At 46.4% G+C, this 112,389-nt stretch overlaps 1 protein-coding gene across 1 annotated transcript; it reads left to right on the plus strand.

The window, feature by feature from the left end:
* The first annotated feature begins 17,917 nt into the window (after positions 1-17,917).
* Positions 17,918-92,978, plus strand: LOC149459583 (uncharacterized). The gene is made up of 4 exons (XM_089680942.1): positions 17,918-18,297; positions 41,186-41,303; positions 78,583-78,656; positions 92,548-92,978. The coding sequence occupies exons 1-4, from the start codon at positions 17,982-17,984 to the stop codon at positions 92,889-92,891; spliced, it is 852 nt and encodes a 283-aa protein (XP_089537068.1). The 5' UTR covers positions 17,918-17,981; the 3' UTR covers positions 92,892-92,978.
* The last annotated feature ends 19,411 nt before the right edge of the window (positions 92,979-112,389 follow it).

The following is a 112,389-nucleotide window of genomic DNA, read 5'->3' on the forward strand; positions in this document are numbered from 1 at the left end:
TATATATAGCGGCCATTTTGGAATTCTTCATTTGCCTGCAGTCATTGAACAGAGGCAGACCGCTCTGTACTAGGGACAGGGACAGAGTTAGGGCCACAGAAACGAGAATTGGGGACAGAGAGAAGTTACTTAGGGACAGAGAACCATTACTCAGGGACACAGACTTGTTAATGAGGGCCACAGAATCGTTATTTAGGGACAAAGAAACGCTAGTTAGGGCCACAGAATTCATACTCAGGGACAGACAGAATTTTCACTCAGTGCCAGAGAATTGTTACTTAGGGCCACAGAAACGTTATTAGGGCCACAGAATTTTTACTCAGGGACAGACAGAATTGTTACTGAGTGCCAGAGAATTGTTACTCAGGGCCACAGAATTCATACTCAGGGACAGACAGAATTGTTACTCAGGGACAGACAGAATTGTTACTGAGTGCTAGAGAATTGTTACTCAGGGACAGACAGAATTGTTACTGAGTGCCAGAGAATTGTTACTCAGGGCCACAGAATTCATACTCAGGGACAGAGAATTGTTACTCAGGGACAGACAGAATTGTTACTGAGTGCCAGAGAATTGTTACTCGCACAGACACAAAATTGTTACTCGCACAGACACAGAATTGTTGCACAGACACAGAATTGTTACTCGCACAGACACAGAATTCTTACTCAGGGCCACAGAATTCATACTCAGGGACAGACAGAATTGTTACTGAGTGCCAGAGAATTGTTACTCAGGGACAGACAGAATTGTTACTGAGTGCCAGAGAATTGTTACTCAGGGACAGACAGAATTGTTACTGAGTGCCAGAGAATTGTTACTCAGGGACAGACAGAATTGTTACTGAGTGCCAGAGAATTGTTACTCGCACAGACACAGAATTGTTGCACAGACACAGAATTGTTACTCGCACAGACACAGAATTCTTACTCAGGGCCACAGAATTCATACTCAGGGACAGACAGAATTGTTACTCAGGGACAGACAGAATTGTTACTGAGTGCCAGAGAATTGTTACTCAGGGACAGACAGAATTGTTACTGAGTGCCAGAGAATTGTTACTCGCACAGACACAAAATTGTTACTTGCACAGACACAGAATTGTTACTCGCACAGACACAGAATTGTTACTCATGGCCACAGAATTCATACTCAGGGACAGACAGAATTGTTACTGAGTGCCAGAGAATTGTTACTCAGGGACAGACAGAATTGTTACTGAGTGCCAGAGAATTGTTACTCAGGGACAGACAGAATTGTTACTGAGTGCCAGAGAATTGTTACTCAGGGACAGACAGAATTGTTACTGAGTGCCAGAGAATTGTTACTCGCACAGACACAAAATTGTTACTTGCACAGACACAGAATTGTTACTCGCACAGACACAGAATTGTTACTCAGGGCCACAGAATTCATACTCAGGGACAGACAGAATTGTTACTGAGTGCCAGAGAATTGTTACTCAGGGACAGACAGAATTGTTACTGAGTGCCAGAGAATTGTTACTCAGGGACAGACAGAATTGTTACTGAGTGCCAGAGAATTGTTACTCAGGGACAGACAGAATTGTTACTGAGTGCCAGAGAATTGTTACTCGCACAGACACAAAATTGTTACTTGCACAGACACAGAATTGTTGCACAGACACAGAATTGTTACTCGCACAGACACAGAATTCTTACTCAGGGCCACAGAATTCATACTCAGGGACAGACAGAATTGTTACTCAGGGACAGACAGAATTGTTACTGAGTGCCAGAGAATTGTTACTCAGGGACAGACAGAATTGTTACTGAGTGCCAGAGAATTGTTACTCGCACAGACACAAAATTGTTACTTGCACAGACACAGAATTGTTACTCGCACAGACACAGAATTGTTACTCAGGGCCACAGAATTCATACTCAGGGACAGACAGAATTGTTACTGAGTGCCAGAGAATTGTTACTCAGGGACAGACAGAATTGTTACTGAGTGCCAGAGAATTGTTACTCAGGGACAGACAGAATTGTTACTGAGTGCCAGAGAATTGTTACTCGCACAGACACAAAATTGTTACTTGCACAGACACAGAATTGTTGCACAGACACAGAATTGTTACTCGCACAGACACAGAATTCTTACTCAGGGCCACAGAATTCATACTCAGGGACAGACAGAATTGTTACTCAGGGACAGACAGAATTGTTACTGAGTGCCAGAGAATTGTTACTCAGGGACAGACAGAATTGTTACTGAGTGCCAGAGAATTGTTACTCGCACAGACACAAAATTGTTACTTGCACAGACACAGAATTGTTACTCGCACAGACACAGAATTGTTACTCAGGGCCACAGAATTCATACTCAGGGACAGACAGAATTGTTACTGAGTGCCAGAGAATTGTTACTCAGGGACAGACAGAATTGTTACTGAGTGCCAGAGAATTGTTACTCAGGGACAGACAGAATTGTTACTGAGTGCCAGAGAATTGTTACTCAGGGACAGACAGAATTGTTACTGAGTGCCAGAGAATTGTTACTCAGGGACAGACAGAATTGTTACTGAGTGCCAGAGAATTGTTACTCGCACAGACACAAAATTGTTACTTGCACAGACACAGAATTGTTACTCGCACAGACACAGAATTGTTACTCAGGGCCACAGAATTCATACTCAGGGACAGACAGAATTGTTACTGAGTGCCAGAGAATTGTTACTCAGGGACAGACAGAATTGTTACTGAGTGCCAGAGAATTGTTACTCAGGGACAGACAGAATTGTTACTGAGTGCCAGAGAATTGTTACTCAGGGACAGACAGAATTGTTACTGAGTGCCAGAGAATTGTTACTCGCACAGACACAAAATTGTTACTCGCACAGACACAGAATTGTTGCACAGACACAGAATTGTTACTCGCACAGACACAGAATTCTTACTCAGGGCCACAGAATTCATACTCAGGGACAGACAGAATTGTTACTCAGGGACAGACAGAATTGTTACTGAGTGCCAGAGAATTGTTACTCAGGGACAGACAGAATTGTTACTGAGTGCCAGAGAATTGTTACTCAGGGACAGACAGAATTGTTACTGAGTGCCAGAGAATTGTTACTCAGGGACAGACAGAATTGTTACTGAGTGCCAGAGAATTGTTACTCAGGGACAGACAGAATTGTTACTGAGTGCCAGAGAATTGTTACTCAGGGACAGACAGAATTGTTACTGAGTGCCAGAGAATTGTTACTCGCACAGACACAGAATTGTTACTCGCACAGACACAGAATTGTTACTGAAGGCCACAGAACTGTTACTTTGGGCCACAGAAGTGTTACTCGCACAGACACAGAATTGTTACTCGCACAGACACAGATCTGTTACTGAGGGCCACAGAACTGTTACTTAGGGCCACAGAATTGATACTCGCACAGACACAGAATTGTTACTCAGGGCCACAGAACTGTTACTTAGGGACAAAGAAACGCTAGTTAGGGCCACTGAATTCATACTCAGGGACAGACAGAATTGTTACTGAGTGCCAGAGAATTGTTACTCAGGGACAGACAGAATTGTTACTGAGTGCCAGAGAATTGTTACTCAGGGACAGACAGAATTGTTACTGAGTGCCAGAGAATTGTTACTCAGGGACAGACAGAATTGTTACTGAGTGCCAGAGAATTGTTACTCAGGGACAGACAGAATTGTTACTGAGTGCCAGAGAATTGTTACTCGCACAGACACAGAATTGTTACTCGCACAGACACAGAATTGTTACTCGCACAGACACAGAATTGTTACTGAAGGCCACAGAACTGTTACTTTGGGCCACAGAAGTGTTACTCGCACAGACACAGAATTGTTACTCGCACAGACACAGAACTGTTACTGAGGGCCACAGAACTGTTACTTAGGGCCACAGAATTGATACTCGCACAGACACAGAATTGTTACTCAGGGCCACAGAATTGTTACTCAGGGACACATAATCGTTGAATTAAAGAGTATGTCAGACAACATGCAGAGGGGTGGCAGAGGAGGCAATGTTTTAGGAGCGAGCAGACGTGGCAGCAGAGGAAGGGGTCGAGGCAGCACTATTCGCAGCCAGAGGCCAGTGCTCCCGGTGTCATCCAGCGGTCGTGTCTCCACCGACAACCCTGCCGTCATTGATTGGTTGGCTCGGTCGTCTTCCTCTTCCCAGGTCACCTCTGACACCTTCAGCCAACGGTCGGTGGGTACGTCAGACACAACCGTTAGTTGGCATGGCCCGGGAGCAAGCCCACTGAAATCACATGTCCTCTACCTGCCCCTGTCCTTTGCTGTTCCCTCACCAAGTGAAGTATCGCATGCTGTGGGCTCAGCCCCACTGTACAGTGAGGAAGAGCTAACAGAGGGCGGTCAGGAACGGGGGGAGACATCGGCCTTTTCAGCAGCCAGGCGAACAAGTACTGGCGAGGAGAGTGGCTCGGTAGCCGGTCTAGAGACAGGTCTGTCTCCTGACCCACACGCAGCCGAGGGGGCTAGTAGTGAGGCGGAGACCGTACTTGATGATGAGGAGGTTGATCGCACTTGGCTGCCTCGTCGTCATCAGGCAATTTCTTCCGCATCATCAGGAGAAGAGGGTGCCAGCTTGGCAGCGAGCGAAACAGTCGGGTTGCCCAGGAGGCAGCAGGGTCGCATCAGTGTCAGTGGAGCCAAACGGCCACGGAGTAGAGCACCAGCTCCACTGCAGCCTACCACCACGGCCAGTAGTGGTGCCGGTGCGCACGGAGGAAGTAGCAGTCAGCCAGTGAGGAGTAGCGGGGGCAAAGTTTCCTACTCGGTGGTGTGGCAATTTTTCGTCAAGCCGCCCGAAGAAGTAAACGTAGCCGTCTGTCGACTATGTGGCCAGAAATGCAAGCGTGGTCAGGGGGCCCATGTTGGGACTACAGCGTTGCGTCAGCATATGCAGCGTCACCATTCGGTGGCCTGGGAAAACCGTGATAAAGATACGGCGGTTCTGCCTGCCCCAGCCCCCGCTCCATCACCCGCTCCGTTACTTGCTCCGTCACCCGACGTCGTCAATCGCCCTCTATCAGCCAGTCAAAGCTCCAACACCTCTGCTGAGGGGAGTTGTCGCTCGTTGGCATCTTCCGCTCGTTCAGATGCTCCTTCTCCTGCTACTCCTCTTCTCGGATTCCGTCAACAGTCTTTCTTGGAATCCGTTTCCAAGAGACAACAGTTTGCGAGCACGCACCCGACGGTGCAAAAGCTGAACGTCCTCCTGTCCAAGTTGCTGGTGCTGCAGTCCCTCCCTTTCCAACTGGTGGACTCAGCACCTTTCCGAGAAATGATGGCTTGTGCCGCGCCGCGGTGGAGAGTGCCAAGCCGTCATTTCTTCGCCATAAAGGCAGTGCCAGCCCTGCATTCACATGTAGAAGAGATGGTGGGCCAGTCTTTGAGCATGTCGGTCTCTGCCAAAGTGCACGGCAGCGCCGACGTGTGGAGCTGTAACTACGGTCAGGGACAGTATATGTCATTTACGGCCCACTGGGTGAACGTGGTGCCGGCACAGCCGCACCAGCAACTTGGACAGGTCACGACGCTTTTGCCTCCACGTTTGCACGTCCTTGGTCCAGCAAACATGTCCGCCTCTACCACCTCTTTTTCCGCCGTGTCCTCAGCCGCCACCCCCGTGCCAGGTCCCATTACCCGACTGGCATATCACATGTGCAGGGCGCAACGGTGTCACGCTGTGCTGCACCTGGTATGCCTTGGCGAACGTAGTCACACAGGGGAGGAACTGCTGAGTGTAATGAACAGAGAAATCGACAGATGGCTGTCTCCGCGCAAACTGAAAATCGGAACCATGTTGACCGACAACGGAAAGAACATGGTGTCTGCTCTGCGTCAAGGAAGGTTGTGCCATGCGCCATGCATGGCTCACGTGTTCAATCTGGTTGTCAAGCGGTTCCTAAAATCCACCATCCCACTGCAAGACATCCTTAAAATGTCACGTAAACTGTGCATGCATTTCAGCCATTCCTACACCGCAAAGAACACCCTCATTGAGCTGCAGCGGCAGAACGGAATTCCACAGCATCGCCTGATCTGCGACGTTGCAACAAGGTGGAATTCAACCCTACACATGTTAGACCGCCTTTACGAGCAGCGAAAGGCCATCACCGATTTCCTGATGTTACAAGCGGATAAAGGTACTCCCCTGTGTAACTTCGATGTCAGCCATTGGCAGCTGATGCGTGACACCTGCCGCTTGCTCAGGCCCTTTGAGGAGGCCACGCTATTCGTGAGTCGGCAGGACTATGGGATGAACGACGTCATTCCTCTGTTGCACGTCCTGGAACAAATGCTGTTAACAATGGCTGGTCAGGGTGCGGTAGACGTGGCGCACAGATCTCAACGCCACATGACCCCTGTGGGGCCAGGACAGGAAGAAGAGGAGGAGGTAGAGGAGGACATTTGTGCTCAGGAATTATTGAGTGAAATGGGTGGTTTTTCCACTCAGCGGACAGGAGTGGAGGAGCAGGAGCATCTGGTAGAGGAGGAGGAGGAGGAGACAGAGGACCCAGACGCACCGTGGCAGTATGCTGTGGAGATGGAGGCAGGGAGTCCCTCGCATTCCTTGGCGCAAATGGCCCATAGCATGCTCGGTTGCTTGCGTAGCGACAGCCGAATAATAACCATCAGACAGAGGGATGACTTTTGGCTGTCCACCTTGTTGGACCCTCGCTATCGTTCCAAAATGGTGGCCTTTTTCACACCTGCTGAGAGGGAGGCCAAAATTACGTACTATAAAAACCACCTATGTAGTCAGTTGGTCTCTGCCTTTGTGCGCCAACGTCCATCCTCAGACACTGTGGGCCCTGTGCGCTCGCGTTCCGCTGCCATGGCAGCAGGGGAGGGGTGGGGTGGTAGGAGCAGTGGCAGCTCCACCAGCAGCGGCTGCCTCAGTCTGCAGTCGATGATGAGTAGCTTTCTTCACCAGCGCAGTGAGGAAACTACGAACCAGCCGCAGCAGCAGCAGCAGCATCAGGTGGACCTGGAGCAGGAGCTCAAACAACAGGCTTGGGCCTACTTGGACAGCACCCTGCCAACCGAGGTAGACAATCCCCTTGACTACTGGGCAACGAAACTTGACCTTTGGCCCCAACTAGCTGAATTTGCCCTTGAAAGGCTGTCATGCCCGGCTAGTAGCGTGGCATCGGAGCGCGTGTTTAGTGCGGCAGGAGGTATTGTAACTCCGCGGAGGACACGACTGTCCACCCACAGTGTGGAGAGACTCACGTTTGTGAAAATGAATCAGGCGTGGATTAGTCTGGATTTCAAACCACCAGTTCCTGACACAACTGACTAAATGCGCCATGAATCATGCCCCTGCCATGTGCCACTTTCAGGTCTCCTCACACACTGCTGGTGTGTTCCATTTCTTGTCATAGGGTGCTGGCAGATTACGGGCCTCCCATTGCTGCTGTCTCCATCGCCACACTCTGCCATGTGCCACATTCAGGTCTCTTCACACTGCTGTTGTGTTGAATTTTTTGACATAGGGTGCAGGCAGATTACGGGCCTCACATAGCTGCTGCCAGGCCCCTAATCTGCCATGGGCCCCTATATACCGCCTCCTCATGCTGCTGACAAGTCCAGAGTCTCTCATGGGTCCCTGTACGGCCTCCCATTGCTGCTGTCTCCATCGCCACACTCTGCTGCCATGTGCCACTTTCAGGTCTCTTCACACTGCTGGTGTGTTTAATTTTTTGACATAGGGTGCAGGCAGATTACGGGCCTCCCATAGCTGCTGCCAGGCCCCTAATCTGCCATGGGCCCCTATATACCGCCTCCTCATGCTGCTGCCAAGTCTAGAGTCTCTCATGGGTCCCTGTACGGCCTCCCATTGCTGCTGTCTCCATCGCCACACTCTGCTGCCATGTGCCACTTTCAGGTCTCTTCACACTGCTGGTGTGTTTAATTTTTTGACATAGGGTGCAGGCAGATTACGGGCCTCACATAGCTGCTGCCAGGCCCCTAATCTGCCATGGGCCCCTATATACCGCCTCCTCATGCTGCTGACAAGTCCAGAGTCTCTCATGGGTCCCTGTACGGCCTCCCATTGCTGCTGTCTCCATCGCCACACTCTGCTGCCATGTGCCACTTTCAGGTCTCTTCACACTGCTGGTGTGTTTAATTTTTTGACATAGGGTGCAGGCAGATTACGGGCCTCCCATAGCTGCTGCCAGGCCCCTAATCTGCCATGGGCCCCTATATACCGCCTCCTCATGCTGCTGCCAAGTCTAGAGTCTCTCATGGGTCCCTGTACGGCCTCCCATTGCTGCTGTCTCCATCGCCACACTCTGCTGCCATGTGCCACTTTCAGGTCTCTTCACACTGCTGGTGTGTTTAATTTTTTGACATAGGGTGCAGGCAGATTACGGGCCTCCCATAGCTGCTGCCAGGCCCCTAATCTGCCATGGGCCCCTATATACCGCCTCCTCATGCTGCTGCCAAGTCTAGAGTCTCTCATGGGTCCCTGTACGGCCTCCCATTGCTGCTGTCTCCATCGCCACACTCTGCTGCCATGTGCCACTTTCAGGTCTCTTCACACTGCTGGTGTGTTTAATTTTTTGACATAGGGTGCAGGCAGATTACGGGCCTCACATAGCTGCTGCCAGGCCCCTAATCTGCCATGGGCCCCTATATACCGCCTCCTCATGCTGCTGACAAGTCCAGAGTCTCTCATGGGTCCCTGTACGGCCTCCCATTGCTGCTGTCTCCATCGCCACACTCTGCTGCCATGTGCCACTTTCAGGTCTCTTCACACTGCTGGTGTGTTTAATTTTTTGACATAGGGTGCAGGCAGATTACGGGCCTCCCATAGCTGCTGCCAGGCCCCTAATCTGCCATGGGCCCCTATATACCGCCTCCTCATGCTGCTGCCAAGTCTAGAGTCTCTCATGGGTCCCTGTACGGCCTCCCATTGCTGCTGTCTCCATCGCCACACTCTGCTGCCATGTGCCACTTTCAGGTCTCTTCACACTGCTGGTGTGTTTAATTTTTTGACATAGGGTGCAGGCAGATTACGGGCCTCCCATAGCTGCTGCCAGGCCCCTAATCTGCCATGGGCCCCTATATACCGCCTCCTCATGCTGCTGACAAGTCCAGAGTCTCTCATGGGTCCCTGTACGGCCTCCCATTGCTGCTGTCTCCATCGCCACACTCTGCTGCCATGTGCCACTTTCAGGTCTCTTCACACTGCTGGTGTGTTTAATTTTTTGACATAGGGTGCAGGCAGATTACGGGCCTCCCATAGCTGCTGCCAGGCCCCTAATCTGCCATGGGCCCCTATATACCGCCTCCTCATGCTGCTGCCAAGTCTAGAGTCTCTCATGGGTCCCTGTACGGCCTCCCATTGCTGCTGTCTCCATCGCCACACTCTGCTGCCATGTGCCACTTTCAGGTCTCTTCACACTGCTGGTGTGTTTAATTTTTTGACATAGGGTGCAGGCAGATTACGGGCCTCACATAGCTGCTGCCAGGCCCCTAATCTGCCATGGGCCCCTATATACCGCCTCCTCATGCTGCTGACAAGTCCAGAGTCTCTCATGGGTCCCTGTACGGCCTCCCATTGCTGCTGTCTCCATCGCCACACTCTGCTGCCATGTGCCACTTTCAGGTCTCTTCACACTGCTGGTGTGTTTAATTTTTTGACATAGGGTGCAGGCAGATTACGGGCCTCCCATAGCTGCTGCCAGGCCCCTAATCTGCCATGGGCCCCTATATACCGCCTCCTCATGCTGCTGACAAGTCCAGAGTCTCTCATGGGTCCCTGTACGGCCTCCCATTGCTGCTGTCTCCATCGCCACACTCTGCTGCCATGTGCCACTTTCAGGTCTCTTCACACTGCTGGTGTGTTTAATTTTTTGACATAGGGTGCAGGCAGATTACGGGCCTCACATAGCTGCTGCCAGGCCCCTAATCTGCCATGGGCCCCTATATACCGCCTCCTCATGCTGCTGACAAGTCCAGAGTCTCTCATGGGTCCCTGTACGGCCTCCCATTGCTGCTGTCTCCATCGCCACACTCTGCTGCCATGTGCCACTTTCAGGTCTCTTCACACTGCTGGTGTGTTTAATTTTTTGACATAGGGTGCAGGCAGATTACGGGCCTCCCATAGCTGCTGCCAGGCCCCTAATCTGCCATGGGCCCCTATATACCGCCTCCTCATGCTGCTGCCAAGTCTAGAGTCTCTCATGGGTCCCTGTACGGCCTCCCATTGCTGCTGTCTCCATCGCCACACTCTGCTGCCATGTGCCACTTTCAGGTCTCTTCACACTTTAGTTGTGTCTAATTTTTTGACATAGGGTGCAGGCAGATTACGGGCCTCACATAGCTGCTGCCAGGCCCCTAATCTGCCATGGGCCCCTATATTTACCGCCTCTTCATGCTGCTGCCAGGTCCAGAGTCTCTCATGGGTCCCTGTACGGCCTCCCATTTCTGCTGCCAGGAGGCAGCAGGGTCGCAGCAGTGTCAGTGGAGGCAAACGGCCACGGAGTAGAGCACCAGCTCCACTGCAGCCTACCACCACGGCCAGTAGTGGTGCCGGTGTGCACGGAGGAAGTAGCAGTCAGCCAGTGAGGAGTAGCGGAGGCAAAGTTTCCTACTCTGTGGTGTGGCAATTTTTCGTCAAGCCGCCCGAGGAAGTAAACGTAGCCTAATGTCGACTATGTGGCCAGAAAGTCAAGCGTGGCCAGGGGGCCCATGTTGGGACTACAGCGTTGCGTCAGCATATGCAGCGTCGCCATTCGGTGGCCTGGGGAAAACGTGATAAAGATACGGCGGTTCTGCCTGCCCCAGCCCAGGGTTCCATTTTGTCATAGGGTGCTGGCAGATTACGGGCCTCCCATAGGTTCCGCCAGGCCCCATATCGGCCATGGGCCCCCGTACCTCCTGGTCACGCTGCTGCTGAGCCCACAGTGTGACCTGGGTCCCTGTACGGCCTCCCATTGCTTACACTCTGCCATGTGCCACTTTGAGGTCTCCTCACACTACTGGGCGTTTGTCCATTTTGACATAGGTTGCTGGCAGATTCCAGGACTTCCATAGGTTCCGCCAGGCCCTATATCGGCCATGGGCCCCCGTACCTCCTGGTCACGCTGCTGCTGGTCCCACAGTGTGACCTGGGTCCCTGTACGGCCTCCCATTGCTTACACTCTGCCATGTGCCACTTTGAGGTCTCCTCACACTACTGGGCGTTTGTCCATTTTGACATAGGTTGCTGGCAGATTCCAGGCCTTCCATAGGTTCCGCCAGGCCCCATATCGGCCATGGGCCCCCGTACCTCCTGGTCACGCTGCTGCTGGTCCCACAGTGTGACCTGGGTCCCTGTACGGCCTCCCATTGCTTACACTCTGCCATGTGCCACTTTGAGGTCTCCTTACACTACTGGGCGTTTGTCCATTTTGACATAGGTTGCTGGCAGATTCCAGGACTTCCATAGGTTCCGCCAGGCCCCATATCGGCCATGGGCCCCCGTACCTCCTGGTCACGCTGCTGCTGGTCCCACAGTGTGACCTGGGTCCCTGTACGGCCTCCCATTGCTTACACTCTGCCATGTGCCACTTTGAGGTCTCCTTACACTACTGGGCGTTTGTCCATTTTGACATAGGTTGCTGGCAGATTCCAGGCCTTCCATAGGTTCCGCCAGGCCCCATATCGGCCATGGGCCCCCGTACCTCCTGGTCACGCTGCTGCTGGTCCCACAGTGTGACCTGGGTCCCTGTACGGCCTCCCATTGCTTACACTCTGCCATGTGCCACTTTGAGGTCTCCTTACACTACTGGGCGTTTGTCCATTTTGACATAGGTTGCTGGCAGATTCCAGGACTTCCATAGGTTCCGCCAGGCCCTATATCGGCCATGGGCCCCCGTACCTCCTGGTCACGCTGCTGCTGGTCCCACAGTGTGACCTGGGTCCCTGTACGGCCTCCCATTGCTTACACTCTGCCATGTGCCACTTTGAGGTCTCCTCACACTACTGGGCGTTTGTCCATTTTGACATAGGTTGCTGGCAGATTCCAGGACTTCCATAGGTTCCGCCAGGCCCCATATCGGCCATGGGCCCCCGTACCTCCTGGTCACGCTGCTGCTGGTCCCACAGTGTGACCTGGGTCCCTGTACGGCCTCCCATTGCTTACACTCTGCCATGTGCCACTTTGAGGTCTCCTTACACTACTGGGCGTTTGTCCATTTTGACATAGGTTGCTGGCAGATTCCAGGACTTCCATAGGTTCCGCCAGGCCCTATATCGGCCATGGGCCCCCGTACCTCCTGGTCACGCTGCTGCTGGTCCCACAGTGTGACCTGGGTCCCTGTACGGCCTCCCATTGCTTACACTCTGCCATGTGCCACTTTGAGGTCTCCTCACACTACTGGGCGTTTGTCCATTTTGACATAGGTTGCTGGCAGATTCCAGGCCTTCCATAGGTTCCGCCAGGCCCCATATCGGCCATGGGCCCCCGTACCTCCTGGTCACGCTGCTGCTGGTCCCACAGTGTGACCTGGGTCCCTGTACGGCCTCCCATTGCTTACACTCTGCCATGTGCCACTTTGAGGTCTCCTTACACTACTGGGCGTTTGTCCATTTTGACATAGGTTGCTGGCAGATTCCAGGACTTCCATAGGTTCCGCCAGGCCCCATATCGGCCATGGGCCCCCGTACCTCCTGGTCACGCTGCTGCTGGTCCCACAGTGTGACCTGGGTCCCTGTACGGCCTCCCATTGCTTACACTCTGCCATGTGCCACTTTGAGGTCTCCTTACACTACTGCGGTTGTCCATTTTGACATAGGTTGCTGGCAGATTCCAGGACTTCCATAGGTTCCGCCAGGCCCCATATCGGCCATGGGCCCCCGTACCGCCTGGTCACGCTGCTGCTGGGCCCACAGTGTGACCTGGGTCCCTGTACGGCCTCCCATTGCTTACACTCTGCCATGTGCCACTTTGAGGTCTCCTTACACTACTGCGGTTGTCCATTTTGACATAGGTTGCTGGCAGATTCCAGGACTTCCATAGGTTCCGCCAGGCCCTATATCGGCCATGGGCCCCCGTACCTCCTGGTCACGCTGCTGCTGGTCCCACAGTGTGACCTGGGTCCCTGTACGGCCTCCCATTGCTTACACTCTGCCATGTGCCACTTTGAGGTCTCCTTACACTACTGCGGTTGTCCATTTTGACATAGGTTGCTGGCAGATTCCAGGACTTCCATAGGTTCCGCCAGGCCCCATATCGGCCATGGGCCCCCGTACCGCCTGGTCACGCTGCTGCTGGGCCCACAGTGTGACCTGGGTCCCTGTACGGCCTCCCATTGCTTACACTCTGCCATGTGCCACTTTGAGGTCTCCTTACACTACTGCGGTTGTCCATTTTGACATAGGTTGCTGGCAGATTCCAGGACTTCCATAGGTTCCGCCAGGCCCTATATCGGCCATGGGCCCCCGTACCTCCTGGTCACGCTGCTGCTGGTCCCACAGTGTGACCTGGGTCCCTGTACGGCCTCCCATTGCTTACACTCTGCCATGTGCCACTTTGAGGTCTCCTTACACTACTGCGGTTGTCCATTTTGACATAGGTTGCTGGCAGATTCCAGGACTTCCATAGGTTCCGCCAGGCACCATATCGGCCATGGGCCCCCGTACCTCCTGGTCACGCTGCTGCTGAGCCCACAGTGTGACCTGGGTCCCTGTACGGCCTCCCATTGCTGCTGCCAGGAGGCAGCAGGGTCGCAGCTTTGTCAGTGGAGGCAAACGGCCACGGAGTAGAGCAGCAGCTCCACTGCAGCCTACCACCACAGCCAGTAGTGGTGCCGGTGTGCACGGAGGAAGTAGCAGTCAGCCAGTGAGGAGTAGCGGGTGCAAAGTTTCCTACTCGGCGGTGTGGCAAGTTTTCGTCAAGCCGCCCGAGGAAGTAAACTTTGCCTAATGTCGACTATGTGGCCAGAAAGTCAAGCGTGGCCAGGGGGCCCATGTTGGGACTACAGCGTTGCGTCAGCATATGCAGCGTCGCCATTCGGTGGCCTGTGAAAAACGTGATAAAGATACGGCGGTTCTGCCTGCCCCAGCCCAGGGTTCCATTTTGTCATAGGGTGCTGGCAGATTAGCGGCCTTCCATAGGTTCCGCCAGGCCCCATATCGGCCATGGGCCCCCGTACCTCCTGGTCACGCTGCTGCTGGTCCCACAGTGTGACCTGGGTCCCTGTACGGCCTCCCATTGCTTACACTCTGCCATGTGCCACTTTGAGGTCTCCTTACACTACTGCGGTTGTCCATTTTGACATAGGTTGCTGGCAGATTCCAGGACTTCCATAGGTTCCGCCAGGCCCCATATCGGCCATGGGCCCCCGTACCTCCTGGTCACGCTGCTGCTGAGCCCACAGTGTGACCTGGGTCCCTGTACGGCCTCCCATTGCTTCCACTCTGCCATGTGCCACTTTGAGGTCTCCTTACACTCCTGCGGTTTTCCATTTTGTCATAGGTTGCTGGCAGATTAGCGGCCTTCCATAGGTGCCGCCAGGCCCCATATCGACCATGGGCCCCCGTACCTCCTGGTCACGCTGCTGCTGAGCCCACAGTGTGACCTGGGTCCCTGTACGGCCTCCCATTGCTTCCACTCTGCCATGTGCCACTTTGAAATCTCCTCACACTCCTGCGGTTGTCCATTTTGTCATAGGTTGCTGGCAGATTACAGGCCTTCCATAAGTGCCACCAAGCCCCATATCGGCCATGGGCCCCCGTACCGCCTGGTCACGCTGCTGCTGGGCCCACAGTGTGACCTGGGTCCCTGTACCGCCTCCCATTGCTCCCACTCTGCCATGTGCCACTTTCAGGTCTCCTCACGCTCCTGCTGGTTTCCATTTTGTCATAGGTTGCTGTATGGCCTCCCATTGCTGCTGCCTCCACCGCCACACTGTGGCTCCACACTCTGGTTTTGGCCCCGTGACTGGCCAAAGGAGTGAAGTGTGCAGTGATTCTAAGATCGACGGCACTCATCTGCATGTCATACTGACAGACAGTATTATTTCTCTTCCCCAGCAGACTCCAAGGGCATTTCAATTAAAGGTACAGTGTTCTGCACTAATATTAAGTCTCTCTGAAGCCTAGAAACACCCTTTTTTAAGTTAAATTCACAGCGAATTTATTCGACTCGAATCGAATATTGTCCACGAATTCGCCGAATCAGTCGAATCGAATTTTTCATTTCTTCGCTCATCTCTAGTGGATACGCCTGCATGGAAAGCTTTATGTTACGGGACATTCGTTTAAATAAAATTGGGCAAAAAGGCCCTTAAAAAGAAGCGAGTTGCTGTGTGCTTTAAAAGAAAAGCTCTACCACTTTGAAGCGAGTTCCCACAGTGCATAAATTAGATCTTTATTTTTTGCACAGGTGTTATCATTTGGTATTAACATTATCGGTAATAGCCACATGAGGATTGGCTATCAGTGGAAGTCCTGGGGGAATAGGATAAGTGGCAGTGGTGGGGGATGGGATCAGTGACAGTGCTGGTGGGGATCAGTGACAGTGCTGGGGGAATAGGATAAGAGGCAGTGGTGGGGGGATGGGATCAGTGACAGTGCTGGGGGAATAGGATAAGTGGCAGTGGTGGGGGATGGGATCAGTGACAGTGCTGGGGGAATAGGATAAGTGGCAGTGGTGGGGAGATGGGATGAGTGACAGTGCTGGTGGGGGGGGGGGGGGGGGGGTCAGTGGCAGTGCTGGATGGGGATGGGAGGTGACATTTCTACAACGACCCCCTACCCAGAACTGCAAAATCACATATATATACATGATTTTGCGCACTCGTGCCGCCTTGTAGCTGTATTACTGCTATAGGGTGGTTGGGAAGAGGTTAATGTAGAACTACAACCAAAACCATAATGACACATATGACTTGAAGACCAGGCCTAATCTGACATTTCTCTCCTACATGTAAAAAGCAGTCTTTTTTTGCTAGAAAATTACTTAAAACCCACATATGTACAATGGCAAAGAGGGTGGCCTTCAATGATCACACGCAGAACATAGGTGTTTCTGGGTGGCAGAGGTTTCTGTGCTGAGAGCAGGGCTGGTGCTTCCACTAGGGAAACTAGGCAGCTGCCTAGAGCCCAGTGCAACCCAAGGGCACCCGGGTGCATCATAGGGACGCCGCCACATCATGAATGAAAAACAAAAACGTCTCTAGCAATACACACCAAACTGAGCATGAGCAGTGAGTCCACACAATCGGTTTTATCAGGAGATAAGAGGGGGACACTGGAAGAAGGGGAGGATCAGAGAAGACAGGATCAAACAGCCCTTTTACACAATGCAGAGGATTAACTCTTTAGGTTCCACAGTGAGTATAACAAGCACGCTTTACTGCATTACAGACTGATTGTACTGCTGTGGGTTTAGTAGCACTTTAAGTTGATATCAGGGAACCTGAACACAGTCTGTAGTTTCTGGCCTCTCACGCTCTTCTTGGGAGCCCAGAACCACATCAAATTATTTCAGGAGGGCAAGTGGGAGGGGGTTGAGGAACATCACTTCTCTGGTCTCCTTTGCTGTGTATGAAGCTGGGAGCACTTAGCTCTGAGCATTTCCAGTTTCAGAACTGTCCTTCCCTAGCTTAGCTGCACTGGAGGGCAGGGAGGACATTGGGTGTCTAATAGACCCCTGATGTCTCTATAAAGAGTACCTGTCACCTGCCCAAAGCTATCACATATGAGGCATGTAGCCATAACGTTTTTTTAACCACTTCACAACCGCACTACAGCCGAATGATGGCTACAGCACGGTTGTCCAGTTCTAGAAGGCCATCATATGACGTCCTCCCGCACACCCCCAGCAGCGCACACCTGGCACTCTCCGTGATTGCTGTGTCCTACGAACACAGCTGATCACATGATGAGGTAAAAGGCCAATCACAGCGGCCTTTTACCATGTGATCAGCTGTGTCCAATGACACAGCAGATCACAATATAAATACAGTTGCTGATTACTGGCAGCACTTTCCTCACACTGTCCCAGCATGAGGAAAGTACTTGCTGATAACTGGCAAATGTCACAGAGAAGATCGGCACTGATGGTCAGTGCCCAACAGTGCTTCCCAGCAGTGTCACCCATCAGTAAGTGCATCCCACTGGTGCCCACCAGCAGTAAGTGCATCCCACCAGTGCCCAGCTGTGCCACCCACCACTGAGTGCATTCCTCCAGTGCCCACCAGCAGTGCCACCCATCAGTGCCATCGGTTAGTGCTGTCAGTCAGCACCGCCCGTCAGTGTCACCCAATGCCCATCACTGCTGCATATCAGTGCAGCATCATCAGTGCCTCCTCATCAATGCCCACTAATGCGGTCTCATCAATGCCACCTCATCAGTGCTACCTGTCAGTGCCACCTCATCAACACACATCAGTGAAGGAGAAAAATGACCTGTTTGCAACATTTTATAATAGAAAAAAAAACTTTTTTTTTTTCAAATTGTTTTGCTATTTTTATGTTTATAGAGCAAAAAATAAAATACCCAGTGGTGATTAAATGCCAACAAAAGAAAGCTGTATTCGTGTGAAAAAATTATAAAAATTTCATATGGGTGCAGTGTTGCATGACTGCCCAATTGTCATTCAAAGTGTGACAGCGCTGAAAGCTGAAAATTGGCCTGGACAGGAAGGGGGGGGGAAAGTGCCCGGTAGGCGAGGGGTTAAAAACAATGATCAAATAAATAAAAGCAACCCTTTCAGCCTGCACACACAGTATTTAAAGTGATGCCTCTTAATACTTTGGCAAAAAAATGAAAAAAATGCTCTAGTGATGCACATTTGTATCCTCCCAGTGTGGGTGGGGGTGAGATTCATCATTTAAGGCACAAATTAAGCACAAATTTTACTTTCATTTTCCTCATTCTAAGCTCTGAGCTCTGCAGTTAGAGGATCTTTCAGAGCAGCCAGGACAAGGAGTGTCCCTTCCAACCCTCCGCTATGGATAGTGTTGAGATGAGAAGATATATCCAGAATTTCAGCTTCGATGAATGTGAACATGGGAACCAGGGATATAAGCGCCTCCTCATACAGCTGTTCGGTTACACCGGTCACGGCAAATCCTGCTTCATCAACTCCTGTAAATATGTGATGGATGATAAGGACTATAAAGTGTATGCAAAGACTGGTGGATCACAAGGGGGAGAAACAATGACGAGAGACGCATATCCACTGACCGACACCATCACATTGGTGGATAACCGCGGATGTGTGACGATGGATAAAAATGAGATGGGAGCGATATATACTCAGCTTGGTAAGTGTACAGCAATAGATGATCAATATTTTCATTAACAAATTATATTTATACATACACACATACTGTACCTTCCAACTTTTTGAGATGGGAGGGACTCGTATTAGCATATGTAGGCATAGGACACCGCCTCCTTAAAAGGAGTATTATACAAAAAAGATTAGTTGAACCCACAATTGCTTTTTTTTGCCACTACTATTCCTTTATATTGGCTTTTGAACTTTACAAATGCAGCCATTTAGAAATTGGATGAAAGGTTTAGCGCTGGGAAACACTTTTTAAAAGTGTATTTTATATACATATAAATACACTATATAGATCAGACCAAAATGAGGGACAAATGAGGATGAAAGAAGGACATAGGGATTTTGTTCCAAATCAGGGACAGTCCCCTGAAGTCGGTGTTGCTGGGTTCACATTTGTGTATTACAGGAATGCATGCAAAATCGTACACGTTACCACAACGCAAGTGAGCATCCATTTTGCAGGTGCGTGGTGTTTCCTTTTCTTTATGGCTCTCCAAAACACCTTGCTCATGCCTGCTAGTGAAGTCCCATGCATTTTGGTGTGAAGCAATGAAAAAAAAAATCTGGCACTTCTTCTGTGCAATTTCTTTTGCGTGTAGGGCAACACATTAAAATTAATGGATTGCCCTAAACGCAATTCGCAAACTTTAGCAAATATGCCGCACACTGTCTCATCTATGTAGATGTGAATGGAGCCGAAGTGTCTTGACATGTCATTGAGCTGCAGCTCATCTGTATCAACAAATATACTGTGAATACTAACATATAAACCCATACCCGCCCCCCCCCCTCGGACCACCCCCATGTGCTGATCTCATAGTGCATGGATAAAGCACACACATTGTGACGATGTCATACCGTCACCAGCCGTAACCTCCACAACCTGAACCTGGCCCCTCTCCACTCTGCAGCCGACTATGTACGGCAGTATCCTTCCTCTGTCATGCCCTGACCTGGCCACTATTGCGTATAACGACTCGCTGTCGGCTGCCCTAGACTCCCTGGCACCCCTAACCACACGTAGCATTAGACCCCGACCCCTTCAACCCTGGCAGAACGACCACACTAAAAATCTTAAACGACGCAGTCGCACGCTGGAACGATTATGGCGCAAAAACAAATCTCCCCGAGCGCTCTCCCTCTACAAATCCGCCTTCCTCACCTACACCTCCTCCCTCCACACCGCCAAACAAGCCTACTTCATAACCCTCATCAACACCCTCTCCACCTGCCCTCGCCGACTCTTCTCCACTTTCAACTCCCTACTTTCTCCCCACCCCCACCCAGTACCTCACTCACCGCCCACGAGATTGCCAATCACTTCCAAAATAAGATCGACACAATCCGTACCGACATCGCCAATGCTCAACCTACCTTCCCACCTAGCCTCCTTCCCACTATAACCTCATCAACTCTCCCCTCCTCTGACCTCGCAACCGTCCTACCCCCCACCACACCTAACGTCCTGAACACTATAACCTCCCCAACACTCCACTCCTTCAGCCTTGCTACCACTGAGGAGGTTACTAAGGTCTTCTCAGAAGCCTGCCTCACCACTTGCCCCCTTGACTCTGTTACCACACAACTCCTCCGGTCACCCTCCTCCTCCATCCTACGCGCCCTCACCCACATCTTCAATCTCTCCCTCTCTACTGGCGCATTCCCCTACCCCCTAAAGCACGCGCACATCACCCCCATACTCAAAAAACCCTCCCTGGACCCCACTGACCTGAACAACCTTAGACCCATCTCCCTGCTGCCATTCACTTCTAAGCTCCTCGAGCGATTGGTCTACAATCGCCTAAGCTCCCACCTCACTGACAACAACCTCCTCAATCCACTACAGTCTGGATTCCGTCCCCTACACTCCACTGAAATCGCCCTACTCAAAATCACTAATGACCTGCTAACCGCCAAAGCTAATGACCATTACTCTGTCCTCTTACTCCTCGACCTTTCCGCAGCCTTCGACACAGTTGACCACCCCCTCCTCCTTAACAAACTACACTCCCTCGGCATCAGAGACTCCGCTCTCTCCTGGATCTCCTCCTATCTATCCCAATGCTCCTTCAACATTACCTATAACGCCACCACCTCCCCCTCAAGGCTCTGTCCTCGGGCCCCTTCTCTTCTCCATCTACACCTCCTCCCTCGGCAAACTGATACACTCCCATGGCTTCAACTACCACCTCTATGCCGATGACATGCAAATTTACCTCTCCACCCCTTGCCTCACCCCTTCAGTCTCCGCCCGTATCACCCACCTACTGAACGACATATCAGACTGGATGTCACTCCATTTCCTCAAATTGAACCTTTCCAAAACCGAGCTCCTAATTTTCCCCCCAGCCCGCACCCCCCCACCCTCTCCATCACAACCAACAATGCCACCATCAGTCCCACCCCACAAGCCAAAGTCCTAGGTGTCATTCTAGACTCAAACCTGTCCTTCCAACCCCATGTCCAATCGTTGGCAAACTCCTGCAGGCTCCACCTTCGCAACATCTCCAAAATACGTTTGTTCCTAACCCCTGACACTACTAAACAACACGTTCACTCCCTTATCTCACGTCTGGACTACTGCAACTCCCTCCTCACCGGCCTACCTCATCGCAGACTATCAATGCTTCAGTCTATCCTGAACTCAGTGGCCAGACTCATCCACCTTACCAACCGCTCCACCTCTGCCACCCCCCTCTGTCATTCCCTCCACTTGCTCCACCCCCCTCTGTCATTCCCTCCACTGGCTTCCGATTGCCCAACGGATAAAATTCAAACTACTAACACTGACATACAAAGCCATTCATAACGCTGCCCCAAACTACCTCACCGACCTGATACCCAAATACCACCCTACCCGTACTCTTCGCTCCTCACAGGACCTCCTACTTTCTAGCTCCCTGGTCTCCTAATCCCACGCCCGACTGCAGGACTTCCCCCATCCTCTGGAACTCACTACCCCAATCCTCCAGACTGTCACCTACCCTCCTCACCTTTTAAGCACACCCTAAAAACCCATCTCTTCAGGGAAGCCTACCCCGTCCTCACCTAACAGCCGATCTCCACTCCTCCTACCACTCCATCCCCCACAGCCACTTCCTCCTGTACCACTATCCCCTCCCTCCTAGATTGTAAGCTCGAAAGAGCAGGGCCCTCGACCCCCTCGTGTATTGTATTGTTACTGTATTATCTCATGTTCTGTCCCCCACTATAATGTACAGCGCTGAGCTAACCTTTTAGCGCTATATAAATACTGTATAATAACTGTATAATAGCGAGTGGATAAATCACACACAATGTGACGATGTCATAGCGCGTGGATAAAGCACACAAAGCGTGATGTCATAGTACATGAATAAACAGACCATGTGATGATGTCATAGTGCATTTACACATACCATGTGATGTCATAGCACATGGCTAAAATGAGCAATTTTCCAGAACAGCAGCAGACAGGATCTGAAAGAAGTGTCTGTGTGGCAACCAATTAGCTTCCATCTTCAGCTTTTTTAGTTAGCATTGGAAAATGAAGATAGAAAAGGTTTTTTTGACATGCACAGCTCAGCTGCCTTTGATAAATGTCCCGTCCCTATATTGAAACCAACCCCTCTGTCCCTTTTCCTTGCCTAAGGTGTACACAAAAATAAAATAACACTCCATAGGGGTATATTTATATAAAAAAAATAGCTATTCATGCTGCCAAATTGCATGTATATACAGTATCTCCCAGAATTGAGTCCACCCCTCCCCCAGACTGTATATAATATATATATACACACATACACAGTGGGGCAAAAAAGTATTTAGTCAGCCACCAATTGTGCAAGTTCTCCCACTTCCAAAGATGAGAGAGGCCTGTAATTGGCATCATAGGTAGACCTCAACTATGACACACACACACCTCACATTTTTTTTAAATATTTGATTCTATCTTTTCATGTGACAACACAGAAGAAATGACAATGTGACTCCACTCCCTCATCATATTATGACTCGATTAGTGCAACTCCCTCCTCACTGGCCTGCCTCACCGCTGGCTATCCCCGCTTCAGTCCATCCTGAATACAGCTGCCAGACTCATTCACCTTTCCAACCGCTCCGTCTCCGCCACCCCCCTCTGCCAATCCCTCCACTGACTTCCGATAGCACAACGGATCAAATTCAAAATCCTAACACTGACATACAAAGCTGTCCACCATACTGCCCCGTACTACATCACTGACCTAATATCCAAGTACCACCCAAAACACACTCTCCGCTCCTCAAAAGACCTCCTTCTCTCTAGTTCCCTGGTCTCCTCCTCCCATGCCCACCTCCAGGACTTCTCCAGGGTGTCACCCATCCTCTGGAACTCCCTACCCCAACCCATCAGACTATCACCTACTCTCCTCTCCTTTAGGTGCACCCTGAAAACCCATCTCTTCAGGGAAGCCTACCCCACCCCCTGCTAACCTGCCGACCTCCTCCACTCTTCCTACCACTCCATCCCCCACAGCTATCTCCTCCTGTACCACTATCCCCTCCCTCCTAGATTGTAAACTCCAAGGAGCAGGGCCCTCGAACCCCTCGTGTTTCACAGTGTATTGTTATTGTACTGTCACATGTTCTGTCTCCCTTTGTAATGTACAGCGCTGAGCGAACTATTGGCGCTTTATAAATCCTGTATAATAATAATGTGATGTAGTCAGTGTACAGTTTGTATAACATGTAAATTTGCTGTCCCCTCAAAATAACTCAACACACCGCCATTAATTCCTGTGTGAATGAGGACAAAATCAAATGATATTAATCTATTTTCTCTAGAGGTTGAAAGTTATTAATTTAAAAGGATTACAGTGAATCAGGAAAATACTGCACTATGGCCACTAGATGGAACTGATGACCCTAGTAAATAAGTATTCATTTTCCATGATCGTCATCTCCACCTAGTGACCATATTTTCCTTATATTTACTCTACTCTTTATGAATGAATAACATTTGACATGGAAAGAAAACAGTCTAACATTTGATGTTGCCCCTATTTGCACAGAACAAATGTTCATGCAATTTCACAGGATAAATAGAAAAACCACGCTGAGTGCAGTGAGAGCATAACCAGTGAGAGCTGAGACAAAGCAGAACCAAAACCTTTCCCTACATCTATCCCTAAGGATACCTGTCCCTACTCTAGCCACTAGCAAACTGCACCAGTTCAGGAGGACAGCGACTTAAATAAGCTCTGCCTTCACCCAAGATGATGGTGGAGGTCACAAGGGGACCAGCAACCAATCAGACAGCTGCTCTCACAGGTACCCACAGAAAATCATAGACAAACCAAGTTCCCCAGGACTTCCTTCTCCTGCTGCATTGCCGCTGTTGGTCAAGCACCACCTACATTTAGGAGTACAGACAGATGGAAACAAAACAAACAATAATACAAAATGTCAAACATTATTACAGCTATAGCAAGAAAACTTTAAAACAACATAACCAGAGTACTTTGCAGGAAGCTGACCATGGTTTGACCATATTTGACCAAAACTGTCATCTTCTTCACAGATTTGCAGTCTCTGGGGCCAAAGCCTCTGCACTGTTCAGAGATGATTCAGTATGGCTTTACTTCCCTGGCTCAGTGGGGGCCTGAGGCCAGGATTCAATGGGAGGCAGACAGCACTCATAGGAGATTTCCTTGACTGGTTGAACATCCACGGGGTCACTGTTCTTGCTATTGGCGGCAGGTCTGGTGGAACAGTCCCAACTCACTACACATGGCCTCAGCAGATTGCATTGGAGTCGCTTTCCAGTTGGTTCAGGGTGGAGAACACATTGTATACAGGGGTTGGTGGGAATAGTTGTTTCTCCACTTGAATGGGATGCGCTTCCACTTGAGCTCCAGCATGCTGCCTCTTTTACATTTTGGATTCTTCACCAGCACCCGGTCCCCCAGTCACAATGGCAGCTCATCTAGGAAAACCTAGAGTTTAGGCTGTCCATAACATTCCGAGCAGCATATGGTTGAAGTGCTCACAGACTCTGTTACCTTTTGGGTGATAAGGCTTAGTGTGGGACTTCCGAATACTGCTCAGGTGGCAAAGCTCAGACAATATCTTTTACTTGAAGCTCAAGCCTGGTCTGATAGGATGCATTTTGAGCACCCACGTGGTTGCACCATGTGTTCAGAGAATAGTTTAGCTGTGGTCATTGCTGTCTGGTCTCTAGTGGGTACTACCACAGTGAACTTTAAAAAGTGGTCCACGAAGACAAGTTCATAGCAAAACTCAGAAGGGGAGCTGGAGATTGTGAGACAGTCCATTGTCACCAGCTCAAAAGGTTTCTGATATTGATGGTAATCTCTTGTGTAGCTTTATGCAAGAAGCATTGTGACACACTTCCGGCATGCACGTTGCAGCCATTCTGCCAGCTGTGGAGAACAGAAGTACAGTACCTCCTAAACAGAGCTTTAATACGATTAAATGCCCACAAGCAGCATGCATCACTTGACAGAACTGGAGGATGTACTGCATGACTAGGGGACCACAATTCATAATATGCCCCTTTTTGTTCATTGGGAATGCATGCCTGCTGTACCTTGCCTCAGGTCTTGACTCGGTCCCACTGCCTCACCAGCATCCTCTCTGTATCGGACAACGTTTGGCATTCGCAAGAGGATGGTTTATGTCATCGCAAGAGGAAGCGCTGTAATTGAACACGATCAGGGCCCTCTAATCTAAGTTGTGGATTTTGGCGGCCCTTGACTGGGCATTCGGTTGCCACCTCCTAGGTCATCCTGAATTAGATCGGGATCAGGCTCTCCATTGGGTACTGGGAAAGAACATCTGCATGTCAATTAGATTTCCCAAACTTTTAATGTATCTTTTGCTTGAAGCAGGCCACGCAGGCAACCCACCTCTGTTATAACTCCTTCAGCTTCGCTGTTTCGAGGTAAGTATGAGGGTTGTTGTCCGTGTAAACCTCAATTTCTGCCCCAGTAAGATACTCCTGCAAACGTTTCTGTGATGGCCCAAACCAGAGCAAACCGGTCCAGTTTAAAAGAACTATAATTGTGGGTTTTATGCTTTGTGGGGAGCAGACTGCAGCTCACATAGGTGATCACCCTTTCATATCCATCTAATGGTGGTCACCAACCATTAGATCAGCAGTCAGCACCCAACAATAGAGACCCCCATTAGCTCACAGTCCCTTTATATTAGTGCCCTTCTTCCTTAGGAATCTCCAACCGCCAAAGATCAGAGAGATCCCCCTTATATCAGTGCCCTCTACCCTCTTTAAAACCTCTACTTATGTTGCCTTACTGGCAGGACCTGGCACCTGCTGCAATCAAGAAAGTCTGAGCCGAAGTTGAGGGGGAGGAGCTGAGAGGTGGAGCAGCTCTACAGATATTTTCCTCCACTGTGCAGTGCATGTTCAGTGCTGTAAGAGATGACTGCGATGGAAATCATTGAGGTGGTGGAGAGAGAGGCACCGAGAGGGGGAGGTGGAGAACTGAATGCAGCACAAGCAGGCACAGGTTTGAGGATACCACACTGAGAAGCACAGTGCTGGAATTTGGTCCATCACGGTTTTCTTTTACAAAGGGTTTTATTATAGAATCAGCAGAGATAAACAAACATTCGAGAAACATATACATTGACCAACAAGTATGAGACATACAGGGCATTTGAGAAATATTTCAGAGCATGTACTGGTAGACGCATAAGCATAAACTGAATATTTAAGTACCATGGAAGAGAAGACAGGGAAGGGGGGGAAAGAAAAAAGTGGAGTGAGGGAGAAATGGTGAGCAAACATTTAGAGGTCAATGACAATGCAAACTCTAAAGAGAAATTTTTGCTATATCAGTGCATAGAAGACAGGAGAGGCATGAAGGGAAGCCTCTCCAGAGGTTAATATATATTCCAGACATTGGGCTCTCAATGGAGTCCAGGTTGCCCAGGTAGTATTGCAGATGTAGCACTCAGAGCAATGAACACAATCATTACAATTGGCATAAGGACAGATTGGACAGAAGAATAGACAATCAATGAGAAGACGAGGACAAAAAAAATAAAGACAGACAATCACAAAAGGGCTCCAGGGCAGCCGCAACAGAATCGATCCTCATATCGACAGAAGGGACTGGTCAAATCTCGAAGGCTGGGCTGTATCCAGCCAGGGACACCATATCTGCAGGAATTTTGTATGAGTATCCAACAGTATAGTCGTCAGTTTTTTTCATTTTTTTTCATTGATTATGAAATTCATCCGGTTTTTGACAGCCTCGAAGCTGAGGAGAGGAGTCTTCCAAGCCCTTGTGATTGTCAATTTAGTAGCCATAAATAAATGTGATGCCAGCTGCCGTTCAGAGTGGAGAAGACCCTCCAATGGTTTAAACAGGAGCACTTCGTATGGGTTACGCTTAATGTCTGCGTGAAATATAGTGCGGAGAAGGGCATAAACCCTAATCCACAATCTGCTAACCTTAGGGCAAGCACACTAGATGTGAACCATAGTACCCAACTGTTGGCACCCCCGAAAACAGGCTGGAGAGTATGTAGGAATAAAACTAGCTAGACGAGCAGGTGTATAATACCATCGATAAAGAATTTTGTAGGCATTTTCAAGAATGATGACATTCCTAGAACATTTAGATACTGCTTGGGTCATGGTCTGCCAATCCTGTTGATCCAAAGTCCCTCCAAGTTCCGACTGCCAACACTGATGATAGGAACGGACCGGAGGAGTTCTATAAGAAATAATGGAAGAGTAAACCAAAGAGATCAGACCCGGAGCATGGGGTCTATGTCTGCACTGGCTTTCAAAGGGGGACAGACGGTAAGGTCCCGAGTGCGTCCGTATTAGTGTATTAATAAAGTGACGGAGTTGAAGGTAGCCAAAGTGTTCCCGCAAAGGGATGTTATAGGAAGAGTGCAAAGTTTCAAAGGTAAGTATTCGAGTAGGAGATAGTAACGAATGTATATCATAAAAACCATGTGTTTGCCACCAAGGAAATTGCCTAGGATTGTCCCGGCCTGGAGGGAATAACGGGTTATGTAACAGACGTAACAACGGTAGATGGGCAGAAATAAGGCCACTGGAGTATTTAATGGAATCCCAAAGACGAAGCGAGAGCATCAGCGTAAGGGTTGATGGACGATGAGAAAAAGGAAGCCACGGTAAGGAAGAGAGTAGTATCGGATGGGAGTCTAACACATCCACAGTAGCCCACAATGGGAAATGGTGAGATGCATGAATATTAGCTAGGGGGGCAATATTAGCTGCCAGGTAATAGGACTGGAGATTTGGGACAGATAATCCCCCCTCACTCCTTGGAGCAAATAAAATGTTTACTAATTCTGGGTCGAGAAGAACTCCAAATAAAAGGACAAATGTTTTTGCTGATGGAGACGCAATATATGCGAAGGAACAGGAACTGGTAAAACATGAAATAAATACAATAATTTAGGGAGATAGGTCATACGGATCGCATTGATTCTACTGAATCATGAAAGCAGCTAATGAGACCAGGACGACAACATCTCGGTCAGTTCTTGGAAGACAGGGGGGAAATTAGCCCGGTATAGTCCGCCATATGTCGGGGGTGAGCTTAATTCCTAGATATGGTAGGGCCAAGAGCCATTGAAAAGGGAACGAATGTTTCAAAGTAGCCAAAAGTGATGAGGAGAGAGTAATTGACATAGCTTTTGATTTGGCAGGATTGACATGAAGACCTGAAAGAATTGCAAAGGAATCCAGAACCGCCAGTAAATTTGGTAAAGTAACCCCTGGATTCGTAATTGACAATATAATGTCTGCGATCAGAGACAACTTATGTTGGGAGCCGGCCACATCAATTCCCTTCATATCAGGGTGCATAGGAATGGCTTCTGCCAATGGTTTCAAGGCTAAAATAAAAAGTATGGGGGAAAGCGGACAACCTTGTCTAGTACCCCTGGCAATCGAGAAAGTGGAGGACTCAAAGCCATAGTATTTAAGTTTTGCTTGAGGGGATGTATATAGCGAAGAGATCCAACGTAAGAATGAGGGGCCAAAGCGGTTAAGGACCAATAAAAGATAAGGCCAGAATAAAGTGTCGAAGGCCAGAATAAAGTGTCGAAGGCCTTGTTGGTATCTAAAGATAGGAGCATCATATCAATTTTGCGAGTACGAGCTAAATGTTGTAATTGTAAAACGCGTCTGATGGCATCTCCAGCTTGTCTGTGAGGGACAAATCCCACCTGGTCCCCTTTTATCAGACTAGAAAGGAAAAAATTCAGTCGAGTGGCCAAAATTTTGGTAAGGATTTTCATGTCAATATTAATAAGAGAAATAGGCCTATAATTTGCCCAAGAAGAATGATCTCGCTCCGGTTTAGGGATCATAACCACATTTGCGGTCAAAGAGTCCGGAGAGAAGTTCGAACCTCCCTTCACCGCGTTAAACATGGCGGCAAGGTGAGGGACAAGCACATCAGCTAATTTCTTGTAATATAGCACCGTGTATCTATCTGGTCCTGGGCATTTGCCCGTCTTCAGGTCTGCTATGCATTGCAAAACCTCTGATATTTGGATATCACGGTCCATCAAATCCTTATGAGCAGGAGTAAAAGTAGGCAGGGACAAACTAGATAAAAAGCCAGAAATTGACTTGGGGTCAGCCCATGTGGGAGCAGTATAAAGTTTGGCAAGCCGATACCGGAATTCCTCCAAAACCGCTACAGGATTACTTGTGAGCGTATTGTGGCGAGTGCGTAAAGAAATCGGTTTGGGGTGATGTGTAAAGGAACGTAATCTACGAGCCAACATGGAGTCTGGTTTACCACTTCTGGCATGTCCAGCGCAAGGAGCACTCACCCTCATCCATCAAACAAAGGTCCAGTTCTAGGCGAGCCTGATCTAACAATCTACGGTTCGAAGTGGTAGGTAACTGTTTAAATTGAGCCGATGCAGAAGCTAACTTTGATTCCAGCTGATGCTGTTTAAGCTGCCTATCCTTCTTTCATCTTGAAGCTATCTGGATAATATGTCCCCTAAGAACAACCTTGTAAGCTTCCCATAACATCACTGAAGAAGAGACCAAACCCGAGTTTAGCTGGAAATATTCCTGAGATTTGCGCTGTAGTTCTGCCTGAATCTCCTTCAGCGAAAGCAGGGAGTCATTCATTATCCATGAAGAATAGGCCGGCTTACAGAGAAGAGATCGACAGACCACCAAAATGGGATCATGATCAGACCATGGAATCGTAAGGATAGAGACAGAGCAAACCGAAGGGAGATGTTTACGTGATACAAAAGCATGGTCTATTCTGGAATGAGAATGATGAGGGTGAGAATAATAATAGGTATAGTCTTTCCCCCGGGGATGAAATTCACACCAGAGATCTACCAGATCATGGGTGCTTAACGTACGCACAAAGGACTTAGCTGATGCGGAAGGGAGAGGATGCTCTGCCGGATATTTATCTAGTGCGGGATTTAATACTAAATTGGAGTCCCCTGCCAGCAAGAGAGTACCCCGTTGATGTATAGCCAAAAGGGAACAGAGGTGTGACAAAAACAGTCCAGGATTAACATTGGGAGCATAATAGGACATTATAGTAACCTCTATACCTTGTATCATGCCCTGCAGCAGAAGGTATCTACATTTAGGATCAGCAATACACCTCACGCAGACAGAGTTTTGCTATGGAAGGCAACTAGCACCCCTCTCTGTTTAGTGGGCCATTAGCCTGAAATATCTAAGGGTAGCCTGCATCAAAATATTTAGTTGAAAAATGAGTTTCCTGCAGACAAGCGATATCAACTCGATGGGCCCGAAGAAACTTAAATATCTTTACCCATTTCTGCGCAGAGTTCATCCCTTGAACATTCGGAGATAACCAGTTCAAACGACACAGTGATCGGAACTAAAAAAGGTCAGATCTGCTGTGCTCCTCGGGAGCCCTGAAAATTTTTTTACAAAAACACACATGACAAGGGACAAAGAAAAGGAGGTGGAGAAGAAAGAAAGAAAGAAAGAAACAAGAAGACATCTAATATACAAGCAATATATCTGACACAGCAAGATTAATGCAAACATCATAATAATCAACTGTGGGTAAAATACCCACATAGAGGCTGGGTAGTGGGCGGGACAAAAAACCAGACCGCTAGCTGTCACGATCACACAGTCGCCGCCACCAACATGCGACAATTGCACGACCGCGACTAACAGTAATACGTCCCGCCCGCGGCATCAGACCCCAGACCTTCTCACCAAACTTGTGACTGAAGTACCGGCCGATCTAAAACCGCGGTGGGACGCGCATAACAAGGCTGCACCCTGCACAGTGATTGTCCAGCTAATGGGCCACAATCGGTGCCTGCAGCCTGAATGTGCTTGTTACTGGGTCAGGTTAATTACGCAACTAACCCTTTCAAACTGCCACCACCGTCTTTTGTACAGAGAAGACGGAAACTCTGTCAGAAATACACTATAATGATTGAAAAGTCACCTTTCCAATATGGTCAACTACAGGCCAATTGGGCAGGGAGTAAACAAACACAGTAGCGTCTCTTCAAAAGGCAGGATTTCGTGAATTGCAAATAAGCGCTTATAAACAGTTTAACACTTTCAGAAAGATTTACTACTAAAAGAGTCAAACAGGTGCAATACAATATTTACAAAGATGTCACGAAAAAAAAAAAATAAAAAATAAAAAATAAAAAAAAAAAAAAATATATATATATATATATATATATATATATATATATATATATATATATATATATAGATAGATACAGCAAAGAGATAATAGGAAGGAAGTTACAGGGTTAAGTTACTTGCCCATATGCCTTGTTTTGCAGATCCACGGTACAGAGCAGGAAGGTTCTTTGATCTCCTTGTTCCGATGTTAAGCTGAGGAGATGTGTTAAAAACTCAAACTTTTAGACTTGCAGCCTGTCCTTTTTAAAAATCCCTCTGAAAGGGGGGTTGCTCTGACTACACTGTGTTGGGATGGGTTAGGGGAACTCTGACAAACTAACAGTTTCATACTCCATGATATGAAACATACAGTTGACCTGAGGAATGTTCAATTACTGCTGGTCAGTTTTATGATGTGTGGGCCTACACAGTTTTGGGTCAGTGCTTCCCAATGCTCTGAGAAATGCTGGCCTTATCAGAACGTAGGTGAGAGGTTACATTTTCGCAGATGGCTGGCACCAAACTAGGAATACTTAGCCTGTGGTTGACCCCCCACCATCTGTCACTCAGGAAGGGAGGGGGGTAGGGAGTGAATGATCGAGGAATAAGGAATACTTCCACTAAAAAAAGAAAAAGCGGAACTCTGCGTCCAACTCTGATGAGCTAGTTTGCTACACTAGCCAGCTCAGAGGGAGACACAATCCACCGGAACAACTCGACATTGCATATAAATTCTCTGTTCTTTTTTTATTAAACAACTTAGGCTAATACACCTGTGAGTGAGTGGTCAAAAGGAAACTCATAAGACGATGAAAATCTCAACCAGTGAGAAGAAAAAGAGGAAGAAGGGGGACGAAGAAAAAAAAAAAAAAAAAAAAAAAAAAGGGGGGGGGAGTTCGAGATCCACTCTGGCTTGGAAGAGATAAACCACGTGAAGTTTATGGGCCCCTCGGGCCTACGTATGTGGTAGCCTCCTCATTTGGGGAGCGGAATACATCCAGATTCAATTCCAAAAGTGGCGGCAAATATCCACATGTAATGAAGCTGTATACTGACAGCCAGTCACTAAATATCAAGTCTCGGAGACTTCCTGGAAATGCTATGCCTGTAGAGATCGAAGGGCCTGAGAGCTACTCTGACTTGGAGAACAAGATTTACACGAAGGGTGGGAATTCCAAGAGCGTGTAGAAATTGTAGCCTCTTCACTTTGGGATTGTGGCAACTCCAAGTTAAGCTCCCGAAAGTGACGGCGAAGATCTGCTGGTGAAGAAGCCTGGAATTGACAACCTTGGAAGGAGAATGAGAGCTTGAAAGGAAAGCCCCATCTGTACTTTATATCAGCTGATTGAAGAATTTGGAGACAGGGTCTCAAAGTGCGACGTTTGGCAATTGTAACTGGTGTGGGAACTCGCTTCAAATGGTAGAGCTCTTCTTGTTAAAGCACACAGCAACTCGCTTCTTTAAGGGTTTTTTTGCCCACTTTTATTTAAAAAGAAAAAGTTCCATAAGCAAAAATGCTTCCCACGCAGGGGTATCCACCATCAAGCAATACCAACAAAGATTCAGCCTCCTGGCTTGTACACAGTTCAATGTCTGTCTCCTGCAGACTCTTCCCAAATTATGGCCACTAGCACACAGCTAGTCTGGCTTCCACCTGACTCCAAGGCAGAGACCTCCCGTCTGCCAGGGTGGAGCCCTCCTGACTCCTGTCTGCCGGGGTGGAGCCCAGAACCATGGTTAGGCTTCTACAAAAAGGCCTGCACACACCTGTGCAATCAGTGTGCTGGGGGTTCTCAAAACACGGACCCCGGATTGGAGATTTCATCCCTCCCAGATCTCTTTTGAAATCTCCAGGCTCCAGATCTCAAAACAGACTTAATGAATAAATGAGGAAACTGAAAAGACAGTTTCCTCTTCAATACATCAACTCTCTGGAGCCCCTCAACCTGCCTGGTTGAGAATCCAGGGTTTTCAGCTTTTTGACCGTGGCAGGACACCGCACTGACACACTGGGGACAATTCCGCAAACCGATGAATAGAGTGTCCCTGAAATTCCAAAGCCGGACGGTTCCGAGCCGCCTGTAACAGACACTCTTTAGTGCGGTAAAAGTGGAATTTAATAATAATGTCCCTGGCAGGGCCCTCCCTGGGCTTAAAAGCTAAAGCTCTGTGGATACGGTCAAACTCATATGCTCCAGGGGGATCTCAGGAGCCAGCTCCTGGAAAAGAGCAGTAACAGTACCCTGTAGGTCAGGGATTACCTCGGGAACTCCACGGATGCGGTGATTATCTCTGCGGGCTCTATTCTCAGCGTTTTCCAATTTATCTTTCAAAGTGTCCAGCTCAGCATGCAGATCCTTCACCTCCTGTTCATGACCCTCCAGGACCGTAGTCGCTAGATCCATACGTTGTTCCAATTGATGAGCACGAAGGCCCAGTTCTTTTAAGCCCCTTACCAGATCAGAAGATAATTTACGGGAGGAGACTGTAATCTCCTCTCGCACTATAGCGCGGAATTTGTGTAATATGGCTTTAGGATTTTGTTCAAGAGGGTCAGCCATCCCAGATGGGAATTGCCACCGACTATCGCCATCTGACTCAGGGTCTCCCGAGAGCTGAGTGTTGTCATCAGGTTCAGGCGGGCTAGGTGTTCGTTTAGCGATGTGGCCCTGCGGAGGGGATTGCTGTTGGGCTCGATGTTTAGGTTTGGTACGTGGAGTGCGATGCATTGTTAAGAGAAGTCCCGAGGGTTCCAAATCACCTTCAATCTATTAGAGTAATACTGTTAGGGACCAACCGGTGGTAGCCTCTAGACCAGAATTCCCCAGGGCACGGAATCTAAGTCCCACCCTACTCGTTCACCAGAGCCCCTGATGCTGGGGATGGACTTGGAGCACGCTGAGACCAGGTCGCGACCCCTGGGTGTAGCTAGCCATGGTAGAGGCACCTGTCAGTGGTACGCAGCAGGTGAGAGTCTGATTTGAGGAGGCAGAGTAAGCGAGGTCAGACAGGCTGGGTCGGTAACAGCAGAGCAGGTCAGTACAAACGGCAGGCAGAAGAATACACGGGTTACAGTCCAGGTTCGGCAACAGGGGGTCAAAGATGCAGGAACAGGCAGGAGAATGGTCAGGCAAGCCAGGGGTCAGAGCAGGAGAAGTCAGCAGATCAGGATCAGGCAGGGTCAGCAGCAAAGTAAACTCACAGAACACAGGAAAGACCATACGGCAACTAAGAACTGTCAGAGTCCTTTTAAATAGGGCGCCCTGCGCTCCTATTGGTGCCAGGCGCGCATCCGCAATCGCGAGTGCGCATGCATGAGCGCCACTGCCGTCGCAGATGCCCAGGTCCTAGCACCCACACGCCAGTGCGCCTCAGCACATCGCGCATGCGCAGGCCCGCCCGCCGCGATCTGGCTCGGGATCCCTGACATTGCCCCCCCTACAGGCAGCCTTCGGATGCCCAACCGGTTTCTCCTTTGAGGCTGGTTGTGAAGGAATTCCTGAATTAACCAAGGGGCATGAACATTTCGAGCAGGTTCCCATGAGTTCTCCTCTGGCCCATAGCCCTTCCACTTGATGAGATACTGGGTTTGCCCACCCCTCCGCCTGCAGTCAATAATAGCTTCCACCTTGAATTCCTCTTCCCCATCAATGTTTATGGCCTCTGGGGGTTTAGATCTACGCTCTGTAAAAGGATCTTCTACAGCCGATTTCAGTAGGAACACATGAAACACAGGATGGATTTTGAAAGACTCAGCAAGTGCAAGCTTATATGCAACCTCATTAACCTTACGCTCTACCCGGAAAGGACCCACAAATTTGGGTGACAATTTTCTTGATGGACACGCCAGTTTCAGATTGGTAGTTGCCAGCCACACCTGGTCCCCTGGATGTATAACCAATTCCCCCCTTCTCTTTTTACTGTCCTCCTGGGCCTTTGCCATTGTTTCTTGTAGCAACTTGTTATTGGTTGTAAAGACCAATTTTACTCAGTTTGTCCGTTTGTTTGCGGGTGGTATGCTGAGGAGAATGAAAGTTCGATTTCCAACCCTTCGCACAAAGCCCTCCAAAACCTTGACGTGAACTGAACACCCCGATCAGATACAATGTTCTTCGGCACTCCATGTAGTCTTACAATTTCTTTGATAAACACCTGTGCTGTTTCTGAAGCAGATGGTGTATCTTTCAATGGAAGGAAGTAAGCCATCTTGAAAAGCCGGTCTACCACCACAAAGATCGCAGTATGGTTTTATGATGGCGGTAATTCCACTACAAAATCCATTGGGATCATTCTCCAGGGTCTGTCGGGTACCGGCAATGGTCACAGCAGGCCCCAAGCCCTGTGTCTGGTGGGCTTGTTTCTGCTGCAGACGGCACAGGACTTGACATAAGTTTCGCAATCCTTGGCCATGCTTGGTCACCAAAACATGCGTTTGGACCAAGTCCAATGTCTTGTGTACCCCGAAGTGGCCTGCTAACGGGTGGTCATGGCAAGGTACCAGGATCTGCTCCCCCTCCACGAGAGACCTTCTTTGCCATGTAATGAGACTCCAGGTGGCCTAGGAGTCCCCGTGGAAGCAGCCGGTAGTCTGGTTAGGAGTTCGGACTGAAGTAGCAAAAAGCTACCCACCGACAGAATGGTATCAGGTTTGGCTGTCTCCCCAGGGTCCTCAAACATCCGGGAGAGAGCATCCGACTTAGTATTTTTAGACCCGGGTCGATAAGTGATGTGTAGAGTAAATCTCGAGAAGAACAATGCCCATCTGGCCTGACGTGTTTTGCTGTCCTCAGATATTCCAGATTTTTATGGTTGGTATAGACCAGGATGGGGTGCAATGCTCCTTCCAATAGATATCTCCATTCCTCCAGTGCTGTCTTAAATCGCTAACAACTCCCGGTCCCCGATATAATAATTTCTTTCTGATGGGGAGAGTTTTCTAGAAAAGAAAGCTACTGGGTGCATCAGCTCCTTTACTCCTACCCTTTGCGACAGAATAGCTCCTACTACATTTTCCGAAGCATCTACCTCCAGAATGTAGGGCACTGAGGTGTCAGGGTGACTCAAAATGGGGGCTGCTGTGAACAGTTTTTTCAAAGATTCAAAAGTGGCCTGTGCCTCAGGTGTCCATCGGAAACGCACCCCCACCTTAGTAAGTTGAGTGATGGGAGTTACCAGGCCCGAAAATTCTCAATACATTTTCTGTAAAAATTGGCGAAGCCAATAAAAATCGCTGGACCCCTTTTTTATCCATGGGAACTGGCCATTCTAAAACTGCAGATATCTTTTGGGGGTCCATCGCAACACCATTGGTTGAAATGATCAACCCCAAAAAAGGGATATTGCGCTGCTCAAAGCTGCATTTCTCAGCTTTAGCATACAGCCCGTGCTTGCGCAGTCGCTCCAGTACACTCCTGACGTGACCCCTATGTGTCTCCAGGGACGAGGAGAAAATCAGGATGTCATCCAAATACACAATCACATAAATGTCCAGGATGTCCCAGAAAATGTCATTCACAAAATGTTGGAATGTGGCCAGTGCGTTACAGAGACCGAATGCCATAACTAGGTACTCAAAGTGCCCGAACCGAGTGCAAAAGCGGTCTTCCACTCATCCCCCTCCCGTATGCGAACCAGATTATAGGCTCCCTTGAGGTCTAGTTTAGTAAAAATAGAGGCCGTTTTTAGTCTCTGAAATAGTTCAGGGACTAAGGGAAGGGGGTACCGATTCTTCAAAGTGATTTTATTCAGGTTCCTATAATCCACACAGGGCCTCAGGGACTTGTCTTCTCTACAAAAAAAGATTCCCGCCCCAGCTGGTGAAGTGGAGGGGCGAATAAATCCCTTCCGCAGACGGTCATCAATATACTCCTTTTAAGGTGCCCAACTCGCAATCAGACAGCGGGAAGATTCGGCCAAAGGGGATCTCGGATCCCAGGAGCAGGTCATTGGGGCAGTCATAGGCCCGGTGTGGAGGGAGAATATCTGCACCTCTCGGGCTGAACACATCAAGGAAATGATGGTAGGTGGGAGGCACCGTTTGTGCTAGGTCTGTATCGGTCTTCACACAGAACAAGGTTGGGGGGGGGGCCTAGTGATGACTTTAGGAGGCAGTGCTCCTGGCAGTATAGTGAGTGAAACTGAACAGATCCAGTTTTCCAGTTAATTTGGGGATCATGAGCCCGTAGCCACGGGAGCCCCAAAATTACTGGAAATAGAGGGGACGCAATGGCGTCCAAGCGGAGGAGAGTTCCTGGTGGTGGCCTGCTACTGTGGTGCATAAAGGAGGAGTCTCCCGATCTACCAACCCTGATTTAATTTGGGAACAGTCAGCCAGGAAAATATTCAAGCCTCGCTCTTTGGACAGTAACGGAATCCGTTGCTGAGCTGCAAAGTTAAGGTCCACAAAGCAACTGCAGGCCCCTGAATCAATAATAGCCATTACCTACACGGTTCTTCCTGGGAGCTGGAACGAGATTGGCATGACTACACGAGTAGGGTCATCTACACAGATTGGAGACATAGAAAAAATGGTAGAGTACTTACAGAGTTTCTCAGGACAGGAACGCACCATGTGACCTGCAGCTCCGCAGTACAGACATAGATTATTCACTCTGCGTCTTTGGCATTCCTCAGCCGTGAGAGATGGCCGCATTAACCCAAGTTGCATGGGCTCGGTTCCGTCAGCTGGTTCAGGATTCAGATTACTGACTGCAGGATGCGATGGGATAGGAACCCATGGCAACATCCATGTTGGCCTTGACCGGACCTTTCCTGCCTTCGTTCCCATAACCTACGGTCAATCTGAAGAGCATGGTGATAAGTTTTTCCAAAGAATCCGGCACACCTACCCTTGGCAATTCATCTTTAAGGGGCTCAGACAACCCTAGGCGGAACTGATGGCGCAGTGCGCATCATTCCACTGCGTATCTCCATGCCATCGCCTGAATTCCGAGGCATAATCCTCTGCTGCCCAGCATCCCTGCTGCAGAGAATGTAGGGCTGCTTCGGCCAAAGCAGCTCGCTGAGGATAGTCATATAGTTGTACCATCGCTTTGAAGAATTCTGCCACAGAGTTCACGTGCGGATGGTGAGCCTCTAATAGACTATGTGCTCAGGTCTGAGGTTCATCCTGCAGTAGGGATATTACAAATCCCACCTTCACAGATTCAGACGCAAATGTTCGAGGTCGAAGTAGAGCTAGCAGGAGTTCAGGAAGGCCCAAAACTTCCCTCGGTCTGCATGGAACCGCTCGTGCATTGGGACTCGAGGTTCCGGCGGGGGAATGGAGAACACTGCTCCAGCGGAGGGTCCCACAGGGCTACTAGTAGGAGGTGAACCGGCCGGGTCTGATGCCATGGCAGTAGGTGCAGCTAGGGCCTGGACACGTCCCTCCAAATGCTTAGAACCTTCTTCCAGCGTCTTGATGGCTTGGGTAAGCGCTGATAGATGGTGGCACATTTCCTCCCGGGGAGAAGGTCCTCCTCCAGACTCCGTCATGGCCGTGTGGTTCGGTGGTAGCCTCTAGCATTCCACAGACCAGAATTCCCCAGGGCGCAGAATCTAAGTCCCGACCTACTTGTTCACCAGAGCCCCTGATGGTGGGGATGGACTTTGGACAAGCCAAGACCAGGTCGCGACCCCTGGGGCAACCAGTCACGGTAGAAGCACCTGTCAGTGGTATGCAGCAGGTGAGAGTCTGATGTGAGGAGGCAGAGTAAGTGAGGTCAGACAGGCCGGGTCAGTAACAGCGGAGCAGGTCGGCACAAACGGCAGGCAGAAGAATACACGGGTCACGGTCCAGGTTCAGCAACAGGAGGTCAAAGATGCAGGAGAAGGGTGAGGCAAGCCAGGGGTCAGAGCAGGAGAAGTCAGCAGATCAGGATCAGGCAGGGTCAGCAGCAAAGTAAACTCACAGAACACAGGAAAGACCATACGGCAACTAAGCACTGTCAGAGTCCATTTAAATAGGGCACCCTGCGCTCCTATTGGTGCCAGGCGCGCATCCGCAATCGTGAGTGCCGCTGCCGTCACGGATGCCCAGGTCCTAGCACCCACACGCCAGTGCGCCTCGGCACATCGTGCATGCGCAGACCCGCGTGCCGCGATCCGGCTCAGAATCCCTGACAAATGCACTAGGGTGTAGAAGTCCAATTGTCAAGGCAAATATTCCGGTGGCACAGCACAGGGAGATCATTTAGTTATCCTCCCCTGACGCGTATACGTGTCCCCCGATGGGGATGCAGTCACATAAGTTTCATTATAATACGCCAGTAAATGGTGTAAGCTCAGTTGAGGTAGGCGTGGGCCCCAATATTTCAACAGCCAGTGGAATGTAGGTGGCTAGGATAACTAGGCCAGATGTACAAACACTGTGAAAGCTAGCCAAGAGGTGCCTCAGGTTCCCCTAATTCACCCTTTTGGGAAGGGGACTGAAAGATGGGGCTTCTCCCCCTATCCAGGGCCACTTCCCCACTTTTAGAGATCCTCAGGCCTTGCAGGAATTCCGCAAGGGCTTAGCGCGGTCCTCAGGACCGTCAGAAGAGCCAGGGGGACCCACCCAGGCAGTCCCAGCACCTGACCTGTCCGTGGGGTCCGCAGAGCAGAGCGGCAGTGTGTCATCACAGCCGCGGCGGCGATCTGTCCCGGCCACAGAATTAGGAAAGACCGTGGCTTCACATGCCGCGGTAGGCCACAAGCAGTCCAGCGCCCCGGATGGTCGGGGGGGGGCAAAATCACCCAGCATCCCTCTTCAGGTGTCAGGTGGGGTCCGGGGATCTTCAAATTTGCGGTAGATGGATGCTATCTCCGGGATGGCAGCGGATTGTAATGCAGGGTGCCAGAGCTCAGGAAAAAGCCTCTGCACCCAGCGCCATCATGACACACCCCCTAGTCCATCACTGTTTTCATCCCCAGCAACACACATGGGACCCCTTACTGAGCCTGGGCCCTTGGGCAGTGCCCAATGGGTCAGACTGCTTGTTGATTGTAGCCTGGACCCCTTGGGACACCCGGGCCCCCTATGTCTGTATGGGCTGTCCCCCCCTTTATGGTGGCCCTGGGCCTCAGTCTGAGGCAACAAGAGAGCTAGAACATGGTTTTCCCAAATATTTATACTCTACTTCATCATTCTATAGTGGCTTGAACCTTCTACTGAGATGACCAAGAGGAAATGAATATTCATAACTCCGCCAAACAAGATCCTTGATGCTATAACCAGTGGAGTGAGGACCATTACTGGTAACAGTGAAAGACAACAAACCTTCTGAGCTTAGGGAGAAACCAAATGCACCCACATAAAAATCAAGCTGGGTAAACTTCCACTAAGCCAGACAAAATTTACCTGTTATTTATTAGTCTTGAGTGCTCATTGGGTCAACACGTTAGGAATGCCAACTTTTGCTATTCAGTTAGAAAATCCTTTTCATGTGTGGCCTATCAATGCATTTGGCAGACTGAGGAGAAGAATAGGATGCATCCTTGTGCTTGTATGTGAGTGCAACCAACTGCTTTGCCACTTATCACTCCTGGTAAGATATATAGCATCTCCAAATCCAAGGTCAGACTATGGTGGACTTAGATCTACTCATAAAGCTAGTCATAAATGAATTGAACATTTGCAGCAGGGACTGACCGAATTTTGATCCTGTAAGACTGTTCCCACACAGCAAAATTCAATGTAAAGATCGACTTCTATTGAATGGGAATGTTAAAAAAAAAAAAAAAAAAAAAAAATTTGGCGATCAGCAGCTACAACCAATGGGCTGCAGCTACTGATCAGTGTATTCTGACAGTGGAGGAGTCCCGCTGTCAGAATACATTGACACAGGAGGGAAGATTCCTGCATCCACCTCACTTGTGTGCATTGGGGAATCCATTTTTTTTTTTTTTGATCTTCCCATTGAGTAATCTACGGCCAGCCTAAGACATTGAGAAGTGTTTGCACAGGTTTCAATAGCCCATCTAGGATGCAACAGATGTCAGAGATGGGGGGACCTCATACAGCACCCATGATCCATTACCTCTCAGAAGACTTCTGTAAAATAATGTACAAATCTAGAGAACGCTGTGCTACAAAGTTGATTCCTGGTTCACACATGAAGAGATATATGTACCAGCTGGACAACTGTTTTAGTGACCCCTATTTATGTCTCAGACTGCATTGCAAAACCTAACCATGGACTCTTTTTTTTCTACAATCCAGGAAATTTTCAAGCACTGGGCACCATTGTTACGTGGCATACGGATTATGATGAGATAAGGACACAACTGTTGGATGAAAAAAATACTTCTGATTTCATTGCCCCTGTATTTGTCTACAGGTAAGTAATGGTTTGTAGAAAGATATCACATACTGTACGTACATTATATCTATACGAATTGTGCGGTAGCATTATAACTAGAGATGAGCGAAGTATTCAAAAATTTGATTCGACTGATTCGGCGAATTCGTGAAAAAAAATTGATTTGAGTCGAATATATTCGCTGCGAATTTAACTTATAAAAGGGTGTTTCTAGGCTTCAGAGAGCCTTTATATTAGTGCAGAACACTGTACCTTTAATTTAAATGCCCTTGGAGTCTGCTGGGGAAGAGAAATAATACTGTCAGTCAGTATGACATGCAGATGAGTGCCGTCGATCTTAGAATCACCGCACACTTCACTCATTTGGGCAGTCACGGGGCCAAAACCAGAGTGTGGAGCCACAGTGTGGCGGTGGAGGCAGCAGCAATGGGAGGCCATACAGCACCCTATGACAAAATGGAACCCAGCAGCAGTGTGAGGAGACCTGAAAGTGGCACATGGCAGAGTGTGGCGATGGAGACAGCAGCAATGGGAGGCCATACAGGGACCCATGACACACTGTGGACCTGGCAGCAGCGTGAGGAGGCGGTACGGGGGCCCATGGCAGATTAGGGGCCTGGCAGCAGCAATGGGAGGCCCGTAATCTGCCAGCACCCTATGACAAAATGGAACCCACCAGCAGTGTGAGGAGACCTGAAAGTGGCACATGTTTGGGGCATGATTCATGGCGGATTTAGTCAGTTGTGTCAGGAACTGGTGGTTTGAAATCCAGACTAATCCACGCCTGATTCATTTTCACAAACGTGAGTCTCTCCACACTTTGGGTGGACAGTCATGTCCTCCGCGGAGTTACAATACCTCCTGCCGCACTAAACACGCGCTCCGATGCCACGCTACTGGCCGGGCATGACAGCCTTTCAAGGGCAAATTCAGCTAGTTGTGGTCAAAGGTCAAGTTTTGTTGCCCAGTAGTCAAGGGGATTGTCTACCTCGGTTGGCAGGGTGCTGTCCAAGTAGGCCCAAGCCTGTTGTTTGAGCTCCTGCTCCAGGTCCACCTGATGCTGCTGCTGCTGCTGCTGCTGCGGCTGGTTAGTAGTTTCCTCACTGCGCTGGTGAAGAAAGCTACTCATCATCGACTGCAGACTGAGGCAGCCGCTGCTGGTGGAGCTGCCACTGCTCCTACCACCCCACCCCTCCCCTGCTGCCATGGCAGCGGAACGCGAGCGCACAGGGCCCACAGTGTCTGAGGATGGACGTTGGCGCAGAAAGGCAGAGACCAACTGACTACATAGGTGGTTTTTATAGTACTTTATTTTGGCCTCCCTCTCAGCAGGTGTGAAAAAGGCCACCATTTTTGAACGGTAGCGAGGGTCCAACAAGGTGGACAGCCAAAAGTCATCCCTCTGTCTGATGGTTATTATTCGGCTGTCGCTACGCAAGCAACCGAGCATGCTATGGGCCATTTGTGCCAAGGAATGCGAGGGACTCCCTGCCTCCATCTCCACAGCATACTGCCACGGTGCGTCTGGGTCCTCTGTCTCCTCCTCCTCTACCAGATGCTCCTGCTCCTCCACTCCTGTCCGCTGAGTGGAAAAACCACCCATTTCACTCAATAATTCCTGAGCACCAATGTCCTCCTCTACCTCCTCCTCTTCTTCCTGTCCTGCCCCCACAGGGGTCATGTGGCGTTGAGATCTGTGCGCCACGTCTACCGCACCCTGACCAGCCATTGTTAACAGCATTTGTTCCAGGACGTGCAACAGAGGAATGACGTCGTTCATCCCATAGTCCTGCCGACTCACGAATAGCGTGGCCTCCTCAAAGGGCCTGAGCAAGCGGCAGGTGTCACGCATGAGCTGCCAATGGCTGACATCGAAGTTACACAGGGGAGTACCTTTATCCGCTTGTAACATCAGGAAATCGGTGATGGCCTTTCGCTGTTCGTAAAGGCGGTCTAACATATGTAGGGTTGAATTCCACCTTGTTGCAACGTCACAGCATGAGGAGTCGTTACAGGGGCCCATGGCAGATTAGGGGCCTGGCCACAGCAATGTGAGGCCCGTAATCTGCCAGCACCCTATCACAAAATGGAACCCAGCAGCAGTGTGAGGACACCTGAAAGTGGCACATGGCAGAGTGTGGCGATGGAGACAGCAGCAATGGGAGGCGGTACAGGGACCCATGACACACTGTGGACCTGGCAGCAGCGTGAGGAGGCGGTACAGGGGCCCATGGCAGATTAGGGGCCTGGCCGCAGCAATGGGAAGCCCGTAATCTGCCAGCATCCTATCACAAAATGGAACACAGCAGCAGTGTGAGGAGACCTGAAAGTGGCACATGGCAGAGTGTGGCGATGGAGACAGCAGCAATGGGAGGCGGTACAGGGACCCATGACACACTGTGGACCTGGCAGCAGCGTGAGGAGGCGGTACAGGGGCCCATGGCAGATTAGGGGCCTGGCCGCAGCAATGGGAGGCCCGTAATCTGCCAGCATCCTATCACAAAATGGAACACAGCAGCAGTGTGAGGAGACCTGAAAGTGGCACATGGCAGAGTGTGGCGATGGAGACAGCAGCAATGGGAGGCGGTACAGGGACCCATGACACACTGTGGACCTGGCAGCAGCGTGAGGAGGCGGTACAGGGGCCCATGGCAGATTAGGGGCCTGGCAGCAGCAATGGGAGGCCCGTAATCAGCCAGCATCCTATCAGAAAATGGAACACAGCAGCAGTGTGAGGAGACCTGAAAGTGGCACATGGCAGAGTGTGGCGATGGAGACAGCAGCAATGGGAGGCGGTACAGGGACCCATGACACACTGTGGACCTGGCAGCAGCGTGAGGAGGCGGTACAGGGGCCCATGGCAGATTAGGGGCCTGGCCGCAGCAATGTGAGGCCCGTAATCTGCCAGCACCCTATGACAAAATGGAACCCAGCAGCAGTGTGAGGACACCTGAAAGTGGCACATGGCAGAGTGTGGCGATGGAGACAGCAGCAATGGGAGGCGGTACAGGGACCCATGAGACACTGTGGACCTGGCAGCAGCGTGAGGAGGCGGTACAGGGGCCCATGGCAGATTAGGGGCCTGGCCGCAGCAATGGGAGGCCCGTAATCTGCCAGCATCCTATGACAAAATGGAACCCAGCAGCAGTGTGAGGAGACCTGAAAGTGGCACATGGCAGAGTGTGGCGATGGAGACAGCAGCAATGGGAGGCCGTACAGGGACCCATGAGACACTGTGGACCTGGCAGCAGCGTGAGGAGGCGGTACAGGGGCCCATGGCAGATTAGGGGCCTGGCCGCAGCAATGTGAGGCCCGTAATCTGCCAGCATCCTATGACAAAATGGAACCCAGCAGCAGTGTGAGGAGACCTGAAAGTGGCACATGGCAGAGTGTGGCGATGGAGACAGCAGCAATGGGAGGCCGTACAGGGACCCATGAGACACTGTGGACCTGGCAGCAGCGTGAGGAGGCGGTACAGGGGCCCATGGCAGATTAGGGGCCTGGCCGCAGCAATGGGAGGCCCGTAATCTGCCAGCATCCTATCACAAAATGGAACCCAGCAGCAGTGTGAGGACACCTGAAAGTGGCACATGGCAGAGTGTGGCGATGGAGACAGCAGCAATGGGAGGCCGTACAGGGACCCATGAGACACTGTGGACCTGGCAGCAGCGTGAGGAGGCGGTACGGGGGCCCATGGCAGATTAGGGGCCTGGCCGCAGCAATGGGAGGCACGTAATCTGCCAGCATCCTATCACAAAATGGAACCCAGCAGCAGTGTGAGGACACCTGAAAGTGGCACATGGCAGAGTGTGGCGATGGAGACAGCAGCAATGGGAAGCCGTACAGGGACCCATGACACACTGTGGACCTGGCAGCAGCGTGAGGAGGCGGTACGGGGGCCCATGGCAGATTAGGGGCCTGGCCGCAGCAATGGGAGGCCCGTAATCTGCCAGCACCCTATGACAAAATGGAACCCACCAGCAGTGGAGCTGGTGCTCTACTCCGTGGCCGTTTGCCTCCACTGACACTGCTGCGACCCTGCTGCCTCCTGGGCAACCCACCGACTGTTTTGCTCGCTGCCAAGCTGGCACCCTCTTCTCCTGATGATGCGGAAGCAATAGCCTGATGACGACGAGGCTGCCAAGTGCGATCAGCCTCATCATCATCAATTAGGGTCTCCGCCTCACTACTAGCCCCCTCGGCTGCGTGTGGGTCAGGAGACAGACCTGTCTCTAGACCGGCTACTGAGCCACTCTCCTCGCCAGTACTTCTTCGCCTGGCTGCTGAAGAGGCGGATGTCTCCCCCCGTTCCTGACCGCCCTCTGTTAGCTCTTCCTCACTGTACAGTGGGGCTGAGCCCACAGCATGCAATACTTCGCTTGGTGAGGGAACACCAAAGGACAGGGGCAGGTAGAGGACACGTGATTTCAGTGGGCTTGTTCCCGGGCCATGCCAACTAACGGTTGTGTCTGACGTACCCACCGACCGTTGGCTGTAGGTGTCAGAGGTGACCTGGGAAGAGAAAGACGACCGAGCCAACCAATCGATGACGCCAGGGTTGTCGGTGGAGACACGACCGTTGGATGACACCGGGAGCAATAGCCTCTGGCTGAGACTAGTGCTGCCTCGACCCCTTCCTCTGCTGCCACGTCTGCTCGCTCCTAAAACATTGCCTCCTCTGCCACTCCTCTGCATGTTGTCTGACATACTCTTTAATTCAACGATTATGTGTCCCTGAGTAACAATTCTGTGTCTGTCCCTGAGTAACAATTCTGTGTCCCTCAGTAACACTTCTGTGTCCCTCAGTAACACTTCTGTGTCCCTCAGTAACAATTCTGTGTCTGTCCCTCAGTAACAATTCTGTGTCTGTCCCTCAGTAACAATTCTGTGTCCCTCAGTAACAATTCTGTGTCCCTGAGTAACAATTCTGTGTCTGTCCCTGAGTAACAATTCTGTGTCTGTCCCTGAGTAACAATTCTGTGTCCCTGAGTAACAATTCTGTGTCCCTGAGTAACAATTCTGTGTCTGTCCCTGAGTAACAATTCTGTGTCCCTCAGTAACAATTCTGTGTCCCTGAGTAACAATTCTGTGTCCCTGAGTAACAATTCTGTGTCCCTCAGTAACAATTCTGTGTCCCTCAGTAACAATTCTGTGTCCCTCAGTAACAATTCTGTGTCCCTCAGTAACAATTCTGTGTCCCTCAGTAACAATTCTGTGTCTGTCCCTGAGTAACAATTCAGTGTCTGTCCCTGAGTAACAATTCTGTGTCCCTAAGTAACGTTTCTGTGGCCCTAAGTAACGGTTCTGTGTCCCTAAGTAACGATTCTGTGGCCCTAAGTAACGTTTCTGTGGCCCTAAGTAACGATTCTGTGGCCCTAAGTAACGATTCTGTGGCCCTAAGTAACGTTTCTGTGGCCCTAAGTAACGTTTCTGTGGCCCTAAGTAACGTTTCTGTGGCCCTAAGTAACGATTCTGTGGCCCTATGTAACGTTTCTGTGGCCCTAAGTAACGGTTCTGTGGCCCTATCTCTCTCCCTCAATACAGCCAGGTCTGCCTCTCTTGAATGACTGGAGGCAAATGGAGAATTCTAAAATGGCCGCCATTTATAGCTCGACCATTACACAGTGCTGGCTGGCTGGCTGCTGATTGGCTAATGCGATCACATGTCATGAATGAATGCATTATGGGTCAGCGCGCCTTGTCTGCGCGCCTTCCCAGACATCCCCGCTCCGTCGCCGCACATGTCGCCGCCATTTTAGGAAAAATTTTGATTCGCGCATCCGAAGTATGCTAATTTTCGGATTCGGCGCGAATCGAAATTTTTCTAATATTCGAAACGAATTACACTTCGCCTACTTCGATTCGCTCATCTCTAATTATAAGATTGGTAGACACTTGCAAATATGGACACCTATCATGGACAGATTTACTAAAACTGTATGGCTGATGGCCTGAGGCTGAGAGTTGACAATATTTATCTACAGTTGTGGCCAAAATTATTCAACCCCCAATGCTGTAAAGGGGTTTAGGGACTATAGTGTACATTTGGAATTGTATTCAGAATCAAATCCTACAAGGACGTTGTAACTACCCAAATGCAACTAAAATGACATCAATTGTTTATGTAATACAGTAGTAAATGGTTCTTATGTGGTTTCTTCATTGCCACAATTATTCAACCCCTTAAAGACTACCACTCTGAAGAACAGAGGTTCATACAGGTGCTTTCCATCAGGTATTGAAAACACCTGTGGATGTCACCGAGCAGCAATCAAGCATAATAAGCACCAATTAGGCAGCTTTAAAATGACTGTGATACTCAGCTCCTTCTAGACATTTACTGGTGTGGTTACAAACATGGTGAAGGCAAGAGAATGGTCCAGGAAGACAAGAGAAGAGGTGATTTCTCTTCACAGGAAGGGCAATGGCTATAAGAAGATTGCAAAGATGTTAAACATACCAAGAGACACCTTAGGAAGCATCATTCGCAAATTCAAGGCAAAGGGCACTGTTGAAACGCTACCTGGTCGTGGCAGAAAGAAGATGCTGACTTCGACTGCTGTGCGCTACCTGAAGCGTAGAGTGGAGAGAAGTCCCCGTGTGACTGCTGAGGAACTGAGAAAAGATTTGTCAGATGTGGGTACAGAAGTTTCAGCCCAGACAATAAGACGCACACTGCGTAATGAAGGCCTCCGTGCCAGAACTCCCAGGCGTACCCCCTTGCTGTCTCCAAAGAATAAGAAGAGTCGACTGCAGTATGCCAAAAGCCATGTGGACAAACCACAAAAGTTGTGGGATAGTGTTCTGTGGACTGATGAAACAAAATTAGAACTGTTTGGGCCCATGGATCAACGCTATGTTTGGAGGAGGAAGAACAAGGCCTATGATGAAAAGAACACCTTGCCTACTGTGAAGCATGGTGGAGGGTCAATCATGCTTTGGGGCTGTTTTGCTTCTGCAGGTACAGGGAAGCTTCAGCGTGTGCAAGGTACCATGAATTCTCTTCAGTACCAGGAGATATTGGATGGAAACGTGATGCAGTCCGTCACACACCTGAGGCTTGGGAGACGTTGGACCTTTCAACAGGACAATGATCCCAAGCATACCTCCAAGTCCACTAGAGCATGGTTGCAGAGGAAAGGCTGGAACATTTTGGAGTGGCCATCGCAGTCACCAGACTTAAATCCGATTGAGAACCTCTGGTGGGACTTAAAGAAAGCAGTTGCAGTGCGCAAGCCTAAGAATGTGACTGAACTGGAGGCCTTTGCCCATGAAGAATGGGCGAAGATACCCGTAGATCGCTGCAAGACACTTGTGTCAAGCTATGCTTCACGTTTAAAAGCTGTTATAACTGTAAAAGGATGCTGTACTAAGTACTAAGATTGAATGTCACTTGGGGGTTGAATAAAACTGATAATGCTGTGAGCACAGAAAAGACATTTGTGGTTATTTCATTATAACTGTTATGTTATATTTGTCTGACCTACAAGTGCCTCTTTAATGTAAATGTAAGCAAGATGACTGAATGATCAAAAGCAATGTCAAACTGGCCAAAACACTCAATTTCAGTGGGGGTTGAATAATTTTGGCCACAACTGTATTTCTAATGTTGGTAATGTGACCTATGTGGTGTCAGACCCTGGTCACCTTTACAAACATGTGACAAAAGGCTAATCCAACTCACACCATGCTGTCATTGGTCAGTGTCAATGACACTCAGCCTCCCACAAGAGTTCTATCTCCATGGTCACTGGGTTTCCATAACTACACAGTTAACTCTTTACACCCCAATTCACTGCTACTATATTAGCCTATCAACCATTCACCATGACAATTATGACTTTTGATAAATGCCCTAATACACACTGGGTTTTTTTTTACTAAAACTGGAGAGTACAAAATCTGGTGCCACTCTACATAGAAGCCAATCAGCTTCCAGATTTTATTGTTAACCACTTCCAGACCGGACACTTTTACCCCCTTCCTGACCAGGGCAATTTTCAGCTTTCAGCGCTATCACACTTTGAATGACAATTGCACAGTCATGCAACACTGTACCCAAATTATTTTTTTACCATTTTTTTGAGACAGATAAAGCTTTATTTTGGTGGTATTTATTCACCACTGGGATTTTAATTTTTTTTGCTATGTAATGAAAAAGTCCAAATATTTTGAACAAAAGTGTTTTTTTTTTTATAAAATTTTGCAAATAAATAATATTTCATCATACATCTTTGCCAAAATGTATTCCGTTATCTTTTTAGCAAAAAAACAAAATTAGTTTATAACCAAAAATTATAATTTTTAAACATTTTTTTTTACATTTTTATTTTATTATATTATTTTTTTTTTTTTTTTTTTTTTTTTTTACATACTGTCACCCTAGCAGTACAGTGTCACCATGGTGACACTGTACTACTTGTGGGGGGTGATGAAGATTTTTTTTTTTTTTTCTTTTTACTGATTGCTTTTATACCCATATAGGATGTAAAAGCAATAATTTCTCTTTCTCTCTGTGTGCATTCCTGCACTCATTGAGAAATACTGAGTGAGCTGTGATTGGTCACAGCTTGTCACATGATACAAGGCTGTTGTGAATAGCCTTGTACCATGTGACCTCTGTGATCATTCACAGATTTCACACATAGTAAGCAATGATGTCACAAGTGACATCTTGCTTACTACTTTGCATGTGATCACTGATTGGCCAATCAGTGATCACATGATCGGGACCTCGTACAGAGGTCCCGTCCGACGATCAGTGTTTCACTGTGTCTGGAGGACACAGCGGGCACCGGATCGCGGTGCTGCGTGCTCCCAGGGAGCGCGCACAAGCAGGGTGCGGGGAGGCCGTTCATAAACGGCCACCCGACCCTGTACTGCCACCGTCCGGCCGTTTATATACAACGGCCGGTCGGGAAGTGGTTAAAGCTTAACTGAACAAGCTGAAGTTAGAAGCCAACTGGCTCCCATGCACAGCTGCACCAGATTTTGAGTTGATGGCGGCCTGATCATTGGGACTCTAGGGCACTGCCCGAGGGCCCAGGGTAAGTAAGGGACCCCATGAGCTTACTTGCCACTGTGGGGACAGCAGCAGTGTTATTGATTTTAAATACGAAGGGGGTTAAAGTCAAACTGGGACTTCTGAGTTTATATAATAAAATAACAAAATTTCCTGGAGTGGAAATTGCATTTTTTTTTTTTTTTTTTTTTTTTACACACACTCACCTGCTACATTTATACACTTATCCCAGTGTTTAGCTATTGCCGGAAAAGCTTCGGCATAGAAGGATTTGTCAGTACACCTGAACCATCCTGGGACATTCATGAATGATTATGTTCACCGTTCCCACAGAAAGATTTGTATCTTGTGCAGGTTATGTGTCGATTATCCAGGATCAGGCGTTTCACAAGCTGACTGTTCACAGGAATGACTGTTGTGGGCTGGGAACCACCACAGCCGGGATCATCACTGATAGACATACAGCCATCTTTGAAATGTTTACACTATTCTTACTGCGGCACAGCGTCTCATCACCGTACTGTGCTTGAAATCCTCTGTAGATATCCACTGATTTTACACCTTCGATCACAAGAAACTTCAATCACTGCATGTTCTATGCACGCACTAACACGGATTGCCATCTTGTTTATTGGTCTCTGGCCTGGCCTGCAAAATGTGTGGCGCCAATCAGTATTAGGACACACTTGCCACTTACTACTGGGTGTAGTACCGCCAAGCCGGCATCCCTTTTTATACCTGGAAAAATAAAAATCCCGGTTTGACTTGGATGCCCCTCATACATACACTGCCAGGGCCGACGATGTATGTATTTGGAGCTTCCAACCTCCTTTCTGGTCCACCCACAGTAGATCCCTTCCAGCAACAATAGATCCCACAACAGCAAAAACAGACCTTCCCAGCAACAATAGACCACCATGCAAAACCAGATATATATGAAATTAGGATGATCTCATCTGAATCCCTATCATTGTGGCAATTGCCTCTTTTTACCTATGGTTGACGTCAGTATGTATGGGTGTGTATCAGCCTCAGTATGTGTGTGTGTGTCAGCTTCAGTGTGTGTATGTGTGTGTGTGCCAGCTTCAGTGTGTGTGTGTGTGTGTGCCAGCTTCAGTATGTGTGTGTGTGTGTGTGTGTGTGTGTGTGTGTGTGTGTGTGTGTGTCAGCTTCAGTGTGTGTGTGTGTGTGTGTGTGTCAGCTTCAGTGTGTGTGTGTGTGTGTCAGCTTCAGTGTGTGTGTGTGTCAGCTTCAGTGTGTGTGTGTGTCAGCTTCAGTGTGTGTGTGTGTCAGCTTCAGTATGTATATGTGTGTGTGTGTGTCAGCTTCAGTGTGTGTGTGTGTCAGCTTCAGTGTGTGTGTGTGTCAGCTTCAGTGTGTGTGTGTGTCAGCTTCAGTTTGTATATGTGTGTGTGTGTGTGTGTGTGTGTGTGTCAGCTTCAGTATGTATATGTGTGTGTGTGTGTGTGTGTGTGTCAGCTTCAGTGTGTGTGTGTGTCAGCTTCAGTATGTATATGTGTGTGTGTGTGTGTGTGTGTGTGTGTCAGCTTCAGTGTGTGTGTGTGTCAGCTTCAGTGTGTGTGTGTGTCAGCTTCAGTATGTATATGTGTGTGTGTGTGTGTGTGTCAGCTTCAGTGTGTGTGTGTGTCAGCTTCAGTGTGTGTGTGTGTCAGCTTCAGTATGTATATGTGTGTGTGTGTGTCAGCTTCAGTGTGTGTGTGTGTCAGCTTCAGTATGTATATGTGTGTGTGTGTGTGTGTGTGTGTCAGCTTCAGTATGTATATGTGTGTGTGTGTGTGTGTGTGTGTGTCAGCTTCAGTGTGTGTGTGTGTGTGTCAGCTTCAGTGTGTGTGTGTGTCAGCTTCAGTGTGTGTGTGTGTGTGTGTCAGCTTCAGTGTGTGTGTGTGTGTGTCAGCTTCAGTGTGTGTGTGTGTGTGTGTCAGCTTCAGTGTGTGTGTGTGTGTGTGTGTGTGTGTGTGTGTGTGTGTGTGTCAGCTTCAGTTTGTGTATGTGTGTGTGTGTGTCAGCTTCAGTTTGTGTGTATGTATGTGTGTGTGTGTCAGCTTCAGTATGTATGTGTGTGTGTGTGTGTGTGTGTGTGTGTGTGTCAGCTTCAGTATGTATATGTGTGTGTCAGCTTCAGTGTGTGTGTGTGTCAGCTTCAGTATGTATATGTGTGTGTCAGCTTCAGTGTGTGTGTGTGTCAGCTTCAGTATGTATATGTGTGTGTCAGCTTCAGTGTGTGTGTGTGTGTGTGTGTCAGCTTCAGTTTGTATATGTGTGTATGTATGTGTGTCAGCTTCAGTATGTATGTATGTATGTATGTATGTATGTATGTATGTATGTATGTATGTATGTATGTGTGTGTGTGTGTGTGTGTGTGTGTCAGCTTCAGTATGTATATGTGTGTGTGTCAGCTTCAGTATGTATATGTGTGTGTGTCAGCTTCAGTATGTGTGTGTGTGTGTGTGTGTCTGTATGTAACTTGAGTGCTTCTTATAACTTTTTTCAAAGGACCAAAGAAGTCATCCCACTATACAGCTATTTCCTGATTCAGTGTGAGCTAAATGTGTTATCGCCATATTTGTAAGTGTTCTATACATATATTATATATATTTCTTAGTGTGAAGTTATCTGCAAAACTCTTTAGTTGACAGAAATCCATAATACTGTTATGTGATCTTCCCCTCACATAACTCCATTCTTTTAAAAAACAGGTTCAACCTTCAATCTAAGCACAGTGAACACATAAATGCATCAACATAATCAACAATAATTATACAGTATTTATATAGCGCTAAAAGGTTTGCTCAGCGCTGTACATTATAGTGGGGGACAGAACATGAGACAATACAGTACAATACACGAGGGGTTCGAGGGCCCTGCTCTTTCCAGCTTACAATCTAATTGAGCACATACAGTGGGGCAAAAAAGTATTTAGTCACCACCAATGGTGCAAGTTCTCCCACTTACAAAGATGAGAGAGGCCTGTAATTGGCATCATAGGTAGACCTCAACTATGAGAGACAAAATGAGAAAACAAATCCAGACAATCACATTGGCTGATCTGGAAAGAATTTATTTGCAAATTATGGTGGAAAATAAGTATTTGGTCACCTGCAAACAAGCAAGATTTCTGGCTCTCACAGACCTGTACCTTCTTCTTTAAGAGGCTCCTCTGTCCTGCACTCATTACCTGTATCAATGGCACCTGTTTGAACTTGTTATCAGTATAAAAGACACCTGTCCACAACCTCAAACAGTCACACTCCAAACTCCACTACGGTGAAGACTAAAGAGCTGTCGAAGGACACCAGAAACAAAATTGTAGACCTGCACCAGGCTGGGAAGACTGAATCTGCAATAGGCAAGCAGCTTATTGCTCCCACAAATCAACTGTGGGAGCAATAATTAGAAAATGGAAGACATGCAAGACCACTGATAATCTCCACGCAGGATCTCACCCCGTGGTGTCAAAATGATCACAAGAACGGTAAGCAAAAAATCCCAGGATCACACAGGGGGACCTAGTGAATGACCTGCAGAGAGCTGGGACCAACGTAACAAAGGCTACCATCAGTAACACACTACGCTGCCAGGGACTCAGATCCTGCAGTGCCAGACGTGTCCCCCTGCTTAAGCCAGTACATGTCCGGGCCCATCTGAAGTTTGCTAGAGAGCATTTGGATGATCCAGAAGAGGATTGGGAGAATGTCATATGAAACCAAAATAGAACTGTTTGGTAGAAACACAACTCGTCATGTTTGGAGGAGAGAGAATGCTGAGTTGCATCCAAAGAACACCATACCTACTGTGAAGCATGGGGGTGGCAACATCATGCTTTGGGGCTGTTTCTCCACAAAGGGACCAGGACGACTGATCCATGTACAGAACAGAATGAATGGGGCCATGTATCGTGAGATTTTGAGTGCAAACCTCCTTCCATCAGCAAGGGCATTGAAGATGAAACGTGGCTGGGTCTTCCAACATGACAATGATCCCAAACATACCGCCCGGGCAACGAAGGAGTGGCTTCGTAAGAAGCATTTCAAGGTCCTGGAGTAGCCTAGCCAGTCTCCAGATCTCAAACCCCATAGAAAACCTTTGGAGGGAGTTGAAAGTCCGTGTTGCCCAGCGACAGCCCCACAGGAAACGTTTGACCTCTGTCATTGCCAACAAAGGGTATATAACAAAGTATTGAGATGAACTTTTGATAGTGAGCAAATACTTATTTTCCACCATAATTTGCAAATAAATTATTTCCAGATCAGCCAATGTGATTGTCTGGATTTGTTTTCTCATTTTGTCTCTCATAGTTGAGGTCTACCTATGATGCCAATTACAGGCCTCTCTCATCTTTGTAAGTGGGAGAACTTGTACAATTGGTGGCTGACTAAATACTTTTTTGCCCCACTGTACTATCACACACTATTCCGAACTAATTAGTTAACAAACTATATAAATAACTAAGTAAATTATAGACTAGAAATGATTTTCTTTATAAAAGACATTACTTAGCCCTTTCTTAGCTCTTTCCTGCATTCCAAGAGATATATTTTAAGTTGGGAAGCCTATGACCTACTGACCTCTTAGCCATGAAATACTATGGTACACTGTAACACCAGCTTGCAAAGCCATTCACACGCACGGTTAATGTTAAACTAGCTAATGCTGGGTTTCAATGTGACTTTGGGGAGTCCGAAATATTAAAGAATACAGACGTCTGGTATAAGCTAAATAAATTATATTCTACAATATTCCCCCTAAATATAATTTATCATATACTATTATATATACACATTCATACTTAATTCATGGCCCAGCTATACACACTCTGAATCAGTTGTTCCAGATGCACTATTTTCCATAACCAGGTCAGTTAAGCCAGAGGTAGCTTTCCGTCTAAAAATACCTGACATGATTTTTTTTTTTCACCTTCTTTCATTTGTTTCTTAACCTCCCTAGCAGTCTGATTGTGTCAGTATTTCTGTGCTTAAAGCGGTACATTGTTTTCAATGGAAATATGTTTTTTATTGTAGGCCTGTAATTTTTAGGAATAACTCACTGAAATCTGTCCCAACAAGAGTCTAGTAAACATCCCGGGTAGGATAAAATTTGAAACACAAAATCATAATATAATAATCATTAATAATATTAAATTTAATTCAATAATGTAATCAAACCAAAAACACTGAAATTTGAAATAGAGCGCCAAGTTCGCACATCGCTGAGCAAAGTCGCAGAATCGTTTTCAGTGTCTGAAGAGGAATTTCCCCCACAAATCATCACTCAATTCTGCAAGTGGTTCTAATTTATTATCGCTGTTCTTTAGCCGTTCTAAAACCGCGTCTGACCTAAAGGGATGTTTTTTTGGACGCCATGGATGTTTCTCAGTTTCCAGGCAGAAAGAACAGTAAAAATGCAGGCAGGGCGCCGGACAAAGCGCTCGGGACACAATGTATGTGAAATGGTTTGATACAGGAATGGAATAGTATCAGATATTTGTGTATTGGATGAATGTCACTTTTTGACATTCTTGAATTTCCTGCCAGTTCTGTCCCCCGCACGTCCTGTACCTCCCGACGCTCTCAGGGAACGGAACCTGGCATCAGCTGGAGGACATGGCCGGGGACGCTGCAGGGGGGGGGGGGACATCGTGGGAGCGCAGGATAAAGTAAGTGATACAGGGATCGCTGGAGAAGCACTGCAGTGTATTCCCGAGTGTAGCTTCTGGTACTGAAAGTTAACCCCGAGCTACACTCGGGAATACCACTGTGGGGGAGGGGTTGATCACCTTGTAAAATTATTCTAATCATAATACAGATCTGAAATAAATACATCAAATCATAATAAATATAATAATTAGTGGATGTAATATATCTCCAGCAGCTGCTGTTACTGAGGTTTTTCCCCACATTGATACAGTAATTTTAAACTTTGACCACCATGAAGGACCTGAAAATTCAGGCTAATCATGTTCTCTAGTAGATTTCCCTGTTCATGCTTAAATGTAATTTCTGCTTTCTGAAGTTTTTCAGACAAAAGCAATTAATAATCCCTTATCCTTTTGCATGACGGCTGCCCATTCCTTTCATAGGAACTCATCTACTTGAGATACTGTATATTATATTGTATAGGTAGAACACTCACATTTTTCATAAGCATATTAGTTAAGTTTACTCTAATTCCATTTAAACCAATTCCTGTAAGATCTCCTTCTATACAATACAAGACTCGACTCAGGATATCTGTATGTGTGCAGGATAGGAAGAAAGCTTTAACGGTTTCAGTGTCTGTCATGACTTGAAAACAGACCTTCCTTTTTCCTACGACAGTGACTAGGTCAAATGAAGTTTTCCCTTTTTCTATTCTTGCTGTACATAATGAATGATTATGAAAACAAGAATGAAAAATACCTTTGTCCTGATTAGGCAAACATATTACTTCTGATTGAAAATGTAAACAAGAAGATAAATCTAGTTCTGGTTCAGATTGTATTAGTATCCAAAGCAAAATCTGCAAACTGTAGTTGATAATATAACAACTATTACTAACTGGCAGTCCTAAGACCGTAATTGGAACTAACATTTGTTCTTTCCCAGCTATGGGAATCATTGAGTTACCATAACATTCATAAAGAAATTTATAAACAGTGCAGTGCTATAAAGTACTAATCAATAATTAATATAATCAATACAAGTTTCCTCCAAAATCAGTAATAATCAATAATTCCAGTTATAACATATAAACATACAGTCATGGCCGAAATTGTTGGCACCCTTGATATTTTTCCTGAAAATCAAGTATTTCACACAAAAAAGGTATTGCATTAACACATGTTTTGCTATACACATGTTTATTCCCTTTGTATGTATTGGAACAAATATAAAACAGAGGCAGAAAAGCAAATATGACATAATGTCACACAAAACCCCAAAAATGGGCTGGACAAAAGTATTGGCACCCTTAACTTAATATTTGGTTGCACACCCTTTGGAAAACATAACTGAAATCAGTCGCTTCCTATAACCATCAATAAGCTTCTGACACCTCTCACCCGGAATTTTGGACCACTCTTCCTTTGCAAACAGCTCCAGGTCTCTCTTATTGGAAGGACACCTTTTCCCAACAGCAATTTTAAGATCTCTCCACAGGTGTTCAATGGGATTTAGATCTGGGCTCATTGCTGGCCACTTCAGAACTCTCCAGCGCTTCTTTGCCATCCATTTCTGAGTGCTTTTTGACGTATGTTTGGGGTCATTGTCCTGCTGGAAGACCCAGGATCTTGGACGCAAACCCAGCTTTCTGACACTGGGCCCTACAGTGCGACCCAAAATCCTTTGGTAATCCTCAGATTTCATGATGCCTTGCACACAGTCAAGGCACCCAGTGCCAGAGGCAGCAAAACAACCCCAAAACATCATTGAACCTCCACCATATTTTACCGTAGGTACTGTGTTTTGTTCTTTGTAGGCCTCATTCCGTTTTCGGTAAACAGTAGAATGATGTGCTTTACCGAAAAGCTCTATCTTGGTCTCATCTGTCCACAAGACGTTTTCCCAGAAGGCTTTTGGCTTACTCAAGTACATTTTGGCAAACTGTAGTCTTGCTTTTTTATGTCTCTGTGTCAGCAGTGGGGTCCTCCTGGGTCTCCTGCCATAGCGTTTCATTTCATTTAAATGTCGACGGATAGTTCGCGCTGACACTGATGCTCCCTGAGCCTGCAGGACAGCTTGAATGTCTTTGGAACATGTTTGGGGCTGCTTATCCACCATCCGGACTATTCTGCGTTGCAATCTTTCATCAATTTTCCTCATCCGTCCACGACCAGGGAGATTAGCTACAGTGCCATGGGTTGCAAACTTCTTGATAATGTTGCGCACTGTGGACAAAGGCAAATCTAGTTCTCTGGAGATGGACTTGTAACCTTGAGATTGTTGATATTTTGCCACAATTTTGGTTCTCAGGTCCTCAGACAGTTCTCGTCTCCTCTTTCTGTTGTCCATGCTTAGTGTGGCACAGACAGACACACAATGCAAAGGTTAAGTGAACGTCTCTCCTTTTTATCTGCTTTCAGGTGTGATTTCTATATTGCCCACACCTGTTACTTGCCCCAGGTGAGTTTACAGGAGCATCACATGCTTGTAACATTCTTATTTATCCGCAGTTGTGAAAGGGTGCCAATACTTTTGTCCAGCCCATTTTTGGAGGTTTGTGTGACATTATGTCGAATTTGCTTTCTTTCCTCCCTTTTTTTGTTTTGTCCCAATACACACAAAGGGAATAAACATGTGTATAGCAAAACATGTGTTAATGCAATACGTTTCGTGAGAAATACATGATTTCCTGGAGAAATATCAAGGGTGCCAACAATTTCGGCCATGACTGTAAGTGAATGCAGCACTATATAAGGCACCAAACAAGAACATGGTTTTATGAATAGTCTATTAACCAAAATAGTGTTCAAAGAATAGTGCAGGCTTGACGGGGTCAGGTCAGCATATTCGTGCTCCATCAACATAAATTGCTTTAGTGACTTCCATTAAATCCGTGTGACTTAATCCATGCGACTTAATCCGTGCAAGAGACTGTATAAAATGCGCACTCACCAGATGCACAGAAATTATGCGCATTAAGCTGAATATGAATCTGTAGGGAGCCCCTTTAAGTAGATCTGCCAGACAGCATGGAACCAGGATCCCTCCTCTGGACACAAGCCTCCTCTGCAGCCACGCTTCCACTGGGGTCCTCTGCAATATTTAGCTCAGGTCAGAGCCAATAATATAAATTCCTCAGTGTAGTAATTAACAGCATTTGTTTAAAATTATTCTTTAGATGATCATCCAAAAATGAAACCTGTAATGTGCACTTAAAAAGCGTACAGCTCATCTCCTGACAAACACATGTGGCTGATCAGCAACTCACTAAGATGGCCGACAGACCATCGTGCAGCTCCGGCGGTGTGACGTCACAGCGTACGGCTCCTCCTTGAAGCGTTTCACGCCATGCTAGTTATCAAAAAGGGGTGTGCCATTCATGTTGATTACATCCTACCCACTTATTTACCCATAAATCTGTATAATTTTTTTGCAAATACATATTCATTAGATAAACTTTGCAAAAGACTTAGTGGCATTATTCCACTTTGGAATGCTTGTGCAATTATTTTAAAATTGGTAGAATACTCTGTCTGTATCTCTAGACATGTTCTGGCTATGTGGGAATGTTGCTCTCTGTCCATTAAATTCAAAGTAACATCTTGTAAATGGACTACAGATGGGCCTAAAACCGTAGCTGTCTTCATTAACATATTTTCTAATATATGATTTAAATTTCTTTGAACTTTAATATTTTTATTTCCCACTAAGCCTGCTATTTCCAGATCAGACTTTAATATATTAATATCCATACTATTGGTAATACTTCCAATAGTACCAACTCCTCCAAGAATTCCTTCTACGATATCTCGTTTATTCCTGTTATTTTTATTATTAGTTCCAAATCATTTATCCATACCCAATTCCATATTAAATTAGTCTTGACATTGCGAATACTTTGGAAATGTAATGTTTCTGAATGGAAAATTTCATCAAAAAGTATAATCACAAAATGTCCTTTCCTCAATTGATGTCTGGATTGGAAATGATTAATTTGAAATAGACTAGCAGGAATACATTTTTCATCAGTGCACTTGATTTTTTCAGGAGATGAAATTATAACATTTGCAGTATCACATTTCAGAGGATTATTTTCTAACGATATGCAACACTCAGATACGTGTCATTAAGATTTGGACTATGGTGTTGATAAATATATTTCCAAAATTACTCTTACGAATTTTATTAGTTGAGCTATGGAAAAGACTACCCAAAAATTCACCATTTCTTTTCCAGGTTAATAGGGAATTTTGAGGTAAGTATATGAGTAGTACATATCAAATTTAAATCCTCTTTTCCTTCAGTAATTTTAACGGCTTGAGGAGATACTGTTAGATCTGGAATAATCAAATGCACAACTTTACCGTGAGCTGAACCTCTTGTCATTTGAAAATCCTATACTCTAATTACATCTTCTTCATCTCCTATAATCTTTAAGTGTTCAGGATCCATAAGCTGTACATAATATTGGGTCAAAAACAAAATATCTGTTTTGAATCCTCCTACAGAAGAAGAACCTACTCTCTCTTGTTACATCGCCAGTCCAAATTGTAGACTCATTTGCTTTTAAAACTATGGACTAGAATCCCATATCAGTTAAATTACTTTCATATGTACCAGTTTTATTATGTACATATGATCCTTGCATTTTTGTAAGCTTTGTTTTGGATTCTATTCTAGTTTGTATTTCAATAGAGTTATTATGAAGAAAATACAATTGCATACAACAAGCAGCTCCATAACCTATACAAGCAAGTCCATACACTGTATCTTGGAAAATGTCTCTTGTTTCTGGATAAAAGCAAGTCTCTTTTATGTAGGGTCTCAGACTTCTTGTTCTCTGCTGGGCTGGAAAAAGGCATATAAGTTTTTAGGAATAAAATGTCATGAGAAAATAAGTCCTGTGATGTATTTTCTCCCTTTTTTAAATGTTCTCACTTTCTGATGTTGTCAGTATTTCTTCTTAGAGTTTGAAGTTCCTCCATGTTTGGTGTAAATGCTATTTCTGTCAAAGAAATACAGTATCATTACTTTGGCACACATAGTTTACATTACTCTTCTTTTTTCAACAAATATGAAAATTATGGGACAATAGTTTTATGAATTTGGAACACTATATGTGAAGTAACATTACTTTACATTTCTCTTCACAGAAAACTTCTATACATTAAAGTACTGTCCTTGTCCGGTCTAAGATCACCTAAACTATAAAACAAAAGTAGTGTGAAATTTAGGTATGACAGGACGCAACATCTCTTTTTTTGGTCATGACTCAAAACTCTGTTTTCACAAACAAAGAGGTTTTGCATCACCCCAGAGATGACAATAGACTATGCCTTTGTTCTCATCTCTATAAAATTAGAAATATGCATAACGGTTTTCTGTGCTGATGTCATTCTGGTGTTAGACTGTTCTGCAGTAATACATACTGGTTCAACACCTTTCTCAATTCTTATGCTGAAAATGTGAGTTGTTGTATTTTCCTGAAAATGTCTTCCTGTTACATCTATCTCAATGTGTTTTGCTGACAACACTCTAAACCATAGAGGATACCTTTCACAACATTCCCTGAAAGCATCTTCCTCAAGAATTCCTCTTAGTGAGCAGTCAGGAGCCTGTAATATGATCCTGTTTGACTTCACTATGCTCTCTGATTGCATAAAAGACACTTAGCAGTTGCTGTACATCTGATGCAAAAGTTTTTTCCAATGATGATAAATCTCAGGAGAACTAATTATTCTCTCATTACCTTCTTTCAATTGAGAAAAAGTTACTGAAATTGCATTATCAGATACATGATTTGTCAAACAAAAGGGGTTTCAGAACAAACTATTATATCTAATCCTGGAGCCCTCTGCAAATCTTTTTTCAAAACTTCTACAGCATTTTTCTCATTTGGGCCCTATTGGTCAACTAGATTATCTTTACTCCTCAAAAGATTTATATAATGATTTAACTTTCTCAGTGAAACTCTCATGTATGAACTCTGTAATAATTTTTTTTCAAAAATTGCTGCAATGCTTTATTAGTTGTTGGAACTGGAATGGAAATGATGGCTCCCATTCAAGGGACTGTTTCTTGCAATAATTGTCTTTACTTGACTAATCTGCATGTGTAGGTATTTCACCTGACTTTTCATCAGCTGAACTCTTTCCATGTTTAATTTTAGGCCTGCAACATGTAACAACATGAACTCAGACAAAAGAGCAATATGTTCATCAGTGTTCTGCGTACTTAGCATAATCGTACCTACATGCTGAGAAATACATTCTGGCCTTGAAAACTGATAGTATTTTCGCTATAGACTCAAACTACACCATCACTGATATCTAGGCCTGCTATTAATGGAGTGAATGCACAAGTCTATTTCTGAAACTTGAAAGCTATCTTGTACTGACAACTTTTAGTGAAGGGAATGGAAAAATGGCTGTTAGCAACTTCCAGAACTGAAAACACGTTGGCCTTGGCATCCAAATGTAACTTGCTATTCGAATGATCAGGGACAACTGCTTATGCAGTGTCCTGAAGTCAACTGACAAAGAATATGAATTGTCAGCTTTTTTGATAGGCCAAATACAGTTATTTACACTGATTGTGCTTTCTTTAAAATGCAAAGTTGTACAAACTCTTGCATAATGGCAGAAAGTGGTCCTATTGATTCTAGTGGTAACTCATACTGATTAAGAGTTATTGGACCTTTTCCCTCAATATTCAATTCTGTATTTTTCAAAGTTCCTATGTCATTTGTAAACTTTGACCACAAACTTGGAAACAGTTGTACCACGTCCTTTAAAGCACAATTACCATCAGTATCAGGCCATTTTTGTGTTGTAGACATATATTAGTATTGGAACCAACATTACTGTATACAGAAGGATCAATTAACACTGATTTGGTCCTAGATGGATTCCTCAAAATAACTTTGGTCATAATATCAGTAATCCACTTGTGTTGATTACATTATTGCTAAGAATATTCTCTGCACCGTGACAAAACCAAATGTCAATGTTAGTTTTCACTAGCCCAGGTACTTCAAATGTTACATTAGACACCTGTCTTGCAGTGGAATGACCTGTATTATTAAAACCTTTTATATTGCACATGGGTGAGCTAGGTCTCACAGTTATGTTTTCTCTGGTTAGATTAGTCTCAGATCCACTATCAAAAAAGTAATGCCCGTAGCGAAAAAAGGAAAGGAAAATTAGCGCAGGGCAGGCATGACTAGGCCTAGAGTGGGAAGGAGAATAAGAAAGGGTTAATGATGTGCCAGGGGGGTGTGGAAAAGTATAGATGGGTGTGCTGGTTGGTGGAGAGAGAGCGTGGGTGGGCTCTGCCGCACCTTAGGGTGGGGTGTCCCGGGGGGGGGGGGGGGAGGCATCATTTCGGACCTGGACGTTGGTGAGTGAGATTCATTCCCTCCCAACGCCAGCATATTGTTAGGGCCTTTTTCCCTGGGGGTCTCGTTGCGGTCTTTGGGGGGCTGTCATGGATGGCTTGGTGGCCCAGCTGCGTGAGGCGGCAGCCTCTCATGGGATGGACTGGCTGCAGAGCCGGGTCTCTGCCTTCCTGCAGGACCCGGGCGTGTCCCTGGACCCGGGCTTATCGCTGGGCCCGGGCTCATCACCAGAGGGAGAGGGGCGGGTGCGCCCACGTGCTCGGGGGTCTCGGCCTCCGGAGCGCTGTAGTCCGGGCTCCCCCTCCCCCAGAGCTCAGCGCTGGGTGTCTGCCTTCATGCAGGACCCGGGCTTGTCCCAGGACCCGGCCTCATCACCAGCGGGAGAGGGGCGGGTGCGCCCACGTGCTCGGAGGTCTCGGCCTCCGGAGCGCTTTAGTCCGGGCTCCCCCTCCCCCAGAGTTCAGTGCCACACTGGGAGCCCCGTTCGGGACCCTCCGGCCCCGCTGGCAGGGCGCTCCATTGCCTCTGCTCGCGGGGAGGCCGGGAGGAATCCCCGACAACGGCGGAGCTCGGCGGGCGGGGTCTCGCGGGGAGGAAGCCCCTCCCCCCCGCCCACGCGGCTGAGGAAGCGGGATGTCGCCGGCTCCTCCACTGACCAGGTGCCTGTCAGGGAGGGAGCCCAACGAGGGAGACGCAGCGCTGCGGCTGCCGGGCTGTCCCCTGCTGCGGCCGGCAGGCCCCATGGGAAGCGTGGAGCGGCGGCTCCGAAGAGCCACAGGCTGGATGGAAGTGCTGCCGGGGGCGTGTCTGGTCGGACCCCAGGGACGTCGATGGGCGTGGCTGGTGCCGGGAGGCGGAGCCAGCAGAGGCACAGCGCTCGAGGATCCGTGGCTCCTGGGACTGGGAGGCCATCCGGCCGTCGAGGGGAGGACGTGAGATCGGAGGGTGAGCTGTCGGAACCCGATGCGGGGGCGACAGCTGGCCGCTCGGCATCGCTGGACGTGGTTCGCGCGGCTGATGGGCCGTGTCCTGGGCAGCCTGGTGAGTTACCTTTTTCTTCAGCGCTAGGGGACCTGTTGGGGGGCGGGGCCTCGGCGGTGCGGGAGGTCGGCATTCCCGATTCGGGTCGCGGGGGGGCTCTGCGATTTGATTTCCGGTTTGCGTACCTTGTTGCAGCGCCTTCAGCGGGGCGGTAGTGGGGTCCCTGGGCCTGCTGCGGCGTGGCTCCCGCCGGCTGGTGGGGACGGTTTACAAGTCCGAGTGCAGGATGGGGGGGGCCGTGCAGAGATCGGGGGTTTCTCCTCCCTCTGGTTCTGGGCCTGCGGTGGTTGCAGCGGACTCTGATGCTTTGGGTTCCACGGCTTTGGATGGGGGTGCGGGGGTGTCCGGAGCGGTCGGCTTGGCGGACTCGGCCAAGTGCGAGGTATACGTGTGCTTCGAGGGCCCTTTAGGTGCGCACTTGCCGTTGGAGGTTCGGGAGCGGATTTGGAGCGGGGAGTATGTGGAGATCTTCACGCTCTTGCCGTTGGAGCGTTTTCCTTTGGAGGGGTTGCGGGTTGACGAGGGCAGGCGGGAGGAAGCGGAGAAGCGGCGTTTTCGCTTTATCCCGCGTACTTTTGCAAATTGGATGCAGGCGTTTGCGATCATGGCCAGTGTTATTGGGGAGAAGGCTCCTGAGCATTGCTCGGCGCTTTTTTGTTACCTTGACGCCATTAGCGAGGCTCACAGGGTTTACGGTGGGACTGCGTGGCTCCGGTATGATGAGCAGTTTCGGCAGCGGCGGGCTGTTCGCCCTTCATTGCGTTGGGACCATAAGGACATTGGCCTTTGGATGCGCCTCATGACTCCTGCGAGGCCTCCTGGTCCGTTTTTTCAGGGGGGGGGGCGGTGGTTCATTCTCCCCCGGACAATCGGCCTCAAAGCGTAGGGGCTTCTGTTGGCAGTTCCAGGAAAGCGCTTGTCGTTTCGGAGGGTCCTGCCGTTTTAAGCATGAGTGTTCCGGTTGCGGCGGCTCCCATCCGTTGTCGCGCTGTTTCAAGCGGGGCAGAGGCCCTTCCAGCGAGCATGCGGGTAAGAGGGACGACACTGGTGAGGGTGGAAAGGATGCAGCCTTTCCTAGATAGATATCCTGATCGGCCAGCCGCTGTGCTGCTGGCGGCAGGTTTTTCAGAGGGTTTCCACATCCCGTGCACTTTGACTTCCGTTCCCCCCTTGGCTCGGAACTTGCGGTCGGCCTTGCGGCATGCGGAGGTTGTTTCGGTTAAGTTGCGAAAAGAAGTGGGGTTAGGTCGTATGGGCGGCCCATTTTCTTGCGCCCCGTTTTCGGATCTGGTGGTTTCCCCCTTGGGGGTGGTGCCCAAGAAGGAGCCAAATTCGTTTCGGTTAATTCATCACCTGTCTTTTCCTAAAGGGGGGGGTCGGTGAATGACGCTATCGATCCGCAGTCCTGTTCAGCGTCTTACACGTCGTTTGACGCGGCGGTTTTCTGGGTTCGTCGTTATGGGCGTGGTTCGCTTATGGCGAAATCGGATGTTGAGTCCGCGTTTCGATTGTTGCCGGTACATCCGGACAGTTTTCATTTCTTGGGTTGTCATTGGGAGGGCTCGTTTTACATTGATAGGTGCCTTCCCATGGGGTGTTCCATATCTTGCGCTTTGTTTGAGCAGTTCAGTTCGTTCGTGGAGTGGGTGGTGCGGGATGTTTCCGGGGTCAATTCTGTCATCCACTATTTGGATGATTTTCTTTGCGTGGGTCCGCCAGCTTCCAGAGTGTGCGCCGTTTTGCTGGCCACTTTGCAGCACGTTGCTGAACGTTTTGGGATTCCGCTGGCTTTGGACAAGACGGAGGGCCCGGCTTCGGTCATTACTTTCCTGGGTATCGTTTTGGACTCTGATGCAATGGAGTGCCGGCTGCCTGGGGACAAGCTTTTGGCCCTGCAAGGGGAAATTGGTGGGGTGCTCGGCAAGCGAAAAATTCAACTGCGGGCCTTACAGTCGTTGTTGGGTAAACTGAACTTCGCTTGTCGCATCCTGCCAATGGGTCGGGTGTTTTGCCGCCGGTTGGCGGCGGCGATGGCGGGGATTACTTCCCCTTTACATTTTATTCGTTTGACTAGGGAGCATCGGGAGGATTTGCGGATTTGGCACACTTTTTTGACTTCGTTTAACGGACGGGCTTTGTGGATGTCTGGCCCGGTCAGCAATTTTGACTTGGACTTGTTCACGGATGCGGCGGCTTCCGGGGGTTATGGGGCCTTTTTTCAGGGACGGTGGAGTGCGGCTCCGTAGCCTCCTTCCTGGGTGGCGGCGGGTTTCCTTCGTAACCTGGTTCTGTTGGAACTTTTTCCGGTGGTCTTGGCGGTTGAGGTTTGGGGTGCAGATTTTCGGAATCAGAAGGTTCGTTTTCATTGCGACAATTTGGGGGTGGTTCAGGTCATCAACCGGGTGTCGGCTGCCTCGCGGCCGGTGGTTGGCCTGCTTCGCCATTTAGTGTTGCGTTGCCAGCAGCTGAATGTTTTTATCCATGCGGTGCATCTCCCTGGGGTGGACAACACTTTGGCTGACGCTTTGTCTCGTTTTCAGTGGGACAAATTCCCGGAGTTGGCGCCGGCTGCGGAGCACCGTGGGGTTCCTTGTCCCGACTGGCTGTGGGAGATTGCCTTGGGGTCGTATCCGGCTGGATCCGGCGGTCGGTGAGTGAGGCGACATGGTCTGCGTACTCGACGGTTTGGCGGGAGTGGCTGGACCTGTTACAACAGGTCGATATTGATCCCTGGGGGCCGGAGGTGCGTGTGGCATTGCTGTACTATTTGGCGAGGAATTTGGAGCGGGGGGTGTCTGCTGCGGCGGTGGATCGGCGGTTGGCTGGTTTGGCCTTCTTTTTTAAGTTACAAGGGTGTCGGGATTTTACCAAAGATTTCTGGGTGCGTCAGGCTATTCGGGGTTACCGTAGGGCTCATCGCAGTAGGGATTCTCGTCGCCCGGTGTCCTTCGAGTTGTTAGGATCTTTATTTACACATTTGCGGTTTGTTTGTTCTTCGGACTTTGAAGTGGGCTTGTTTAGGGCGGCTTTTGCGGTGGCCTTCTTTGGGGCGTTGCGTATTGGGGAGCTTGTTAGTCCATCCAAATCGGTGCTTGGGGGGTTGTTGGTGGATGATGTTGTGTGCTCGGGCAACTGGGTGGAGGTGTTCATCCGTCGGTCTAAGACGGACCGCTGGGGTCGTGGTCCGCGGGTTCGGTTTCTTGCCCTGCCAGGATCACTAGTGTGCCCGGTGCATGCGGTTCGAGAATTTTTGTCCCGGCGTCCGGTGGGGCAGGGGTCCTTTTTGATGCATGCTGATGGGTCCCCGTTAACTCGTTTTCAATTTGTGTCGGTTTTTCGGAAATGTTTACGGGATGTTGGTTTGGATGAGTCTTTGTATGCTTCACACTCGTTTCGGATTGGGGCTGCTACTGAGGCCGCCCGGTGGGGTTTGTCGGATGAGGCGGTAAAACGGATTGGTAGGTGGGATTCGCAGAGATTTCGCCTGTACGTTCGCCCGCATCTGCTGGGGGACTGAGGGTGGTTTCCGGGTTCTTTTGGTTGCTGGGGCTGGGGGAGTTTGTCCTGTCTCTGTGATGTTGGTTCTTGTGGTAGTTTTTGTTCTTTTATTTCAGATGGAGCGGTTTGCCTGGTCTAGATCCTGGGGCACTCCTACGTTTTTTGGGGGCCTAATGGCCGGCAGCTGGGATTGGCTAGGCAAGCGGCTTGTGTCCGATGGATAGGTGTGCCGGGGATGTTGTGGGGTCGTGTGGTACCTGAGGTGCGGCGTTTTGCATGCCTGGATAGACCGCCGGATGTTTTGGTGCTTCATGCGGGTGGTAACGATCTGGGGGTTCGGTCCATGCGGGAGCTGGTGCGGGATGTTAAGCTGGATTTTCTTCAATTGCGTCGGGATTATCCCGAAATGGTGTTGGTGTGGTCGGACATGGTAGCCCGCACCTCTTGGCGTTTGGCGCGGTCGGTGGAGCGGCTCAATAAGGCTCGGATCAAGGTCAACAAGGAGGTGGGGCGCTTCTTTGTTCGGAATGGGGGGTTGGTGGTCCGGCACTTTGAGTTGGAGGTTGATACTTGGCGGTATCTGTGGAGTGATGGGGTTCATCTCAATGCCGTTGGCACGGATTTATGGGCTCTGGGTTTGCAGGACGGAGTTCAGAGAGCTGTTCGTTTGTGGTGGGGCACGCATGGGTAAGGGCTTACCCAGCGTGCTGTGGCGGTTGTTGGTCTTGGAGGCGGTTCTTATCTTGGAGGTACAGATAATGGTGTGGGACCCATCGGTGGTATGGTGTGCCCGGGGACATTCCAGTTAACCAAGGTTTAACTGGAAGGTGGTGGTGCTGCACTGCGGACGGTATGGTTGTCTCCGAGCTGGTTGTGTCCGATGGATAGGTGTGCCGGGGATGTTGTGGGGTCGTGTGGTACCTGAGGTGCGGCGTTTTGCATGCCTGGATAGACCGCCGGATGTTTTGGTGCTTCATGCGGGTGGTAACGATCTGGGGGTTCGGTCCATGCGGGAGCTGGTGCGGGATGTTAAGCTGGATTTTCTTCAATTGCGTCGGGATTATCCCGAAATGGTGTTGGTGTGGTCGGACATGGTAGCCCGCACCTCTTGGCGTTTGGCGCGGTCGGTGGAGCGGCTCAATAAGGCTCGGATCAAGGTCAACAAGGAGGTGGGGCGCTTCTTTGTTCGGAATGGGGGGTTGGTGGTCCGGCACTTTGAGTTGGAGGTTGATACTTGGCGGTATCTGTGGAGTGATGGGGTTCATCTCAATGCCGTTGGCACGGATTTATGGGCTCTGGGTTTGCAGGACGGAGTTCAGAGAGCTGTTCGTTTGTGGTGGGGCACGCATGGGTAAGGGCTTACCCAGCGTGCTGTGGCGGTTGTTGGTCTTGGAGGCGGTTCTTATCTTGGAGGTACAGATAATGGTGTGGGACCCATCGGTGGTATGGTGTGCCCGGGGACATTCCAGTTAACCAAGGTTTAACTGGAAGGTGGTGGTGCTGCACTGCGGACGGTATGGTTGTCTCCGAGCTGGTTGGTTGCGGCTGGAGGCCTTTGTGTAATATGGTTGTCCGCAGGTGCATTTCAGATCATTTTGGTGGGGTGCCTTCGAAGACCAACAACAACAACTCTGTATGTTTCTGTTATAAGGAATGGTTGGTGTTAAAAATGTTTATTAATAAAAGGCCATGTTGGCCATTTACTCCAAAATTGGTGTCATGGTTTTTATTTAAGTATAGTAAGGGGGGAATTTGGATGACCTATCTCTGGTGCTCTAGTCAAGTAATGCCCGTAGCGAAAAAAGGAAAGGAAAATTAGCGCAGGGCAGGCATGACTAGGCCTAGAGTGGAAAGGAGAATAAGAAAGGGTTAATGATGTGCCAGGGGGGTGTGGAAAAGTATAGATGGGTGTGCTGGTTGGTGGAGAGAGAGCGTGGGTGGGCTCTGCCGCACCTTAGGGTGGGGTGTCCCAGGGGGGGGGGGGAGGCATCATTTCGGACCTGGACGTTGGTGAGTGAGATTCCCTCCCGCCCTCCCCTGTTATAGGGAGTTTTGTGTTCCTCTCGGGGGACAGGGGGTTGTTTCGGTCTTGGGCGGTTGTTGGTCTTGGAGGCGGTTCTTATCTTGGAGGTACAGATAATAGTGTGGGCACCATCGGTGGTATGGTGTGCCCGGGGACATTCCAGTTAACCAAGGTTTAACTGGAAGGTGGTGGTGCTGCACTGCGGACGGTATGGTTGTCTCCGAGCTGGTTGGTGGCGGCTGGAGGCCTTTGTGTAATATGGTTGTCCGCAGGTGCATTTCAGATCATTTTGGTGGGGTGCCTTCGAAGACCAACAACAACAACTCTGTATGTTTCTGTTATAAGGAATGGTTGGTGTTAAAAATGTTTATTAATAAAAGGCCATGTTGGCCATTTACTCCAAAATTGGTGTCATGGTTTTTATTTAAGTATAGTAAGGGGGGAATTTGGATGACCTATCTCTGGTGCTCTAGTCATGTATTTTTTTTTACCATTTAGTAAACCTTGTACATATGGTCTTCCATTATTATCCAATACAATTGGAGCAACATATTCTAATGGTACTGGAGATGAATCTCAATGTGATTCTAATTTTGGCAATGGCAATAAACCATTTCTGTCAGAACTGTAGTTCCTGGTCAAATTACTAATCTGTTTGACTGTTGAGGCATAAGGCAATTCAGTCAAACTTTTATCATGACAATAAAGCAGGTTGTACAAAAGCTGCTTTTTCATTTTCTATTTCCATAGTTTTTTTTTCCATAATGTTTATTATAAAAGTTCAAGACAAACAAATTATACACATAGTGCATAGTAATACAGTATGATAGAGAAAAGAAAACACGCAATGTATCACAGTGAGCAAAATCCATACATATCGAGATAATTGGGTAGACAAGCATGTACAAAGATTGCCTGTCATAGTGCTATCATTGAGGTTATTATAGGGCAATAGGCAAGGCGACAAACAATAAGGGTAGGGGTAAAAGGCACGGAATACCCGAATCCAAAATAGGGCAATAGGGAGCACAATATGGGTAGGCTCAAGCATTGATTCCCCCATGGGAATAAAAACATAAATCGGTGGCATGTAGGGGATACCCGTGTTTGGAACGAGATCTTCATGGATTAGGCGGCACGCATATTGCCATGTACGAATATGTATGGGTGGTTATCACCTACAGGCTGGAGAAAGCAGAGATGGTGGGGCATATGAAGAAAAAGGGAGGACATGCAAGATGAAGAGGAAAAAAGAGAAAGAAGCAAAATAGGATAAAAAGGAGTCAGAGGAAGAGGTAAGGAAGGAGGGTTAAAAAAAAAAAAAAAAAAGGGGGGGGCTGAGGAAAGAGAGGGAGAGAGGGGGAAGAGAGGAACAGGGGGAAGGGGGACTAGGGAGGGGGGCAGGGTAGACCAGCTTATCGATATAAAGGCTCTAAGGACACAATAGTTAAAATCATTCCTGAAGAGGGTAGAAACAAGTGTCAGACAGTCGGGAGACCCATTATGGAACGGAATTCCTGTGTTGTTTGAAAAGAAGTCCAGCAAGGCCAGGTATGAGAGAATTTGGTTGGGTCATCTTGTGATGAAGTAATCAGCTCTTCCATCTCTGCAACTTTTCTCAAACGTGTGAACCAGTCTCGAATGGAAGGGGGAAGTCTGTTTCCAGGTCTCTGCTCAAAGCTCTGCAGGCGGGGAGGGAGTCAGGATTCCCACCTCCAACTAGGAGGAGTTAGACTAGTGAAATCAGATGCCGCCGGGGTTTGGCTTTAGAACAAATAGATTCAAAAGGGGGTAAGAGAACAGGTCCATTTATGATGGTGTTCGGGCGTTTGTAAGAAATGCCTGATTTGAAGGTAAGCCCAAAAGGGAAATGTACGATTTCTCATGCTGCCCGCCAATGAGGAGTAAGGTTTCAATCGGCCCTTATGGAAAAAATGTTCAGCCTTCATCTGGCAATGTGGTCAGTATTCAGACAGAAAGGACTTACTCATGCCTGGAGGGAAGTTGGGATTTAAGCAAAGAGAGGTTAAGGGGTTAGGAGCATCCGAAATGGAGGCCGACTTGCAAGTCAGACAAAAGATTTTCAATGTAGGCCCCAGCAACGGGTGTGCAAGAAGGGCCTGGGGTGTGTCTTTTGCTTTAAGCCAGGGGATCAATGCTATAGGAGAGGGGGACAGAGAGTTGTCTAAATTCACCCAAGCTTTGGTGGTCGAATGAACATGCCAATCAATAACTAGAGAGATGGCAAGCCCAATAGTAACGTTGTAGATTAGGGAGCCCGATCCCTCCTTTAGATTTAGGGAGAACCAGTTGGGAATACTAAAATGCGTGGATGCCTATGATTCCAAAGAAATAATGAACATATTCTTCTGCACGAGGTAAAAAAGGCATGTGGTAGTTGAATAGGTAGGGTTTGAAAAAGATAAAAAAAGGAGGCAAGGGAATACGTTCATTTTGAGTATGGCAGGCCTCCCAAACTATGAGAAGCAAGGACGGTGCCACTTCATGAGGTAGTCTTGAATTGATCTGAGAGCTGTGACAAAGTTTTTAGCATATAGAACATTTAGGTTGCAAGTGAGCTGGATACCTAGATAAGTGAGGGCCTCCTTTTCCCAATGAAAAGGGACTGGGAGTGGCAAAAAGATACCATGTCAGAGGAAAGAGTGATGTTAAGGACAGAGGACTTAGAATAATTCATTGTAAGGTTTGAAATATATTGAAAGAATGACAAAATCTTTTAGCAGATTGGGCAAGGAGGTTTGAGGATCCGCTAGAAACAATAGGATGTTGTCCGCATAGGCAGCAATTTTGTATTCTTGAGCTGCTGCTGTAATGCCTTTAATGTCGGGATTCAAAAACTTATTTTGTGTAGCAGTGGTTCCAATGACAATACAAAGAGGAGCGGGGAGAGGGGACAACCTTTACGCGTCCCGTTCCCAAGGGGGAAGGAGTTAGACAGGTGGCCATTCACTCGGACCTGTGCCGTTGGGCCAAAATAGAATAGAATATAATGAAGTTAATACAAAATATAGAAAAGTAGTGCAGCGCTTCAAATACCCCCCAATAAATAAAATACAATAACATATTACACATTCAAATGGGGTAACTCAATTAGCTAAATATACATATAACCACATATGTGTAAATAGTGACTAGAAATAGTAATAACAGTAGCCGTGCCCCCCTCACTCCCACTTTATAAAATGGTGTGTGAGGTAGGTGAATGATTCAAACGTGAATAAAAGTTCTCAAATCGTAAGGGGTGGTGCCTGCAACACGCATAGACAAAAAACTCTGGTGATGGTGAGTGACAATCCTCCTCTGGCTGAATTGCCCCCTCACCTTAATACAGCGACCCAAAAGGGCCTACACGTCTTCAAGATCACTAGTGGGATCTTAACCACAAATGCTGCCAGACAAGCTCCTCCGAGTATTACATCAGGTGGGGATGATGCACTGGATGCCTTGGCTCCTAACCACCGCTGGGTACGCCACTCATCAAGATGATATAGGACAGTGGTCGGCAAGCCGCGGCTCGCGAGCCACATGCGGCTCTTTACCCAGTCTAATGCGGCTCTTCTGTGTGCCGGGCGCCTGCTCCCCTCCCTCCTCTCGGTCGGCCGCTCCCCTGCCTCCTCTCGGTTGGCAGCCCCAAAAGTCCGCGCGGACCTTTTAATCCGGCTTGCGGATGTGGCTGTCAGGATGTGTGTAGGCGGGGCAGCGTGCCGAACGTGAGGGGAGGGGAGCTAGGCTCCTCTCACAGTCCGCCCTGAAGACCCGAACGGCGCGGGAAGACAGCGAGAGGAACGCAAAAGGTAAGTGAATTGACACGAGGGACTTGGCTTACTAGAAGGGGGGGGGGGGGGGATAGTACTGTGGGGGATGAAATACTATATGAGGGATGAATTACTTTATGAGGGATGAAATACTATATGGGGGGATGAAATACTATATGGGGGATGAATTACTATATCAGGGATGAATTACTATATGAGGGATGAAATACTATATGGGGGGATGAAATACTATATGGGGGGATGAAATACTATATGGGGGGATGAATTACTATATGAGGGGATGAATTACTATATGGGGGGATGAAATACTATATGAGGGATGAAATACTATATGGGGGATGAATTACTATATGAGGGATGAATTACTGTATGAGGGATGAAATACTATATGGGGGGATGAAATACTATATGGGGGATGAAATACTATATGGGGGGATGAAATACTATATGGGGGGATGAAATACTATATGGGGGATGAAATACTATATGAGGGATGAAATACTATATGAGGGATGAAATACTATATGAGGGATGAATTACTATATGAGGGATGAAATACTATATGGGGGGATGAAATACTATATGGGGGGATGAAATACTATATGGGGGGATGAAATACTATATGAGGGATGAATTACTATATGAGGGATGAAATACTATATGGGGGGATGAAATACTATATGGGGGGATGAAATACTATATGAGGGATGAATTACTATATGGGGGGATGAAATACTATATGAGGGATGAATTACTATATGAGGGATGAAATACTATATGAGGGATGAAATACTATATGAGGGATGAAATACTATATGGGGGGATGAAATACTATATGAGGGATGAAATACTATATGAGGGATGAATTACTATATGAGGGATGAAATACTATATGGGGGATGAAATACTATATGGGGGATGAAATACTATACGGGGGATGAAATACTATACGGGGGATGAAATACTATACGAGGGATGAAATACTATACGGGGGATGAATTGCTATGGGGGATGAATTACTATATGGGGGATGAATTACTATGGGGGATGAATTACTATATGGAGGATGAATTACTATATGGGGGATGAATTACTATATGGGGGATGAATTACTATGGGGGATGAATTACTATGGGGGATGAATTACACTATGGGGGATGAATTACACTATGGGGGATGAATTACTATATGGGGGATGAATTACTATGGGGGATGAATTACTATATGGGAGATGTATTTTCAGTTTTAAAAATGTGGCTCTCAAAATAAATTTCAATCATGGTTTTGGCGAGATTTGGCTCAGTTGAAAAAAAAGGTTGCCCACCACTGATATAGGATATAGAAAAGACTCTGATAGTGTAGTATTTCCAGATAATCAGTGCTTTATTATAAATTGAAATAGCACTTACATTAGGTGAGCACTACAGTGCTTCCCTCCGTAATACAGCAAGATCTAACAGGTGTTCCTCCTCACATGCATGGGTATACTGCATGGGTGAACTCGCCTCACTGACAGGCATACCAAAAATGGCAGTTGTACCAGAAGTACGTCACCGCTCACCAGATGCTGCATTCTCACGTATCTATGCATTGCGTCACCGCACTCGTGACTTCCTCAGGATATTTTTGGTATGCCCGTCAGTGAGGCGAGTTCACCCATGCAATATACCCATGCATGTGAGGAGGAACACCTGTTAGATCTTGCTGTATTACGGAGGGAAGCACTGTAGTGCTCACCTAATGTAAGTGCTATTTCAATTTATAATAAAGCACTGATTATCTGGAAATACTACACTATCAGAGTCTTTTCTATATCCTATATCATCTTGATGAGTGGCGTACCCAGCGGTGGTTAGGAGCCAAGGCATCCAGTGCATCATCCCCACCTGATGTAATACTCGGAGGAGCTTGTCTGGCAGCATTTGTGGTTAAGATCCCACTAGTGATCTTGAAGACGTGTAGGCCCTTTTGGGTCGCTGTATTAAAGGTGAGGGGGCAATTCAGCTAGAGGAGGATTATCACTCACCATCACCAGAGTTTTGTCTATGCACTTTGCATGACGTTTTACTGCGTTGCAGGCACCACCACTTACGATTTGAGAACTTTATTCATGTTTGAATCAATCACTTACCTCACACACCATTTTATAAAGTGGGAGTGAGGGGGGCACGGCTACTGTTATCACTATTTCTAGTCACTATTTACGCATTTGTGGTTATATGTATATTTAGCTAATTGAGGTAGACCATTTGAATGTGTAATATGTTTTTGTATTTTATATGTATTTGAAGCGCTGCACTACTTTTCTATATATTGTATTATTTAACTGTTGGGTATCAGTTCAAGCGTTAGCTGCTCAATGCGAGATTTTTAGTTACTCCATTAAGCGCAGGAGGATTTTTACATATTCATAATGAAGTTAAGCATATGTTCTTTCAAACCGATCCATAGTTTTTATTTGTGAATCTTTTTTAAAATTTCCAACACTGTCTCATATGGCCTGGTCTATGACAGTAAAAACATGTGGTAGATTCTCCTTGACCCACTTGCCTGCACCTGTTGCCATTCTTACTAGGACCTGTAGTTCCTGACATAACTGCTGCCTGACTATTTTTGTCACATTAAATCATGGCTACCTCATAAGTGAGATTGCTCGGTTTCATTGGTCTCCTAATTTTATCACTGAAACTTGCCATCTCATTCAGATTTGGTCTTTCCTGTGTGATGGCCATTGAAATTGGATCAAGGTGCTTGAATTTCTTTACAAAAGCTTTAAATCATAGCCAAGTCTTATATGCTTTGGAAAATTTCATTTTAAACTCAAAAGGGCCTTCTTCTGCAGTAGTCTGTAGTAGGAGTAGCATTTCTATGGAGTGTACACCCTCACCAGTTGTAAATAACAATTGTCGCAGTCTGTCTGATGCATCACTATGTATCTCCTGTCCTTCAACGTCAATAACAGGTGATTTCATAAGTCGCCTGGCAAAATGTGCAGGTATCCAAAGATAATAGATACGGTTACACGGTTTGTCCGTAAGGTGATAACGATCTGTGTAGATCTCAGATACGTCAGTGTTATGAAAAGCATCTGCCTTTGAGTCATATGCTGAGATGTCTTTTAAAATTTTAATTATTTTAATTAAGCAATCATGTATTTGTAATTTTAAATTAGCTGCACGGTCTAGTAGTTTTTTTTTCTTTCTGACTTCGGTTTCATCATTTGCTTCAGCCTCCCCCATTTCAGGAATGCAGGAAGCTTGAGGCTTTGAGGTACATTCAGTCTTTTTGTCACCTTTTGTTATTACAGCAACCTGTTTACTCATTCTGTAGTCTTAACAAAAGATTTGTGAGGAAGTCAATTTGCTCCTCAAGGTTCTCTATGTAATTACAAAAAATTTCAGTTTGGACAATTTAGAGAATCTTGGGACAGATTTTTCATACATTGCTGTATTCTGTACAGTGTTACATTCTGTCTGCTTTAGTGTACAAACATTTAGAGTAGGTAAGTCAATATTCAAAATCATTTTGTTGAAGTCTAGATTCATCTTTCTGAACGTTGGCCTGTAAACATTAATTGTACATGTATTGCCATAAACGTCCATCTTCAGGATATAAAGAGACATCCTTAAACTCTAACTTGCTTTCTATAGCTAGTTTATCAATAAATTCCATGATTTTTACTCACTGTAATCAGATGATTTTCTTGTTTGCAGCTGCCTCAGTCATCGGACCTCTCATCCACGTCTGACGAAGCACAAACACCTTGTCTCTAGGTTCTCTACTGTGTTTTTCCCAGACTTGATCAGTCACAAAACTGTGCTGTCTCCCCCTTATCTAGGAGTGGAAAACTGGAGAAAAAAAAACTGTAGCTTAGCCAAAATGTTAAATATTGTGACACTTGTTATTTAAGTGTCCTTCTTAGGCGTTTGAGGTAAAGTATTCTAGTGCCATGCTGATTTCAATCAGTGTGACATATTTAATTCACACTTGGCAACAACATAAAATGAACACAAAAGATAAAATACAGATCATTTGTAGTAAAATATAACAAAAGTTGTAGCTTATAGAAATGAAAGGTATTTCAGTTTTGTCAGGGATGAAAACAGGTGTTGGAGTAACAAGGCTTGTAGACCTTAAGTAGTGTGTGTGTGTGTGTGTGTGTGTGTGTGTGTGTGTGTGTGTGTGTCTTATATACTTTTTTCAAAGGACCAAAGAAGTCATCCCACTATACAGCTATTTCCTGATTCAGTGTGAGCTAAATGTGTAATCGCCATATTTGTAAGTGTTCTATACATATATATATATTTCTTAGTGTGAAGTTATCTGCAAAACTCTTTAGTCGACAGAAATACATAATACTGTTTTGTGATCTTCCCATCACATAACTCCATTTTTTTAAAAACAGGTTCAACCTTCAATCTAAGCACAGTGAACACAAATGCATCAACATAATCAACAATAATTGAGAATATACTATCACACACTATTCCTAACTAAATTAGTTAACTATATGAAATAACTATATTATAGACTAGAAATTATTTTTTCTTTATAAAAGACATATTACTTAGCTCTTTCCTGCATTCCACGAGATATATTTTAAGTTGGGAGGTTTATGACCTACTGACCTCTTAGCCATGAAATACTATGGTACACTGTAACACCGGCTTGCAAAGCCATTCACACTCACGGTAATTTTAAACTAGCTAATGCTGGGTTTCAATGTGACTTTGGGGAGTCACAAATATTAAAGAATACAGACGTCTGTTATAAGCTAAATTAATTATATTCTACAATTTTACTATATGATGTATTTTGACCTTAAAAATGTGCAAAACTGATTTTTTTTTTTTTCTTCTTTAGTGCGAAAAATAGCATTGCTGATGAGGAAGTGGAGAACCTAACAGATATACTTACCACGGCCACAAATATAACAAGTTCGGTATTATTTTAAATGCAGCTTATTTCTATACATTGTGAACTGTGTACATGCTATATTCTTTTTAAAATATAACTCAAATCTGCGCTAGGAAATAAAAACACCAATAGCAGCTTGCCACTGTACCTTGATATCAGGCGCCTACTCAATAGTGTACAATTAAAGTGCAGCGCTTAAACATTATAAACAAAAAGTTCAAAAGTAAATTAAAAATATTCATAAGTGAAATATCAGATAATTAAATCAAAACAGAAACCGCTCCCAAATTCTGTGATGAGATAGGAAGACATCGGAGGACAGCCAATGTGACGCCAACCACTTGCATGCTTGGCTTATCAGAAAGTGTGTGACCCCCTATTAAGGGTGGTCAATAAAGCTTTTTAAAATTACCTCTTTTTAAATGGATGGGTAAGGGGGGGGGGGGGGATCTTCCTCTGTACACCCAAGATCCGATCCCTATATGTAGTGACTCCAACCACTCCAAGCAAGTTGTATCAGACCAGAACTCGTGGCGTTAAACATGAAATAAAAGATTTCTCCACATAGCGTAAATCCCTCAAATAACGCAATTTATTATGGTAAAAATACACTCACATGATGAAAGACATATGTCAGCGTGTAACAGCACTAAGTTCAAATCTTCCAGCATCCAAGATGGCCGCCAGCCAGTCGCGCATGCGTGGTATCGTGTGTGCATGGCTCCGTGGTAGTGGCTAATAAATTGTGTTATTTGAAGGATTTACGCTATGTGGAGAAATCTTTTATTACATGTTTAACACCATGAGTTCTGGTCTTATACAACTTGCTTGGAGTGGTTGGAGTCACTACATATAGGGATCGGCTCGGGGGGGGGATTACCAAGCTCTCTCTGTTGGGTGTCCAGAGGAAGATTCCCTCTGTCCATTTTCCTGGAGGTAATTTAAAAAGCATGATTGACCATTCTTAATGGGGGGGGGGGGGTGTCACACATGCAAGTGGTTGGTGTCACTTTGGCTATCCTTGGAAGTCTTCCTACCTTATCACAGCATTTGAGGACTATTTCTGTTTTGATTTCATCATCTGATATTTCACCTATTAAACATTTTTGAACTTTGTTTAATGTTTAAGCGTTGCACTTTAATTGGACACTATATTCTTTTTATGTTACGTATTGTAAAACTGAAGGCTCCATTTATGTTGGGAACCTTGCGGCACACAACCTTGGTTGCCTGATAGTCTTTTCAGCACCCTGGTATTCTGATAAATGATCATGTATTTGTAAGTGGCAGTTCTGCAGTGTTACCGATAAATCAATCATATTTTCAGAGGAGTTGTAAGGTTTCTGGAGAAATGACATCCTATTAGAGGGAGGGTACAGTATGTCATCCGACGGCTGATGCAACACAAGATGGGTGAGTGATACCAAGGAGATGATGAGATATGAAGTCTAGGTTCACATCTCTGTGCGTTTGTGCAGGCACAGCAGTCTATTAATTTGAATTAGCTGCTGTGCCTGCGGGATATATAGAGAAAAGTCCCCGACCCTTTTCCCAAAATGCACCTGCAGAGCAGCCACCAAAAACCACAATGTTCTGTGAAACCATGCAGTTTCACACATCTGAACATTTGTTGCATTTTCTGATGCATGGAGGTGCCATTAAAAATGAATTGCTCCCCTGTGCATCTACTAAAGGGCAGTGCATTTTGACTGCAGGTGCAGGAACACATGCAATTTGCAAGTGCTCCCTCACCGGAATATGTATGAACCTAGGCTAAATGGGTGAAATGGTAAAAAGACCAAATGTGTTACTGAACAGCTGAACTGTTACTGCAAGATGAGGAGATATCTTAGTCATGACATAATGCCAGAGAGGTGAACTGTAACCAACAAAGAGAACATGTTAGCAACAGGTATCTGCACGAGAATAACAAGAGACAGAAGGATAATATCTCCCAGTGCAAACATCAGCATCACCATCACTTCTCCTACACCAGATATAAAGCCGATATAAATATGATCAACGCTTTGTAGACACCTGATTATTCCATCTATGAGCTTGTTGGACATCCCATTCCAAAACCATGGACATTCATATGGAGTTAATAAATCTATCCCAATCTAAATTCATGCAACATACATAAAAATAAATAAAACAGACAAAATACTAAGTGTCCCAAAAAAACATAAAATGTCCCAAACAATGAATGTCCAAAAATTGTCTCTATATAATATAGTGTCTTTTCCACCTCCAAACCAAATAGTGTCTTTGAATAATCCAAACGTAACGTTTCCAAATTCTTTGTGTACCTTAAAAATATAAAAACTTATGATAGTGTATTACCTTTTATATAAATCAACAAAGTGCCGCAAATCGCGTATCATGCATTGTTGGCGGAAAAAGGGACATGCGACAGCTGTAGCCATGTTCGTCACTCTTGTTCATTCTACCTTCTAACCGCCATTTACGAACCCACCACCGACCGCCCCGTTGTACACAGAGGATCATGGAAGAGTGGCAACAGGAGTAATAGGATCCTGGAGAGTGCCATCATCCATTGTTTGGGGAAAGCCTGTTAATACTGGCTTAGGGTAATTATCCATTGTTGCACCAACTGGAGTGGAACACTTTATTTTTACCATCGATTTGTTTGGTTCACTTTATAAAAACCACAGGAGTGGTAAAGGGTTTTTGAAGGTTGAATCACTTTTGACCTAATTATTTAGTTAAGTATGTTTATCATTATTTGCACTATGTGGCATGGATCACTAAATTGTATTATCTGAAGTTGGAATGTTCACGTTTGGATTTTATTCACGTGTGCATTTTTGAGTTATTGGTTTGGATTTTTATTGTATTTGTAAATTGATCTAGTTTTTTTTTTTCTTCTTCTCTCTCCTTCACGTGTGACTTGAGTGCACATGTTATACAGTTTGCATGATACACAATTTGCAGCACTTTGTTGCTTTATGTAAAAGGTAGAATAAATATGCAGCGCTAATGACATATAAAACACATTAAAATCACAATATATCACACTGAATAAAGTGCTGAGTGCGTGTAAACTGGAGTGCTTACATAATATGTGCATATAGCCCAAAGATACATAATAAAGTACGCTTGTGGCTTTCATGACGGTGGAAATGGATGATATAAACCACAATAAAAACACACTATGTAAAGTGCTGAGTCTCTATGAGCTGGAATGATTAAAGTGATGCGTGCACATAGTCAGAAGATACGTAATATAACAGGCTTGTGGCTTTCGTGATCGTGGAAATGGACAAACATTGTACTAACCAGATAGCGTAAATTAATGCGCATGGAGCATATAAGACCTGCTCCTGGTGCTCGGGATGTATGGTACTGGAAAGGAATGGTGTCATCAATGAACCAACCACTAGGTGTCATCAACCTAGGTAAAACATCCAGTCTCCAGAGATATCAGTCACAGCCACCAGGGGGGGGTCCATGCACAGCTCCCAGCCACAGCAAGCACCTTCAAGACACCGGCTCCCAAAGGAATAAAGAGCCCGCAGAGAAGGCCTCCAATAGTGTAATACGTCTTTATTCAAGGGTAACATCAAGAGTAAATAAAATGCAACTTGCATCAGTTTCATAAATCAAGCAAAGCCGCCGGCCATCTCCACAGCTGGCCTTGTGGTACATGTACAGTAGTTAGGGGCACTTTCCTGACGCGTATCGTGTCCATACACTTCATCAGAGGGAATGTGCCCATTGAAAACTGTTTATTTATAGTGTTCGGCGCGCATGCGCCATCATACACGGTTTGCGCATGAGCAGCAGTCACTAGCGGTGGCCATTTTCCAAAAGCTCGCCCAAGAGCAAGTATAGGCCTATCGTGCATGCGCAGTGAGCGCCCGCGGTGGCCATTTTGTTGAAGATCAATAGATGTAAATGAATCAGGCTTGTCTGAGAAGGGATAGCAAGCAGAATGGATGACAGAGCTTACGATGGAGAATTCTTCTCCCTTATATTACTCGGGGTGATACTAATATCAGTATTAAAGTGGAGACTCACAATATGTACTAAATATTATGACATTATTGAAAAAAAAATTTTTTTTATATAGGCACCATATCACTCAAAATGGATGACGCCATCTAGAGGATTATTAAAAAAAGCAAGTTTAATCTAGCTTTAGCCTTGTGACAGGCAAAATGGGAAATTGTTCGTTACGTTGGCTCATCGATTAAACGTAGTAAAATTCGTTCAGCGAGACATCTCCTTCTCAGAAAGGGTTTTAAAAAAAATGTGTATATATAAAAAATTCCACATATTTAAGATAGGACAAAAATATACCATAAATGTGATATATATAAAAATTAAATACACTCAGATTAAAATCCCAGTAGAATTAAATTAATAATAAATACATAGGATAAATGATCTGAATAGACTCTTAAGAGCTCGGGCTGAATAGTAAATGAAAAAAAGACCAAAATGTTATAGGTGGTTCTCAATTCGTATCAATAAAACAGTTTATATCCAGTTCAACATTCAACCCATGGGGTGACTGGGTATGTAACAGATACATCCATTTTGTTTCCAGCATCGACACTGCCCTCCTTTTATGGGTGCCTCTCCAGTTTTTTTTTTTAATAATATCTATGCCGGTAAATTTCAATGAGTGTGGATTCTTGTTATGTTGATGACGGTAATGCATTGATAATGAATGCTCTTTATAACCTTTTTTAAATGTTAGTTAAGTGCTCCCTAAGTCTGTCTCTAAGTCTCCTTGTTGTTCTTCCCACATACTGCTTTCCACAGGCGCATTCCAAAAGGTAAACCACATAGGAGCTATGACCGGTTATGGTAGACTGGATATCATAGGACCTACCAGTTATTTTTGAGCGGAAAGTTTTGGTAGGATTTTTGGGATACCGTTGCAAAAAACACACATCATGCACCTGTTACATGGGAAAAAGCCTTTTCTATTAAGAAAACTGAATGTGGGTTGTTTCGGAGGATTGACTATGTTGGGAGCCAATTTATTTCTTAGCGAGGGCGCCTTCCGGTATGTGATCTCCGGGTGTTCAGGTAAGACCTCACCCAATACCGGATCATTTCTAAGAATATTCCAGTTATTTTTGATGATTTTTGCCATTTCTCTGTGTTTGGGTTGAAAAATTGGTTATAAATGGACAGAATCTTTCAGTTTGAACCTTGTTCTGTGGAATAAGCAGATTGGCTCTATCTATATCGGCCACTTTACTAATCTTGGTATCCAATATGAAGGAATACGAAGGAATTGGCCCCTGGGTATATTGTCCAACCATCTAGGTAACTGTCCTTATGTAACCATTCCTATCAGATCAAATCCTCTTCCCACCTGGCCATGAAGAGGTTAGCCAGGCTTGGTGCAAATTTGGCACCCATGGCAACACCCGTAATTTGCAAGTAATATTTATCATTAGACTTCGCTATGAAGCACAACTATTTCTGGTTTAATGATAAATATTACTTGCAAATTACGGGTGTTGCCATGGGTGCCAAATTTGCACCAAGCCTGGCTAACCTCTTCATGGCCAGGTGGGAAGAGGATTTGATCTACTCTCGAGATTGGCCCCATTTACGCTTTTACCGTCGCTATATAGATGACATCTTGTTATTTTGGGAAGGTGATGAATTCTCGCTACAGAATATTTTTCACTGCTCTTAATTATAACCTGAACATCAAACTCACCTTTCAGTACAGTTATAGCAATATCAATTTTCTTGACCTTACCCTGCTCAGCGACGGCACTAGGCTCACAACCAAAACCTTTTTCAAAAGTACTGATAGGAATGGTTACATACCTAAGGACAGTTGCCACTTACCTAGATGGTTGGACAATATACCCAGGGGCCAATTCCTTCGTATCCGCCAAAACTGTGATAATTTGGAGGATTCTACCATACAATCTAACATACTCGAACACAGGTTTGTGGAAAAGAGTTACAATAGGAACATATTGGATACCAAGATTAGTAAAGTGGCCGATATAGATAGAGCCAATCTGCTTATTCCACAGAACAAGGTTCAAACTGAAAGATTCTGTCCATTTATAACCAATTTTTCAACCCAAACACAGAGAAATGGCAAAAATCATCAAAAATAACTGGAATATTCTTAGAAATGATCCGGTATTGGGTGAGGTCTTACCTGAACACCCGGAGATCACATACCGGAAGGCGCCCTTGCTAAGAAATAAATTAGCTCCCAACATAGTCAATCCTCCGAAACAACCCACATTCAGTTTTCTTAATAGAAAAGGCTTTTTCCCATGTAACAGGTGCATGATGTGTGTTTTTTGCAACGGTATCCCAAAAATCCTACCAAAACTTTCCGCTCAAACATAACTGGTAGGTCCTATGATATCCAGTCTACCATAACCGGTCATAGCTCCTATGTGGTTTACCTTTTGGAATGCGCCTGTGGAAAGCAGTATGTGGGAAGAACAACAAGGAGACTTAGAGACAGACTTAGGGAGCACTTAACTAACATTTAAAAAAGGTTATAAAGAGCATTCATTATCAATGCATTACCGTCATCAACATAACAAGAATCCACACTCATTGAAATTTACCGGCATAGATATTATTAAAAAAAAAAAAACTGGAGAGGCACCCATAAAAGGAGGGCAGTGTCGATGCTGGAAACAAAATGGATGTATCTGTTACATACCCAGTCACCCCATGGGTTGAATGTTGAACTGGATATAAACTGTTTTATTGATACGAGTTGAGAACCACCTATAACATTTTGGTCTTTTTTCATTTACTATTCAGCCCGAGCTCTTAAGAGTCTATTCAGATCATTTATCCTATGTATTTATTATTAAATTTAATTCTACTGGGATTTTAATCTGAGTGTATTTAATTTTTATATATATCACATTTATGGTATATTTTTGTCCTATCTTAAATATGTGGAATTTTTTATATATACACATTTTTTTTTAAAACCCTTTCTGAGAAGGAGATGTCTCGCTGAACGAATTTTACTACGTTTAATCGATGAGCCAACGTAACGAACAATTTCCCATTTTGCCTGTCACAAGGCTAAAGCTAGATTAAACTTGCTTTTTTTTAATAATCCTCTAGATGGCGTCATCCATTTTGAGTGATATGGTGCCTATATAAAAATTTTTTTTTTTCAATAATGTCATAATATTTAGTACATATTGTGAGTCTCCACTTAATACTGATATTAGTATCACCCCGAGTAATATAAGGGAGAAGAATTCTCCATCGTAAGCTCTGTCATCCATTCTGCTTGCTATCCCTTCTCAGACAAGCCTGATTCATTTACATCTATTGATCTTCAACAAAATGGCCACCGCGGGCGCTCACTGCGCATGCACGATAGGCCTATACTTGCTCTTGGGCGAGCTTTTGGAAAATGGCCACCGCTAGTGACTGCTGCGCATGCGCAAACCGTGTATGATGGCGCATGCGCGCCGAACACTATAAATAAACAGTTTTCAATGGGCACATTCCCTCTGATGAAGTGTATGGACACGATACGCGTCAGGAAAGTGCCCCTAACTACTGTACATGTACCACAAGGCCAGCTGTGGAGATGGCCGGCGGCTTTGCTTGATTTATGAAACTGATGCAAGTTGCATTTTATTTACTCTTGATGTTACCCTTGAATAAAGACGTATTACACTATTGGAGGCCTTCTCTGCGGGCTCTTTATTCCTTTGGGAGCCGGTGTCTTGAAGGTGCTTGCTGTGGCTGGGAGCTGTGCATGGACCCCCCCCTGGTGGCTGTGACTGATATCTCTGGAGACTGGATGTTTTACCTAGGTTGATGACACCTAGTGGTTGGTTCATTGATGACACCATTCCTTTCCAGTACCATACATCCCGAGCACCAGGAGCAGGTCTTATATGCTCCATGCGCATTAATTTACGCTATCTGGTTAGTACAATGTTTGTCCATTTCCACGATCACGAAAGCCACAAGCCTGTTATATTACGTATCTTCTGACTATGTGCACGCATCACTTTAATCATTCCAGCTCATAGAGACTCAGCACTTTACATAGTGTGTTTTATTGTAATTTTATTGAGATTTTTATCATCCATTTCCACCGTCATGAAAGCCACAAGCGTACTTTATTACGTATCTTTGGGCTATATGCACATATTATGTAAGCACTCCAGTTTACACGCACTCAGCACTTTATTCAGTGTGATATATTGTGATTTTAATGTGTTTTATATGTCATTAGCGCTGCATATTTATTTATTCTACTCATAATTTCTATTGGTTTTTGAGGTACCTTCATATGCCAGCAGCTATTATATGCTTCACCCAGCACTTGATTACTTATTTTTAACATTATGTAAAAGGTAATACACTATCATAAGTTTATATTTTTGAGAGACACTATTTGGGTTGGAGGTGGAAAAGACATTATATTATATAGAGACAATTTTTGGACATTCATTGTTTGGGACATTTATTTTTTTTGGGACACTTCGTATTGATTATTTTGTCTATTTTATTTTTATGTATGTTGTGTGAATTTATTTAGATTGGGATAGATTTATTTACAAAGGAAAGTTTGGTTATATGTTCGTTGACTTTCAAGGGTGAAAGTTTTTTTACTTTTCTTTCTGGGTATTATTGTTAGAGGTGGTATTGTGCAGAGTATTGGTTAATTTATTCATATGGAGTTGCTCCCCTTTGTAACTATAATAGCCTCCACTTTTCTTGGAAGGCTTTCTACAAGAATATAGAGTATCTGTGGGAATTCGTGTCCATTTACTGATGTTGGATGAGAAGACCTGGATACCAAAATGGCACTTCCGTTCATCCCAAAAGTTTTCAGTAGGGTTGAGGTTGGGACTGAGCAGGTCAGTAGAGTTCTTCCACTTCATACTGGTCATCCATGTCTTTATGGAGCAGGCTTTGTACACAGGGGCAGTGTCATGCTAGAACACAAGTTTGCCCCAGGTTGGAAGAACACAACTGTCAATCTTTCAAAGGGGTGTCCACATACTTATTGCCATACAGTATATAAACCTTTTCACAGTGAAGCCACCCTGCCTTAAGTAGGAGCGTCTCTTTGAATTTAGTCTGCATGGCTGTAGTCAGTCAATGCCAATTTGTCATCTGTTCTTTTTCAAATTTGTCTCTCAGTTCTGTCTGCTGTCAGGAAGTGGCATTGCCATCTTTGGCATTAGTGTGAGGGATTCACAGTAGGCTTGGGTTATGAATATTCATATCTTTCTCAGTCAACCATTGGGAGTTTTTTTGCCAGTGGAACATCAGGGAAAGGGGTATAAATCTTTGGGGTGAGCTGGAGCAAGCTCTCTACCCCCTACCTCCCAAGCTGCAGCCTGGGAAGGGTGCATGTGATTGAAATGATATCTTTAGGACTACAGTGTGACGGAACGCAGCGTCTGACCCCTGCCCTTTTCATTAACTCGTGACAAAGGACCAGCCGATCTTGCACCGTGCTCTCACTTGCGCTACAATGCCACTCTCAGCTGTGCTCACGGGACCACAATCTATGTGCCAGCAGCCTGAGAGCGATTGTTACTGGGTTAGGTTAATTACACAATTAACTCTTCACACTGCCACCACCTTTTTACAGAGAAGGAGGAAACTCAAAAATACCGGCAATAACACTATGATTTTAGCAAAAGCGTCTGCAACACACACTGTCACCACAGACAGGGATATTCAGAGGATTATTATATATAGTAGCACTCTTCAAGAGACAGGGATTCTTTAGTTTGCATTTAAAGCTTTAGAGACAGTTTCAACACTTTTTCAAAATAGGGTTTATTACTAAAGGTCAAAATGGTACAATGAAAATATTTACAGAAAGATGTTACAAAGACATAAAAGAGAACAATAAAGCAGAGAAAGAAAAGGAGTTAAGAAGGCAGAATACTTGCAAAGTCCTGGTTTAGGAGAGTCCAATTGTCCGAGCAAAAAGGTTGCCTTGGCCCTCAGGTCCGTTAAGATATTTCTTAGTTGATGTTAAATGAGAGCGCTCCTCACCAGGCCTGTCAGTCCTTTTCTATGATATTAAAGGGGTGTCACCAGAGAACAACTGACCAATCATCTGGTTTAGGGGATGGATGCTAGGAGGTCACCAAGATTATGACCAAGTCCCAACTAATATTTCATACTATTAATAACTTTCAGTATGTGCAGGTGGTATTCTAGCAACTGGCAGATTAATATTCAGAATATTTCAAACCCAGGGATACCAAAACACAGCATACCTTTGTCACCCAGGAGGGAAGAGACTGCTTTCTCCCCTTTCCCATGTGCTTACATAGCCATGTAGGACCTCAATTGGTTCCACATGATATGCCCTATTCAAATATATACCTAATAATGTGCCCAGTTCCTTTTGAATCCTATGAATTGTTACATGTGGAATAGACATTTTATGACCCTTTCTGCACTTTTAGAGCTCTAATAGCCTAACAGGTCATGTGTGACGGCTGGACTGAGTGATTGTTTTGCGATAGGGCAGAGGAAAGTGTCTTTGCAATATAGAAATCCTGCCAAGACTAATTTGCGGTTTACAGCTCTGGAGCTGGCCTCTATTTGTGTTTTATTTAAGATAAGAGGCTCTTTTGAAGTTTATTACAACTTACAGCCACAAATTCCATTTTCAAGAGGAGGGGAGAAAAAGGATTGTTCATGAATAATAAAATGGCTGAGACCTTAACAAGATGGCTGTTGCATACAGTTGCCATGTCTCTATTTCGCATAATTGTTACCTCCCTGCAGAGGCCTATGTTTAGGCTAGGTTCACACTGCTGTGATCAGATTTTGATCCAATTTCAGTGTGATCATGTAGTGCAACTTGGATACTGTTTGTGTATTCTATGGGGCCAACATCATGCTGGAATTGCACCAAAATAATACAGGAAACTTTGCACCGTGCTGAGTTGCAATAATGTGAACGGGCACCATTGTGATTTCCATTATCATGCAATTCTGTGTGACTCAAGTTACATCTGTAATTGCACTAGTGTGAAAGGAGCCTTAGACGTGTCCTTGTCTGGAGGCAGGAGAAAGTCTAAGTCGGTGCTAGTTCACCCTCCTCAAGAGAAATGCAGTTCCTGCCTATGATGTCTATTGAAAGATTCTAGTGAACAGGAGTGCTGGCCCTGACTTAAAGTGGTCAGAAACCTTTATACAGTATATACACACAGTGAAGTGACTGGCCTCAGGTGATACACAGATGAAAAATCTTCCTACAGAAGTTGTCACGATCTGGGTCAGGTTCAGAGACCAGTTGCTACAGCAGTTGTAAGGCTTACCTGAAACCAGCAGGATAGGTACACCAGCGGCCCACCCTGGGAATGACGCAGGCTCACCTGAGGTGCGGGATCTAAGCATCCACCGGTCTTCCCCAGAGCTCCTAATGGTGGAGATGGATTTGGCTGTGTGTGAATGCCAGATCGCAGATCTCAGGATCACCCTAACAGGGAATGAACAAGCTGGAAACCAAACAGCGGATCAAACAGTTCAGAGATAAGACAGAAGCGGAGTCAATCACAAGCCAAGGGTCGGTCACAAATCATAGTAGATAGGATGAGGCAAAATCGTAGTCAGCAACAAGCAAAAGGTCGGTAGCGAAGATGTAGATGGCAGTAAAAAGGTTGTGAGAACCACAATCGGGCTCACGGTAGGATTTCTGCTGCTGTTCCTAATTTTTAGAGAAATGAAGTGCACATGCAGGCCGGACAATAATCACACTGACAACTGTGCAGTATAACAACATCCTCATCTCTGTTTATTGCAGGGCGGTGCTTAACCTTTTATACATAGAAAACAATAGAGTACACGTCACTATTACGTATATACAGTCATATTCTAAAAGGCACATTTTGCTTGGCTGAAATATGGGAGAAGTGCAGAAACTTGAAGCTTGCTTCTCACCCGTTATCTTTTCACTCCCCCTCACATACTCAAGGCCAAAGTAAAATCCTCTCAGTGCGAAGGGAGGGGTTGAGAACATCGCTCTGAACAAACAAGTTAAGGAGAACTGCAAAGCTCAGCAGACAAAAAATATATATATATATACACACACACACACACACACACACATTTACAAATATGAAAAAGTATAAAAGTAAATATGTATAAAAAAAACGTGTATATATATATATATATATATATATATATATATATATATTTTCAATAGGAAACAAAATAGGCATTTTACCAAATCCATCACAGCAGCAGTAAGGATGCACGGGATATTGGCTGGGAAGGCACAATAATCTGGCAAGGAGGAAGTGCATGGACGTAGCTTTTATAGGACGTTCATGGGAGGAGCAAGGAGTTCAAGGTTCAAGAGAAAACAATGAACAAGGCAGGATTATCAAAGAGATCAAGTAGAGTGTTGTCCAGCATCCCAGGTAGCTCAGTGAGAAGAAACATTGCCTCTCACTGTAGAAGGCCCAGGTTTGATCCCAGGCTCTGACAGTTGTACCTGTTTATTTACAGCCATGTTTCCCCTATATCCATTCAAAGTGCAGAATTTACACAGAAGCTCTCAGCTCTAAAAAGCAAGGGGGTGGGGAGAGCTCTGAGAGCGGATTGGAGAGAAGGGATGCACCCTTCTATACACAGCACACAGGAACAGCGCTGGGGCTGTCAAGCACAGACAGTGACCTCCCCGTCACCATTCTGCTCTTCGTGTCATGAAAACTCATCATCAGGAGTGACTCATGCTTATAGCAGAAGAACAAGGCAACAGACAGAAATGATGCTGATGGCTCTGGATTGAGACAAGTACACACTATAGAGCAGGGGTCTCCAAACTTTCTGAACAAAGGGCCAGTTTTCTTGTCTGGTTTAGGGGGGCCGGACTGTGACCAATGGGAGTAGAAAATGCAGCAAAAATAGTGCCCAAGCATTAGTGTCAGTAGAAGGAATAGCACCCAGTTATTGGTATCAGTGAAAGGAAGAGTGTCCCAACACTGGTATCAACGAAAGAAAATGTGCCCCAATACTGGTGTCGGTGGACGGATCGGTGCCCTGACATTGTTAATGGAAGGACTGGTGCCTCAACATTGGTGTCAGGGAAGGACTGGTGCTCCAGCATTGGTGTCAGTGGCAGGAGTAGTGCACCATCGATGGTATCAGTGGGAGGAAAAGTGCCCCATCTTTAGTGTTAGTGCTCTATATTTTATGTCAGTGGCAGGAACAGTACCCCAATGATGATACCAGTGGGAGGAAAATTGATATTTTTTTGTGTTAGTGGAAGTGATAGTGTTCTGTAGTTTATATCAGTGGCGGAATTATGTCCCAATGTTGGGATTAGTGGAAGGAATGGTCCCTCATATCAGTGGGAGGAATAGTTCCCCAAGTGCCAGATAAAGGCAATCAAAGGGACTCATCCAGCCCATGGGCTGCAGTTTGGAGACCACTTCTATAGAGGGATATGCTTTGTTCGTATTTATTGTTTGGGGTTGACAACCACTCTAAAGTTCCTTTCCTATGCAGCACCATTTGGAGTTTTGTATGTATGATTGAGTTTGGAGTATTTGTGACCCTTTCCCTCTCTCCTGTGAAATGTCAGCCCTCCCTGTCTCTGGGGGTACCACAATACTTTTGGGGGTCAGGGGAGCACTGCAACTACATGCGCCACACAAGCTTGCTGAAAACACCGCTTCCCCCATTCTAAAATGAGACCTGAGGTGGGTCTGACACCCTTATGTTAGAACATCTCTGGCATCTGGCTGCAATTACATAGATCTGAAAATGGATCAAGTTTTTAACTGTAGCGGTATTTTCATTATAACCCTCCTAGAGGTTCCCTATGAATGCAAGAAATACAATGTTTACTTTACACTTCCTTATTTAATCACTGGAAGATCACAAGTATTCTGTCTGTTTTTTTTTTTTTCTTCTCAGAAATCCTCCCCGCGGTTGTCATCACTCATGAGAGGAGTGTAAAACTTCCAGTGATTCTAGAGAAGTTCAGGAGCATGGGCGTGCTGCTTATATTCCCAGTGGAGAACTACACTGAAGAGAAACATCTGAAGATCCGCATGCAACATGAAAAATTGTTGAAATGTCTCTGTGAGATTATTAAAGATGTGCAGTTTCGTATGAGAGAGCAGAGGAACCCCCAAAAGGAGTTGATGGAAAGAAAGGAAATTCTTCATAGATTTTTCACACAGAAAGAGAGAGAAGCTATAGAGAGGATGAGACCAAGAAAGAAGGAGAAGAAGAAGGGTATTTGTGTTGTTTGCTAAACAGTCAAAGGCCACATACTGTACATCTTCAGAGTACAAGCTCAGGAAAGTTTGATGAAAATCTATTAAAATATCAATAAACCTCAATTTTTTCCTTTGTCTCATTATCTTTAACCATCTCCCGCCCACCATATAGTACTATGACGGATGCAAGGTGGTTCTGTTGTTCTGGAAGGACGGCATATGACGGTCCCCCATTTTAACCGTGCATGCGCGGCTCCCTCGGACACAGTGGATCACCGATCCACGGAAAGAGCCGAAGATGTCGGCTTGGTCATGTGATTAGCTGTGTCCAATCCCACGTAAATAGGGAAATGCCGGTTATCGGCATTTCTCTCCTCTCAAGCTGTCATGCCGACAGCTCGAGAGGAGAGCCGGTAATCGGCATTCTGCGGAGGAGACATCTACACTGATCACGGCACTGATGATCAGTGTGCCCTGATGATTAGTGCAGCCCCAGCAGTGCCAGCTGTCAGTGCTCATCAGTGCCACATATCAGTGCCCATCTGAGCTGCCTTTCAGTGTCACCCATCAGTGCTAGTGAGTGCCACCTATCAATGCCAATCAGTGCCACCTATCAGTGCCAGTAAGTGCAATATATCAGTGCTGCCTTTCAGTGCCCAGTGATGTCTGTCAATGCCTATAAGTGCAACCTATCAGTGCCCATCACTGCAGCCTCATTAGCGCACATCAGTGAAGGAGAAAAATCATTTATTTACAAAATGTTAACAAAAAAACTTTTCAAAGTTTTCAGTGGTTTTTGGTTTAAGAAAAAATAAAAAACCCAGAGGTGATTAAAATACCACCAAAATAAAGCTCTGTCACAAAAAAAAATATAAAAATGTCATATGGGTACAGTGTTGCATGACCACGCAATTGTCATTCAAAGTGCAACAGCGCTGAAAGCTGGAAATTGGCCTGGACAGGAAGGGGGTATAAGTGCCCTGTAGGCTTGTGGTTAAAAGCATGTTCACTACCTGGGCACAGAGGTTTTCCATAATGCAGAGCTTTCTTGGTAGTAAATACCTGGTTGATATTTCCATCCCCATGGACCCACCAATAGTTCATTATAGCAAAAGCCCAATGAGATGTGTTCTCTAGGTACCAGGGTCTATAAAGTATTGACATAAAGTAGCATAAGCACATACTCCTGCGCTGGACAATAGACTCCACAGAAACTGGAACCACACATGGGATGCCTAGAAGATGCACGCCTTGCTGCCCTCAATGGACCAGGGGAATCCAAATGAATGCATACAAGGAAACAGAGGGCACACAGGCCTAGTGCATTACCTTAAAAATGAATTTATTGGAGAAAAAGTGATAATATACTCAAAGGATAAAATGTCAAAAGGCACATCATATGAAGTACAGCAAGGTCCAAAAACACTGGATGATGTCTGTAATGGGATATTTAAACCTCCAACTGGCTGATATGTTTCAAGGCCTTGCCTCTTCCTCAGAGCCAATCTATAAAGTAATAGTTTAACAGAGAAAGAAAAAAAAAAATAATAATAATTACAGTATATATATATATATATATATATATACACACACACACACACACACACACACACACACACACACACACACACACACACACACACACACAATTAGAACTATACACTCACCGGCCACTTTATTAGGTCTACCTTGCTAGTGCCAAGAAAATCTCCCCCACACCATGACACCACCAGCCTGAACCATTGATACAAGGCAGGCTGGATCCATGCTTTCATGTTGTTTACGCCAAATTCTGACCCTATCATCTGAATGTCGCAGCAACCAGAATCCTGGTCCTGACTCTAGAATAGCACCACACACACCTAACCAGTCTCCTGGCCATTCCCAAAACCTAGTCCCAGGACTGGAGATTATCACTCCCAAATCACTTTGTAAAGTCCATTTTGGAGCCTGGAGATTTCAAACAAATGAATGTGAAAAAACAATTTCCTCTGCATTAAACAAATACCCTGGAGCCCCTCAACCTGCCTTGCTGAGAATCCTGGGTGAAATATCCTTTCTATCGTGACGAATCGCCACACTATCACATTTCCCCCCCTTTGTTTTGTCCTGGAGGGTGAAACACAACTTACAGCTTTTGGCACCTCTGTGCCAGCTCTCACTTACAGGGGTCCAATCCAGTCTGACCATACCTTTCCTAAAGGGGAACTCTACCCAATGACTCCTTTGGTGTCTCTCCCCAAGCCCCATTGTCACTGCTATGGGCTTATCAGACCTTCCCTACTCTTTTTCCCGGTGCACTTCCATAAACACTTTCTCTCCTGAAATCTTAACGGGGTCCCCCTGGTCTATTTACCTTTCTGCCTCTTTGCTTCAGGTTCCAAGGATTCCTAATACCTCTCTCAGTATTACTGTCCCAAGGCTGTAGGGGACCTATTTCTACTGTATTTGTACCGGGACCACCCCTCTTATTTCTGGTACCTTTGGGTATCAAACCTGCATGACTCCTCACCACAGCATTCAGTTTACCATGAACAGATATATTCCAGTCAATATTACACCTTTCAATATCTTTTCCAGCATTTGTTAGGACAGTGTCTATAGAGGGCACACACACTATTGGACAGCCATCACCCACGGGAACCTCACAAAATGCCACTTCACCTGGTGTCATGCACTCTGCAGGCGGCTGTCCAACCATTTTAACTTTTCCTACACCACTCGGATCTGTATCCAAATTCTGAACAGATGCGCTCTCTTATCCATTTTGTCAGTTTTCATATACCATTTGTCCTTATATTTCAGGTGTCTTATCAGGCCTGTTACATAAACCTCTTTTTGGCCCAATGACCCTGACTTCTCTAAGCACTTCCATCTGAGCCCTGGTTAGAATCTCTGCTGTTCTCTGGTCCATGCTCGGCCCTTCCATCTCATGTGGTTTGTCCACTGGTGCAGTAAACATGTCCTTCACCGACAACCAGCACCATAGCAGCAGAAATGCTTCCCACCTGGCTGTTAGGAGGTGAAACCTTTTTTGACTCATTTTTCATTTCTCCAAAACCTCTCATATTTACAGGAATTAGTCCAGCAGCGTGCCCAGAGGCAACTTTCAACACCATTAAATTCAGAAATAAACCACTTCTTTCTTGTTCCCTTTGGAGCCATTTGGTGCTCCACCTAGTGGTACCCTGCAGTACCAGACCATCTGACTGTGGAGGAGACACCCCAGTATAGATTGGCTGTACATCCCAAAGTTCAAGCATCTAATACTTTTGTTACAACCCGGCCACTTGACTCCAGACCCAAGACCTTCCTGACGATATTTAGGACACTGGGAATGCTGATAGACTCACCTGCTGAGACTTGAGAAGTTGCAACTTTTAAAAAGGGCCCTTCTCCCAGCTTATGGTAACCATCGCCTGGTGCTCCACCATAGCACTGCCATGTGCTGGGCTCACTCTCAACCTCTCAGACTCAGCATCCACAAGCTGCCCCCGATCATTCCCAGTGACAACATCATTTTGACACTCCATGTCAACATCACTTCTGTGGGTCACAGAAAAAGTCTCTGCTGAATGCTTGCCTTTATCTATAGGCCGTTCTATAGACCCTCCAGCTGGCACAGCAGAAACAGTGTCCACCTTATTTGTTTGCATAAAAGCCTCATCTATCCATGAGATTAGCTTTTTACCCCAACTATCCCAGTCCATTGTATATGTGCTCAATTCGCCAGTGCTCCTCAGCACCGATCCATCTGCCCAAGGAGACACATAATAGACGGGCTTCGTTGCAGATCCATTGCACAAATCACTCTGGATCATGTCAGACTCGGGTAATACCGGTTTTCAAACTGCCGGTTGCAATACCTCACATCCACCACTTTGCTCTGGTGGTGCTTCATGAATTGCGCACACATTTGCATTTTTTCCAGGCTGTATTAACCCGCTGTTTACCTGAACAATTTCAGTATTATTAGACCAACACACTCCTATTACAAGGTGCAGTTCCACTCTGCTCCACCAGAGTGACATCAAAGTTGTCCAGGGCAACCTCCGGCTCCAATACACGGAGACCCCTGGAGATTTCTAAGGACACCTGTGCTGTCTTACCACCAGTTGCTATGGGAAACAACCTGTCTTTAACCATTTCAATACCGTGCAATTTTACCCCCTTCCTGCCCAGGCCATTTTTCAGGTTTCAGCGCTCTCACACTTTGAATGACAATTGCGCGGTCATACAACATTGTACCCAAACTAAAATTTTATCATTTTCTTCACATAACTAGAGCTTTCTTTTGGTGGTATTTAATCACTGATGGGGTTTTTATTTTTTGCTAAATTAGCAAAAAAAAAAAAAAAATGTTTTCTTTATTTTTGTTATAAAAGTTTGCAAATAAATAATTGTTCTTCATAAATTTAGGCCGAGATGTATTCTGCTACATGTCTTTGGTGAAAATAACCCAAATTAGGATGTATTATTTAGTTTGTAGGAAAGTTATAGAGTTCACAAACTATGGTATAGATCTGAATATTGATCAATCCTGAAGTACTGATGGCCAATCTAATTTCTTGAGGTCCAAGAATGTCAGGACAGTACAGATATCCCCAAATGACCCCTTTTTGCAGAGTAGACAGTCCGACGTACTTCATAAGAGGAATGGCAAGTTCTTTGAAGTTGTATTTTTTTTGTCATAATTTTTCGGAAAATGAAAAAAAAAAATTTACTTTTTTTTTTTTTTTTTTTTTTTTACATACTGTCACCAGTGCAGTACAGCATCATCATATAACTGGCATGACGGTGATCAGGGACACTGGTGACAGTATGAAAAAAAAAAATTCTCATTTTTAATTTTTTTATTACTTTTTTTTCATATTTCACTATGTCCAAAGTAGTACAATGTTGCCACAGTAACATTGTATTACTTTGGGGAAGTGATCAGGGTTTTTTTTTTTTTTTTTTTTTTTTTTTTTTTAAAACACACAATTTGCTTATAGCAAAGAATTACTTTGCTATAAGCAAGCATTTACCTGAATGATATCTATTCATTCAAGGGTTTTTTTTTTTGTGCTTAGCTGTGATTTGGCCACAGCTAATCACATGACATGTGCATGTGATTGCTGTGACCATTCACAGCTAGACACTAGTATACAATGGATGGCATGAATGAAGCCATCCATTGTATACAACTGTCATGTGACCTGCTGTGATTGGTCACAGCAGGTCACATGGTACCGGCAACGGAGTCGATACTCAGATCGGTCATGTCCGAGGTACACGGCTGGTGACAGATCGTGCCGCTGCGCGGCTCTGCAAGCACGCAAACTGCGCATGTGCAGGAGCACACCAAATGGCGTCCACCCGGAAATCTAAAAGCATTTTGCCGGCCGGGCAACAAATGGTTAATTACAGCTTTTGCACTGCAAGAGCTCAGGGTTTTCCCAACATCAGTACATTTCTCATTACCCCCATTCTCAGCATTTTTAGCTCTCGTGAGCTGTACTAGCCCCCTACCAACCTGTGATTGGCACACATTAGTGACATCACTTTCTTTTTGAGAACCACGCACAGGCTTTACTTTAACTCCTACCTCCCCACTGCACAGGGAAAAGTCACTCAAGAGCATATTCAGTGGCCCAACTACCTGGGGTCACTCCTACATCAGAATGGACAGTCTTATAACCAGAACAGTCCCAGCCATGGTTTTATCTCTCACAGTCTTACCCACCACAGTAGTAGGTGTCGCCATCTTCATTTGAGTGCGTTGTCTCATGAACCAGTCCTCAGCTGCACTTTCCTTGGCAACTTTTCCCTTGCTGCCCCAAGGTGAAGTGACAGATGCCATCATAGGCTCCATGGACTCTCTAGCACCCCCTGCAGACACAACAGGTATTTCCTCCCTGTTGCCAGAGGTGGCTGCCAACATTTTAAAACAAGAATCTGGGCTTGCAGTTGAAGACATTTGCCCAGTAGCAGCGGTATTCCAGAGTCTGGGACAGGTAAAGATCCCATGCCCCTGAGCACATTCCAGGCAGGGTACATTTCCACACTTATCTTTGTTGGGACACTGAGCCACATCTTCAATGCAGATCCTCCTTCCAGGCAATACTTTTCCTCCTGTTGCCATGGGAGATTGCACTCTCCAAGCAGAACTTTGCTGGCTTTTTCCAACACACTGTATTGGCTCCTCCTGATGCCACTTGCCATGATCCTTGTAAGACATAGCCCCCGGTACACAGACAGCCCGACTGGCCTCCTCTGTGTTGCTATGGGCAATCACTCTCGGTCCTGTCTTCTGGTCAGCCCCTCTCCTTGCACATAGCATGGGCTTCTCTCTGCTGGACCGACTCTCAAGCCGTGACACATTCACATTTTTCACAACAGCTACTTGTTTAACTGCAGCAGCATTGCCAGGGGCAACAACACCCCTCTCCCAGGTACGGACATCCTGCAGCTTTCTCCTTGCACTGAAGGTTGGCTTGTTTTCCTCTCTAGGTTGGCTCAATGCTGCCAGGTGCCGCTTGCACCAGTCCACAGAAGATTCACCCATATTTAAATTTCCTGGCTTGGCTGGGGTATGCGATATATAACCCCCTAGCCACAGGGCTCTATCTCTCGCTTCAGCAAGCATTGCCTCCTTTTTTCTGTTTTGACCGCCCCATCTCTGTAGTCACGCTCACAGCAGTTTGTTACACCGTTCAGCAACACCATGGAACACCGTCTCTTTAAGGCAAGTTTCTTTAGCAGGTTCTCCTCACCGGCACACACAGACATTGCAGACGTATGCACCAAACACAGTTCATATAACAAATGAACACTTCATTGCATGGATCTCCAGTTCTGCTTGCTGCATCTGCCACCATATGTGGGAACTGGCATCAAGGGTAGAGCTTTAACAACATACAGCCACTCACTTTCTTCTTTTAATGGCTGTTTTTGCCCAATTTTATTTAAAAAAAAATTCCATATAACATGTTTCCCACACAGGGGTATCCACCATCAACACAAATAAAAATATTTAGCCTCCTGGCTCTCTTTAGCAGCACCACTGCTCAGTCTTCATGCCTCGGTCCTCTTGACCCTTCACATACAACACACTGTACCTGGGTTAGCACCCTTCATCAGAACTCCTGCTTCTCCAGCCCACAGGCTTGGGCCCCCTGACTGCTCTCAGACTTCTCTGTGCCACCATGCACACTTGTGGCTGCTCCTATGAACTCCTCAGGAGGGTGGTGCCCAGAACCCTGGTCATGACTATAGAAGAGAGCCACACACACACCCCTGACCAATCAGTCTCCTGGCCATTCCCAAAACCTGGCCCCAGGATTGGAGTCTTCCTCCCTCCCAAATCACTTTGAAATTTCCAGGCTCCAGGTCCCACAATCGACTTTACAAACAAATGAGGAAAGTGAAAAAAAAAAAACAGTTTCCTCTACATTAAACAAATACTCTGGAGCCCCTCAACCTGACTTGCTGAGAATCCCGGGTGAAATATCCTTTTTATATCGTGACAGATTGCCACACTGTCACACATGTGATTGGCTGATTAGCAATTTGTGTTACCAAGTACCGTATTTTTCACTCCATAATACGCACCTAGATTTTAGAAGAGGAAAACAAGAAAAAAAATTCTGAAACAATGGACTGCAGACATAGTACAGGAGATGACCAGAGACTGCGGACACAGTACAGGAGATGACCAGAGACTGCAGACACAGTACAGGAGATGACCAGAGACTGCGGACATAGTACAGGAGATGACCAGAGACTGCGGACACAGTACAGGAGATGACCAGAGACTGCGGACATAGTACAGGAGATGACCAGAGACTGCAGACACAGTACAGGAGATGACCAGAGACTGCGGATAGTACAGGAGATGACCAGAGACTGCGGACATAGTACAGGAGGTGACCAGAGACTGCGGACATAGTACAGGAGATGACCAGAGACTGCGGACAGTACAGGAGATGACCAGAGACTGCGAAAACAGTACAGGAGATGACCAGAGACTGCGGACACAGTACAGGAGATGACCAGAGACTGCAGACACAGTACAGGAGATGACCAGAGACTGCAGACACAGTACAGGAGATGACCAGAGACTGCAGACACAGTACAGGAGATGACCAGAGACTGCGGATAGTACAGGAGATGACCAGAGACTGCGGACACAGTACAGGAGGTGACCAGAGACTGCAGACACAGTACAGGAGATGACCAGAGACTGCGGACACAGTACAGGAGATGACCAGAGACTGCAGACACAGTACAGGAGATGACCAGAGACTGCGGACACAGTACAGGAGATGACCAGAGACTGCGGACATAGTACAGGAGATGACCAGAGACTGCAGACACAGTACAGGAGATGACCAGAGACTGCGGATAGTACAGGAGATGACCAGAGACTGCGGACATAGTACAGGAGATGACCAGAGACTGCGGACATAGTACAGGAGATGACCAGAGACTGCGGACACAGTACAGGAGATGACCAGAGACTGCGGACATAGTACAGGAGATGACCAGAGACTGCAGACACAGTACAGGAGATGACCAGAGACTGCGGATAGTACAGGAGATGACCAGAGACTGCGGACATAGTACAGGAGGTGACCAGAGACTGCGGACATAGTACAGGAGATGACCAGAGACTGCGGACAGTACAGGAGATGACCAGAGACTGCGAAAACAGTACAGGAGATGACCAGAGACTGCGGACACAGTACAGGAGATGACCAGAGACTGCAGACACAGTACAGGAGATGACCAGAGACTGCAGACACAGTACAGGAGATGACCAGAGACTGCAGACACAGTACAGGAGATGACCAGAGACTGCGGATAGTACAGGAGATGACCAGAGACTGCGGACACAGTACAGGAGGTGACCAGAGACTGCAGACACAGTACAGGAGATGACCAGAGACTGCGGATAGTACAGGAGATGACCAGAGACTGCGGACACAGTACAGGAGGTGACCAGAGACTGCAGACACAGTACAGGAGATGACCAGAGACTGCGGACACAGTACAGGAGATGACCAGAGACTGCGGACACAGTACAGGAGATGACCAGAGACTGCGGACACAGTACAGGAGATGACCAGAGACTGCGGACATAGTACAGGAGATGACCAGAGACTTCGGACACAGTACAGGAGATGACCAGAGACTGCGAACACAGTACAGGAGATGACCAGAGACTGCGGACATAGTACAGGAGATGACCAGAGACTGCAGACCTTTGGGGAGGGGGGAGCGAGTACCGAATTTGACAGGTACCCGCTCCCACTTCCGCAGAGTTGTCCCCCCCCCCTCCCTCCCCATAGTCTTGTGGGACACGTGACAGGTCCCACAAGACTACGGGGCCATTCACAATGTGCAGTGCCGAAAGCTGTCACAGCCGGGTGGCCACACTGAAGATGCCGGCTTGAGGATGAGAAGACGTCCGTTGAAAGCTGGACCAAGAAACAGGTAGGATGGAAGAGCGGGTTCTTCTGCAAAGTAGAGCCGAGCGGCTGGCCTGGTATTCTAACACGGCGGCGGCAGGAATACCAGGCTGGCCGCTCCATATTCACTTCGTAAGACGCACAGACATTTCCCCCCATTTTTTGGGGGGAAATAAGTGCATCTTATGGAGCTAAAAATATGGTAACTGAAGGTGGACCTAATAAAGTGGCCAGTGAGTGTATATGAAAATACACATTTCATGAGGGAGCTGCTGTTATTTATAACTTAAAAGACTCTACTGATGAAAACCTGACTTAGGCTCAACCTCAATATTGTACTATATAATTAATGAAAGGGATGCCGGCGTGACGGTACTACACGCAGTAGTAAGTTTCAAGTGTGTCCTATTACTGATAGGCAGCACACATATCACGGGTCAGTCCAGAGACCATTAATCAAGATGGTTCTTTCTCTGATGATGTGCGTGTGCACGTAACGTGTAAGGAGGAGCCTACTCACGCTGTGACGTCACGCCGTCGGAGCATCGTGGAGCTTCAGCGGCCATTTCATTTCAGGGACGGTCTGTCCACTTCGTATTTTATCTTATATATTGGATGCATCCTATTTAATTTCACCAATAAATGTTTAATTAACCTACTGCACTATGGACATTCTTCCATTCTGACCCCCTTTGGGGAGCATTCATTTTTTTAAGCGCCCAGTACCATCCCATTGCCTCCAGAAAGGGAGCCTCCTGTTAACCTTTGTGAGCTGCACCCACCTATCCCTAAAGGGGAACTCTGGACACCCCTGGATCATCAACATCCTAAGTCCCTGGACCCATCCATTCTAAGAGGGAGCCTTTCCTACCAATTGGCCCAGATGACACCAAGATAATATATAACGCACATTTATATTGCACATCTGGCGAGTGCGTATTTCTTCTATTAACACGAGCACAAGCACCGATTGAAGCTGTTGGGATTATATAAGCACCTTTCAGTCACTATTACGGATTTTCATCTGCCCTCATTTGTATTATTTATATGTATTATATGTAATTTACATCTATTCAGTTGCATATTTTGGGCATATATATTAACTACGTGCATTGCTTATATTCAATTGTCCCAATGTTAAGTTGTTCTTTTGTTGTTTGCAGTGAGCTATGATACATAGATACCAAGATTCCTCGGTGTACGTGAGACTTTTTTTAATAAATGGTGTTTTTATGATCCAACACCTTATTTGTGCTCTTTTGTGTGGAGATCCATTCCAGATCTGTCCTAGGAGTTGAAGGAGTTTCCCCGATCCTTTCTTCCCATTCTTCTCTTCGACCTTTGACATATGTGCTTATAGCCACTGTAACAATCTGAGGAGCACTGAGGAAGCAGTGCATACCGTGTGCGCACATCCTCAGTATTGCTTTTGGAATATGCTCACTAAGGTCGCTCTCCCAATATGGGTCGGTAAGGTCGCTCTCCCAATATGGGTCGGTAAGGTCGCTCACCCAATATGGGTCGGTAAGGTCGCTCACCCAATATGGGACGGTAAGGTCGCTCTCCCAATATGGGTCGGTAAGGTCGCTCACCCAATATGGGTCGGTAAGGTCGCTCACCCAATATGGGACGGTAAGGTCGCTCTCCCAATATGGGACGGTAAGGTCGCTCTCCCAATATGGGACGGTAAGGTCGCTCTCCCAATATGGGACGGTAAGGTCGCTCTCCCAATATGGGACGGTAAGGTCGCTCTCCCAATATGGGTCGGTAAGGTCGCTCTCCCAATATGGGTCGGTAAGGTCGCTCTCCCAATATGGGTCGGTAAGGTCGCTCTCCCAATATGGGTCGGTAAGGTCGCTCTCCCAATATGGGTCGGTAGGGTCGCTCTCCCAATATGGGTCGGTAGGGTCGCTCTCCCAATATGGGTCGGTAGGGTCGCTCTCCCAATATGGGTCGGTAAGGTCGCTCTCCCAATATGGATCAGTAAGGTCGCTCTCCCAATATGGATCAGTAAGGTCGCTTTCCCAATATGGGTCAGTGAGGTTGCTCTCCCAATATGGGTCAGTGACGTCGCTCTCCCAATATGGGTCAGTAAGGTTGCGTGCCCAATTTTTTTTTTGCAGCAGCCATTGCAATAAAAATACTCCAACCCACATTGTAGTACGTTATTGGGACCTAAATCATAATGTGACTGTCAAACATCCCAACTCTCTCCACATCTGCCGTCCTCCCAGTCTGACCCTCCCCTCTTCCCCGAATATTACCAGCCTTATGGCACAAGCATACATCTGCTATCTCTACAGTCAGTGACCTGACAAGCATGCAGCCCAGTTCTGGGACTCGCCAGCAACAGGATCACAGCAGGTGAAAACATTGGTCTTCCTGTATGCGGCACTCCCTTGCTGGCTGGAGGAGGGGAGAAACACATACAAAACCAATAACAGAGAAACACATGAAAACCCAACTGAAGTTTTGGTTCAAGTCATCAAAAGAAAATATTTGAAAAGTCCTACAGTTGGTTTTATTAGAAATCAGCTCCAGCCTGGGTGGAAAGGCCTGTCCCCTGCCAGCATGCTGCAAAGAAGGACCCTTGTTCTCTGTGTGGAAGCAGTGATCTCTCCACAGAGGACCAACCCACCCCTTGCTGAGTCAGAGCTAAAGCTTTCAAATCAGCAGGGTGCATGAGCTTTACTGACTAGAAGGTTGTGGCTTTTACTATTCAGGGGAGTGTTGGACTTCTATAGAGACCACTGATTAAGCAAACAGAGCAAGGGTTCTTCTTTGCAGCATGCTGGCAGGGGGCATGTGCACCAAGCCTCTGCACCCACTCTCATCAGACAGCAAAGAGCATCAGCTAAAGGTACAGAGCCGATTGGTGTGGCTCTGTGCTATGTGATTACTAGGAGGGTCTAAAATGCCATTGACCGCCAACAGTAGAGGTTGGGTTGGGTGTTAAAATGCCACTGACCACCAATGATAAAGGGTAGGGTGGGGTTAAAATGCCGTTGACCACAAATGATAGAGGGTGGGGCTTAAAATGCCACTGACTATATATATGACATCTAGCCATTGCACACAATGCAATTTCAATTGCTCATTCCGTCAGCTCTCTTCCTCTCTTATAGGTGTGTCTCAGCTTTCATTGGGCGACTTTTAAAGGGTAAGCGCGCCTTCATTTATTTTTTAACCACTTCAATACCAACACATTTCTTCATTTCTAACAGATTATGGCAAGAAATTAAATCTCTCTGTGGTGTCCAGTTACCAAAAAGGGGTCATTTTGAAGATCACTTTTTAAAATATGTTTTATAACAGAAAGTATCATCAGAAGCCGTCACACAATATCTTCCTCATTGAGACAAGAACAGGGCTGGAGAAAAAGAAATTTAGTAAAGAAAGGAAATCCCTTTGATACTTCGTCCCATCTACTGGCCAAATCAACGATTTGCATTCAAACTCCATGGGCATAGTCTATTTACATTCACTTTTTGCCTCATTCACACAGAATGACTGTACATGCACTTGCACTGGGTGAATGGGGGTGCAAATTCTTTAAAAATCAACCCCAAAGTGTATACCAGGGAAATTTGTTTTTCAGAAAAATCAACAGGTATTGTTTTCACTTGTTGAATACACATAGCAAAACACTTCTAATAATATATTCAACAGACCAAAAGGCCACACTTTACAGCTGCACTTATCATTAACCCTGTCACTGCCAGGCCCGGCTCTCCGCTTTTATACTCAGGTGAACAGGCCGGTTTTGCAATTTTTCCATTGTTTTTTTTTTTTTTTCTCTTACAGCTTTCAGAGTTTGTGCAAGACCAATACCATCCCTCCCCCCAAACTATATATTTTCTGAAAGCGAAGGACTGGTAGAATTAAAGGAAGGTACTGCTGATTATTTAGAGCCTGTGATATTTGCGCAAATGTTTCTCAAAACTATATTTTCTCTAAAAATACAATAAAATCACTATTCTTGGATACATTCATAGCAAAAGTGACAAAATTCCTACTAAATATAAAGGCTAAAAGCTGTACTGAGGTAATAAATAACAAATACTTGTAAATTTTAAATTGTGCCTCTTTGTGAAATGATGAAAACAGAATGTGGGCAAAACTGCGAATAAAAACAATTTAGTCTCAAAATCTGGAGGTTACCATATGTCACTTACAGCTTTCAGAATTTCAAAAGACCCCCCCCCCAAAACCATATACACTGCTCAAAAAAAAATGAAAGGAAGACTGAAAACCCATCAGATCTCAATGGAGAAGAATCTCCTGCTGGATCTCTATACTGACATGGACGGGTAATGTGTGAGGAACTTAAGGACGCCCCATAATTTGATGGAAATGAAAATGATCGACCTACAGAGGACTGAATTCAAAGACCCCCCCCCCCCCCCGAAAATCAAAGTGAAAAAATGATGCAGCAGGCGAGTCCATGTTGGTGAAATGTCATTGCAGCAACTCAGAATGGTCCTCAGTAGTCTGTGTGGCCCCCACGTGGTTGTATGCATGCCTGAAAATGTCGGGGGAGGGTCCTAATGAGACCACGGATGGTGTCCTGGGGGATTTCCTTCCAGATCTGGACCAGGGCCTTACTGAGCTCCCGGACAGTCAGAGGTGCAACCTGGCGGCGTCGGTGGACTGAAACATGACATCCCAGAAGTGTTCTACTGGATTTAGGTCAGACGTGCGTGGGGGCCATTCAATGGTATCAATTCCTTCATCCTCCAGGAACTGCCTGCATACTCTCCCCACATGAGGCCGGGCATTGTCCTGCACCATGAGGAACCCAGGACCTACTGCACCAGGAGGAACCCAGGACCGACTGCGCCAGGAGGAACCCAAGACCCACTGTGCCAGGAGGAACCCAAGACCCACTGCGCCAGGAGGAACCCAAGACCCACTGCGCCAGGAGGAACCCAAGACCCACTGCGCCAGGAGGAACCCAGGACCCACTGCGCCAGGAGGAACCCAGGACCCACTGCGCCAGGAGGAACCCAGGACCCACTGCGCCAGGAGGAACCCAGGACCCACTGTGCCAGGAGGAACCCAGGACCCACTGCACCAGCGTAGAGGCTGACAATGGGTCCAAGGATTTCATCCCGATACCTAATGGCAGTCAGGGTGCCATTGTCTACCCTGTAGAGGTCTGTGTGTCCCTCCATGGATATGCCTCCCCAGACCATCACTGACCCACCACCAAAATGGTCATGTTGAACGATGTTACAGACAGCAGAACATTCTCCACGGCTTCTCCAGACCCTTTCACGTCTGTCACATGTGCTCAGGGGGAACCTGCTCTCATCTGTGAAAAGCAAAGGGTGCCAGTGGTGGACCTTCCAATTCTGGGTTTCAGTGGCAAATGTCAATCAAGCTCTATGGTGCCGAGCAGTGAGCACAGGGCCCACTAGAGGACGTCGGGCCCTCAGGCCACCCTCATTAAGTCTGTTTTATCATTGTTTGATCAGAGACAGTCACACCAGTGGCCTGCTGGAGGTAATTTTGTAGGGCTCTGGAAGTGCTTATCCTGTTCCTCCTTGCACAAAGGAGAAGATACCGGTCCTGCTGATGGGTTAAGGACCTTTTACAGCCCTGCCCAGCTCTCCTAGAGGAACTGCCTGGCTCCTGGAATCTCCTCCATGCTCTTGAGATTGTGCTGGGAGACACAGCAAACCTTCTGGCAATGGCAGGTATTGATGTGCCATCCTGGAGGAGTTGGACTGCTTGTGCAACCTCTGTAGGGTCCAAGTATGACCTCATGCTACCAGTAGTGACACTGACCCTAGACAAATGTATAACTAGTCAAAAACAGTCAAAAAAATGAGTAGGGGAAAAAATGTCAGTGACCTCCACCTGCAAAATCATTCCTGTTTTGGGGGTTGTCTCATTGCTGCCCATCTAGTGCACCAGTTGTTAATTTCATTAGCACCAAAGCAGCTGGAACTGATTAACAACCCCCTCTGCTACTTACCTGACCAGATCAATATCCCAGGAGTTTCATTGACTTGATGCTAGACTCGGATTATAAAGTGTTCCTTTAATTTCTTTGAGCCGTGTATTTTTTGAAAGCACATGGCCTGTAGAAAAAAAGTGCTACTGATTTTTTAAGCCCAGCAAATCGCTTTTTTACCAAAAATACAGTAAAATCATTAGTGCACACAAACACAACATTGCTGCTATATTGCTCTGAAGGTCTTGTTCACATGGGGCGTACTAATGTGTATGGTGGTAGAGGGCCATGTATACCCTCAAGGGGATGCCCATGTGTTCCATGCATCCCCATGCAGGCAGTCCCATTCATGTCTATTGGGATACATAGCCGCTGCTCCCAATCTGACATCGGTGTGTGGGTTTGGGTGTAGGACCCCCCGACCGCAGGCAGCATGAGCTCAGGGACATGGAACCAGACCTACATGGATGTCAAATTGGGAGCAACGGTTGTGTTCATGCAGTCACTACATCCCAAATGACATGAATGGGACTCCCTGCACAGGGATGCATGGAACACCTGTACACCCCTGTGCAGGTAAACCCAGCCTTGCAGGGGGATACGCTGTGCATGCCGTGTGTGAACAAGACCTTACTATTAGGGATGCACCAATACCGGGATTGGTAACAGTGCTGATACCGAGTATTGAGTGATCGTAAAAATACTCCTGATACCCGAAACTGATACTTTGTGGTACAATTTACATCCATACAAAATGACTGAGCGCAAATCACACTGCAAAGAACGGCATGTGGTATGAACAGAAATGCAGTGTGATTCCTGTGTAGTGCTCACCCCCGAAGGAGCCGCTGGAATTAGTGGGCACTTCTGTCCTTACATCAGTGATGAACCATATATATATATTGGATCCACAGCACAGCAGGACACCTTGTGGGAAGTTGTATAACAGGTGTAACCACTTCATGTCCGGACACTTTTCAGCTTTCAGCGCTATCACACTTTGAATGACAGTTGCGCAGTCATGCAACACTGCACCCATATGACTTTTTTAGCATTTTTTTGAGACAGATAAAGCTTTATTTTGGTGGTATTTATTCACCGCTGGGATTTTTATTTTTTTTGCTATGTAAATGAAAAAGTCCAAAAATTTTGAAAAAAGTGTTTTTCTTATAAAATTTTGCAAATAAATAATATTTCATCATAAATCTTGGCCAAAATTTATTCCGTTGTCTTTTTAGTAAAAAAAAAAAAATAACCCAAATTAGTTTATAACCAAAAATTATAATTTTTAAACTTTTTTTTTACATTTTTATATTAGTTATGTTTTTTGTGGGTTTTTTTACATACTGTCACCCTAGCAGTACAGTGTCACCATGGTGACACTGTACTTCTTGTGGGGGATGATGATTTTTTTTTTTTTACATTGATTGCTTTTACACCCATATAGGATGTAAAAGCAATCATTTATTCTTCTGTCTGGCTGCATTCTTGCAGCCATTGAGAAGTACTGTGTGAGCTGTGATTGGTCACAGCTTGTCACATGGTACAATGCTGTTGTTAATAGCCCTGTACCATGTGACCTCTGTGATCATTTACAGATTTCACACGTAGTAAGCAATGATGTCACAAGTGACATCTTGCTTACCACTCTGCATGTGATCACTGATTGGCCAATCAGTGATCACATGATCGGGACCTCGCACAGAGGTCCCGTAGGTGATCGGTGTTCCACTGTGTCCGGAGGACACAGCGGGCACCGGATCGCGGGGAGCGCGCACAAGCAGGGTGCAGGGAGGCCGTTTATAAACGTTCCACCCGACCCTGCACTGCCACCGTCCGGTCGTTTATATACAATGGCCAGACGGGAGGTGGTTAATAAGACGGGTAAAACTCTGCAAATAGACTGCAAATTAACTTGGAAAATAGCAGGTAAATGCACTGAATACACAAACCTTCTAGAATTGGCACAATCACATCAATAAACACAATATTCATGTATATACGTATATACCGGTATAGATATAGATCAGTATTACCCCCCTGCAACTACAGCAGCAATATGTCCCCAGCTAAACTGACGTCTCTTTAGGCTCAGCCCCACATTCACTTGTATACTGTGAGATGTAACACTGTGTGAGTCTATGTGTTGCACAGGTCTGTGTTAGTGAATTGGTGGAATGCTCTTAAGGACTGACATGTCACAGGTTAGCAGTTGCTCACCACATCCAAGAAGAACAGTCTCCAGCGTTTAACTCCTTGAAGATGTGATGAATGGGGATCTCCCTCTCTGGCTAGTTTCCTGTTGTCAATTGTTGGTGCTGCACAATCTCTGAGGTGCCTCGACTGGGATGGTCACACGCCTCCAACACTCTGGCCTCTGTCTGCGGTGGGAGATGTGGTTGCTGTCAGTAACTGCCGTGGTTGGTGACGGGTACCAATGATCACAGTTGCCGCTGACTTCAGTTGCTGTAGATAACCGTTGTCCTTAGCAACCTCTGCTGATCTGGAAACAGTGTCAGTGTACTTCAACAGTAGGGGCTGCAGACTCGCTCCCACATGTCCTCTCCAAAGGCTCCCCCACCCCCCTCCTTGCAAAGCATCCTGGTCCCTGTAGTCCTGTGCAGTATGAAGTTACATTGTCTGCCTCTGTGATGAAACTGCAACTCCCACAAACACTCCAGTACTGCTGACAGCTCAGGCAATCAAACCCTTCCTGACAGCATGCGGTCTTAAAAGGGAAAGAGCAATGGCCCCGCTACACCTGTCTAAATCTCATGCGGTTTCCTGCAGCGCTCCTGTGTGAACCCCGGGCTGAAATCACTATGAGAAGCCTGGAGTCACACAGGATGTGGTGGGGGAAACTACATACAATTTGGACAGGAATCGCACCACATTCCTGTTCAGATCACATGCCATTCTTTGCAGTGTCATTTACACCCATTCATTTTGTATGGACACAAATCGTGATGCAAAGTATCGGTACTCATACTCGTATCGCTGCTTCCCTACTTACTATGTTATTTCATTATTATTATTTATTTAATTTTTTTTTACAATTTTATTTTTAAATAGTTTGTACTTTTTTTGGGGTGATGTGGTGAGATATCAGGTGTCAAAACAGACCCCCGATGCCTCTTTTTTAAGACAGAGAAAGGAATTGAAGGCAGACCAGGCTAAGCTGCGCATTACATGAATGAATGAGGAGTCTGTATAGAGACTCCTTTTCATTCATAAACTGACATAGTAAACACAGTTTACTATGCTCAGTTATCAATGGATATAGAAGTGATCAGTAGTACTTCTAGGTATGGTAAACATCTCACAGAGCTCACAGAACTCCCCCTGACAATATTGCCATCTGCTTTTCTCTCTACGTGGGCGGCACCATCTTTATTCAGGCATCAACCAGGGTCACCATCCGCTTCCTGGACTGAGATGTCAGTTCACAGATGACACATTTATGGAAATTCTGTTGCCTGTGTAGTTCTTGGTTGTGTTCACAAATGTTTGACACAGATCAGCCCCTTGCTGCAGCATTTCAGCTTGTGATTTTCTACAAAGTTACAATGTTGCAATCTGATCAGTGGGGGAGAGGAGACTAGGGGAATGCTCCCTCCTGACTGCAGCAGACTAAAGACATCATCTCTGCCTAGGCAAAGTCACTGACTGGAGATCAAGGCTGGATTTGTAGTGATAAAAGGTGGAGCTTTTCTGAACAATGACCCTGTTGCTGTACATTGTGACATATCAGGAATTATTCATACAGTCCGGTGCAGTTACTGACAGGTCCACTTTACTTTTTACAAGTTTTGTACATGGATTTAAACATGACTGTCAGGTTTCTTCTGAAACAAAAGGAACATCTGCGTCTCTTCTAAATAACATGAAGGAATAGGTCTGCTTGATGTGAAAGTGAAAGCAATCGCACATATTTCTGTAAGGTGGAGCGACATTTCCACCCCCTCCCCTGTATACAGACATTATCCCAGGGAGAGGAGAAGACGAGAATACAACCATTACTGACCAGAGACCGGCTGTGATCAGAGAAAAGGAGAGAGAAGGAAATGGCAGCATCAGGGGAAGAGGAGGCAGCACTGAATGTGCAGGGAGCGGAAGCGAATGA

The sequence above is a fragment of the Staurois parvus genome, unplaced genomic scaffold (genome assembly GCF_062004578.1).
Source record: "Staurois parvus isolate SC_StPar_1 unplaced genomic scaffold, SC_StPar_1.0 ptg000254l, whole genome shotgun sequence".
NCBI classification, from domain to species: domain Eukaryota; kingdom Metazoa; phylum Chordata; class Amphibia; order Anura; family Ranidae; genus Staurois; species Staurois parvus.

Coding starts and splice junctions, on each gene's coding strand:
- LOC149459583 (XM_089680942.1), top strand. CDS start 17,982: ATGGATAGTGTTGAGATGAGAAGATATATCCAGAATTTCAGCTTCGAT. Junction 41,304..78,582: donor GCCCCTGTATTTGTCTACAG/GTAAGTAATGGT, acceptor TTTCTTCTTTAG/TGCGAAAAATAGCATTGCTG. Junction 78,657..92,547: donor CACGGCCACAAATATAACAA/GTTCGGTATTAT, acceptor TTTTCTTCTCAG/AAATCCTCCCCGCGGTTGTC.